The sequence below is a fragment of the Squalius cephalus genome (assembly GCF_949319135.1).
Source record: "Squalius cephalus genome assembly, chromosome: 22".
NCBI lineage: Eukaryota > Metazoa > Chordata > Actinopteri > Cypriniformes > Leuciscidae > Squalius > Squalius cephalus.
Window position 1 is genome coordinate 3488157 of NC_137143.1, and position 144179 is coordinate 3632335.

Here is a 144179-nt window from a genome sequence, read left to right on the forward strand (position 1 = left end):
ACATTAAATATTCTAGACTCATTATTCTGTGCTATATTCTGTAATTGAAGGCAGCGCATGTGATGTATGAAATGAAACAAAGATTCCATTTGGAACCCATTATTTAAATGAAGGTGAAAATCGTGGCATAGATCACATACATCATGCTGGTTCCCTCGCCTGTTGCTAGGAGACCATTGTGCACCATCAGCATTCCATGTGCAAAGACACGTGCAGTGCTCAGGATATTATATATATGCGCATGTATACAAAACACTCAGGTTTGCAAAAATTGAAATGTAATTTTTTAATATCACATAATCTTGCCATCTCTATAGTAAAAGATAAACATAATACATTTACGAAATATACATTTAGATGCACGTGAAACAAATGAATTGAGTTTGTGTAGAAATGCTAATGTCCACTTTGCTGATAACTCATCTTCGCCAATACAAAAGACACTTCCAGAAAATTCTGAACTGCAAAGGGTAGAAAATAAACCATATCCATGCAGAGCTGTTGAAAATGACATTGGCTTAACAGTTTAAATACAAGATGAGATGAGCAGTCCTTTCTTCATGACACAACCTGGTATTATCATGATATTTCCACACGTGAATTCATACTACAGTCTTATACAGTTATGAGAAACTATCATACATTTCAATTATAATACATGTTTTTTACACTCAATGTTTTGACTGTAAACAATATTTATAAAGGTCCACAAAGAGATATAAGAATGTGTTAGAGGAAATTATTGAATTATGAGCTAGCATCTGAAAGGTTGTACAATGTGTTGAACAATATGATAATGAATGCATAGCATCTGGAGTGAGAAGAATATTTATAATGTCCCAAAACTTCAAACTGACACCGATCTTTCAATGCGAGGTTACTTTTCTGGTTATAAAACCATCCATCCCCTCATAATCTCGTCAAATGTCCGTTGTTGGAAGAAAAATCTATTCCCTCTTCTTTGAAAACTCTCCCGAAAAGTCCAAATGTCCAGCATCTGCTCCATTCTTACGTTGCATTGGAAAAGTCTGACGTGGTGAAGCGAGTCTGTGTAAGTGCGAGTCAGATGTTCATCCTGAATTATGCATGGCTTGTTTGTACAGAAGAGCACCCTGAGTCTGTGTTTTAGGTCTGGCATGCGTCTCAGGGGTCGATGTGGAAGGCGAGGAGTTTCTCGGAGTGCTGGTTGTTGAGTGTCCTGAGGTCTGGCAGACGCAGCAGGAGTTTGGGGAAGAGTGCGCTGTCTTCCGGCCTCCTGCGAGTGATGAGAGCTCGGAGAGCGCCGATCAAATCCTCCTGGAGCTGCTCGACGGCTCCCACGTCTGATATCCCTGAGCGATCTGACACACAGGGAAATAATCATGAGTACCTGCAATACTGGCTCATGATGTAGACATTACTACTCTCTTCCAAACTCTAGTGAAATGCCTTGCTGTCCTTCTAAGACCCGGTTCAAACAGAACGCCGTTTCGCTGTTTAAGACCCAAAAAAAGTGCACGGTCTAGAGACGCGTTTTTTAAAAGTTGCACTTCTTTTAACCTGAGCGCCACGTTTTTAGAACGGCGTGTCACGTGTGAGATGCAAATGCAGCGGTTAAAGCCGTCCGTCTAGCGCGTTTACTTTGAGAAACAATGCAAAAGTAGAGCAGTGAAATGGAAAAATGCGTTGTGTGTGAAGTGATAGTTGACGGATTTAAAACACTCACAAATAGAGCTGTCAATTGAAATGCATACTAGTCTAAGCACAAAAATGGGTGCAATAATTAGTGTGCTAATAGAACTGTTTTCTATGAAAGTTTGTTTCCGCCACAGAATTTAAAAAAAAAGTATTAGATAATTGCGTCTTTTTAATCTCACAATACTGACATTTTCTCTCGCCATTCCAAGATTATAACCCACAATTCAAACTTTTTTTCAAACAAAAAAAAGGTTGCAATTAAAAAAAAAAAATTCATGATGGAAACAAGCTTCTATAATTTTTTTTTCATAATATGTTTATCAAAATAGAATGTTTTTGCATTTTCTTTGACTACAGCCACCATTTTGGATTTTAGTATCGCAGAGGACACATGCAATGCTGATTTGGAATGAACAAATTGTTCAGAACAGCCATGTGAAAAGCACATCTGTGATGCCTAAAAATGTTGCCTAGCTGGACATCTCCCTATTCCTGACGCACTTGAAACATTGCTTGCGTGTGATAATTATTAGGAATCCAAGGTACCTGCAGAAACCAGCACCACAGCCATGAAGAGACCCATCTCATCGGCCTCCAGACCCATGTTCCCCAGCTTCTCACTGAACTCAAACATGGCGTCCAGAAGATTGCCCATGCCAAGCACTCGCAGCGATGCCAACGGGTAGGTCTGACCATTTAGGAATGTTACAGTCCGTTCCTTGGCGTCAAACAGCGAGCAGAACCTCACCATTAGAACCTGCAATGAAAACAATGATGTTAAATAAACATTGGGTCGTGTAAAGTGCACCACAATAACTCTCAGAGACTTTATTCATCGACATATAAGTACTGGATGCATTTCGCTTTCAGACCTTAGTTATTGAGTGTTGAAACAAATCTGTAAAGATATTAGTCTAGAGTCTTTCACATAGTCTGTAAATAGTTGTCCGTAACACCATGTGATTGAAACTGCTAGGGATGATCGAATTGTTCAGTTGAGTCAAATCTTTTCAATTAACCAATTGAGCCAGTTCACAAAATCAATCTGAACCGAATCAATCCTTGGGTCGTGATCTTGAGTCAACAATATTTTGGTGCTAAATAACTGAGCTAAATCACAGCTGCAAGAACTGAACTAAGACTCTTAGTTCCCCCTCAATAATAAAACAGTTATATACTAATAAACATCAATATGTTTCTACATAGAAAAAGGCAAAGACAGTGTGATTGGAACTGATCTGGGGACAGAAGCTGGCGATTCTCACCTGAAAGGTCCCTGCCTTCAGCAGCATGACCTGATCATGTTGACTCAGTGCCTGAAACCCGGGAATGCTCTTGGCAAACTCAACCACTTCTTTAACAGCTGGAGTGAAGCACTGGGAGAAACTCTCCCAGACCTGTTGACTGGAGTGACTGGCTGGGGACACGGGACATGCATTGAGAGGACATGCCTGGAGAAATACAGAAAGAAGACTAAATTAATCTCATGAATTCAAAAAAAAAAAAAAAAAAAGTTTTGCGATGTGCAACAAATCATACGCCCTCATAAAAACCTACCAGAACTTTAGCGCCAGGACTCAGTCTCCAAGGACAAGACGTCTGAGTGGAATAACTGTTGTGCTTCGATGGATAGCTTTGAGAAGGTGTGGTTCCCTGACTGGGACTTGAGGATTGTGGGAAGTTATAGTGACTGTTGTCTATGACCTGGATTGTTGGTTTGTTGTCGTGGCTGGCGAACGGGCATCTGGATTGGGAGAGGCAGTTTGTTGTGGAATGTACTGGATGTTCCTGCGGTGAGACGCTTGGCTGAGGATGAGACTGGCTGTAACCGGACTCTTGCATTGGATTATGACGGAAGGAAGGACTGTTGTTATTGTCATCGTCAATCTTCACCAACACCTTCTCCCCGTTCACAAAGATGTTTCGGTAAGCTTGCGAGATCGCACCGATGGCCTCTTCTGATTGGCCGTCTCCAGGGCTGGTGGGGGTCTCGGTCGGTGAAGAACAGTTGATGTCCATGGACGCCGATTCATTAAGGCTGTTCATGTAACTCTGCATTTCGTCCAGTAGACGTTGTTTCTCACGCTTCGGAATGCGTCCAAATCGCACAGCTAGGAGAAACAGGGGATTAAATGTCACTAGGTATAATCCAATCATACAATGCAAAGGTGTCACAGAATTTACAACCGTGAATAATGCAGTGAGGTCAAGAGGCTGTGCTGTATTGTGAATATAGTCACGGCTAAAGGGGATTATTAGGTCGAACATGCACTGGAATAGCTTTATTGGTTTATCCTTATTTTACTGACAAATCAGCATTCAGGATCCATTTTATAAAAGACATGAAACAAGATTACATCACAGTGACCACTAATCGTTCATATCACATTATAACTGGTCTACAAAGCTTCGTTCTGTTCTAGTTCTCCCTCCTCTTTCTCATCTGATCTCTCCCTACTCCACCTCGCAGCTATTCATAGATCCTTCAGCTGTATAATACACCTCCCCATCCTTCTGTTCATCTCTCTCTCTCTCTCTCTCTGTGTGTGTCTCTCTCCCATTGGGAAGTGGGTTAGTGAGTCACCCGAAGCAGAGGTGATGTCGGTGAGGGAATGAGTGATGGAGTGATTGACAGCAGGTGAAATGATACAGTCATGAGGTCAAGGGTTAGCAGGTGACAGGTGAAAAGGGCAGAGAGAAGAAGGCGTTAGAATAGTTAAGTGGTGCAACGTTGTAGGGCAGAGGAACATGATATGGTGATGAACTAGACTGATAAGGAGCACCAAGTGTTGAGCAATGTGAAGTGCCTTCAGCAAGCAAGGTTCGGTTGAAACTGCTAACACAAGCACTAATGCACAACCAGATCTTTAGGCCTGTAATATAACAAGGCTTTGTGTGTCTCGGGGTGTCATATAGCACCCTCACGTGAAGGCGATGACCAGCGTTAAAGGAGAAGTCAAGGTTTCCGGTGACAAGCTCAGTGACATTATAAATGGAGGAAGATATACCATCTACTGTAAAGCAAGCGACATATAGTATTAGCTACGTTTTTTTGGATTACAATACCCTGAAAAGTTAAATCCATAAAGGTTCTTTATACATTCATAAACTTGAATGGAAATCTTGCGCAATTACAGCGCGAGTTGCAACAAGGGAGGAAAACAAGGTCAAGTACGTCATGTGACGTTGAAATATGATGGTGCATGCGGTATCACTTTACTTTCCCGCTTTTTAGGTCACCTAAATATGTACACTAGCCCCAGAAAATATGATTTATTATCAGCCCAGTTTACAAAGCTCCCCAGAGACAGCAGTGTCCTGTATGGGCAAAGTGTGCTAGAGGACAAATCGAAAAGATATTTTAGTGTATTTATGCATTACATCCAACTGAAATAAATGTTCTTAGCTTCTGGGTTACATCGACAAAGCACTTTATTAAATCCCAGCGAGCGTTTAGATCTTAATTAATCCTGCAATACAGCAAACGAAGACCTGGAAACACATTAAACTGCAGTGCACTAGGAGCTCGGTGTCCCCAATTCCCCAAATTAACCTGATTTGCAGCAGATTTTACAGTGAGCGATGACTTGTGGGATTTCAGCGTGCCCGCACTAATAAATCAGCGGTGAAAGGAAACTGTCAGCCATAGGTGCAAACATTACAGAACAGATGGTGGATGCTGGGTTGAGGAAATAAAAAAGGAGAATCGAAAGAATGTTTTAAATGCGCTGGAAAGGTGTGATGACATTAGCGAAATTTTGGAGCAAAAAGGGCAATTGTCCATTGTCAATAGCAGTGATGCATGAAACACCACTCACCCAGAGGTCACTTTCAAACCAAGCAGCTTTTTTTTTGGTCAACGCATCACATTTGCGTAACAAATTTGAACCTACATGGGGAAATTTTTTGCCCTTACTCGAAACTCGCAGATTCTACTTGCAACCACTGGATTATGAATGTGATACTTAGAATTGCTATGCAGTTGCCAATGGACAAACTGCTAGTGTGTTGCGTGTGGTTGTTAGGTGGGTTAATACTGGACTAAGACCCTCTATATTCTCTATTCTCTATATACTCTATATATATAATATATATTGCTTAGAAAAGTGCAATTACTAGAGTCTACTGGGGGGTTGCTAGGTGGGGGTTTACTCAACCAACAGCATTCTTAACACTGTTTGGTAATACTGATGTTTCCCTCAGCAAACACTTTAAATAATACAGTCATACCAAGAATAATAATGTTTATTATTAATAACTGTATGTTTTAAGCTCTTACCATCTCTGGACATGCCGACAGAGAGGCACTTCTTAAAGCGACAGTGCTGGCAGCGATTGCGATTCATCCTCATGATCAGACAGTTTTCATTCTTCACACACATCTTATAATTGATGTTCTGCTGGATACTGCGGCGGAAGAAACCCTGAGGATAACATAAAATCAGATTGAATGCGTGTGTGAGTAAAGCAGTAGGGGTGGTGATGGCGCAGTGGATAAGACACATGCCTTTGGTGTGAGAGACCCGGGTTCTAATCCACTGTGAGACACCAATGTGTCCCTGAGCAAGACACTTAACCCCTAGTTGCTCCAGAGGCGTGCGACCTCTGACATGCATAGCAATTGTAAGTCGCTTTGGATAAAAGCGTCAGCTAAATGAATAAATGTAAATGTAAATGTAAAGCAAGCAACAGGCACATGAACTGACTAGTGACTTCTGCTCAGTTTAGAGTCCAACACTAAGCACATCAGTTATGCATTTTGAGAGTATTTTCAGAGTGAGAAGTGTGCATTTGCGTGTCCTTACCTTGCATCCTTCACATGCATGGACACCATAGTGAAATCCTGACGCTATATCCCCACATACTTTGCAGAGCAACACCATACCTCCGGTTTCTATAACACAAATTTGAAATGAGTTAGCAGTGGTCAGTGTCACAGAATTTGAGACAAAATGATCAAAAATGACTCCACTAATACTCACTAGTAAAGGTACCCGTGAATCCAATGGGTCGCCTGCCAACCATTGGGTGAGAGTAGGAGTTTTGCCCTGATGACGTTACGGTTGGTGTAACGGTGTTGACAGACGAAACACTGCTTACTTCTGGAAATTGGAAAACCAGTTTGTTGCCCCTTGCAGAATTGCCACTGGTTCCAGCTGAGTATTTTTTAGGGGCTCCAAGATCAGTGAAGGAGACCTCCTCGGGGGATGAGGGTTGGGAGGATGGAGACTGGGTCTGGTACCCACTGGATGGGCTCCCTGGACTGGGGCTGGCACTTCCGGTTGAGCCTGCATAGTGAATCACTCCTTCACCTGCGTGTGTGTGAAGGAGAAGAGAGAAAGAGAGGGGAAAAAAAGAATATTTCATGAGGATAAGTTTAGTATAAACATCTAGTTCAGTCATGAAACTCTAGACGGAGCAGATCCTTAATGCAATATACTAGCCATCACATTGTTCACTACATGGCTCTTCAAGCTGATTGGTCTCTGGTACATCAGCAGCCAATGAGCTCGCATGCTCAACATTTAAATAGTCTGGTGTAGTGTTTGCTGTAAAGCGGTCCTTCAGCCCTCCACCTTCCCCAGCTCCACCTGCCTAGATCTGCTACGGGTAATTTCATGTGTGGTATATCATGGCTACATGCTCACAGCAGTGTTTGTGAATGTATTTACAGTAGCAATTCTCCGTACTTGCTCTACAGCAGCACCAATAACAGTCTGCCAAGACCATATACATTAACACTGTCATATCCATTAACATACCAAACTATCCTGAGTCTTGCCATGATATAAATATCTAAATGAACAGAATGGGAAGGCTTTCATTTTTAGCTTACATATCCACTGCACTCTACACAGTTTATTAAATGTGACTAATTTTATATTCACTTCAGTTTTACACATTTTGCATGTTTAAATCCATTCTGCAGGATTCAGCAAATCTGTCATTTAGCTGAGGCTTTTATGCAAATCTTAAACAAAGATAAGCGTGCAACTTCTTAGTTATCAGCCACATTGTTACTCTCTGAAGCACTTAAATGTCAGCAATGAACTGAATGGTATTGTAATCTGATTGGGTGTGGTCTATTCAGAAATGTGTGTATTTATTTTTTATTTTTTTGTCCAGAACAGTAGAATGTTCAAAAAGCTGTCAAGCCACTGACTTCAATATAAAATGTCTCACATGTTTGAACCCTTCACTACTTTCAATCTGGCTAGCTCATCCATCATCATGAATCACATGTTTCAAACCGCGCCAGGAGAGGGCTCAAACATGTGAGTAGTGTGCCAGACTGCCAGGATGAGCCAGACTGACTCACGTGTATAAGTGTAATGCTGGGGAATCGGATTTATTTCAGAGAGTCGGTTCCCTTCAGTGATTCGATCCGTTCGTTTCTCCACAGTTTTCCAAGAATTGCATGCCGGTTTTCACGAGGTCAGTGTTGGTTAAATTAAAACACCTGTTTGTTAATATGACTGCGTTTTACATTTTTTTTTTTTTTTTCTCAAGTGGAATTTGCATCTTCCAGTTTAATGTTGCCAAGTGTTTTCCTCAAGCGTGCTTTTCTTGCGTGTTGTCTCCATCGATGCAAAGTTCTCTCTACTAACCTTCCCGAGTCTGTTAAACCGAATCATTCAAAAGAACCGACTCAAAAGAACAATTTGTTTGTGAATCATAAACTCGAAGAACTCTCACACCCCCGCCTCACGCGCTGCGCGCTCCAGAGCTGCCAGCCACCTGACCGTCGACTCACATGCACTCCTGACACAGTGAACGCCCCGAAAATACAAGCCTCTTTTCCGCAGTCCCGTGTCTAAAACAGCCGCAGTACGAGAGAGAGAGAAACACACACACACTGCCAGCCTGCTGCTCACGTTTGAAGAGGGCTTAAAAACAGTAACCAGGGCCAGGTTTATACGCCCGTGTTTGTAATACTTGAGTCACCGGAAACTGGAGTGCATGCATGAACGTGCACGGTCACGTTTGCTCGACATACGAGCTTGTTTTTGTTTTTTTTTAAACGCAACTCATTTCACCTCTGCTAGCTCACTTGTTTATGATGTGCATGGATGAAATATAGATATTAGACTACATTAACTGCTCTTCCCAATTTCATTTCATCCTAGTTAAACATTGTTTTCCACGACCATAGTGACATTATGTATGACACATAATTTCCCCAAACGCAAACACGTTTCCTGTGTATTGTATCTCACATGCACAAGGGTGAATGAGAATAAGAGGAAGAATGAAGAAATGAATGGGTTATTGAGTTTGTGAAACCTGCTGTTCAGGAAATCAAACATCCCTCTTGATGACATTCTGAATGCTGACAGGAGTGCTGTGTTTGTTTAATAAGGTAGATTTTAGGCTATGTTTAATCACTTATTGACTTTAATATTTCAAAAACATTAGTAGGCTATACATGTACACTTAATATTATACTACAATATTATAGTATTGTATAGTAGACTACACTGTAAAAAAAAGAAAAAAGAAAAGCTGCCTTGGATGTTTGTCATTTCAACTTAAATTACATTAAACTGCTGTATTGCATACCTTATTGAAATGTACTATAATAACTACTGACATTTTGTATCACCTGGAGTGTGATACTATCAAATAAAAGAATCCTATGCTTCCCCTAGGATTATCTGAGTGTGTTTCTTATGCATATATATTCTTCATGTTAATGTTTCTAAAGGCAGTGTTGAATGATTAACAGATAAACGCTAAAGGACTGAACTATATTTTAAACCAGCCGCATGATCATTAAGTAAATGGCAGGTGAGTTCTGCGTTGAGACTCTCAGTTGTGAGGCTTTGAAGGTTTGTTCAGAGAGCTGGATGCCCTCAGACATGCGCTGCCTGCTGCTGAAAACTAGGTCAATATTACTGTATCTTTTAGGAGAAAACACATATGTGCAGCTCAACCTATGTAAATGAAGACTCAGTGTGCTACAAATGAATCATTCGCTTTGTAATATATTTTATTCTTGACATAAGGAACACTGCTGGATGTTGTTTGAGCTTTCTGTTCTTACGTGACGAGTCAATCTCTTAGTGTGTGTCTAGGCCTGAAATGCACCAAGCATCTTCTGTCACATAAGGCTGTGCTTGTTATAAGCCCGTGTGTGTTGTCTAATAGAGATCACGCAGGCAGAGGAGAAAGAACTGAGCTGAAAGCTGTGCCTGTTTGACTTTGACCCAGTGACCAGCCTCCCTCCCTTCAGAGACCGGATGAGATCGGCTGCCGGAACAAAAACACAGGCAAGGAGGGGGTGTGTGTGTGTGTGTGTGTGTGTGCACGCGCGTGTGTGCCTGGGAAATCAAATCACGCGTGGCACGTGGAGTTCCGAGTTGATCCTCGTGACAGTGAAAGTGAAAGTCTGTCTGATGACAAGCAAAACGTGCAGCTGGCAAACAGAGCGCTTTCAAAGAAATCACAGGCACCCGAATCAGAAAATAACACACTGGATATGACATTGACAATATGTGTTTATGTGTCAATTATAAAGGTTATTTCTAACCAATCTGAAAGTAGCACACTGATAATTGTAGTCTGTATTAATAACAATAATAATATGTACAATAAATGTACATATCTGTGTATTATCATATACATGTCTGTTTTAAAGTTCCCATGTATCATTGCTGCCAAAAAACGGCATCACAATCACACTGGGATACATTCGTTCTGACGGTAACACTTCACAATAAGGTTAATATTATTAAGTATAATATATTATTAAGTAGTATATATTATTATTAGTTAACATTAGTTAATATATTAATAACATGAACTAACAATGAGTAATACTTGTGTTACTATATTAGTTAATCTTTGTTAATGTTAATTAATAAAAATAATAAAAATACAGCTGTTCATTGTTTGTTCACAGTACATTAACTAATGTTAACAAATACAACCTTTGATTTGAATAATGCATTGAAAATAATATTAACTAAGATTAATAAATTCTGCAGAAGTATTGTTCATTCTTAGTTCATGTTAACTAATGAACCTTACTGTAAAGTGTAACCGTTCTGACTTAATAATTATCTAAGATTTCTTTATTATGACTCTTTAATAAATGACTTCAGATTAGCCATCTAAAAACATCATTGGCTTATAAGAAAGGTCATGTGATGCCAGTAAACAAAACTCTGGTTTATTGCCTTCTGTCCAGTGTTAACTGTCAGGTTTTCCTCAGATGATGTTCCTGTGCAGTTGTTGACATGCACATCACGTGTTCGAGTGAATGTAAAGGAGGAGCGCTTATAGATAATGGCCAGTCACTGGCGCACGAGCGTGACTCGGTTAATGAATATAATCACACGTGTGAACACGTTCCCTGATCGAGAGGGAAACACCTTGACAGTAGATAACCCAGTTTACGATTTCACCCACCTCTCTACTGGAGATCACGCTACACGTAAACAAAACGCTACAGAGTCGCGGCAGATAGCTTTGAAGTTTTACGATTGTAACTTTGTCATAACAACAAGTCGTTGGTTGCTGAGGTCATGCTGAAAAACAACTCACGACTGATTTATGAGGATGATTTGTCATGATGTACACAGTCTGTTGAAAGAGCGCGCGAGGAGTTGCACGTGAGTTTGTTTACGCGCCACGCGAGACCGGAAACATTTGTCAAAACATCGGTATCCGTAACACAGGCAACGCGATACAGTACAACATGTATTTCACATCAAAAATGCAGCGTGCAGATGCAAAAAGTGTAAAGTGAAAAACATGTCAAACAATTAGGCAACAGTCCTTCCTTGGCGATATCAAACGCGAGCGTGTATTAATTGTATCTTGCAGTGCACTAAAATACCTAATGTCTCTATTTTACAAAGTTCAACAAGATGTTATATCAACATTGGCTGAGATAAAACAGTGCATACAACTCTAATCGGGTGATTAAAAGATGTCTACATTAATGTAGAACAATCTAGAATAGTTATAGCCAATACATCGCTTTAACTCACCTGGACTGCCGTCCATAGTGTCTGTTCCTGATGTTGATGAAGGAAAAGCGGGATCTATTATAATATTCAGCGTGTTTCAAATTCCGTCCACACAGGTGAGAAGACAACTTCAAGAAGTATTTTAAGGAAAAGTCTCGAAAAAGAAGAAGTTGATTCTCAAAAGTCAGATGTCCTTCAGGTTAGCAGGGCAATGTGCCGTCCTCAGTGTTAGAGAGCTGAAACACTGTGTACATTACTGTAAGAACAGGCAGAGCTAGTGACCTGGCATCAAGGCAGAGATGTGCAACTAGTTTGAGACGAGCACAAGCATCACACCAAACACGTTTTCAGGTGCTTTAGAAATGTGACTGAGCTAGCTTCCCCCCACTAGTTTGCCCCCTCCTTTCTGTGCCCTTTAAATTGTTTGTGGTATTGTGTGCCAAGGACTGTGAGTCCGTTTCACACGCCCTCTGTCCTTCCCTGTAGTAGCTGCTGTTCTCTCTCTCTCTCTCTCTCTCTCTCTCTCTCTCTCTCTCTCTCTCTCTCTCTCTCTCTCTCTCTCTCTCTCTCTCTCTCTCTCTCTCTCTCTCTGTTGTATATGACTGACTGAATGCGCGTGCACTCGGTTGACATTGGAATGCCTCATGCGCGCGCTGCATGTGAGCGCTGTCCTACTGACACAGATTTTATGCTAATGTTCGGAGAGGAGGAGGAGAGGCGTGGGGAAGCACATGCAGAAGAGGAGGAGCGCACCGTGACTGCTGTTTGTTCCCCGCTCACAGCTTTATATTGCTCGAGTTCCTCCTCTCCACACACGCTCTGCTGATAGGCTTCGAGCCATCGAGGGTTTGCCCGAATGAACATCGCATCAAACCGCCTGAACTCAGCTCGGAAAGGCATCATGTGGGTCTCACGTTTTTAGCCTGCATCACGCACTGGCTTGGATGTAGGTCATGTGCCTAAATTAGCTATACACATAATTTGGTGAAATGATGTTTGGAGAACTCTAACTAAACATTGATCGGGGTATTAATACTGATACGAAAAGCATGCCTATATAACACTGTTACTGAAGATATAGGGTACACGTCAAAAAAAATGAAGGTAAGTTTTTTTTTTTTTTAAAGAAATGTATTCTTATTATTCAGAATGAATGCGTTAAATTGACCAAAAGTGACAGTGAAGGCGTTTATACTTATTATACCTCCTGAGACCCCGAAAAAACGTTTTTTTGAATCTAGTATTTTTCATGTCATTACATTGAGAGCATAAGAATCAAATGGAAAATAAAATATATTTTATTTTTGAAAAATATATTTTATTCATATGCTATGTCCATTTAGTGGACACCAGGACTTATTATTTAAAAAATAAAAATACATGAAATTACATGTTTAGGCAAAAACAATGGGATTTTTTTTCATTCACCAATACATTTTTAACCAAAATCTGTATAAAGATGATTCCCAGCTATGTTATGAAAATATATAATACTTATTTGCAGCTGTATCATACAAATAAATAGTTAAAAAATCATATATTGTGATTTCAGGATTTTTTTTTTTTAGATTATGTCTCTCACAGTGGACATGCACCTACGATGACAATTTCAGACCCCTCCATGATTTCCAAGTGGGAGAACTTGCAAAATAGCAGGGTGTTCAAATACTTATTTTCCTCACTGTACGTCATGTGATCCCATGAACATTCCCAAAACAATATTTCATAGTTTTGATGAGCAAGAGACTTCTTTCAGAAACATTTAGCATCTTACTGATCCCAAACCTTTGAACAGTGTTGTACAAGTTTAACATGTGGCGTTAACCGTATCATACACCCTAATGTTCAGCCTTGCATAAGCATTTTCCATATTACACTGCTTCCTAGAATATATGGCCATGTTTTCTTTGTGTTATTTTGATAAAAACATGAGGTCACAGAATGTTACTTGATACGAGTTAGTGTAGGTCACATCAAAAACTGCTCTCTTTTATAATATTATTTATAAGCCACTTTATACAGCCATCTAGTGGTTACACCATGGCATTTACATACGTTTCTCTCTCTTTTTTTTTACTCCCACCAGATGGCACTAATTTACCTTTAAAAATTGGATTGAAATGCATTGTCTCTGTTCTAATATGGAATATTGCTTTAATTGAAAAATAATGTAAAAATATATTAGAATTGTTTTTTGTTATTTTCAATGGGGAAAAATAGCTCATAAAAACGGTGTAAATATTGCATAGTGTCATAAAATTCAAAATAATAATAATAAAAATATTATTTAACAAAAATATATTACATTGGTTTTCCTGAAGAAAAAAAAAAAGAGTTACATTTCAAGGCTTGGGTCACTTTTGACCTGGAAAGAGACGAAGAGAGCCAGAGGGTTCACGTCAACAGGAGCCGAATGATCTCAGCAAGTGCCCAATGAACTCTTTCTGGTTTATAGATGTTTATATTTTCCAGGCCTCACTATTGTTGTACATCTCATGACTAAAATCATGTGTGATTTATGATGGTCATTCACTAAAGAAGAGGTGTGCACACAAACACAGCAGATTGTGTTTACTGAGTCATGTTACATTTATTCATATCAGGGCTTAAAGGGATAGTCATTTACTCACCCTCATGTTGTTCCAAACCTGTAGTTTCTGTCTTAGTCTGAAAACAAAAGAAGATATTTTGAAGTATGTTGGTAGCCAGACAGTTGATGGACTCCATTCAGATGGAAAATACTATATATATATATATATATATATATATATATATATATATATATATATATATACTATAACTGTAACTGTTTGGTTACCGACGTTCTTCAAAATATCTTCAGCCAAAGAAAGAAATGACAGAATTTGAATTAGTATTCTCAAAGCTTATTTATTTTATTTATAAAATAGGCAAGGATTAATAAATACTGTAAAAAAATGTATGTATCGTTGTTAGTCAATGTTTTTATTAACAGACGTTAACTAATGAGACCTTATTGTTACCATTTGTCATATGAATCACCAACAGACTTGCATATGAGACAGTGATTCATATGTTTATGTATTCTTAAAGTAATTTCAAATATATAATTATAATTAAAACTATTATAAGTAAAACTAACAAAAATATTACAATATAATTATAGACCACAAGAATCAAAATGTAATCTGATAATGATGATGGTTGGGGAGAATTATCATAATAGCCACATTTAGCTTAATCTGCTTTTTGTCCTTAATCTGACAACTGTTATTTCTCAATGTTCTTTGAATGTAATGTCGTAATATCATGGTCTTCTTTCTGTTTCTCATCTACTCATTTTAAATGTATATTCTTTGGCTGTTTTGCACTGGCATTTCAATAATAAAACTGAATTTAAAAAAGGTTTTTACTCTGTTATATAAATACAGTCATTATTGAGGATTTAGAGATGTATGTATTCAGTAAATAGTTATTTTAATTTGACTTTTTTTTTATTATGTCTTTGCAAAGAACTTGCAGTTGTGCTCAAATGAACCCCAAGATGGCGCTCTTACATCAATAAAAGATAGAATTGCCTCTATTTCAATTAATGAGTTGGAATTTTAATTGAAATGCCTGACAGGAATTTGAATTAGATTGACAGAATTAGTTTTTTTTTTTTTAATAATTTATTTTTATTTTTAAAATATAGGCTAATGAAACATAATTTAAATTAAGTTATTGCCAAGCCAATATTTAAAGTTTGTCTTGACAATCTTTCCTTAAAAACATTTCTTGCGGTTAAATATATATAGCCTATATATAGAATAGCAGAATAGCAGAGTATAGAGTATATATATATATATATATATATATATATATATATATATATATATATATATATATATATATATATATATATATATATATAGAATAGCATTGACTGTATCTACAAATATATTCAGTTGAAGAGAGAATGTCTTTTAAATAGCCTACCACCTTAATTTGACATGAATTGAGGTGACATATTTTGTTTGTCACCTCAATTCATGTGGTATTTAAAAGACATTCTCTCTTCAACTGAATATATTTGTAGATACAGTCAATAACATTGGAATCCTAAAAATATATTTGTAATTTCTCATCTAAAGCATTATCAGAGATTTTTATTAAACACCGATCAACCCATTTTAATGAGCATTCTGTGTATTGCTAATATAATACTGTGATATAACAATTATAATCTTGCATAGAATCTGTTTCTACGCTTCCTCGATCCTCCTGAAATGAGGCATTTACCTGAAGTAACTCTGGAATACAGAAGCAGGTCAGCTTCATTGTCAGTTTCTATGGTTACTATAGTAACCTGATTTTTGGAACCTTAAACTGAGGTTAACACTTTGCAAAATATCCTTTCACTGCTCTAGGGATGAAAAGATGAGTAAGTAAAGCGGTGTTTAAAACTGCCTCCTTACCCTGACTCACAATGGTATGTAAGCTAATAATAATGATTATGATTTTGAGCTGTCGGGTCGGATCACGCGGGAAATGTCAGAATTCTCTGCGAGTAACTTGCAGTTCTACACCTAAACCGCTAGAGGGAAGAATCTTCCGTCCTTCATCGTCTACAGTTAAACTGCTTTCTGGATCACCCCTATTCACTTTAAGATAATTCTTTTTGGATAATGATGCTAGCAGGGGCGTAGTTTGTGGGGGGGTTGGGGGGGAGATAACCCCCCCAATATTTAAATCTATGCATTACAACCCCCCCAATATTTATACCATGATCACATGAAAAATATGCAGACCCAAATTTCAACCCCCCCAATGTTCAAACCAAATCTACACCCTTGGATGCTAGTGATGTGCAGTGTGCAACAAAAATGTAAATACATGCGTTACAATATGTCTGCATGTGTTGAGGTGAAACTGTATACAGAAAGGAAGAGAGAATTAAACAAAGAGGGATCCAGAGAAGAAAAAGGGTTTTTGTCAGGACATGTTGTGATGGGCATGTTGGTAATTACAGAGTGAGCCTGGTGTTTGGAAACTCAGCATACAGCTCTGCCAACACACACTTGCAAAATACCTTGAGCCTGGAGCGTTCAACGCCCTAATTCATCCCGACACTCTTATAAACACAAGCATATGTGCATTCACACACACACATGAAATCAGCATGATTGGCAAATCACGTTTAGTCAATGTATATGCAAGCACACTACAGGCTTGAACTGCCTGAATGTTGATGAATACATTCCAAAAAAAAAAAAAAAAAAGCTTGTATGCAATGAAAGGAAATATTATATTTTTAAAAGTGTGCATGTAATACATCTGCTTTTATTTTATTTTTATGTTTTGATCCGGAAACATCATAAACAAAAGACTGGAGTCTGTGGTTACAGTCAGACTGTTGCTCTGGTGTATGACGGCTCACAGTTCCCCTACTTGCCTTCAGTAGCATCTGTGAACTGAGAGCTTTATCTATGGAATGCCCACGATCCTCAGGCTAGACATGATCGGCAAATTCATTTAAAGTTCTGTCATGAAACTCCAGATGGCGCAGGCTGATAGGTCCTCAACTCAATCTGCTTGCAATCACATCATTCTCCATAAGGCACAGCTGATTGGTTCCTGGTGTATCAGAAGCCAATGAGCTCGCTGCTCAACCCTCAGATACTGGTCAGCAGTTTACAGTGTGCTTTCAGAAACCCTCCATCTTCCCCAGCTCCACCTGTATAGATCTGCTACGGGTAATTAGTGTACTCTATATACAGCATCAGCATGTCTTACTTGCTCACAGCAGTGTGTCGTGTGTGTATTAGCTGTAGCAAATCCCGTTCCTGCTCTGCAGCAACAATAGGTGGTTTGCAGTCACGTGATTGTGATGACGCGCGAAATTCAGATGGAGGGCAGGAAGTGAAGAGCGGAATGGACGAGATGGAGGAAAGTCCGAACGTACTACTTTAGACGCTATTACAAGAGAAAGATATAACAAAAAATTGAAACATATGTTGGACGTGATCCTTACGTTATGAAGAGGAGCGATTTTTCAACTGAATTGAAAGATTTGCCTGTAACATTACGTTTGTCTTCAGTTACAGGGGTAACTTACAAACTCAAAGAAAAGAAGAAACAATTACTTTGACTTTACAAAGTTCGGAAACGTTACGGTACGTTACACAAACATAGCCCCATAAGTTGTATTAACTCACCTTTGACGAAGTGAATACTCATAGGCGTCGATTTCGGTGGGGACGCGTACCCACCAGATTTCGTCACGAGTCATTTTGTACCCACCACTTTTAACTTAACGTCCATAATAATTGGACTTTGGGTTAGATTTTTTTTTTTTACAGTTTTCAGTGGTTATGAGGAGAAATTTGGTGATCGTTGTTTATGTAGGCTACATTAAACCATAAAGCTTTTTCAGGACTTATATATAAAGCCCATGAGAACAGTGGGGAGTCAACCCACAGCCGCTCCGCTGCCCTGCTGAAAATGTGAAGCAGAAACGCTTAATGTCAGATAACGTCCATAATAATTTGACTTTTGGTTCGATTTATGAGGAGCAATGTGAGAGAGAAATTTGGTAATCATTGTAACATTAAACCACGTCATGTCATATTGTCAACATGGTAGCCTACTTATGAAGCAGAATAGTGGGTAATATGTCTAATGCTTTTTGAAAACTTAAGGCTTTCTTCTTCATAAAACGAGTCAGACATCAGCTCATTTTTGTATACATTTTTATTTACATTAGTAAGCTACAGGACATGGTCTTTCAAAACATGACCTGCGCGAAAGAGAGAGAGAGAAAAAAAAAGCGTCATTGTACCCAGCACATTTCAAACCAAACATGTGAATACTGCACACACGGGCATTTTCCGATTCGGCTCCTCCCGACCGCAGACTTAGGTTTGCAAGCCGTTTTTTCCGGCGTTTTTCGGTCAATTTCTTGCATTTTCCCCCCTTATGAACAACAACTTTTGGTACACGATAAAAACTCCTCGTGGTTTCTCGGTTTGATCGATTTGAGCAACCATAAACGACGCAAAACATAGGCATTTTGAGTTTGTTATAGTGCTTCCTAAATGTAGCACATTACTTCCTGCCCTCCATCTGCATACATCCATGGCAACACAGTGACGTGACGTCATATGCAAACAAGCTATAACATCAGCAGCAGCGAAGCAGATCTAAGACCAAATATATCAACATTGTCATATCCATTACCATGCCAAACACTGCAAGAGCTGTCATGACAGAACTGCCTTAGTGACTAAATTTATTTATTTATTTTGGTGCAGATATTCAGAATGTGGAGATCATTTTAATCAAGAGATTTTCAAGGCTCAAAAAGGATCAAGTGACAGCAAAATTATGCTGAATTTATTTACCACGATTGCTTCAGAGATTGAATATTTCTGAACTTTATTTCGTTATTGGGATGGATCTGAATAAAACAGTTTCATTTAGGAGAAATGTAACATTATTTCACAATATGACCCTACTGTATTTTGGATGGTTTCCTGACCACCTGACCTCGTCTTGGAAATACATGTTTCACTGTAGCTCTGCAGAAGTCATCATCACAAACATGTTCATTTGTAAGCGCTTTGATGTAAACATATGCCAGAAACAGAATATTTACAAAGCAGGTATGAACAAAACACTTTTAAGCACAGAACACATAGACTCAGTTTTCTTCTTAATCTCTATATAATTCTAATGATCCTTTAAATTGTTTTATTGTTGATCAATAAAAACAACAATAATAAAAAAACACCAGTATATGTAAAATAAATGAGTTTCTGATCAGAAGGCCTGAGGCAGTGGTTAATGGACTAATGGATTAGAGGACAGAGTCTCTCTAGTGGTGATTTTAAACTCATGCTCCTGGCAGAAACTGCAGAAATTGTACAATTGTTTCCATATGTGCATCAAACTGCTTTTCCATTATTCAAACTCCTCCTTCTCCTTTTTTGTTCTCTTTATCTTTCTCTCCCTCTCTCTCTTTTCTAATAATTTCGAGTTTTTAAAACTTTTATGATGTCTGTCTTAATCAGAACAACCTGGCACATTTTGGCATGGCTGCAAACCTATGGAAATTCAAACGTTGTGAGAGAGACAGAGAAAGAGAAAAAGTCAAAGTTACAGAGAGAAAGAGAGAGAGAGAGAGAGAGAGAGAGGGAGAGAGAGAAATGAGAGAAAAAAGAGCAGAGTAAAAACAGAAAGATTGTGGTAACCATCTTTCCCTTTCAGTCAGTCACTACGAGTTACGTCAGTGACTGACGAAATGGGGATTTCGCTCAGAAGCCTATCACCTTCGAGTTCTACAAAACGAGCTAATGGCAAAACAATTTGCATAGTGCAACTCCGCCTCACCTTGTGGGTATAAAAGGAGCTGCGCGTGCAATCTCGCATTATGTTTCTGCTTCGGAGCCGAGTGTTACTTCACTTCTCTCCACTGCAAAGATGTCTACGAGTTCGAGTTCGAGTACAACTGTGTCCCCAGAGCGCCTCCACCTGGCGCGGCGACCCATAGCACCCCTCCAAGGCCTGTAGGTTTTCGTCCACTCTTGTGGCCAAAGCCTATAGAGCTGCGGGGCAGGCTGCCTCCTCTTTGCATGCTATGGCCATCCTGCAAGTATATCAGGCACGTGTGCTCAGAGACATGCACGAGGGCAGGGCTCATCCAGGGCTCATGCAAGAGCTGCGTACCGCCACCGACCTCGCTCTATGGGCGACGAAGGTGACGGCACGCTCCCTGGGTCAGGTGATGTCCACTTGTGTGGTCCAGGAAAGGCAACTTTGGCTCAACCTGGCAGATATGCGGGAGGCTGAGCGAACACGTTTCCTCAACTCCCCTATCTCTCAGGCTGGGCTCTTTGGTGGTGCGGTTGAGGACTTTGAGGGCCCCAGCCCGCGTCTGCCCTGTGAAAGCGGCACTTCTGATGCGGGCAGCTCAGAGATAGGCTGCAGTTGTTTCCAGGAGATGGTTGCAGGGCCACTCCTTCTTTTGTTCTCCTTCCCCAGCCGCTGGCCTCACGGTCGGCGGCACCCTAAAACTCTTATTACTCTTATTATCTCTGAGCAATGACCCGCCTCGCCACTCTCGTTCCCCTCTGTCACCACATCCCTGTCAGAGGAGGTTGCCGCGGAACAGTCGTCCTTCCCTGGCCTCCTCTGTCAGGGCACAGAACATGACCGCGCCCCCACTTCGGGAAGCTCCGCCTCCCACGTCTGGGCCAGTCAGTCCGCTATGCTGCCCCATCGTGGGTACGCCTGTAGTTCACGTGACCCCACTGGTTCAGTTTTTGGAGCCTGGCTAGAGCTTCCCAATCTGTCCCGTTTGGCTTGAGAGAACTATCAGGCTGGTTATGCGATTCAGTTCCTACAGTCTCCTCCCCGCTTTCGGGGAGTCCGCTATACCTTGGTGGGTGGCAATGCCCCTGACATGTGTGTGGAGGTCGCCGTCCTACTGGCGAGGATCTCTTTTCTCGGTACGGAAATTGACTCGGTTACCATGTACGCGCAGCTTACGAGTGAGCATGCGCAGTCACTGCTGAGTCAATTTGAGGGCAAGAGTTGCGGTCCCACTGAAATTATTTCAGAGGTTCCTGGGGCATATGGCATCCGCAGTGGCAGTCACGCCACTCGGACTGCTTCACATGAGACCGCTTCAGCACTGGCTTTGCGATCGAGTCCCGAGATGGGCATGGCAACAGGGCACGCTCCGGGTACCAGTCACTCGGGCTTGCCATCAAACCTTCACCCTGTGGTCGAACCTCTCCTTTCTACGGGCCGGAGTGCCTTTAGAATGACTGTCCAGGCATGTTGTTGTATCAACAGATGCCTCAGCCATGGGTTGGGGTTCCATGTGCAATAGACATACTTCCGCGGGCTCCTGAACAGGACCCCAGCACCTTTGGCATGTAAATTGCCTCGAGTTGCTGGCAGTAAGCTTAGCTCTGCACCGTTTTCGGACTGACGAGCTCTCACGACAATGCTCATGTCCCGGGGAATGGAGACTCCATCCCCAGACAATTCAGGTGATTTGGGAACAGTTCGGTGACGCACAGGTAGATCTGTTTGCCTCCCCAGACACTTCTCATTGCAGCTGGTTTTACTCCTTGACCGAGGGGACCCTCTGCACGGACGCACTAGCGCACAGCTGGCCGTGGGGCCTCTGCAAATATGCGTTTCCCCCAGTGAGCCTTCTCGCACAAATCTTGTGCAAGATCATGGAAAACGAGGAGCAGGTCCTTTTGATTGCACCTCATTGGCCCAGCCGGACTTGGTTCTCTGAACTGGTGCTCCTCGCTGTGCGATCTCTGTACACCACGACCTTGTGGATTCAAAAACGGTAGGACAGCATAACCTGGTCGTCAGGTTCTTTAGAGGGGCGGGGAGGTTAAATCCTCCTTGCCCCGTACTCATGCCCTCTTGGGACCTCGCAGTGGTACTATCTGCGCTGCAGAGAGCTCCCTTCGATCCATTGCAATCAGTCGAGCTTAAATACCTTTCTATGAAGGTGGCGCTCCTGGAGATTCTACAATCTCCGAGTGGAGCCAGTGTCCTCCTGTGTACTCGCTTCCAGTAACTAAGACCTGCGCGGTGTCATCGCTTGCTTCGCCATTCCACTCCATGGACTGGATACGTGCGTTATTTACTCATGTGAGCTCTCTGTGAAGCCCTGGGCTCCTCCAGCACTGTTATGTCGACACCTGAGTGCATGCCTGCGGCAGCCCTCGTGTCAGGCTAGGTGCCTCCATGTGCATGATTCCCCCGTTTGGCAACCCCCACACGTGTATTTCCACGGTAAGTCTCTTGAGCATGTGTCTTTCCCTTGGCAAGTCCACCTTTCCACCCCTGGGGTTGAAACTTCCACCCTGCGGGCTGGATACCTCAGTGTTTTCAGTGTATTCTGTAAGACCTCCCTATGGGCAGGCATTGTGTTGCATATTTCCATGGGGATATGCGTCCCAGTGTACCTTGGGATTCCTGCATTAAGCCGAGTCCTTCATCAGTGCTAGTCTGACGACAGGGAGCTCAGACTTGCGGAGGGCACTGGAAGACAGATGCTGTGGTGTGATTAAATAGGGACCCCCATTTCGTCAGTCACTAACATAACTCGTAGCGACTGACTGAAAGGGAACGTCTCGGTTACGTCTGTATCTCTCGTTCCCTGAAGGAGGGAACGGAGACATTACGTCCACCTGCCACAACCGCTGTACCGTTGGAACAGCCGGGCTTTCAGCCTCAGTTCCTCAGCAGGTAACATAATGCGAGAGTTGCGCTATGCAAATTCCGCAGACCTATGTCATTGTTTTGCCATTGGCTCATTTTGTAGAACTCAAAGGTGATAGGCTTCTAAGCGAAACCCCCATTTCGTCGGTCACTGACATAACGTCTCCGTTCCTTCCTTCAGGGAACAAGGGATACATACGTAACCGAGACGTTCTCTCGACTGTGAGGCGACTCAAGCAAAAATAGATGTTCCATTACAGATGGAGGAGTGGAAAGTAGTGGAGGCTTAGGTGAGGGAAAATGGCAAGAAAGAAGAAGAAAAAGAATGACTGCAAAGCAGACGTGAATCTGACAGTAATGGTAGTTGACAGACGTGAGTTCATGGCAGGTTCGTGATGACATCACTGGCTAAATTGAGAAAGTTTTTTGTCTCACCAAACACATGTAGATGTACATGTAATACCCATGCTGAACTGTAAACTAGGGTGAATTCAGGGTGATTGGGAAACTTTTTGCCACTGAGGTGACTTGGAAAAAATGTCCCTATCAACCTGAATTCACCCCTTCTTTTTGTAAGAAAATGTGAGTGGTGTTTGCCCACATAAAAACTCAACCATATGATGCCACGCTGTTGCCAGAGTGTATTTGTGGTTACTTGAACAGAGTGATTTATTTGAATGTTGCTAGAGTGTTGCCAGGTGGCTCTCTGCTCAAAAGACTAGCTTAGACCAGCATACATTTCCAGTCTAGTTTCTAATCTAGCTGGTGGATGCTGGTTTCCAGCAAAAAATAAAACTGATGGTCAACCATCATGGTATTTCTGGTGAAGCTGGTTGAGGTATTTCAGGCTCAGCAGAAACCCGGACAGGACATTAATATCCAGAACACATCAGATGTGGGTGATGACCAGCGTTTTTCAATGGATTTGCAAATCAAAAGAGCTCTCTCAAAATATTCTGGACCCTTTGGATCTCTTTCAGTGCATATTATGGAATTCTTTCACTCATCCACCAGGAGAAAACCACCTCTAATGTTGCAAAATTTTATCAAAGTGAGAACTTTGTCTGTGTACATGAGGGATAAACCTTAATTTTACACTTATTATAGGGTAACAATACACAAAAATGATGGTTTGCTAAATACTTTGGTTTTGAAGTAATGTTTGGTATGTTTTCTGTATGCAAGGGGGGGGGGGGGGGGGGACAAAACATACAGTTAACTTTCTATACAGCTGCAACACACTCTTCGTACTGCATGTTTTTTTAACACTTTTTGTAATACTGGTTGAAATCCTCTTCATATCCTGAGAGCAATCAATAATAGAAGTGGTCTAAAAAAAAAAAAAAAATACATATCTCTCAGGACCAAAAAATGTTAGTCCAATCATTGCATTCGGTCCGATACGATGTCCTACCCACCTAGGTGGTACAAGTAAGAGTTCTGTAAGTTGTTTACGCTCATTATTATTGTGTGCTTTGAGAATTGAGGTAATTTAATGGCATCTTTTGGGACGCTTTGCAGACTCTGCTGTGTGTTCATGTGTTTTGAAGGAGGCGTGGCTTAGGAGTGCTGTGAAGGGAGGGTGGGATTGTGTGCTTTCAAAGCTAACTTACTTTTACTAGAATCTCCAAAATTGCCTACCCTACCTCTAAAGCCCGGGACACACTAAGCCGATGTCAAATTACTAGCGGCGACCAAAGCTGACTGTGTTGTCGCCTCTCATTGGCCAAAAAGCTGCTGATAACTGTCTATATCAGCAGGCATCAATACTCTATTTGTGTCATTCAAGAAGAGAAACCGGAACTAGGACTGCAGATATAAATACAAAACATGACAAAGCAGTGCTTGCTTATCATTTTGAATGTCAATCATGCTGATCCCTTTCTTCATTCCAGTCAGCTCATGTTATTATAAAAATATTTGTGCATTCGAAAGGTCAGGTAAGATGACGAACAGCCTTCTGTCTGTGCCGTCTTGACTTCTTTTCTCGCTTTCATCACTTTCACTTTCATTCTAGAGCACTGACTCGTTCGTGAAGCTGAACAGTCAATCAGAGTTCTCTCTCTCACCGACGGCCCGAAGCTGATTCAACATGCTGAATTGGCCGGAAAAAAACCTGATGGTGTTCGACTAGAGCCAACGGTGCGGTACAGAGCGGCAACCGTCTTTCTCTTGAATCCAACACAGAAGTGACTTAAACTGCAATTCATCGACTGGCCACTAGAGACAGGCTGCAAAAGAGAGTCAATCCCATAGACCCCCATGTTAAAACGCCCAATTTTACAGCAGAAAAAAATGTTTTTACAGGCTGGTGCAAAAAGTGGTTTTGGTCTAAATAACTAATTTAGCCCTTAATGACTACTGTGATGGGGGTGAATTTAAATTATATTAAGTCTTAAAGTTCTGCATAATTAGGGGCGTGGCCACTTGGGTGACAGATGGATTGCCACTGATGTCACTACTAGCCGTTTGTCTGCTGTCTGTTAGCGTCACGTCACCTCAGCTAATCCGCCTCGCTGCTTGTTTTCGTTTATCTGGGAGTGACGCGCTGCCAAGATGGCGACCCACTTTGGGCTTCAAAAACACTCTTCAGAAACCTATGGGTGACGTCACGGACACTGGGCCCTATCTTGCACCCAGCGCAATTGACTTTGTACACCGACGCATGTATCATTCCTATTTTGCACCCGACGCACAGCGGACTTTTCCCTCCACAGACGCACGTCGGTAAGTTAGGAAATACACTTGCGCTCCCGGGGGCGGTGCACCGAAAAGAGGAGGCGTGTTCCGGTGCAAACGTTCCCTGGTGCTATTTTGCAGGTTTAGAAAACAATTCCGCCACTGACCAGGAAAAAATAGTTTAAAGTCAGTGGCGCGTTGTGCATGTTATTCATATGCTATTTTAAGGGCGCATTGGCCATAATCAATGTTGCGTGTGCACAATGCGCATACACTTTGATTCTCTCATCTACACAGAAGCAGCAGTTTTCATTTTTGCAAATCATACATTATTACAATATATAGATAGATAGATAGATAGATAGATAGACAATTTATTATAAAAGCATACATTTAGCTTACACATTTACCCAAATTATCATACGCCTGTTTAACCGAAGTTAATTTAGGTGGGTTTCTCCATCCCCAATGTCACTTCTCTCTCTTTTACAGCCGTGACGAGAACGTCGGTCTCCTCGGCTGTGAACCGCTCCTGGCAAATCCGCCGTTATAATAGCAATCCGCCATGGAACAAGCGCGCCTGCTCTTAAAGGGAATGTGAGATGTCGCTCTGATTGGTTTATTTCACGTTACGCCAAACCACACCTATGAATAATGAAGCTACTTCAGACCAACCCATTTTAGATTTGCGTCGGGCGCAAGAGTCATTTATCCCGCCGGTATAATACCAACAGCGCCCAAGACCCGCCCACAAAGTTTCGCGCTTGATACTTGCGTTTCAGATCGTTAAAATAGGGCCCAATATGTCTATATTTTTTTTACAGTCTATGTGTGGAACACACTGGTCACTCAAAAACGGCCCGAAATTCCCTTGGTGCGTCCCGGACTTGCTTGCAGTCAGAATGAGCCTTTATGCAAAATGTAAAATACTCATGTGAATTTCTAACATTTACAGATAAGGAGACAACCGTAAGATGTAGGCTTAAGTTAAGACTACGCTGCATTCGTTCGGCAAACGCGTGCTGAACCAAAAATCAGAAACAGAATGCGTGCACCGCTCACCCCTGCGCTTACATTAGTGTATGGGACTGTGTGTGAGCACATGGCCTTGTGTCAACATGCATGCATGAAGTAATTAACGTTTTGTGTGTGTTTCCATGGCACTGGAAATGTATAAATGACTTCACATTTGGGCGTCTGCACAATGAATGTGCTCTTTCATTGGTTAGGATGTGAGCTTAACTTTATAACCCAAAACTGAAAACTCTCTCTCTCCATTTCTATCTCATTTTCTCCTCTTGTTCTTGCCAGGTCCATTTAAACGCAGCACAGTGTGCTCTTTGTGTGTTTGCCCCGACTGTGCTTTTGGACTTTTGAGTACGACACACGTTTATATTCTGCTTAAAGTCTTTGTCCATGTCTGCTTGTGTATTGTTGTCGGTGTGTTGATGCATATGCCAACAGACAGACAGACAGACAGATAGACAGGCACACACACACACACACACACACACACACACACACACACACACACACACAGAGACATGCACACACAGAACTTCACATGACATCAATCTGTGTGGACTGTGCAGTGATCTCATTACAGACAACTTGCTGTTGATTAAAGCCTACTGTGTCTCTCTCTCACACACACACACACACACACACACACACACACACACACACACACACATACACACACACACACACACACACACACACACACACACACACACACACACACACACTTTTCCTCCTTCAGCCTGAGGCTCACTCCATTCTGCGGTTTCTCCTCCGCTTGCTTCCAAACGGGGCCCCATTTTATGTTCTCTAAAAACTCACTCAACCGTACTTTCTTTTTTAATGTTATTTTCTTTACTTCGTTGCTCTCATGCCCTTATATATTTATTTTACTGATCTGTATAGATCTGATATATATATATATATTCTTTAATTTCATAGTTATGCCGCAAGAAAACTTTTTACTTATGCTGATGTGTCCAGGAAAGCTTCTGTCATGCCCAGTTAATTCACTCTGCAAACTAGCAGGGACTGTATATGCAGAGGTCCAAACGTCTGAGACCGCTTTGAAGAAGAAGAAAAAAAATCTAAACCTAGAAATAAACAGAATAGTTTTGATTTTTAAAGGTAACACAAATACATTTTTTAATGTAAAATAAATAAGAAATATTTATGATTTATTGACACAAGATGGGAGTTTGACATGTCTACTCCTTCTAAAACTAGTATTATGTATGTAGATTTGAAGATCGTATATTGTTCAAATGACAACATGGAACACTTAATTCGACATTCAAGAAATTCATGAAATTGAAAGAAATTCAGTCACAGCATATAAAATATATATGTTCCCTTGTACAGACATTATCTGCATATGTACATTTTAATCTAAAACTATGTAAATTAAAAATTGTTCACTGACACATTATTTGTTTACTGCACATGTACAGTATTTTTATTTTTATTTTTTTTTTATTTTTTTTATTTTTTTCAAGCATACAATGAAAAGTGTACAGTATGTACAACATAAAACAATAATTGAAAAAACACTGATGATCCAACAAATAAAATTCACCGCTGCTTGAAAAGGAGTGGGCTGAAGTTTAACACTTGTTAATTCCCACCCCTCTTTCAAACTCTTAATACATTTTTTTTTTTTTTACAATGGATGGAAATATAATAATATAATAATAATAATATAATATAAGTATAATGGAAACATTTTTAGAAAAATGACAAATAGAAGCACAATCACTAGTAGTTTACTCCACTATATTTTCCTCTTTCATTGGCAAGAAAACCAACCTAAGATCGTACACATTAACGCTCACTGCTCTGTTTCTCTGCACACTTCTTTGACACAACACTAACAGGTCTGACCTCTGACCTCTAATACTGCTGCCTCAACCTTTCAAACACTGAACACACGCATACACAGTTACAAATGATTTCATTTTCATTGGTCACTCACATCTATTTCCTTTGATCTATTACCTTTTGTTCTGCTCTAATCGACCATGTAAGCGATTTGCACATGCAAACCATAGCCACCTTTTTAGATGTTTTAGACTGACAGAATATGCAAAGTTGAGGGAAAAGATCAAACGCTGTTTCTAACATGCAGTCTTCATGACTACTTTTTTATTTTACTCTATTCTTTTATCTCCCTCATTCAAGCAACACACTTTTAGACTTACCAGCAAACTTTTCAGTTTTACATAAAGCTACTGTATCTCTTCATTCTCCCAGGTTTATGTTATTATAATAGGCATGATGTAGTAGGTCATGTCTGAACAGCACAGTGGTCACAGTAGTTCTCAAATCCGAACATTTTGTTTAGCCTTGTTCAGACTAATCAGTCCAAATTCGATTTTTGTGCAATTGGAATCCAAACAAATTTAGCAAGTGGGAACAGCAAAAAATATCACGTGAAATTCAATATTTACAAATCTATTTCAAACTACCTTCATATGTTCAAATCAGATTTCTGGAAGTGTGCTTCAGTCTGACCGCTCTAATCGGATTTTGCTTAGCTTTTCTCAAGCCATGTAAACGTCGGGGTAGAAAACATGCTGAAAGTCATTGCAATTAGAAGGTTGTGTTGTTGTGAAGTGTAGTTCGAGCAGAAAATCACTGCCAGTCGGCTTGGCATACACGTCTCTTTGAATCTTGAGACCAGTGAGATGGTAATAAACCTGCTCATGCCAGCCTACGGTCTGCCAATACAGTGTCATTGCCATAGAAATCATGAAAATGATGAATGAAAAATAGAAAATGAACGACCGCCACGGCACACACAAATCGGACAGAGTGTGGACAGTCAATCATTTAGATCAGATTCTAATCGGATACACAAATATTTGGACTGACAGTGTGAACGTAGCCTATGTCTTTCTGATCTGACACACCTCTAACGAGCTGATGACTGATAACCAATACTAGCAAGTACAACAATATATATATAACATTCTATAGAAAATGTACTGCCTTAAAATGCAATGCTGAAATCAATCATCTAAACAGCCACACAATCTAAAAAGTCTGAAGAGGAAAGAGGAGACAACACCAACTCATGATCAGCCTTACAAGAATCTGAAAGTCATCGGTCTTTGAAACTTCTGTCAAACTGAAAAGGTTCCAGATGCTTAAATAATATAAAAGACTTCATACTTGTGTATCATATGCAAACAAGTAATTGTGTTAGTTAAGAATTAATTTTGGTACTGTAATTGCATGTGTGGGTTATAATTAGGTATGCTTTCAGATTTGAGAACCACTGCCCTAGACAACAATCCATTACTAAGGCTGCTGAATGACAATAACCTTCAACCAAAGTTGCCTTCTGAAGACCAGCAATCCAGAGCTAGTCCTCCAGAGAGCAGAAATCCAGAGCCAGTCCTCCAGAGAGCAGAAATCCAGAGCTAGTCCTCCAAAAGAGCAGAAAATTAAGAGCTAGTCCTCCAGAGAGCAGAAATCCAGAGCTAGTCCTCCAGAGAGCAGAAATCAAGAGCTAGACCTCTAGAGAGCAGAAATCAAGAGCTAGTCCTCTAGAGAGCAGAAATCAAGAGCTAGACCTCCAGAGAGAAGAAATCAAGAGCTAGTCCTCTAGAGAGCAGAAATCAAGAGCTAGTCCTCCAGAGAGCAGAAATCAAGAGCTAGTCCTCCAGAGAGCAGAAATCAAGAGCTAGTCCTCCAGAGAGCAGAAATCAAGATCTAGACCTCCAGAGAGCAGAAATCAAGAGCTAGACCTCCAGAGAGCAGAAATCAAGAGCTAGTCCTCCAGAGAGCAGAAATCAAGATCTAGACCTCCAGAGAGCAGAAATCAAGAGTTAGTCCTCTAGAGAGCAGAAATCAAGAGCTAGACCTCCAGAGAGAAGAAATCAAGAGCTAGTCCTCCAGAGAGCAGAAATCAAGAGCTAGTCCTCCAGAGAGCAGAAATCAAGAGCTAGTCCTCCAGAGAGCAGAAATCCAGAGCTAGTCCTCCAGAGAGCGGAAATCAAGATCTAGTCCTCCAGAGAGCGGAAATCAAGAGCTAGTCCTCCAGAGAGCGGAAATCAAGATCTAGACCTCCAGAGAGCGGAAATCAAGATCTAGTCCTCCAGAGAGCGGAAATCAAGAGCTAGTCCTCCAGAGAGCGGAAATCAAGAGCTAGTCCTCCAGAGAGCGGAAATCAAGAGCTAGTCCCCCAGAGACCGGAAATCAAGAGCTAGGCTAGTCCTCCAGAGAGCAGAAATCAAGAGCTAGTCCTCCAGAAAGCAGAAATCAAGAGCTAGTCCTCCAGAGACCGGAAATCAATTGCTAGTCCTCCAGAGCAGAAATCAAGAGCTAGTCCTCCAGAGAGCAGAAATCAAGAGCTAGTCCTCCAGAGCAGAAATCAAGAGCTAGTCCTCCAGAGAGCAGAAATCAAGAGCTAGTCCTCCAGAGAGCAGAAATCAAGAGCTAGTCCTCCAGAGCAGAAATCAAGAGCTAGTCCTCCAGAGAGCTGAAATCAAGAGCTAGTCCTCCAGAGAGCGGAAATCAAGAGCTAGTCCTCCAGAGAGCAGAAATCAAGAGCTAGTCCTCCAGAGAGCAGAAATCAAGAGCTAGTCCTCCAGAGACCGGAAATCAAGAGCTAGTCCTCCAGAAAAGAAATCAAGAGCTAGTCCCCAAGAGCAGAAATCAAGAGCTAGTCCTCCAGAGAGCGGAAATCAAGAGCTAGTCCTCCAGAGCAGAAATCAAGAGCTAGTCCTCCAGAGAGCAGAAATCAAGAGCTAGTCCTCCAGAGAGCGGAAATCAATTGCTAGTCCCCAAGAGCAGAAATCAAGAGCTAGTCCTCCAGAGAGCAGAAATCAAGAGCTAGTCCTCCAGAGCAGAAATCAAGAGCTAGTCCCCCAGAGCAGAAATCAAGAGCTAGTCCTCCAGAGAGCGGAAATCAAGAGCTAGTCCTCCAGAGAGCTGAAATCAAGAGCTAGTCCTCCAGAGAGCGGAAATCAAGAGCTAGTCCTCCAGAGAGCTGAAATCAAGAGCTAGTCCTCCAGAGAGCAGAAATCAAGAGCTAGTCCTCCAGAGAGCAGAAATCAAGAGCTAGTCCTCCAGAGCAGAAATCAAGAGCTAGTCCTCCAGAAAAGAAATCAAGAGCTAGTCCCCAAGAGCAGAAATCAAGAGCTAGTCCTCCAGAGAGCGGAAATCAAGAGCTAGTCCTCCAGAGCAGAAATCAAGAACTAGTCCTCCAGAGAGCAGAAATCAAGAGCTAGTCCTCCAGAGAGCGGAAATCAATTGCTAGTCCCCAAGAGCAGAAATCAAGAGCTAGTCCTCCAGAGAGCAGAAATCAAGAGCTAGTCCTCCAGAGAGCAGAAATCAAGAGCTAGTCCTCCAGAGAGCGGAAATCAAGAGCTAGTCCTCCAGAGAGCTGAAATCAAGAGCTAGTCCTCCAGAGAGCGGAAATCAAGAGCTAGTCCTCCAGAGAGCTGAAATCAAGAGCTAGTCCTCCAGAGAGCAGAAATCAAGAGCTAGTCCTCCAGAGAGCAGAAATCAAGAGCTAGTCCTCCAGAGCAGAAATCAAGAGCTAGTCCTCCAGAAAAGAAATCAAGAGCTAGTCCCCAAGAGCAGAAATCAAGAGCTAGTCCTCCAGAGCAGAAATCAAGAGCTAGTCCTCCAGAAAAGAAATCAAGAGCTAGTCCCCAAGAGCAGAAATCAAGAGCTAGTCCTCCAGAGAGCGGAAATCAAGAGCTAGTCCTCCAGAGCAGAAATCAAGAACTAGTCCTCCAGAGAGCAGAAATCAAGAGCTAGTCCTCCAGAGAGCGGAAATCAATTGCTAGTCCCCAAGAGCAGAAATCAAGAGCTAGTCCTCCAGAGAGCAGAAATCAAGAGCTAGTCCTCCAGAGCAGAAATCAAGAGCTAGTCCCCCAGAGCAGAAATCAAGAGCTAGTCCTCCAGAGCAGAAATCAAGAGCTAGTCCTCCAGAAAAGAAATCAAGAGCTAGTCCCCAAGAGCAGAAATCAAGAGCTAGTCCTCCAGAGAGCGGAAATCAAGAGCTAGTCCTCCAGAGCAGAAATCAAGAACTAGTCCTCCAGAGAGCAGAAATCAAGAGCTAGTCCTCCAGAGAGCGGAAATCAATTGCTAGTCCCCAAGAGCAGAAATCAAGAGCTAGTCCTCCAGAGAGCAGAAATCAAGAGCTAGTCCTCCAGAGCAGAAATCAAGAGCTAGTCCTCCAGAGCAGAAATCAAGAGCTAGTCCTCCAGAGCAGAAATCAAGAGCTAGACCTCCAGAGCAGAAATCAAGAGCTAGTCCTCCAGAGAGCAGAATTCAAGAGCTAGTCCTCCAGAGCAGAAATCAAGAGCTAGTCCTCCAGAGCAGAAATCAAGAGCTAGTCCTCCAGAGAGCAGAAATCAAGAGAGCAGAATTCAAGAGCTAGTCCTCCAGAGCAGAAATCAAGAGCTAGTCCTCCAGAGAGCAGAAATCAAGAGCTAGTCCTCCAGAGAGCAGAAATCAAGAGAGCAGAATTCAAGAGCTAGTCCTCCAGAGCAGAAATCAAGAGCTAGTCCTCCAGAGAGCAGAAATCAAGAGCTAGTCCTCCAGAGAGCAGAAATCAAGAGAGCAGAAATCAAGAGCTAGTCCTCCAGAGCAGAAATCAAGAGCTAGACCTCCAGAGCAGAAATCAAGAGCTAGTCCTCCAGAGCAGAAATCAAGAGCTAGTCCTCCAGAGCAGAAATCAAGAGCTAGTCCTCCAGAGCAGAAATCAAGAGCTAGTCCTCCAGAGAGCAGAAATCAAGAGCTAGTCCTCCAGAGAGCAGAAATCAAGAGAGCAGAATTCAAGAGCTAGTCCTCCAGAGCAGAAATCAAGAGCTAGTCCTCCAGAGAGCAGAAATCAAGAGCTAGTCCTCCAGAGAGCAGAAATCAAGAGAGCAGAAATCAAGAGCTAGTCCTCCAGAGCAGAAATCAAGAGCTAGACCTCCAGAGCAGAAATCAAGAGCTAGTCCTCCAGAGCAGAAATCAAGAGCTAGTCCTCCAGAGCAGAAATCAAGAGCTAGTCCTCCAGAGAGCAGAAATCAAGAGAGCAGAATTCAAGAGCTAGTCCTCCAGAGCAGAAATCAAGAGCTAGTCCTCCAGAGAGCAGAAATCAAGAGCTAGTCCTCCAGAGAGCTGAAATCAATTGCTAGTCCCCCAGAGCAGAAATCAAGAGCTAGTCCACCAGAAAGCAGAAATCAAGAGCTAGTCCTCCAGAAAGCAGAAATCAAGAGCTAGTCCTCCAGAGCAGAAATCAAGAGCTAGTCCCCCAGAGAGCAGAAATCAAGAGAGCAGAAATCAAGAGCTAGTCCTCCAGAGAGCAGAAATCAAGAGCTAGTCCTCCAGAGAGCAGAAATCAAGAGCTAGTCCTCCAGAGAGCAGAAATCAAGAGCTAGACCTCCAGAGAGCAGAAATCAAGAGCTAGTCCTCCAGAAAGCAGAAATCAAGAGCTAGTCCTCCAGAAAGCAGAAATCAAGAGCTAGTCCTCCAGAAAGCAGAAATCAAGAGCTAGACCTCCAGAGAGCAGAAATCAAGAGCTAGTCCTCCAGAAAGCAGAAATCAAGAGCTAGACCTCCAGAGAGCAGAAATCAAGAGCTAGTCCCCCAGAGAGCGGAAATCAAGAGCTAGTCCTCCAGAGAGCAGAAATCAAGAGCTAGTCCTCCAGAAAGCAGAAATCAAGAGCTAGTCCTCCAAAGAGCAGAAATCAAGAGCTAGTCCTCCAGAAAGCAGAAATCAAGAGCTAGTCCTCCAGAGAGCAGAAATCAAGAGCTAGACCTCCAGAGAGCGGAAATCAAGAGCTAGACCTCCAGAGAGAAGAAATCAAAGGTCAGTCTTCTTAAAAAAAAACACACAAAAAAAAAACCATCTGTGGAGGCAAGTGTTTGTATGAGTGATGATGACATGAAGGTAATATTTATGCGTTTTTGTGTGTGTGATTGCATGTTTATGACCCTTCATTGCTGGTTTAGGACACCCGATTTTTATAAAACATCTGTGAAATGCAACAGCAAGGAATAAAAAAAACGGTTCACAGCAAAATATTTTATTCTCCTTCATGTCATTCCAAAAGCATATGACTTCATGTCATCTGTGGCACACTAAAAATCTGAAGAATTGTTCTGCGGTCTCTTGCATGGTTGTTTGACTTTTTAAGATTCAAAAAGGATGCAGAACTCCATAAAAGTAACATAAAAATTGTCCTTAGGCTACAACTGTGCCATATTACAAGTCCTCTGAAGAAATACAAGCTTTGTGTAAGGAACAGAACAAAACTTAAGTCTGTGAAGGGATCAAATAATTAATTGAAAAGAAATGACTCAAAAGAAGAATTTGTTCATGAATTAGATATAGGAAATTTTGCATCAACTCTGATGAACAAGCTATAGTGGATGTTATGTTGTTCAGTGAATGATTTACATAAGCTATTATGATTCATTTATGCTTGTTATCCCCAGTAACTGTATTCGGATGGAAAAGATCAACACATTTTTTAATTTTTCCTTTTGTGTTCCACAAAGACATCACACATGTTTGGGAAAACATGAAAGAATTTACATTTTGGGTGAACTACACTCTTAAAGATAAAGATTCTTTATTGGCATCGATGCCTAGAACTTTCATTCAACAAAATTAAATGTTTTTTTTTATAGTGAAAAAATGTTCTTTAGATTTTAAAAATGTTCTTCACACTAATAATAAACAACAACAACAACAAAAAAGGGTTTTCGTAAAGGTTCTTTGGTGAACCAAAATTGGTTCTTCTTATGCACTATAACTCGAATAAGTTGGCAAAACTTAAGAAATTTAAAAGTCTTAGTAAGCAGGACTTGCAGATTTTTATTTTGAACTCATACATTTTATTTGCTTAACTTGAAAAATTTTGAGTAAGCTAATTAATGCCTTTAATACGGTGTCCGAGAGAGCTCAACGCGCAGCAACTGAAGAAAACACATGCAAATAGAAAAAAACACATGCAAATCGAAAAAAACACCCGCAAATTAAGAAAACATCTTCAACAGTTTCAGCTTCATCACACACGTGTGCTCCAAATACTCACAACACAACCAAATACAGAAACACACTGCACATAACACAGACCACAACAGAAATGTTTCCAGGGGAACCAAATAAGTGACGAACCCGGCTGGGACGTGCTTATTGCTCGTCAGCATCCCTATGCCCTGCTCCCTTCGAAGGGCAGAGCCCTTGTAGTGGGCACTTTGGAGTGAGCAGGGCACTCGTGTGGCATTATGTATTTTTTTTTTACAAAAAAGCTTTAAAAATATTATATATCTGTGTGTGAGTGTCTCAACTTTAAAACTTTGGACCCTACATTACCTAACATTTCAAATGAAATTTTTCTTTATGAAAATTTAAACATAACATGAAAACATTTGCAGTCTAACTGATGTATCGTTTAATATTTTTCCCTTGTTGTTTTTTTTCTATCTTTTTTATTTATTATTTTATTTTAGTTTTCAGCTCATTGTTCATTGTTCAGATTGAACATATTGTTAATACATTTTGTATATTGTATACAAGTTGTATGTCATAAAAATGTCATCTCTGTATGTTTTGCAACAACATCAAGAAATAAAATAAAATGAAATAAAGTAGACTTTTGAGCTGTAAGCACGTCCCAGCCGGGTTCGTCACTTATTTGGTTCCCCTGGAAACATTTCCATTGTGGTCTGTGTTATTTTGCAGTGTGTTTCTGTGTTTGGTTGTGTTGTGAGTATTTGGAGCACACGTGTTTTGTGAAACTGATGATGATGCTTTCTTAATTTGTGGGTGTTTTTTTATTTGCATGTGTTTTCTTCAGTTGCAGCGCGTTGAGCTCTCTCGGCCACCATACTTTAACTTAAAATTGTCATTTAATCTCAATTTAAATATTTGTATTAGTGAAAACTTGGCTAGCTTTAACTAGTTAATTCAATACATCAGCTGCGGCTCGTTTGTGTGGGCCAAATATTCATCCAAACATAGACCTCTATATATGCTACACTCAATTAATAATAAATTATAAATGTGTTCAGCATTCGGCAACAAATATTTTTCGGATTTTCTAGACTATTTTAATTCGTAAAGTGAGCAGGATATATTTAAATGAAGCGCATTCGACAGGCAATTTACTCTTATAATGGTACTAAGAAGGCAGCCGGTCTCGAAGACCTCCCCAGCTCTACAGCGCCCCCCACATTTCCATTGCAAATCTGTGGTGAAACATGGAACTGCAGGAACCGTAGCGCGCTCTATTTCAGAGCCGTTAGGGCAGATTTCAGGCTGCCCGTCCCGCTTATTTTCACTAAACTAAACCTCGCTCGTCCAAGACGACATCAGTCCGCTTCAGATATGTGTCTTCATCAGGTCAGTAACTAGTTGGCAATGGCATGTCTGTCTGTTCTTCCTATGTGGAGTAGCGTAAAAAAATTTATGAAAGTAAACCTTGCTCGTGAGAATTGGCTACTAGCCTTTATATACAGTAGTTCTGTTGTGTTTATTTTATATTTGTTCTGAGGATAGACATTTGTTTTCCTCACTGGATTTCTACACAACTTGCAATATTCTAAAACAACATTAGGACGCAATAAAAATAGCTACTACATGAAAGCAATTCTGGACTGCATTCAATGCGTTTGTCTGTCAATCATCATTAGAGCGCCACCCTCAGGCTGAATAACAATTCTGAATTCTGAATTCTGCCAAAAGTGTGTCTAATGTGTTCAGCGATTAGATATGAAGCTTACAAAATGTTTATTATAAACTGGCGCTAAGACTCAGAATCTGCGTTACCTAAATTTACGACAGGAGCTGCTATTGCAATGAATGCTACCATGCTAATTAGTAACACAATGCTTTGATAGCATTCGCATAGCATAGCATATCACTTTCTGAATGAGTACAGCTATTTAAAACACTTAACATCTGTTCTCAAACTAAGCTCACGTTCCTCTCGTCATGGTAATTGTTTGGAAATAGAAATCCCAGGCCAGTTGCAGTTAAATTTAAGTTTATCTAAATTAAAAGAAAGAAGTTCATAAAACTCAAACAATGATACAATTCTGATTACTTAAAATGTGTCAGTTTATTGAACTCAAAAGAAAAATACATTTCTAAATACTCCAAAAGTTGTTAATTGGCTCTACTCTAACCAATTCATTATTTTGAGTGTTAGGGTTTACAGTGTGGCATCACTGTGAAAAAAACATTGTTGGAACCTTTAGTTTTAAGAGTGTGATTCTTTAAGTGGAAATAATGATTTTTTTAAGGATATAGAAAAGCTGTCTAGTTGTGAACCTGCAATGTATAAAAAAGAAAAATATGATCTAAAGGAGGACAATAGGCTTAAGAGACCATGATGGCATGAGAGTCGACGGGGGGATATAATTAGGGGGAAGAGAAAAGCAGAGCAAGCAGTTTGTCGAGGAAAAGCAGAAGGAGATGGAAGGAAAATGGGATGTAGAAACTGACACCCAGAAGAAAGGGCTGGAGAGAGATGCTATAGGGGGAGACGTATAGACGGATACAGCAGAACCAGTGGAGGGGGGGGGGGGGGGGGGGGGGGGGCAGAGAGAGGGAAACTTAAGCTTTCTGGCCATGATTTTCCATCCCTAAAGGCATTCTGTGGTTTCTAAAAAAAGCCCTGTATATTTGAAGTATCGCGTCACGTGACCAGAGCTGTATTTATGAATCAAAGAGTATCGTGATGTTCTGAGGGAAAGACAGAGAGCGAGAGAAAAATAGAGACGGATACCGTACGCAAGACAACAACTGTTGTAAAGAAGACATGCATGGCAGAGAAAGTTTGATTGAAAGAGGGAGGGCAAGAATGCCAGAGAGCGAATGAGGAGGTAGAGTGAGTGAGTGAGAGGGGGGAGCGAAAGAGAAAAGGCAGAAAGCAACAGGCTCCTTTATTCACACAGAGAGACACATCTGACTTACACAAGTCAACTGAGCCGCTCTCGTTCGCTCAGTTCAACCCTTCACTCCAGACCTCCGTCAGGATCACCAGATCAGGTAAGCCTGATCTCCACAGCACTTCAACACAACACACCACAGTAAAACAAGTCTTAGAAGAGTTTTCTTTCGATTCCCAGCGTTTCCCCCCAGCGTACAGCTCATAAAAGCGAAAGAGACGGTGAATGAGAAAGACATGTTAGAGCAGGAATAAATGTGTGCAATTCCTGCTTACAGTTTGAGTGTGATAGTTTTGGCGAGTTTGAACTTAAGACAAGATTAGAGGTATTGGAAGACACAGCAAAAAAATGTCCTTTTCAATGACCGGTTTCATGAGTTTGCCTTTGGTTGTGAGTCTGTAATTTTTTGTCACTCAACTGGATGACAGAAACGGCTTCAACCTGATGCTAGGAAATGACAGACTACTGAAGTTCTCAGAATTTCACCAGTACACTAAACATGTTGCTAAAAGGGGTTCTCTGCCTTAAAGCATTTCAATTGAATGCAACAATTCAGGCGATCTGATGAAGGTATTATTTTAGGACAGGAATATCACGAAGAGGGTTGTGTTTTTTTATGCCACAGAGATTAACTCTTGTGTTTGAGGTGACTTGTTCACATGGAGTATCACTGAAGATCTGGTCAGAAAAGAAATCTGAAGACATGAAGATTTGTTATGAAACGATTGTGTTGGTATATCCTTATCAAAGCAAGCTCTGTTTCTCTTTTAATTTTGTCAAATGGTTGTTTAACCTTTACACACACTTACTATATCCACACAACAATAGGCTTCTGATGAACGCTGTGTTTCGATTTGACTGTAATGACGCAATATTCCTAATCATAGTCTCACATGCACAGACAGATTCGTGTGGGATTCTTCTGGGTGGCTGTTATAATTTAATATATGTATATATATATTTCTTTGCTTGATAGCCTTTTAAACAAGCCAATCAGAGTGATAACGGTTGTTATTTTTTGATAAATAGATGCACTGATATCACAGATGGGACCTTGTCAATAACGTTGTTGAAGGTTACGTAAACACCTTAAACTGGTAATTATCCAAATGCAATGGAAATATTAAAATCATCTGTTTTGAATATCGTAAGTGATAAAATGTTTGTGTTGGGATTGCTGTAGCTTCCTTACTGGAAATATGTCATGTGTTTGTACAGGGAGGTCAGGAAAGAGCTACTCTATAGCCGTTCATTCAGATGGAAAGATCAGAATTGAGATCGCTTTTAAATTTCAGTTTTGTCCTAGACAACAAAGAGATAAACGGAGGCCAAAGGAAATTTTGCTCCTGTGTGTCAGATGTTTTTAACAAATGTAATTTTGAAAAGAGACTTACAAAATGGCTCAAACTGTTCTCAGATTTGCCAAAATAACTCAAATTCTTCCAAGACCAATTTTTTTAACTCTGCTATTCACATACACAGCTAACGGGAGCGTTCTAAAGTTGAACAAACATTCTTCTAGCAACAAAACATTTGTTCAAAGTTCTGGTCTTTAGTAATAATTTAGCACGTACATCGTTCATGGAACGTTTTTACCTGAAACGCTCAGATGTTTGTCTAACGTTTTTTAAATGATACTACTTGTTTCAGAACATCCAGAGAACATTTAAAAGGAACAATCCCATTAATGTTTGTGCAAAATGCTAAAATGGAATGGATTTTTATTTATTTATTTTTATTATTTTTTCTTTTTTGAACATTCAGAGAACATTCAGAAATAATGTTTATAGAAATAACTTAATGGGAACGTTCTCAGAACATATTTTTGTTAGCAGGGTGCTCTCTCTTACTGTATAATACAATAATACATAATGATTCATAATTGCAATCTCCAGTAAGTCTCCCAAGTTTTCACATCTGAGCAGTGAAATCTTCCCCTAGGCTCTTGAAAATGAGGATGGCAATTATCCAATGGCAGTCAGGTTTTGCAGCCTCATTGGAGGTCCCACTTTTTATTCTTTAGTTCTTTAGAAAATCATCCATGTACTAGTGCTCTAAAGTTCCCAGAAAAAAACACTAATCTGAAGAAAAGGTGCTTTTAGGATACATTTTATTTTTAAGAGTGCGGACTAAGCAATGTCTTATCATGTACCAGCCACATATTTAATGATCTCCAAAAGCATGAAGTAGGTCTTCGTTCTTGTCACGGCCTGCTGCGATGTGCGCTGCTGTAACTTCTGGGTTTCATGGGTTTTTGTCAGCATTTATTTGGCTAACACACACTTTCAGAAGTTGTGCAGGGACTCTCCAGAAATGTATATATTTAGACCTGCCTAAAACCAACTTTTACTTAACAAAACTTTGGTCACCACAGTTGTATTTACATACATATAAAATCAGGTATGTGCATTCCTTGTGTTGCTGTGGTTTATATGCACACTGAAAAGATCCAAGTAAAATAGTGGAATATATCATCAAGAATTTACCATACTGTCCACAAAATGCCATAGTTACAAAAAAAAACGGTATTAACCACCAGTAGTTTACATGTACATTATGGTCAATTAGACAATTCATCCAGGCTTACACGCGTCATTACGACTACATTTTCTAAACAATATTATTTGACGATGTGATTTACATTAAAAGTCACGCCCTGAAACCTGAGACATGTTCATAAATAAACCCCATCAGTAATGCATCATGTTCGACAGTCCGCTGTAAGTGATAAACACACCTAGCTTGTAAACTGAACATTTCTTTTAAATTGTGTTTGTGAGGAACAATAACTAGCGCATAAGTGTGTGTGTGTTTCATAGATCATCTGTCAATCTGTCGGCGCAATGTCTTGAGCTCTGCTCGTCTCACCTGTCAGGCTGGCGTTGTTGGTCTAGCCTAGTTTTCTTAAACACATTGCAGTGTTTGTGTGTGATTGACAGAGAGAAAGAGAGAGAGAGAGAGAGAGAGAAAGCACTGTATTTAAATACTTTAACTGCACCTCCCTCAGTTTCTCATTGTTCTCAGCTTTTTGTGAATGATAGTTCCTTCAGGCAGAGAACGCTGTCTGTCTCTCGACTTCTCACTGTCTCTGCTTCTCCATCAACATATACTGTGAACACACATATAATTACCCTAACCTTACCATAAGCTCAAACCTAACCCAACACTCTTACAAATAAAGCTTCTTAATTGGCATTTATGCTTCCATGAAGAACCTTTAACATGCATGGAAACTTTTCAATGCACAAAAGTTTCTTAACAATGGAAAAGAGTTCTTCAGATTATTAAAATGTTCTTCACACTGAGAAATAAATACAAACTGTTCTCTGGAAGGTTCTTTGGGGAATAAAACAAAAGGTACTTTTATGGCATCATTTTGAAAACCCCCCCTTTTAAGAGTGTAGCCGAAGAAGAAAGCATTTCATCTTTTTAGAATAATAAATGAAAGTAAATTATGAAGATTTTTGTCTAACTTCTGGAGCCATTTTTCCCCACACAGCACATGATGTACATGTAGCACCTGATATAGGAAACTGAGCAGGTAATACAATAGTGAAGCTCACTGCAGCTGGCATAATTCATGGAGAGGACATTCATAATTCATGCAGAAGTTGTGTAGAAGTGTTCTCCATATGCGCTGGCAGGCTGTACGGGCCGGTGTTAATATGTTACGGCTGCCGCATCCGCATTGCATTTGGATTGATTATTTGTGAGAAAGATGGTGAGAAATAGAGAAAAGGAAACATACAACAGTTGGTGGAGATGCCAGAAAGAACAAAGAAAGTGACTCGAACCATTCGGAATTTTAAAAACTGTTTACATCCGGCTTATTAGAGAAATATGTTGGGTTAAGACATAACAGATGACATACTTATGAGTTAAAAACTGTCCAGACATTCTTGTTTATTATAAGCAGAATTAAGTATTTCTATAAAAATATGTATTGTATGGGTTATATTAGTGCTGTCAAATCGATTAATCGCGATTAATCACATATAAGAAAAGTTTGTAAGTATATAATATGTGTATGTATGTATGTATATATATATAAATGTGTGTATACTGTATGTGTGTGTACTGTATATGTATATATACAAACTTTTAGATGTGATAAATCACGATTAATCGATTTGACAGCACTAGTTTATATGACATATTTATAAGTTACAATTTTAACATACATTTAATGATTATTAAAAACTATTCTCATGAGTGAAAATCTGAGCAGTTCTGTTTTGTTTTTCTATAAAGAAGTTAAACCTTTTTAAGAAAAGAGCATGCGTTTAATACGTCTAACTCAAACACAATCCACACAGTAGTAAACAAAGATGTAATTTAGCCAACTATGTGTTGAGTGTGTGTGAGTACCTGGCCACAATCTCAATTAGACGTGACCTCTGACCCACACTCGTTGCCTCAGGCACTAAAAGGTGACTACAGCCGTGACCTTTCCACTTCTTGGGTCAACCAACAGAATCTGCTCAATATAACGGCACCATTGTCTGGTTCATATTCAAAGCAGTTGTCATCTGTGTCAGCACTTATATAATACCAACAATTTAACTCTTTATAAATGCAAATAGATCATTCAAAGCCCTGGTTTTGGAATTAAGCCTCTAGAAAATTCTGATCTAAAGTGAGAAATTTGATTTGAATAGAAAATAGTCTAAGAACATGAAAACGTTGTTTTTTTTATGTTCTCCCACCATTCAAAATTGCCATTGCAAATGTATTATATAGGAAACATCCCATTTTATTATTCATCAAATGTTATGGGATTGTTACTTTTGAATGTTGTCTGAAAGTTCCGAAACAAGTCGTAACATTTAAAAACTGTTAGACTAACATTCAACTAAAACATTTAAGAAAAAAGTCCCATGAATGATGTATGAATACCATGTTTTTAGAACATTATTAAAGACCAGATAATTCTATTAGTTCTATTAATGTTACTGTAAAAACTTTGAGAGAACGTTAGCTAAAGTTCGGCGAACGTTCCCTGTTGGCTGGGCAGTCGATGCTGCAGTGTCAGACATACTTTTTATGTAAGAACTCAAATGCAGATGTGAAGTAAGTACTAGGGATGCACCGATATGAAAATCTTGGCCGATACCGATAACCGATAATTTGTTATATTTGAAAGCCGATAACTGATATATTGGCCTATAAATCCAAATTTTTATATAATTTTTGAGAGTCTGATTTCAAAAACAAGTCTCACCATTAAAATCGCTGTACCAAGCACACAATTATAATATTCTCATTATGACAGACTTGTTTGTGCATGTTGCATTTTACTGTATTTTCCTTTTTTAAAGTGATTCCAATCATATTTCAAGCAATTCAAAACCATCACGGCAAACAGCTCGCATCTGAAGTGTCTCAGCTGAAGGAAATAATCCATTATTTATCGGCTTTAATATATCAGCCAGATTTTCTTATTGGGCCGATAACGATAACATTAAAAATGAACATATGTCGGCTGATACCGATATGGTGGCCGATATATCGTGCATCCAAGTACTCAAAGGGGACAATATAGTTATTTACAAATGACTGTGTTATTAAATAGCTAACTATATTAACATGTTGATGGCTTAAAAAGAGATACTTTGATGATTGTTTAAGCTTTTTGAAAATACAATGAAAGTAAATGGGGTCCAAAACAGCCCCATTCATTTAGAACTCTATGACTTGAAATTGAATTGAAAAGAATGTGGGTGAAAAATAGTAAATGATGACAGAATTTTTTGCTCAGAATTTTTGGGTGAACTATGTTGTGGTTTACCCTGTTCGCTGTTCCAGGACATATAATTAGAGCTCTGTACTAGTGTCTACTAACTGTATACAATATTGAGGCCATTAAGAATATTTACGCATATTCTGACCACTTTTTTACAACGCAGCCAATGACATAATGACGTTCATAAATTTAAGTTATTGTGCACCAACAGTGACCAAACGCATAAAAATATTTTAGAGGGAGGAAAGTCTTGTGCTCCAATTTATTAGAGGATGGAAATTTAAGCCATTACCTGCATCTGTACGTTTCTGCTTTAAGTTTGAAGAGGCGAGTGTAAAATTTAAAGCCTCAAAGAGTACACATGCTGTGAATAGAGTATAAAAACATTCATGAGCCGGCTCACACCTGCATGCACTGGCATTTAAAAATTCCGCTTTTATGAAATATGTGACTCAGAGTCTCAGTTTTGACACATGCACGCTTGTGTACAATAATGGCCATCTGTATTTGGTGAGCCCATGTGAAAATCCCTGTCTTGCATATGTGTGTTAATATGTCTGTGTTTTAATGCACCACATCCTTTGGTTTGAAGTTCACAACCTCCCTCAAGGCACCTTGATTTATGGCTCATATTTCAGCAACGTAATTATTCCCTCTTAGTCCATGTTTTTCCAGACATGTTTTGCCTTAGTGGCTGTTCATGGTTTCTTTGGGGAACTGCAGGGCTCTGGTTGAGGTGCCAAACTCCATTCATTAGCACACATCAAAGACACGCCGTCTCCAACCTGGAGCAATGTCAGCGTGTGTCACACATGGCCATGACCAGCTGAGGTGGACCTTTGTAAAACCCACGTTCGAAGTGACATAAAGACCTTGTTTAATGTGAACGAATCATTTCATTTTGAAGTGTTGTACCCAAGAAGCACTGCTCAAATCCAAAGAGAGCAGTTCATAAATATAGTAAATTTTTTCATGTGTTCATTTACTGAGAAGTTTGCTTTGATGAATTCTCACATTCTGTGCCAGGGTATTACATACAGTGTGTTATAATGTAATATTCCACAGAAGTTCAAATTAACACATGCAGTTTATGTGTCTAAGGCAATTGCGTATTTTGTTGGCAAGTAAAGCTAATAAAATGTTATCCTAACTCTTTTATTATGCACTAGACGTGGCTGGCCGAATCCAAAATGCCATTTTTTTTTTACAGCTAATTGGATGTTCCTACACAAAGTCATAAATTAAGGTGATTCTATGAGGACTTCAGAGCAATTAACAGTCTGTAAAATTGGCTATGTGTTGTGTGGCTTTTGGTTTGCATTTACAGAGTGCATCACTGTTTAAAAAAAAACATTTAAACCTCATTCGGCTCAAGAAATTGTTTAGTAGACCTTGGCGTGTGTAATTTCTGTGCCTCTATAGCATCACAAAATGCAAAAATAATTACTTTCACACAAGTTTTTCCAGCACTGCCAATTGAATGTCTTCAATTGGTCGGACAAACAGAATCTCCTACCTACAATTCACGCCATGAGCCAGTTTTGCTGTATTGGGCTGTATGCTCAAAAAACAGACCAATTTTGATATAACTGTAATATCTTTACAGTTTTTTTAAGATGGCACCCTACAAATGCACCCATGCGTTCATATTTACATTAGGCTGTTGATCAAAGAAAATTTGTTAACTACCAGACACTTATTTTCAGCAGATATTTTTATATTACATTTGTTGTATAAAAATCATTATATAAAAATGTTACCAAACAGTTTGGTATATTCACAAAATTATGTTTCATGGGGTGTGATACTTTATACTTTGAATCCAAAGCACAATTCAGATTTTAGGTAAGGAGGGATTATCTATTTAGACACGCACACACACACACACTTACAATTGGTCATTGAGCAAACACTTTTATCCAAAGTGGTTTACAGATGCAATTCTCATGCCAACAATATTTGCTTTTTCTAATATTTTTTGCAATATCCAAGTTTCAGGAATAGTAGTACACAAGGTAGAAAGAAGAGTAGTAATTGTCTTGTTTATTTTAGCTTATTATTTGGTTTTTGATGAGGAGAGGTGGACTCATGCCACCTGCCCATGTTGGCATCTACCTGTTTTGGCGAAATTCTATCATAGTGATATTAAAGGGATGGTTCGGAGTAAAATCCCTTTAATTTGTACCCCAAAAATAGTAAAAATGTATTTGAAATGGATTCTACCAATGCTGCTAACAACCTTGAATTCGCACCACTGTTGCGCCGTTATACGGAAAATGACAGACTTTCAGTAACAGTTTTGTCAGAAGGAGGTCTCAATGATTCATGTTTCAGTCAGTGTACCTGCGGTCTCTAGTAGGTCTTGATGCTTGGCTGTGTTGTTCATCTGTGTAACGTGGGTGATCATGTGAGCTTCAGTGTCTGCACTCCCATTGGTAGTTCATGTATTGAGTTGAATGAAATTAACTTTGTGATATTGCCGACTGTCTCAGCTCCTCATGTTGCTATGTCAAACTCTCATTGGACATGAATGACTTTGTGTTTCTGCAAACTGCTGTCGATGTGAATGCCATAGTGACCCTTGCGTTTCATATAAAGAGGGGAACAGGTTGATGAGATGATACATTTGGTAACAGTAACAGTACACCCTTCAAAATAAAGGTTCTATAAGGGGATTTTCACAGTGATGCAACTGAAGAACTATTCTGGAACCTTTCAGTGAACAGATCGTAAAATATGGAAGTAAAATAATGGCAAATGTCTCTGAAACAAAAAAGCCTGTTGAATTGCACTACTTTTGCATAAAACCATGCTTGCATTTTAATGCATTGTATTTTTAGGGCTTGCATTTTTATGGGCTGAAATTCAGCATGGTTGAATATTTAAGCTGTGAATATTTCAATTCAAAACATTTCAAACACACTTTCATTATTAAAAATTCAATAATCCATATTCACCTTTCATATTTCACATTCAAATTCAGATTCATATTCAAACTAGACAACGATATACTTAAAACGGAGAAGTTTTTCCTTTGAGTTTTCCACGAACAGACGACACCATTATCAAAACGTTCCCCATTCACACGGATCCGCATAAACGACCAAAATCGCTATATTCTGCTGCCAGGCCATTAGATGGCGATGAAACACTATAGAATAAACACGTACTGCGCATATGCATGACGTCATAGTCTCCAGAAATTCGCGTTTCCCTTTCGAGAGCGGTCACTTCGTATTGCGTAGCTAATACACAGTGGGGAAACTCCTTTCCTCGAGAAAAATTTAAGCAGCTGTACGCCGAGCACAGCAGAGCGTCTAGCTCGCCCATTGGCTGTGCTGCAGCAACTGCACACACTATGGCGAAGCGCCTCTGACGCGCGAACCAATCAGGCGACTGCACGCCCTATATTTCACCATGATATCAGATTTGATCTCCTTCAGCGACACTTCACGTCTCTGTCTCCTCTGAAGCCTTCACCATGGAAACAAGCAGTCTTTGGCACCCTCACCCCGACTTGTGGGCCCTCCATGTGTGGGCCCTCAATGGGTATCCGGGGACCTCCCTGAGAAGGTCTTGAATACTATCACTGAGGCTAGAGTTCCGTCTATTAGACGCCTCTATGCCCTAAAGTGGTCAGTGTTCACCGGCTGGTGCACAGCTAGGGACTTCGAACCACAGTCATGCGAAGTATCAGTGGTACTCTCCTTCCTACAAGAGCTGTTGGATGCGGGTCACTCCCCATCCACGCTCAAAGTGTACATGGCAGCCATAGCAGCCTATCATGCTCCTGTAGCTGGCCAATCACTGGGGAGAAATGACCTCGTCGTTCCTTTTCTCAAAGGAGCCAGGAGGATGAAACCCCCCAGGCCCACTTCTATACCGGCTTGGGGCCTCTCCACGGTCCTTGGGGCCCTGAAGTGTCCCCCGTTTGAGCCACTGTTGCCGGCTGATCTTGAGCCACTTTCACTGAAAACTACTCTCCTACTGGCTCTGGCATCAGTTAAGCGAGTGGGAGATCTGCAGGCGCTCTCCATGAGCCCTTCCTGCTTGGAGTTTGGGGTTGATGACTCCAGAGTCACACTCAAGCCAAGGCATGGAGATGTACCTAAAGTGCTCTCAACTCCGTTCAGAGCAAAGGTTATTACATTATCAGCTCTTCCACCCTCGGAGAACGATGGGGAGGCTAATCAGCTCTAGATATTTACCTGTAGCGTTCTGGACCATTTAGGCAGTCAGAGCAGCTCTTTGTTTGCTTCGGTGGCCGCACCAAAGGGTCTCTGGTCACAAAGCAGAGACTATCTAGATCAGGGGTGTCAAACTCAGTTCCTGGAGGGCCACAGCCCTGCAGAGTTTAGCTTCAACCCTAATTAAACACACCTGATCAGGTAATCAAGTCCTTCAGGCTTATTTGAAAACTGCAGGTGTGTGTGTGTTGAAGCAGGGTTGGAACAAAACTGTGTAGGGCTGTGGCCCTCCAGGAACTGAGTTTGCCACCTGTGATCTAGATGGATAGTGGACGCCATCTCTCTAGCATACGCCTCGGTGGGTCAGGTTTGACCCCATAGGCGCTAGAGCCCACTCTACAAGAGGCATGGCCTCTTCGTGGGCCTGGTCTACTGGTGTACCAATTCAAGACATATGTGCGGCGGCCGGCTGGTCCTCGCCGTCCACATTTGTGAGATTTTATAACATGGAGGTTCCTTGTCTGCAGGCTCGAGTCTGATAATTAGACCCGACGGTGTCCGGTATTATCAGTCTAACATATTACTGTCCATAAGCACAATTGTCCTGGGACTCATGTTATAGAGCTAGCCTGGTTCAGGTGCTCCAGCCCCCTTATTCATGAAACCCAACTCAGGTCCGGTTACTGTCACTTATGTTGGGGTTTTTATTATGGCTTGTTTCTGTGAGCTTCGGGGTGCTTCCCTAGGCTCCAGTGTATTCAGCCAGTTGCTAATAGTGTGGTGTGTTACATTGCGTCCCCACTGCGTATTAGCTACGCAATACGAAGTGACCATTCTCGAAAGGGAACGTACTCGGTTACTAACGTAACCTCGGTTCCCTGAGAGTAGGGAACGAGTATTGCGTAGCCTGCCGCACTATTGCAATCTGTCAAGAGTTTGTCGTTTCAGTCGATTTAAACCTGATATCATGGCGAAATATGGGCTTTTTATAGTCATAAGCCCCGCCCATTCTGGCAGGCTCTGACGTGCTCTGGCGCGCAGTCGCCTGATTGGTTTGCGCGTCAGAGGCACTTCGCCATAGGGTGTGCAGTTGCTGCAGCACAGCCAATGGGCGAGCTAGACGCTCTGCTGTGCTCGCTGTGCAGCTGCATTGCGTTTTAAATATAGGCTTCAATATTTCTCGAGGAAAGGAGTTTCCCCACTGCGTATTAGATATGCAATACCCATTCCCTACTCTCAGGGAACCGAGGTTACATTAGTAACCGAGTACGTTTTGTTGTTTACACGGAGACCGTTGTCAAAAACTTGCACTTTTTCAAAAGTTTGCGGTTTCAGGCACCCAAAATGCTGTTGTTGTGTAAATGAACGGCCAAAACGCATGAAAAGTTTTACGTTTTTAGTTGAAAACGGTGTTGTGTTAACAGCCCCTTAATCTAGATCACACAACTTTATGGTGCTGCAAAGGACATTTGAAGTACCGTTATTTTTTTAAAACCAAGGCAGATTTTCCTAACATAAATAAGTAAGTAGCATTAATTGATGAATTGCAGGAAATGTTTTCAGTTTTGTCCTTTAGAATAGATCATGGATCGATCCATGTGTTACCCACGCAAGATAAATATTTCCATCATATTACCTCTGTTGACGCTGGTAAACCACGAGACCAGGCGCTCGTCCATGAAGGCACATTGAGACAGGACACACACAGGCTCTTCTGTTGACAGTGTAAAGGTGTGCACCCTACCGAGGGCCACAGGAGACACAGACCCACAGTCCATCTGGAGGCTTAGATGAAAAGAACACAGAAACTAGAAGCTGAGCATAATAGACCTTAATAGCTAATAAGTGTAGCCTATGTGTGTGGAAAATGTCTTAACCAGCATTTTTTTTTTAAAGTTGCCAGCCACCGCCAGCATTTGGGATTATTTTCACAAGAATTTCATGACCCCCAGGATATTTTGTTGTATGAATATCTGAGCAATATATCAAAAGAAAGAACAGAGCCTCCAGTTTTAAACAAAAAACTTGCTTTATTCTAACTTCATGCATTCTTTTTTATATAAACTGCCTAATTGATTTTATGTATCTTATGCCTAATTTTATGTATGTCTATTTATGCAACTGCCTACTTGAATGTGGGCCTACTCGATTTGAGCAAAAAGCAGTGAAAAACGTGTTTTTGGCAAAGACTATTGGTGCGTCGCAATTCGTATACTATCTGTCCTAAATAGTATTCGAAAATAGAATTAGCACATCCCAAATCTTAGTGTGTTCGAAATGAGTGTTTCAAAGATACCCGGATGGTCTACTATTTCCGAAAAATCTTCGGTCAGAATCCAAAGTGCAGATCGATGCGCACTCTAACGGCTAATATTGCCCACAAACCATCGCGCGTTGGACGAGGATTTGGTTAGAACTACAAACACGAGTGAAAAGTGTTAAAAAACTACAGACATGGAGGTCCGGCAGTTATGTAGAGAGGTTTAGATAAAGGGGTTTGAGTGATTAATTATCAGTATCTAACCTGACGAAAATATATTTATTCAATGTTGTCTACATTATATTGCTTCTGCAGCAGCATTGTGAACTTTTGTAAAGATACGTTTAGCCACTTTTTAAATGCATCATTATATTCAAATTGCAAACACATGAGGAGTCTCCTCATGAAAGACCCACGACTGGCAGATAAACGTGCAACTACATTTCTCTCCGAAATGGTAGGAAATGAAATTAGATTGAATGGAGGATTTTAACTGTGACAAGATGATTGACAGGGCAGTTTACAGTGACAGGATGCACGCGACAGATCCGTCCCTTAAGATGACGGAGTAGTATGTCCCAAAGCTTGCCTACTCTTTTGCTACACACTCAAATATGTACTTTTTCATCTCAAAAAGAGTACATACTTTTAGGGCGTAGTATAAGTAGGCGAACTGGGATGCAGCCTATGTGCAGTTCAGATTCAGAACGATGAAGTAGATCGAGTCCTTTAACACTCCTGTAGCTTGTCCTGGGTCGACATTTCATTTATTAGGCAGTTTTTGATTTATATGCTGTTTAATGCTGATGATTGTGTTATTTTACATATCAATCTGCTTACAAATGCTATTTCTTGTTTCTGCTTCTTCTTCGCCTGTGTTTTGATATTTCCGTCAATCGTTGTTTCATAAATTATGGAAATTTCCATTGATGGCGGGGAAAGAGTTAATAAAGGGGCTAAAAATATTTTGTAAAAAATATATATCCAGTCATGAAACTGTAGATTGCACAGACTGACAGGTCTTACACGTAATCACATCATTAGCGCATGGCACACGCTGATTGGCCTCTGCTGATCCTGCAGCCAATATGATTGCTTGCTCAACATTTAAAGCAGCACTCAGTAGCTTCGGGATTTCTTCGCTGTATTCTCGCTTTTTGCTCGCAGGTTTCTCTCTAGAGCTCCCCCCACAGCTTCGGAATAGATATTTGACAACACTGTTGTAAAAACTCGTTGGTGATTCTCAGACACCAGAGGCTATAGATCAACGACATCAAAGCAGATGGGACATTCTTTAAAACGTCTTCTTCATTCGGGTTCGGACAGCGTGAGGGAGCGCAATAATGACAGCATTTTAGCAGATTTCTTTTGGCCGTAAAGCAATTGTTTACATCGCGAGACCTGATATCACGCGAGACTTCCTGACGCGGCAGCCGGCGGCCCGCCGGCTCAAAGTTGCAAGTGCGTATTTTCCGCTCACGGGCACCAGGGGGGTGCGAAACGACCACCATTCAACCCGAAATAAGTAATATAACCATTCCAATGACTCCGAAGCTGTTCAGTTAAGGTAAAAAAAGTTACTTAGTTCACCTTTAAAGAGTCTGTATAATTCTTTGCTGTAAGCTAGTCCTGTTATGCGCCATCAGAGTTAATCTGAACCCCTCCACCTCCCCCAGCTCCACCTGCCTAGACCTGCTATGGTTTTTATGTATGTATATTTATGCAGCCGCAGCGTAGCAAATCTACTCCACCAACACCATATACATGAACATTGGCATATTCAATAACATGCTAAAACTATTCAGAGAGTTGTCATGATTGAAATGGGTTTAGGATTGGCTACTGTTATGATATAACAATACAATTATATACATTTACATTAATTCATTTTGCAGACACTTTTATCCAAAGCGACTTACAAATGAGTAATACACCAAGCAGTCATTTTATGATTATTGTTGTCAGCAGGATGCAGAAGTGAGCTTTCAGAGTTTTCAGCTGTTTTGTCAGGTATTCGGCTGTCCGGATAGGGTTAGGATTAACAAAAGTCTTTCCGTAATATAAAAACAAACATGTGTATACATACAATTGCATAATAGATTAAATAATGTCTTGTTAAAAAATGCTACCCAGGTTTTTATAAGGGTTAGTTTTAGAGGTTGTGTTTGGCTACGGTATAACAGATGTGATGTATGGTAGTCTGTGTGTAAATACTGGGTTCATTCTGCTGACGAGTCATTAACCCGTATAGGCAGTTCTCCTGCATTGCTGCTCATTATTTTAACATTTTACTGCTGGAAATGAAACCTTTGCATTTTATATGCTGCAGAGGCTCATTCACCACACACACACACACACACACACACACACACACACACACACACACACACACACACACACACACACACACTCTCTCTCTCTCTCTCTCTCTCTCTCTCACACACACTCACACGCGCACGTACACACACTCACACACACTATGCCCAATGTGTATCTAATTAATGAGCAAGTACTGCACAAGAGAGGAATGTTTCATTCCTGCCTTTGCTTTTTCCACTTTTGTTTACTCTTTCATTCTCATTTTCATCACTTTTTTGTCCTTAATTGTGAATTTGTTTGATTTTATAGTTTTCCACACAATGCTCTCCCCCCAACTTCTTTCTTTCTTTCTTTCTTTCTTTCTTTCTTTCTTTCTTTCTTTCTTTCTTTCTTTCTTTCTTTCTTTCTTTCTTTCTTTCTTTCTTTCTTTCTTTCTTTCTTTCTTTCTTTCTCCAACCTTGAATTTTTTTCACTCTTTTTGAAAACACATCCTCATTGTTTTCTTTCTTTCGTCCACTTCTGTTTTTTTTAATGATTGTTCTTCTCATGGCTTTGTTGAAAACATCTTGAAGACTGTCATCTCGAATGAGATGAAGAAACCGCTGAAGACGAAAACATGTCAAACGGGGATTTTCAGAGGACGGCGAGTCAAACAGGGAGCGATAGGGGAAGATTTAAGGAATTCAGTTTGGGGGAATTTGTGCCTTTAATAGATAATAAACAGGTCGTATATGCCACTCAGTAGAGCACATGAGACGGTGAGGTGTATTTCTCTCTCTCTCTCTCTCTCTGTGTGTGTGTGTGTGTGTGTGTGATCAGAGCAGGACTGAAACATGGCCATTCTGCTCAGGCCTCACATGTGGAACAGTTTACTGAAGCTCTGCTCCAAAATGAACAGAAAGCAACAGACGGCAATTAAAAGAGAGGCAGACACAAAGAGAGGGAGAAAGACTGAGAGAGAACAGTCGACTCACAAGTAGATTGAACTTGTGTCTTAGTTTAAATCGAAAAATGCTACCAGGTAATGTACCTTTAAAGTAAAAACAATATGGAAACTCCAAACTGAAAGCATTGTATGCAAAACAGCCGACTGTAAACGTGATTCTTTAAACATGCAATGCATTACAGTCATGTATGTGGGTTTATGAACATTTGTGTTTGTAATCTGTATGAGGATATGGAAAGTCAGCTTGCCATTTATGGTTTGTTCTCTGTAAGTTTCCATCAGTGGTGATGGAGGCAGAAGGAGGGGTTTGTGCCCTCCACCCTGGGCATGTGGCAGTCGAACAGAGGCAGCTTTATTGAGCTGTGTCTCTGATTTAAATCATATGGCATCGCCTGGAATCACTTCATGGCTTGGAGGCCGTTCAGATGAATGCCCCAACAAGAGACTCGCTCTGTTTCTCCCCCTCATTTCATCTGTTTGTTGGCTTTCGATTTCTTTCACAGTGTTTCTCACTAAAACCAAATGGCGTCATGTCTGTTTGATTATGCTGTTTCGTCTTTATATCTCTTCAAGGTCAAATTTCTCATCTGTTAAAATCAGTCGTTCAAAATCCAAAGCAATACTTACTTTTATAATGGATGGATGCACTTTTTTGGGCTTCAAAAATCTCAGGTACCATTCACTCCCATGATAAAGCTTGGAAGAGCTAGGATATTAGTTAATGTAACTCTGATTATCTTTTGCTCAAAGAAGAAAGTAATTTACACCTAGGATGGCTTGAGGGAGTAATTAATGGGATAATTTTCATTTTTGGGTGAACTAACCCTTCAAGTAATAAAACTCAGTGGTTTCTTTCCCTTATTAAAAGCATATTAATTTATGTCATGTGTCAGAAGTGATCTGTCGTAACTGGTTTAGGAGCTTCAAATGAGCCATGCACTGCGTCTGAAATCGCATACAATAATACTTCATTAGGTTTGAAACTTACTTTAGGAGCATTTTAAAAAGTATGTATTAAGTATAAATGTGTGCAGAATGACATCCCGACGTACTACATTCACCATGTTGTCACTGTCATGTGACTCAGGGCCGGACTGGGACACAATTTCAGGCCGGGAAATCCTACACCTATCCAGGCCATCCTATGCACCCAAATAAATTTTAGAAACATGGACAACCCTATTTTTTCCTAAATTGCATTTATTGGTCTAAATCCTTAGGTTGGGGCCGTGTAAAATAATTAAAGGCTTTCTCTTGAACGGTATCCTCACTTCCCTTTTCCTTCTCTTCATTTTCTCTAATATCTCTCTGTCTCTCCCTTCCACCAGTATCATCAGCCTCATACACTAAGTAAAGTGGAGGACTGTTATATATGTATGTATGTAAAGTGTGCGTATTTTTCTTGTACCTGTCACTTCTTCACCTGTCACTTGTTCTGGCCTCATGATACAAACAGAACTGTCTCCACCTTGGTGTAAAACAACCACCTTATTGTAATTTGTTTGCCCAGAATCTACATTTATTTTAGTAAAAAATCAAAGTATTATATTTATGACAAAATGTTGTTGTTTTTATCTTAAAATTTCTTAAATATCCAACATTTAGCAACACTATATTTCATACAATATGTTTCATACAAAAAGTTTTAAACCTCACAAATGGGCAGACATAATTTTCTAAATTGTCTAATAAAATGTTATTGCATTATTTTTTGTTGATGTGTGCACTATCACTCCTATCACTCCTGTCTCCCTGCTCCCAGTACCATATAAATGTTAATATTTGTCTGCTAAATTACTAATGTAACTTTACACTAAATAATATTAATCTCCTTTAGCATACAGTATTTTGAGTGACGATAGTAATAGGGGCGCTATTACATTTGCTAGCATTTCAATACTAAGAATACTAAGTTAACGAAGAAAAAAGTACAGTATTTACAGATGAAACTGACCTGCACTTGAAGCCTTGAACAGGTCATTCATTTTGCAACATTTTGATGCTTGCTCGGGTGCTTTCTTTTTCGTTGTCCTTTCCCTCTCTGCTCCACTTGGCTGTTTTCTCTCCATCACCGGGTGATGCTCGCATTTTCTGTTTAATCGTTTAGCTGAGGCTTACAGTCGAATCGTAGCCTTGCCAGTCAAGACTAACAGATTCATGATTTTATTTTATAATAATAATTTTATTGAATGACAAATTCGAAAAGGATCACTGGTAAATGTAGTAGTCAAATTAGTCGCCAGGCCACCGGGAATTCTCCCGGTGCTCCCGATGGCCAGTCCGGGCCTGATATGACTTACTGTGTCAGTTGCGTCGTGTCACTGTCATTCATAAATCCTCTCCTGTGGCCTCATGGGATAGTAAAGTGTCCATCAGTTGCACACTTCAGAATCTCAGCAGAACTTGTGTCATTTAATTTAATTTCTCTACTCTTTTATCATCTAAATGACCATTTTTTTAAAATAAAAAGTCTTTGATCAGGCAGTCGGATTTTTTTTCTTTTTCTTTTCTTATCCAGATCAAATCCATTTCGTTGTTTACAGTTTAAACAGCATAAAACCACATGAAATATGGCTTTTAAAAACCCCACTCCAAACCACATTCATATGTGGTCTGAAATCAGATTGCAATTTCAGATTCTTGGAAAAAAAAAATGTTTTCTTCTTCCGCCATTCAGTTCGCAACATCCTGCACAATGCGCAGTAAAGAGTGAGCAAAAAATGTGTGAGTTTAGGAACAGTTGTAGATGGCATATTTTATGGCCAAATTTCTATTTTTCCAGAAAACAGGCATTTTGAACTCTGCACCGCCATCCACAAACCACTGTCGGATATAGACAGTTCAGAATCTGCATTATTCTGCTTTATATGTCAATAATGTCCAGTATTGTATAAGTCTTATGTTTGACGTTTGACCCTCAGGAATTTTATGAGGAGGCATTTGTGCTGAACTGTTGTAAATAGTGCATAGTGGTCAATTTACTAGATCATGCTGACAAAAAAATATGTGAACTGAAATGGGTCAGAGGTAATTAACAATGTGTTAAACTATATTTTCCCCCTTGTGTTTTTTTTCCAGGCACCTGTTGGATTGTACATCAATTTTGGATCACTTGCTGAGCTCATCTTCCCTCAAACCAGTGCTACGCAAACCAACAAAAGTGTATAATGGATTTACGGTTAGCGCATAGAGTTTAGTAAAATAATTCCTTTAATAAAAAGTGCCTGAGTGAAGAAGTGAGATAGTGGTAAGAGACAGATAATTCACCATCTCAACGATAGCACCATCTTTGGACGCTGGAGGAGCGCCATCATCAAAATGGCAACCAATAGGGAGAGGCCTGTGAGTCACATGACAGGGTTCTACCCCTTTGCCTTCAGCTCAATGCGAAACCACTCCCCTTTTGATCTCCTGGCCAATGGCAGCCTCTTTGGACGATTTGGGGCGGACCTTCCCAAAGAGATGGCAGCTCTGTGTAAGTAGCTTTCAGAATAACCCCATCTTATGAATAACTACACACACTGAAACTAATAGCTTGTGTCTGCAGTAGCACAGAAAATCTATTTCTTCTTTTCCTATGTTGCTGATATTGTTTTCATATGTCTTCAGTGTCACATGATCCTTCAGAAATCATTCTAATATTCTGATTTGCTGCTTAAAATCAATACATTTTCACTGTTGACAACCATTTTTGCTGCTTAACATTTTGAAAACTGAATTCTTTGATGAAAATATTGTTCAAAAGAATATAATTTTTTTAAATAGAAATATTTTCTAACAGTATAAATGTCTTTTTTTAGGGTTAGGTATTAGTTATATAAAATCATTAATTTCTTTAGTTTTTTAATTGAACTTTTTGATGGTAGTCTATCACAGTTTCTACAAAAATATTAAGCAGTAAAAACTATATATATTATATAATTATAATAAATAAATCTTGAGCAGCAAATCCTCATATTAGAATGATTTCTGAAGGATCATGTGACACTGAAGACTGGAGTAATGATGCTGAAAATGTTATAATATATTCACATAGAAAACTGTTATTTTAATATTTAAAAAAGTATTTTTTTTAAAAAGTATTCATATTTAATATTTTTATATTTAATATTTAATGTAATAGTATTTCAGAGTGTTGCTGTTTTTACTATATTTTTTATTAAATAAATGCAGCCTTGGTGAGCAGAAGAGACTTTTTTCAAAAACATAAAAAAAATCTTAATCATTCCAAACTTTTGACTTATATAAATATGGTTTTGGTATAAGGAACAGTACAATATATGAGGCTAATATATAAAATTCTTCCAGTAAAGTGTGATTTGAATTTGTGCAGTTTGCTTGTGTGATTCAGGGTTTGTTCTTGATGTTGGTCGTGTTCAGACACGCACATCTGCTGAATCAAGCAGACCACATGTCAGTCACCACCTCCTGGAATAATCCAGCTGAAACACACACACACACACACACACACACACACACACACACACACACACACACACACACGCACACACACACATGCACATGTGCACACACACACACACGCACGGACACACACACACACGCACACACACACACACACACACACACACACACAAACACAGGCAAATTCAAATCCTTTGAATAAACAAAAAATGTCAATTTACAGCCAGGAAAGAGTGAAAGGGCATAAACCACTAAACATAGACCTGAACAAAGATTACATTTTAATGAAAATAACACAATAAAAACACACAGGAAGTAGCGGATGTTTGACGTATCATACATGAAATACTGCTTTTGTTTTCATGATGAGAGACAAACGTATTAAAAGTAAAGTAGTTGCATCAACAGTTCTGTAAGTACCGCATGTGATTATCTCATTATGTGGTGCCTTCATACACACACGTCCATTAATATGAGATAACATCTACTCATCCCTCAATCTATCCTTTCTTCTTTCAGGGTGGGAACAGACAGAGAGACAGATGGGCTAGGCGGGCGGGACAGGCTGTTTCTTTTGCATTACACTCAACAGAGTGTTTTAAAGCCTTCACCATCTTAAAAATAAGGCCAGAAGCTCATGAAAGTGTGCAATGCAGATATGAATAATGATCCAACCCACTTTCTACCAATCTAGCACTTTTAACACTGTACTCAAGAGTTAGATTAAAATGTATAGGCCACTAAACTGTGTGTTTATATCTGAATAACAACACGTTCACTCTAACTGACTTTCTCAACGTTTTTTTCAATCTGTTGCTGTATTATGACAGTAGTTGTGACAAAAAAAGTAAACTAACCATAGAAAAGGACAGTTTATGTTAATGCATGCTATAGTGCCCCTTGTGGCAGCACTGAAACTGCATCTATCGCATAATGCAATAATGCAAAAACGTCTCGGTTACTAATGTAACCCTCGTTCCCTTAAGGAGGGAACGGGAGACGTAACGTCAACGTGACGACATAATTGGGATCACTTCAGGGAGCCCTATCATCTTCGAGTGTCTACAGAACGAGCCAATGACTGTTGGCATGCGGAAATCGCATCACGCACCCCACCCCGCAGTGCGGGTATAAACAGGAAGCGGGCACACGCACAAATCATTTTTCGCTGAGGAGCCGAGATAGTGATGGCCGTACAGCGATGGTCAGCAACGGTGGCGACGGGACGTTACGTCTCCCGTTCCCTCCTTCAGGGAACGAGGGTTACATAAGTAACCGAGATGTTCCCTTTCAGTCGCTCACGTTCGACGTAGCGTCGACGTGGCGACGTAATTGGGATCCCATGGAAACCGCCACGGTTGGTGCCACATCCAGCGCCCTACGCAAGACTCTCAGTCTGGGACTGAAGACTGGCTGGGGCTGAAGACCTGCGTAGAGGGAGTTTGAACTGCTGTTCCGTTATAACCCACACAGTAAAACTCTTGGATAACACTGGGAAAGCGTGCCTTTCCAAGGGAGAGGTATGCTGCGGAGCCACATCCTGCCACAAGGAGAGGACACATATAGTCCACAGGATGTGGCCGGTAGGGGCAGTGCAACATATGGAATGTCACTGGGGTGGCTCCAGCCTGAGAAGGGGGAGGCAACACCAGACAGTGACGGCAGAGCGGACTTTGCCAAGGGAAAGTCACGGGCTCACCGCAGGGAGCTAATCGTTGAAGAATACGCATATGGGATCGCCGCAGGGATCACCACATATGGAACCCAGCCTAGCACAAGTTACACAAGCATACGAGCACTAGGCCTGGCATTCCGCAATGTCCGACTGCCAAAGGGGGTGCGGAGGAACTCTACAGGGTTTACCTGAGTGGGGAACTCGACTGGGGGCAAAAAGCGCATGTATCCGTTCCAGTGGAAGGGAGTGGCATAGCAAGCCAACACTAGAGAGGGAACTTCGGTGTTACCGGCTGGTTGAAGCGAGCACACAGGAAGAAACCGGCTCAACACCTAGGCTATAAAACCTTGTGAACGTGTTAGGTGTCGCCCAGCCCGCAGCTCTACAGATGTCTGTCAGCGAGGTGCCGTGTGCCAGCGCCCAGGAAGAAGCAACACTAGTGGAGTGGGCTTTCAACCCGAGCGGACAGGGCACACCTTGGGCTTCGTAAGCCAAGGCGATGGCATCCACTAACCAGTGGGCCATCCTCTGCTTGGAGACAGCCTTTCCCTTCTGCTAGCCTCTATAACGGACGAAGAGCTGATCTGAGGTCCTGAGACTTTGCGTTCTGTCCACGTACAGACGCAGAGCGCGAACGGGACAGAGAAAAGCCAGGGCTGGGTCTGCCTTCTCCGAAGGCAGCGCTTGCAGGTTCACTAACCGGTCCCGGAAGGGAGTGGTAGGAACCTTGGGAACGTGTCCGGACCATGATCTCAGGATCACATGAGAGTTAGCCAGGCCGAAGTCTAGGCACGATTCGTCGACCGAAAATGCATGCAGGTCCCCTACCCTCTTGATAGCAGGATTACTGTTTTACAGGACAGAATTTTTAACTCTGCTGACTGCAAAGGCTCAAAGGGTGGTCTCTGAAGTGCCGAAAGGACTAGAGACAAATCCCAAGAGGGTTTAGAGAGTGGGCGAGGTGGATTTAGTCTCCAACCTGATGATCATGTCGTGCTTTTCCAGTGACTTACCTTCAACTGCATTGTGATGTGCGGCAATAGCGGCAACATAAGACTTTGTACTGATATGCCCGTCCCTCGAACGCAAAACGATGAAATGGTCTGTGTCGAGGGAGAATCGAGACATGAAAGTACGCGTCCTTCAGGTCGATCGCTGCAAACCAATCTTGGGTACGGATGCACTTGAAAATGCATTTCTGCATAAGCATCTTGAACGGCAGCCTGTGAAGGGACTGGTTCAGGACACGCAGGTCCAAGATTGGCCATAACCCACCACCTTTCTTGGGTACAATGATGTACGGGCTGTAGAAGCCGGTCTTCATATCGGCTGGAGGGACCGGCTCGATCGCGTCCTTCGGAAGCGACAGAAGCAGCCTGTCCACAGGCTTTGTAAGCCTTCGCCGTGAGACCGGATGAAAACCTACAGGCCTTGGACGGGAGGCGTGGATTCCCCCGCCAGGAGGAAGCATACCCCAGACGTAAGCATACCCCCAGATAAGCAGATCTGCATACCCCTTGGCTGCTTCGCCGTCGAGGGTGGTGAGGAGGGAGGAGCCAGCAGGCCGCAGCCTGGCACTATACGGTGCAGACCACGACCTGGTGAGCTCCTTGTGCACTTCCGAGAAGAAAGGCACCGGGGCGGCGCGCTGAGAACCAGCACGGGCCGCCCCGAGAAACCAAACATCCAGCCGAGAAGGTTCGGGACGTGTTGGAGGGTTCCACTCGGCGGCCCAGGAAAGCATAGCTGCCCACTCTGGATCGGACTCGGGCAGCGCTACACTTCCCGAAGGAGGTAACGCAGCCGAATCTTCATCTCCAGAGGAGCGAAGCTCCCCCTCTGATGCTGCTATCGACATCTGGTTGTCAGGAGGAGCCCCAAAAGACACGGCTGGTCGTTCAAGAGAAGGACCAGCAGGTTCTTTTGGAAGCTCCAGTGGCGGCCACGTTTGTGAGGCGTGAGGGGCCCACAGAGATTGTCTCGGTGGGGAAGCCCTCACGGTTATCCTCAGATCACCCTGGCTAAGCGCCGAAGTAGGCCTATTCGGGGCAGAATAGACGCTAGATCGGGGCATAGGCGAGGGGACTGCACCTCCCTTGAATTAAGCGAGTCTCGATCTTAACGCGGTCATAGTCATATTTCCGCATTGGGAACATGAACTATTCACAAAAGCTGCCTCAGCATACTGAATGCCCAAACATGTGAGGCAACTATTGTGGCCGTCTGCTGGCACCAGGGAACGACCGCACCCAGAAAAACACAAGCGAAATGACATCCTGAAAAAGACGCAGGGTTCGCTTGTGTTGCTCTTTTGTAAAGAAAAAGAAAGAAAAGAAGAAATATACTCTTTCCGCTACTCTCACAGTGCTGAGGCACCCAGGGAATGGCCGCAGTGTACAGCAGTGCTGTAAACACTATCAGGGAAACGCCCACCGATACCGACACAGAAATAAGCTTGCTGTGAAAACAGCAGTTGTGTGAGCTTAAGCTTGCGGCCACTCGCTGATCGCTGAGTCTTGAAGGAGTCTCCAACACAGTAGCAGTCTGTAGATTTCGGAAGACAAACAGAAGCACGGCTCTGAGGTGAAAGACGATATGTGCGTGTGCCCGCTTCCTGTTTATACCCGCGCTGCGTGGCGGGGCGCGTGACGCGATTCACGCACGCCAACGGTCATTGGCTCATTCTGTAGACACTCAAAGATGATAGGGCTCCCTGAAGTGATCCCAATTACGTTGTTATGTCAAACGTGAGCGACTGAAAGGGAATCCAAGTTTCCTAGCTAAAAGCTTTCATGTATTTGAGTAGCATGTTCCAGGCCTTAAGGTTGTTCAGTGGGTCTTTGCAGCATCTTCATTCATGACACTGGAAATTAAGTGCAATGTGGGGAACATTATACCATTTTTTCATATTTATCATATAGAAAATTTGCATAGTGAATGGTAGCCTATAAATATTAGAAAATATTACGAGTAATATAAAATAAACAACCTTCTAACTAAAGAGCTTTGTAAATGTGATTAGGATGTAAGTACAGTTTTATCTTATTGAATACATGCAGTTGATGGTGGATTCTCTGATGTTTTAAGGCCAGAGGTTTGGTATCTCAAATGTTTGCTGTTATTTCTATGATTTTGGCATTTACTCACCCTCAATTTGTTTCAAACCTGTATGAATTTCTTTCTTCTGTTGAACAAAAAAAGAAGATATTTTGAAGAATATGGGTAAACAAAAAGTTGATGGACCACATTGACTTTCATAGTATGGAAATAAAATAAAAAATACTATGGAAGTCAATGGGGTCCATCAGCTGTATGGTTACCGACATTCTTCAAAATATCTTCTTTTGTGTTCAGCAGAAAATAGAAATTCATAGAGGTTTGGAACAACTTGAGTAAATGATGACAGAATTTCATTTTTTGGGTGAACTATCCCTTTAAGGACACCTTAAATAATCAACTCTCCCTCTTCCAGCTCATGACATCAGCGCTGAAACATTATTCAGCCTCAGTACTGACAGCAACTCTATTAACTGTACATAAAAGACCACTTTACTTTTTTATTAGCTTCAGATTTAACGTCCTGAAATGTTGGACGAATACGGAGTAAAATCCAGTAGAGTTTGTACACTTTTAGTCTGCACCTAAAACCTGTGAGTTCTGTACAGCTACAATTTAAAATTTGACATTCACAACACGTAGAAGAGAAACACTGACATTGCAAAGTAGGGAGAAATTTGAGACATCAATATATCAGTTCTTAAACTGTTCTTGTGAAATATAGAATATAAAAAATATGTAAATGTGACAAAGTCCTCCTGTAGTCGATAATTTTCTCCCTTAAAACTCATCTTTGATCACCAAAATGACATATTTAAAAGTTTTTTTCCTTGAAAGAAATTCTTCATGCCTTAAAATAGCTTGAATGTAACTCGACACCCTTGCCTCATTTAGTATGCGCGGTTCTATGAATATGCAAATGAGCCCCGCCTCCACTCACTCACTCAGCTCAGAGATCCACTGGTTGACGATCACACGTTGATCTGATTGGTTACAAGGTAGTTTGTGACGTCAGAAACACCAGCGATTTCAAAGCGTGTTTTTGAGACTGTCTTTGGTTCACTGCAGTTTTAAGGAGAAAATACTCAGCAATGGTGCCGATGAATTTACACATGGTTTGTCTTAAAGCATATTAAAAACACCACATAGACATATAAACAACATTAAAAGCTGCATTTTCACCACAGTGGGACTTTAATATTTAAAATATTGCATTTGCACCAAGGCAAAATATATCATTTGAAATATAACATTTTCAAAAATATGACTTTGGGCCCTATTTTAACGATCTGAAAAGCAAGTATCAAGCGTGAAACGCAAGTAACTTTGTGGGCGGATCTCGGCGCTGTTGCTATTATACCGGCGGGATAAATGACTCTTGCGCCCGACGCAAATCTAAAATGGGTTGGTCTGAATTAGCTTCATTATTCATAGGTGTGGTTTGGGCGTAACATGAAATAAACCAATCAGAGCGTCATCTCACATTCCCTTTAAGAGCAGGCGCGCTTGTTCCATGGCGGATTGCTATTATAACGGCAGATTTGCCAGACGCACTCCAGGAGCGGTTCACAGCCGAGAAGACCGACGTTCTCGTCAGGGCCGTAAAAGACAGAGAAGTGACATTGGGGATGGAGAAACCCACCCAAATTAGCTTCGGTTAAACAGGCGTATAATAATTTGGGTAAATATGTAAGCTAGATTTATGCCTATTTTTTCACATCTTCATGGACACAACAATGATTTCCCTTGTGTGTTAATATTTTTCCTTGTAATAATGTATGGTTTTCTAAAAATGAGAACTGCTGCGTCTGTGTAGATGAGAGAAGCAAAGTGTATGCGCGTTGTGCACACGCTACATTGATTATGGCCAAGCATGCGCCCTTAAAATAGCATATGAATAACATGCGCAACTGACTTTAGACGAGGTTTCTCCTGGTCAGTGGTGGAATTGTTTTCTGAAACTGCAAAATAGCACCAGGGAACGTTTGCGCCGGAACACGCCTCCTCTTTTCGCTGAACTGCCCCCGGGAGTGCAAGTTCATTCCCTAATTTACCGACGTGCGTCTGTGGAGGGAAAAGAGATTTGAAAGTGGCACCTCTTCTAAGCTCCGCCCCCTCCTGTCAGTGCTCCGTCCAAAGCTACGCCCCCCCACAAACATGAACGCGCATCCACATTTGGAGTCAGCTGCAGGTCACAGGAAAGCCGAGTACTTCAGCACATTATCACAATTATAATGCAGAAACACTTGCGACTATGGCTGTGCAATATGTTCAAAATGTCATGTCCTAAAAGTCAGCTAAGCAGTATGTACCTACGACCTGTAACGCAACTGGCTTATGAGAAGAAGCTACAGAGAAGCTAATGTTAGCATTGGGCTAATACAAGCTGCAACAGTAACTACGTTGCCTAACGTAACATATATCATGGAAATAACAAATCCCCCCGAAGCAAAACAAATAATTACCTGTCCAGCAGAAAGACCGCAACCTCGGCATCGCTTTTTAGGCCCTTCAGCTTCCTTAGTTGTCTCCACCGTTCAAATGCTGAACCAATGTTGACCCGAGTTTGTCCTCTGGCTTTATCAAGTGCCAGTTTCGTTGCAGCCTTTTCTGCCTCAGACTTTCTTTTTTTAGCCTTTTTGTCAGGGCGAGTAGTTACAAGCAAAGCTGGTATTGATAGTTTTGGCTGCATTTTATCTGCCATTGTGCCGCAAACTCCTGCTTACTCGGTGTAGTGAGCTAAATGTTTCCGGAAACGGTGACATGTGATTAGTGGACGCAGGGCTGTGCACGCAGTGGTGCTCGGGCACGAGACATGAAGGCATCTGATTGGTTCTTTACATTCGCACCGAATGGCAGTGATTGGTCAGAGTTTTTACTGTCCTGCAGCTGCTACAGAGGTCAGATTTTTTTCATTCCTTTTTCTGAACACATAATGTATTGACTACTATCAGAATGGAAGGACCATTTCACCCAGTATAAAAAAAAATGTTTCTGAACAGGATTACCTACCCTAGCTTTAAGAATACCAGAAGGAAAGCACAATATGGTGGAATAAGTCCCACCTTCTAAATAAAACAGCTAATCGCTGATTGGTAAAGTCATTCATTTATGATATGCGCTCTTATGCCTGCACATAACCTGGTCTAGACTGAAAAATAAGCTATTAAGCTATTATTTTAACGTCATTTGAGCATATGAAACAACATTTAGACAGTTCATGTCAGATTTTGTTGCTGATTTAAAATATGTTATTTAATTGTGATTTCGACAAGCAGTTTTTGAAATTTCAGGATTCCCCCATTCAAATAGATGGGATTTGGACTTGGATGCTCGAGGCGTTGCAAATATGGCTGCCGAGTGAACAGACTTTCCTTGAACGGCACTTTGATAATAAAAAAAGGACAAATATGGTATATTAGTTTAATGACATAATTATCTGTGATTATGAAGGGTTTTTCTCTCTCATTAACAAATATTATTGAATGCATTGGGAAATATGGAATACTTTTCAGTCACTGAGGAATGTAATCTCACATTCTCGCACAAACAGTAGTGCACAAAATGGATTACATCTATTGTATTGCACACACGCACACACACACTCTTATCTGCACATGAGTTTGGGAATCTCGTGGAGCTTCTGGTTTCATAAATGCAGAATGTGTGATGAAAAAAGAGGTAGCATTTGAAACAAATGTCAAATTCTTCTAGTTTTAAGAGCGAGGCAGAGGATGGCCAACGCTGAGGTTATGAAGGACTGAGGCTGGGAAAGCACAAACTACACATTGTGCCTCGCTATTTATTTATATAGAATTGGAGTGGAATTTCTGGGGTTTGGCCCAATTCTTTAAACCGCCAGTGGTGTGTGTGTGTGTGTGTGTGTGTGTGAGAGAGAGAGAGAGAGAGAGAGAGAGAGAGACAAATTGGAAGTAGTGATTGAGTGTTTGCATGATGGAGGATTCTAGTAAACTCATTTGAGTAAAATTAACATTGCCAAGTTATACAGGATTATCTTCTTAATTTGTTCAACTTTAAAGAAAGAAAGGCACATCGACAGACAGAGGAGTGTGTGGTGATAGAGATCAGCCGGCTTGTGCACATGCTGCAGGGAAACTGTCCCATCACAAGTTAGCTGGCATGACTTACTGGCATTAAAACAGGAGCGAGTCGAGCGCTTTTATGCCGGTAGCGTTTGTCGAGCTGTGCATGAATCTTTCTGCTTGTCCAGTTACAGGCATAGTTCACCTAAAAAGGAACATTTCAACATCGTTTAAAAATATAACTATGCTAACTGTTTATAACTATGTAATAATAATTAAATGAATCACTTGATACAATGCACTTATTGTGTAGTTGTGTTTTTACCATAGTCTGTAAAAAAATATGGACATAGTGTCAGTAACGTCACCCGTAGGTCGCCATCTTGGCAGCGCGTTACTCCCGGATAAACGAAAATGGGCAGCGAGGCGGATTAGCTGAGGTGACGTGACGCTAGCAGACAAACGGCTAGTAGTGAATTGAGCGGCAATCCATCTGTCACTCAAGTGGCCATGCCCTTAATTATGCAGAACTTTAAGACTTAATATAATTTAAATGGATGAGGTCACCCCCTCGCAGTTGTCATGAATGGCAAAATTAGCAATATAGACCAAAACCACTTTTTGCACCAGGCTGTAAATATATTTTTTTGGGCATTTTAACATGGGGGTCTATGGGATTGACTCTTTTGCAGCCTGTCTCTAGTGGCCAGTCGATGAATTGCAGTTTAAGTCACTTCCTTGTTGGATTCGAGAGAGAGACAGGAAGGTTGCCGCTTGGTTTTAACATTGAACTTTTAAAAAAAACACGTGCATGTAATTACATCTGTAAATAATGTCTGTAATTACATCTATAATTACCGTTGACCCTTAACCAACCCTTAACCCTACCAATACCACCAAACCTGTCCTAACCTTACCCATATCCACATCAGTAGCAGCACAAGTGCTCTGCAATACATCAACACAATAAGTGTATTGTGCGTAACAATTATTGTTACTTTTTATGTAGGTGCATGGTAGTGAAAGATACTTAATATAAAGTGGGACCAAATTAGGTGTAGAAACAATTTCCACTCAGAAATTGTTAGTAAATTTACTTACTCCAGTAAATTGTTTTATTTACGACTTTGAAAATATTTTTTTACAGTGTAAGGGCCGGATTTACTAACAGCTTGCGTCTGTGCAAACCCTCTTTCGCCGTTTAAAACTACTGTCGGGATTTACTGAAGACACGCAGTGAAAAATTAGCACTGAAAAGGCTTGGACAGTTATTTTTGCGGCTTATGCATTTGTAGGAGTTTCCCTTTCAGGTGCAAAATTTATTGGAAGAGAGTACTTAAATGAATCATGCAAGGTGATTTACTAAGGTTTGTGTCAATTTACTGGTGTTTGCCAAAAAAAAAAAGCATCTCTTAACCCATGTTGCGCCTGTTAGTAGATCCCCCGCACATGATTATCAGAGGACTACGCTAATCTGCGCTTGGTAGATTGTGTTTATCTTTATGGAAATTATTCTGCTGCATCTGTGTTCTTTCATTCGTCAGTAGATCCCATTGGCCCTTTTTTGGAAAGGTTTAGTAAACCATACCCATATTCAACTTCTACATAGCCGACTTCTCCTTTGAATGAACTTTTGCAGATTTATTAGCAATGGAAATGTAGTTAATTGCACATTTGCAAATGTTTGTATGTGTACATAAGTGCCCTGTAATGCAGAGAAGACTGTTTTCCCCCTTGAGGGTCAGATTACAATTCATGACCGGCACACAACACACACACACACACACACACACACACACACTACAGACCCCCAAGGAACCACACATTCCAATACAAGCAAATCCAGCACACATGCAGTCAGAAATCCAAACCCAAACGCTGCGTAGCTCCAGCCACAAATGATGAGGTCCAGGTTTATGTTCCTCGCTGGAAGAAGAGCGAGTCGTTTGAACAGAGCAGGGTTTGTTCGGTCTGTCTGGGCATCCCATGACGCTAGTGCTCGGCAGTAAAAAAACATAAGTTTGATTCTGCAAGATCCTGCAGATGAGCCACTGACGCCAATGGACAAAGACAGAGACAATATACAAAAAATAAAAAGATAGAAAGGGAGCAGAGGCACAGATGGAGAGGAATGATTGGCAGATCGATGAAAAGCAGGAAGGCCTGAGAAAGAGACAGAGAGAAAGAGACAGAATGGGGCACCTTTTCCTGTCTGCATTCCCCTTTCCTTTCTGCAGTCCTCAAGCCTTGGCCCGCGTGTGTGTGTGTGTGTGTGTGTGTGTGTGTGTGTGTGTGTGTGTGTGTGTGTGTGTGTGTGTGTGTGTGTGTGTGTGTGTGTGTGTGTGTGTGTGTGTGTTGAAGGGGGTGTAATTGCCTCAAGGTGTGGAGAGAACAGAACTGGCTGAGACTGTGCAGTGCTGCTCCCTGCTGTGTGTCACTGAGGAGTGTGTGTGTGTGTATGTGTGTGTGTGAGTGTGTGTGTGTGAGAGAGAGAGAGAGAGAGAACAAGAGAATGAGAAAAGCAAGAGAAGGAGGGGGACGTGTTGAAAGACAGGTGAAAATGTTGAGGCAGAGAGAGCAAAGGTATGGGGTGAAATAGGGGGTAACGTATGTGCGGATTAACAGATGTCTACAGAATGGGAAGGCAGGAGAAAGAAAAGCATGGGTGTTTTTGTTCCATTTTAGTGAAAATGCATTTAAAAAAAAATTTTTTTGGTACAAAAATGACAGGAAAAGCACATGTCCTATATTGTGTACATTGTAGATTGGCTGAAAGGTTTTTTTTTGTTGTTGTTGTCTCTGCATTGCCAAATGTATGTTAGACGTCTATAGACTATATAAACATGAACAGATATTGACAAAACAAGAATGTGGAAAAAAGAAAAAAAGTTTTGAACGTTACATTTTTCTGCAATGTAGTGTTTCGATATATATATATAAAAAATTGTAATTCTCTTAGGTAGAACATAGTGTATTTATGCTGCATTTCCCAAATATAAAATAACTCTAGTTAGTTACCTAAGAGACACTTTTTTTATTCATTAATTATATGTTAAGATGAACTAACAATAATAAAAAAAAAATACCTGTGAAACTACAGCGAAGAGTAACCCTGCAAAAAACTCCACAAACACATTCTCTTACATGTAAAAGTCATGAATAAAACAATTAATATAAAAAGAGGATTTAATGGTGACATTTTTTCAATGGTCCATTCTACTAACTATAAGTAACTTTGCAACTACATGTCAACTGTCTGTTTAATATCTGATAATACTTTTATTTTGATGATCCCAACACACATTCTACTGATTATAAGTAACTTTGCAACTACATGTCAACTTATTCTGACCCAAACCCTAACCTAAAAGTCTACTAATACTCTAATGAGAGTGAGGGGCCGTTTACACAACATCGTTTTCAACTATAAACTGAAAACCTTTTATGCATTTCATTTATGCCGTTCATTTACACGACAATTGCATTTTGGGAGCTTGAGAATGCAAACTTTTGAAAACGAGTTTCAAGTGCACGTTTTTGAAAACCATACCATTATCGCCTCCATGTAAACTATGTATATGCAAATTTGTAAAAACGGCAACATCATGCCACATGTGTGTCTATAGTCATGTACGAGTACTTGACAACCACAACAACAAGTGTTTATTAACACTTTCACAACATGAACACACTTTTCACAACATGCTTTCACCATCTTGATTGTTTGTATTCACCACTCTGTAGAAGAATGTTTCTGTACAAATTGACATTGCTGATTTCTGGCCTGGCATGCATAATACAGCGTTTTTAGTCGTTTTCGGGATTCCGTCTCAACGGGGATTTTTTTTTTGTCTTTTCAAAATGCAAAGAAAAAACTTTTCTGTTTTTAGTACATTGTTGTCATGTAAATGTACCCTTAGTTGACATGCATGTGTAAAGTTAGTAGAATGCCTAAATTGGACTATAGAAATAAAGGGTAACCAATTGGGTATTAGGAAAATTAGGGGAATAAACAAGTGGCACAATAAAAAAAAAACAGACAAAGGGCCCTTTTTTAAGAATCTAAGCGCATGGTCTAAAGCACACGGCGTAAGAGCACTTAGTGCGAGTTCGAATCCACTTTTGCTGGTCAAAAAAAAAATGGTCGCAAAATGGGTTACAAATGGTCAGCGCTCCCGGCGCATGGTCTAAAAGGGTTGTCCATATTCTCTTAATGAGTAATGGGAGTGTTTGGGCGTAACGTGCGTTAAACCAATCAGAGTCTCTTCTCCCATTCCCTTTAAAAGCCAGTTGTGCTCGCACCATGGCAGATTCGCTATTTACATGACGGAATTTGCAAGCAGAAAAACTGAATGCTTCTCTAACGTGGAAACGGATCTGCTCGTGCGCAAGGTTAAAGCGGTGTGTGTGTGTGTGTGTGTGTGTGTGTGTGTGTGTGTGTGTGTGTGTGTGTGTGTGTGTGTGTGTGTGTGTGTGTGAGAGAGGTTAAAGCGCAAGCAGAACATCTACGGGACAAGCCGGATTCCACCATGGGCCCTATCTTGGACCCAGCGCAATTGACTTTGTACACCGACGCATGTATCATTCCTATTTTGCACCCGCGCACAGCGGACTTTTCCCTCCACAGACGCACATCGGTAAATTAGGAAATGAACTTGCGCTCCAGGGGGCGGTTCAGCGAAAAGAGGAGGCGTGTTCCGGCGCAAACATTCCCTGGTGCTATTTTGCAGGTTTAGAAAACAATTCGAAAAACCTCGTCTAAAGTCAGTGGCGCGTTGCGCATGTTATTCAAATGCTATTTTAAGGGCGCATGTTTGGCCATAGTGTAGCATGTGCACAATGCGCATACACTTTGATTCTCTCATCTACACAGAAGCAGCAGTTTTCATTTTTGCAAATCATAGGCTACATTATTACAAGGAAAAATATTAACACATGAGGGAAATCATTGTTGTGTCCATGAAGATGTGAAAAAATAGGCATAAATCTAGCTTACACATTTACCCAAATTATTATACGCCTGTTTAAGCTAAGCTAATTTGGGTGTGTTTCTCCATCCCCAATGTCACTTCTCTGTGTTTTACGGCCCTGACGAGAACGTCGGTCTCCTCGGCTGTGAACCGCTCCTGGCGCTCCTGGCAAATCCGCCGTTATAATAGCAATCCGCCATGGAACAAGCGCGCCTGCTCTTAAAGGGAATGTGAGATGACGCTCTGATTGGTTTATTACATGTTACGCCCAAACCACACCTATGAATAATGAAGCTACTTCAGACCAACACATTTTAGATTTGCGTCGAGAGATCTGCCCACAAAGTTACTTGCGTTTCGCGTTTGATACTTGCGTTTCAGGTCGTTAAAATAGGGCCCCATATCTTTATGTACACAATAATAATCTTTTGCATTGTAATCCTCTTATTTTTAATATTTGGCATATTTGTGTGCTGCTGTGTGTCCCTGTGTGTGTAATAAGCAGAGTGTGTGTGTAATAAGTAGAGTGTGTGTGTAAGTGTGTGTGTAATAAGCAGAATGTGTGTGTAATAAGCAGAGTGTACGCGTGTTGTGGACCCGCCTATAGGCGCACATTACTAATGCACTAAATAACAAAAAAAATATTGCGCCATTGACTTTAGACCAGGTTTCAGTTGGTCAATGGCTCAGTCTATTTCTGTTCCTCAAAATAGCAACATATCAATAATGCGCCTGAACACACTCCTTTTCACACCAGTAGCCCATGGGCACACAAATAGGCGCAAATGCGTTTGCTATTTAAACAACGTGGCGCAGGACGTGAAAATGAAAACTGCATCGGGCTGAAACTAGCAAAACTCACTTTTGTCACGCCTGGCACTGCATTGCACCGGATGTATGATAGGGCCCAAAGAGTTGAGTGAGGCAGGCATAGAGAACCAGGCGCCAGAGAGAGTGAGTGAACGAGAGAGAGAGAGAGAAAGAGAGGGAGGGAGGGCAGAAGTTTTGGGGGAATGTTAGCACCCCACTGGGGATGGCTTTAAGAGTTCAGTCCTCGTGAATGAGGGGAGGAAAAGGGAAAAGCAAGGAAGGTGGATCATATAGGCTGTGGGTTTGTGTGAATTTCATGCCACTCTTCTCCTCTCACACTCCTCTGGAGGAAATGTGATTATAATGAGACTCATGAGTCAGCGATTACATTTGATTCAAAGTGCTATTCTGCAGAAATGCAACAAACAGGGGAAATCGCTTATTTTAAAAGACTAACAATTAGTCTTAATATAAATAGATTACATGTTGTTTTACTTAGGAAAATGACAAGCTGTAATGTCTGGACAAAACAACACAAAAACATCTCTGTCATCATTAACTCACAGTTTCCTCTGTAAATATGTGAAATGTTTTTTCATCCTTTAGCACTGCTTTCTAAATAATGCACAACACTATGAAAAACATGTCAAAGTAAGAACATTTGATGCAGACTTTGGCTGGGTCAAGTCAAGTTTAGAAGAATAAAGAAATGCAATACAGAGTCAACAGGGACAGTTGACGTCGATTTCGGCATATTTCAGTAGCGACGGATTGGAAGAGTTACCGCAGATCTGGACAGCATTAAGTTGTGGTGCACTTGATGAAATGAGAGAAAAATAAAGATGATGTAGTAAACCCGTGGAGTAGAGGTGAGGTGAGGTGAGGGTTTGGGGCGATGATGATGATGATGAAAACATCACTGAAAGACAGGCTTGAAGAGCTTTTGACTGGCTATGAGTCTCTTTAATGTGGCGAAAGTCTTCAAATAGTCACACTGTACATCCATAACCCTTCACAGTCAAACCAAAACACATTTCTTCTCTGTAGAACTGGATGGATACTTTCAGTTAATCTATGGCCTTTTATTGATGCACTTTTATTGAGAAAGGACAGGAAGTGAACAGTAGAAGAGGGAGGAATGCGATCTGAAATACTGCAGATGGAAATATTCCTCATGTTAATGCTTTTTTTTAGCTATATGAATATTTTAATTGTTATAGATGACTGTTAAGCAAAAGGCTATCACAGCACATCATGTAATGTAACATCTTTTATCTATGTATTGTATTTATGCCTATATTGAGACCCATTATTAATAAAATCATTGTGTTTATTTGTTTAGAGATCAAATTTTTTAATTGGAAAAAAAACAACTACAATATAAGATTAGGATAACATTAAGACATATTATTAATTTCTGTTCATTTTCCTTGAGTTAAAATCATTTAAAATCATTGGCCCAAAAGTCCAAGACCACTAGTGAAAATGCTTTTTGTGTTTTCTTAGTTAAATACAAATTGTTTCATTACAAATTATATTATTAGAATATACTGTACTTGAGTGAACAATCTGAGTGAAAAGTTGAACTGAATTAACATGAATTTCAGCAGTATGTCACACATATACTAACATATAAATGCAAGAGAATCTTAAATGTTTTTTCTTCGTTTTGTGTCTTTTGTTTAAAATGTTCTGTATATATGATTTTTGAACTTTTTGGATAAAAGTCAGAATTGAAGAAGTGGCTCCTTGTATCAATATTACAGTAATTCAAAGTTGTTTATCGATTTCCGTAAGATTAAAAAAACCATACAACTTTAATATTTTGAAAAAAAAAATAATTCAAAACTTTCATAAAAGTTTTTTTTGACAAACTTAAAAATTAGGGTTAGATTTCATTTAAAGTCCTCCTGTAGCCAATAAGTTTATCCCTTAAAACTCATCTTTGATCACCAAAATGACATATTTAAAAGTTTTTTTCCTAGAAAGAAATTCTTCATGCCTTAAAATAGCTTGAATGTAACTCGTCACCCTTGCCTCATTTAGTATGCGCGGTTCTATGAATATGCAAATGAGCCCCACGTCCACTCACTCACTCAGCTCAGAGATCCACTGGTTGACGATCACACGTTGATCTGATTGGTTACAAGGTAGTTTGTGACGTCAGAAACACCAGCGATTTCAAAGCGTGTTTTTGAGACTGTCTTTGGTTCACTGCAGTTTTAAGGAGGAAATACTCCTTAAAAAAAGACACCAAAAGCAATGGTGTCAACTTATGAATTTACACATGGTTTGTCTTAAAGCATATTAAAAACACCACATAGACATATAAACAACATTAAAAGCTTGATTTACACCACAGGGGGACTTTAACTTATTGTATTCTAATTAGAATCACATTCCTGCATGTCAACTCGTATTCAGGAAGTGTAATTTAAAAGGCATTCTTCAATTCAGTTGCACAGCCCTGTGAGTATCAACACTTTCGCATGAACGAGTGCGTCTAGAGAAAAAGAAGGCGATATATTTCAAAGGAACAGTGCAAGAAGATTGATAGATAGAGGGAGTGAGAGGAGGTCATGTTGTTTGTTTTCATTTGCAAAGGTATAAAATATGATGCAGGCTGACAGATTGCTCTAGCAGAAAATGGAAGGGAAAGTTTTCGTCTTTCAGCCAACCACAAAAGCACCCGCCTCCCTCCCTCTTTCCCTCCCTCCTTCACTCCCTCGCTCCCTCGCTCTGTCATTCCTCTCCCTCTCCCTCGTTGTGGGCTGAGCTAAAGCCGAGGCGAGTGAAGGTTGTGGAGACTCAGTATGTTAGCTGACACTCAAGAGTCCTGACAGTTTGATAAAGCTCATGAACTCAGACAGCAGAGAGGTGATGATCACTGTAGACCAGCGCTGGAGCCGTTTGACTCGACGGAGGGAACAGAACACAACAGTTCCAGTTACTGAGAGAAAACCAGTCGGCTAGAGTGACAGCTACACCTGAAACAGAAGTCTCAAGTCCTTGAGACTTTCTATTGTGATTGATAGCTTTGGCAGCCGTGTCAGACTGCCTGGAGGACTGTGTTTGAGTGGGTCATCGTCTGCTGGATCTGCAGCTCACCGACAGCTTGAGACTCAGCGTTTGAGTTGGTGTTGAAGACTGGACGTGATGTTTGACTGTGTGGAGGCTCTCGGGGTCGGGGCCAGACCCCTGTTCGACATGAGCGCTCAGAGTTCATGCATGCTCAGGAAAGCCAGCTCCTTCTTCCCTGCACTCGAGTCCTTCTCATGGAGCAACACCACGAGCCTGCAGTGTAAGTGTGAGGAGTCTCTACTCTCTCCAGCTGCACGTGTTCATATCTCTATGTCCTCTCCAGCATGTGCATTAGTTATTCTCGGAGTCTGAGTGAGTGTGGTGTGTGTGCTCAGCATCTTGTCATGCACTAACTGGCTTAAATGGTACTTTTGTTAACTTTCTAAAGGCCAGACCTTTTGCCTAGTCGTCAGAACAAATTTACTGATGATGATGATAAAATGTTGATCCTTTTGCATAATATTAATATTTCTGAATACTGTCATTGTGATAGATGCTTAGTAATTAGTGATGATAATGACAACAATTATAAACAGTGATTGTCCTGCAACAGTGACGTTATTAATATTCGTTGCGATGTCTGCAAATTGTAGTTTCATGCTCATATTTGGTTGAAACAGTCAAAAATTAACATATAAAGGCAGGCCCAGGACTTTTAAACGCAGTATAACCTTTAATTGTACGCAGAAAACGGTGGTAAAACTATGACACGTAAAATATGATATCATTATCCTTATTATTATAGAAATTATGTATTTATGGTAATAAAATAAAATATATACAAATATGAATAATGCACACACTCTAGTTTTAAATAATGCACGGAAATAATGTACATTGTAATGTATTGTATCTTTTTCATAAATAATTGCAAGTAAAAGTATATTTGCAGTTTCTTGTTACATCTGAAATTTGTTTGTCGTATTTTAGTGCATTATACTTTCTAAAGGTGTAATGGAGAATCAGTAAGTATTATAATGTATTATAACAGTGGTTACAATTATTCATGGTATCATGCATTGCCTTAAAAGGTGCATTACAAAGTATAATTAATTCATTAAAACACTTTTATAATGCATTATATATATATATATACAGGCTTCAAGTCAAGTAATCTCTCTTGTGTGTGTGTGTGTGTGTGTGTGTGTTCAGAGTCTCTCAGCATCATTTTGACTTTAATGGATGTCTTTAATTATTTAATTATGAATACAATGAACTCAATTAAAGGATTAGGGAGCCCGATGGGACAGAAACCAGGAGAGAATGGGAGGATTAAGGGTTTTTCTGCTTAACATTTGCCTCTCTATGATCACAGGAAAATCCTTTGGCAAGTTCATTCAATATGGAAATGCTCCATATTTATAAGGTTATTTAAATGCCACGTAATGAGATCCAAGTTATTTAGTTGAAAGTAAATAGCTGAACTGAAATATGACAGTGAGTAAGAGTTGTGATTATCTGAGTGCACCTACATGAAAAATATGCAGTGTCCTTCATGTTGTCTCCATCTTTGTCCAATCATTTGGAATTCATTACATATTTCAATGAAGAAATAACTCATTGACTTTTGCAATGTCTGTCATCATGTTTAAAGCACACTCAGGGAACTAGAAAGAAAAATACAGAAACAAGAGTCGTATTTGTATGAATCACAGCCCATGTGTCTGCGCCTGTGTCTTATTGTATGTGCGCGTGAGTGGATTTCACACGGTCCTGCTGGAATTTGCCTCTATGCCGTAATGCCATTTTATAGCCAGACTGACGGCTTGAAAGAACATCGCACCCCACAACAAGGCCCATCTCACAATGAACCGTTTACAATAGTCTGAAGGGTCTTCTCACCCTCAGAGGAGCAACAGCTGAGTCCTACCTCTCCATCTAAACTTGAACTTGTTCGCTTTGCTAGTGCATTAACCTTAGTAGCGATGCACAATATATCGGCCACCATATCGGCATCTGCCGATATATGTTCATTTTTAATGTTATCGTTATCAGCCCAATAAGAAATTCTGGCCGATATATTAAAGCCGATATAAATAATGGATAATTTCCTTCATCTGAGACACTTCAGATGCTAGCTGTTTGCCGTGATGGTTTTGAATTGCTTGAAATATGATTGGAATCACTTCAAAAAAGGAAAATACAGTCAAATGCAACATTCACAGCACAAGTCTGTCATATCGGCTACATACAATTAGAATGAGAACATTATAATTGTGTGCTTGGGACATGGCTTTTAATGGTGAGACTTGTTTTTGTAATCAGGCTCTCAAATATTATATAAAAATTCGACCAATCGACCAATATATCGGTTATCGGCTTTCAAATATAACAAATTATCGGTTATCGGTATCGGCCAAAATATTCATATCGGTGCATCTCTAACACTTAAGATCTGTTGTTGTAGAAAGGTTGTTAATAACTCTTAGTTCTCGTCTGCATGCTTCAGTTGATACATTAGATGCAAGTTTAGTTTCCTCTTTTGACTGTTGGTTATGGCTCGATGTTTTGTAGACCTTCACATCAGCAAACCCTTCAAGACCAAGCTGTGTTACTAAATGCAAAGTGATTTACTTCAACAAAGTATGGTTTGCTAACACTGCAGAACTAACATGGATGCATGGAGATTCTTCATCATACTCTTTGAGCACAGTTCAGTATCTTTTTGTGATGTTTTGTCAGGCTGAAGTTCATGTCTGAAGGTCAGGTCTTGTCTGGATAGAATGATTCTCTGGTCGATGTTGGGTTCTGGTCAGTGACCAGTTGTCTTAGTCTTTCGGTTGTGTGGGGTGTAATAAATGTGAAGGTGGCTGGGGAGGGGCTGGCCAAATGTTGGTTCAGCTTCATCCTGAAAAGGCAAAATAAAAAGGGTCAGTTTATGAGGTACTATAAAGAAGAAAGCTTTGTATGCATGCAGTTGAATGAAAGGGGCAATCCAAGTTTAACAACTTGCTTCTAAGAAAGACAGCTCCTGTTTTACCAGTCTGCCTTCATCCCATCAGGACATGTGTTGGTCCATGTGTGCAGGAGATGCTGGTTAAGCTTTGAGCAAAGCTGTTCTTCAGTGTTTCATAAACTGATACTTTTAAATGAGAAACTGAAACCGTGGTTTACATTCTCTGATATAGTCAATCCTTATTCGATCAGCACATTTTGTCAAAGAGACCAAAATTGCATGTCTGACTTTACTAGGCTACATATATAACCTAGTTTTAGGATGCTAATTTAGAACAAAATGTCTTTTAATGCTACAATGTCTGTTTTCACCTTTTTCTTTCGGGGTCATTGCATTTCAAGTGCTCCAAAAATGGTAAAGTTATTTGCTTGGGCATTTTTAAATTAGGCCAAATTAAATAAAATTTAAGGATTACCTTTTATGTTTTTTCATATGTTTATGTTTCAATATTTTTAAATTTTCGTTTTAATTTTAATCCTGAGCTACGATATTGAGGTTTCTGTAAATATCTGTATAGCCCAAAGTTTGTTGTGTGCCATCACACAAAGATGGCCGCTGTGGTTAAACCAAGCAAAGTACAAATAAGAAAAATGGTGTTACAAATAGGCTACCTTAAGATGATCACTAAAAAAAATAAACTTTAGACCACTTGAGATGGATTGTCAACCAAACAATGAAGTCCATAGAAAAGAGATCTGCATATGCAAATGTCTCACAAAAAATGCTTTTATTTAATAATAGCCACAGAGAGATAAATTAAGATGTTTCGATCATCTTCAGTCAGGACTTACCACTAAATCACTCAAACATGTCGACATATTTATCAATAATGATCAGTGATGGCTTCATATATGGGTTAAATAATAGATTTAAATATGTGTGTGCCAGATTAGGTCTGACAGACCACTTTATTTATTTATTTATTTATTTATTTATTTATTTATTTATATATATATATTTATTTATATATATTCTCATTTGTAAAAAATGTTTTCATAAATTTTAACTTAAGTTATTAAGTATACTTAACATGGTTGTACATGTCATTTAAACTTACATTATATTAAGCTGATCGTTTAATCTTGTATAACTTATAAAAAGTTGAAATTGCTTAAATTATTTTAAGTTATATTAATGTAAAAACACAAGTTGCCATGACGTACTGATCATATATTTTTATCGCAGTAGCTACAATACACTAAAAATATCCCCTAATTCAACTTAAAAAAAATGGCTGTACAAGTCATTTCAGCTCATTTAAAAATATTGCCTATAATTAAATATTGTATAACAACAACAAAAAAAAGGTTAAATTATTTTGATGAGTTAAAGTAATAGAAAAACATTTGTTGTCATGACTTATTGATCCAGCAGTATTGGTGCTCGGTGTGGTCATATGCCGACAGCAGAACGGGTCGTGTGCATTAGAGCATGTTTAGTGTGTAGTTTCACACAGGTGCTGGTTTGACTCGAGCACAGCTTGTTACAGGATTAAATGAGCTTTTAGTCTCTCCAAACACTGTGGCCTTTGTTATGTGTATCTCCTGCGAATGTGAAAACAAGAATCGGCTCAGTCCACAGGCATGAGCATTATGTGTTCTGAAATATTTAAGGGTGTTATTTTCAAAATGGTGACATGCCAGGGCAGGGAAAAGCCTGTGTGTGTGTGTGTGTGTGTGTGTGTGTGTGTGTGTGTGTGTGTGTGTGTGTGTGTGTGTGTGTGTGTGTGTGTGTGTGTGTGTGTGTGTGTGTGTGTGTGTGTGTGTGTGTGTGTGTGTTTGTGTGTGTGTGTGTGTGTGTGTGTGTGTGTTCACTGGGAAAATGCAAAGACATGCAAATAATAATGCTGGGAGAGACTCCAACACCCCGAGACCCTACAGAGGACAAGCGCTATAGATAACCCTGAGCTCAACCCTACCCCTAAAACAATCTTATGCCAGGTTTTATTACAAAAGGACACACACACACACACACAGAGAGAGTGATTATGAGTAATAATAAATTAATGACAGTATTAATATTTCAAACATGCATGAAAGTAATTTGCTGAGGCATTAAGTGCTATGCAGTAGTCATTTACATTTTGTAAAGTGTCTTGCAGTAGTCTTGCAAAGAGATCTGCAAGTAATACGGAAAAATTATGTTTATTACTATTAACACAATAGTGATGTAAATGAATGTGACAGCCATTTAGTTAATTGCAATTACAAAAAAGAGAATAACTTGATTGCTGCTGCATTTCGCAGAGTATGTTTGTTAAACTAATACGCTGTTGCACTTTTATAACTATTACAGTCCTGAAAATATTTTAGACCTAATAACAATTTGTTATTTAAGGATTAGAAAATCAAATGAGGTTTTAATGCCTCAATCCCATATCTAATGTTCAGAAGCGTCCAAGCGTTAGGTTTGGAAGCAAACCTGAATTGACCCAACCTGTTAAATTTCTCAGCAACGCTTCAAGTCGAATGTTGGTGAGATGTTATAAAATCTAACAACATGCAGAAAGCCTGTAAAATCCACTGTGTCAGCATTTGACTAAAAAAAGAGTCAGAACAAATACTGTTGTCTTACCAATGTATTATTTTTCTTGGTAAAAAAAGAGAGAAAAGAAGTACTGTTTAATGTTTGCTGTATTCAAATACATCCACACAACTGATCCTACAACTGAGTTTTCTTCTTCATTCCTTTATAAAATCAGTTCACTTCAAATCTGTTTATGCACTATTTGCTTTCGCTTCATATTGGAATTCAGAACATCAAGAGTTTCATGAACGCCTTTTGTAGTTTTTAGTGACTCAATCATGCAGTTCAATCCATCCACACATACAGTACAACCACGCAGAAGAAATGAAAGAGCCATTCATCTCTGCCCTCAGTCTGCAAACCATTATGTGTGTGTTTGGATCCAAAATATGCATGACAAATGTATGAGCGATTTTGCATTTTGCTTTAAAAACAACATCCTTTTTCTGTGCCAGTGCATTCATTATGACATGAGGAGCACTTTATTTAATTATATACATAAGAGATGAAAAGATGTACTGAGAAATAAAGTACAAAGAAAAGATGATAAATTCAAGACTTAGTGAAGTTCATCAGGAACATAAAACACAAGTGATGCACGCTAGATTTATTCTGTTCATCACCCGCTGGAAAAACTAGACCATTTATACTTGTATGTAATGTGTACACATACATATTTGTATGTTTGGATAGACACTGAAGCAACCTTTGTACAAATATACAAATATAGTGTATGTAGCCATATATGAATCTATTTCTAATTCATTAAATAATAATAAAACATCAGAAACGTAATAGTCTTGAGCAGATGTTGCATTACGTGATGCTTCTATTTGCTTCTTTCTAATTATGTCAGAACCAGTTTACTCCTGGTATAATGATGATTGATCAGAAGTAGACGAGGGAGACAAATTCCTGTTTACACCTGGTGTTTTATTTCGTCTCTTTGTCCACTTTCAGCCACTTCTGAAAAGAAGTTCAACAAAGTTTAAATCCCGTCTGGCTAGCACGCTTCCCATAATGTTCACATATTCAGTCAATAGGCGGAGAGAAGACAGTCTTTTTCTGCTGTTCGAACACATTTGACTACATGAGCCTCTACAATATGAAAGTAATCTGGTCGAATGCGTTTTCGACTACCTCTGGAAGTGGTTGAAAGTGAACAAGCTCAAAATGTTTTAGACCCCGTTTACACCTGCATTTAGTGTCGTCCACTTGTGATCCGATCGACCAAAATGCATCTTAAATGGGCCCTATTATGCTCCTTTTCACAAGATGTAAAATAAGTTGTCCCCAGAGTGTGTATGTGAAGTTTCAGCTCAAAATACCCCACAGATATTTTTTTATAGCATGTTAAAATTGTCTCTTTTTCAGGGTGAGCAAAAACGTTCTGTTTTTGTGTGTGTCCCTTTAAATGCAAATGAGCTGCTGCTCCCGGCACAGAGAGACAGAGGCCACAGAGCCTCAAGAGCTTGTGTGTGTGTGTGTGTGTGTGTGTGTGTGTGTGTGTGTGTGTGTGTGTGTGTGTGTGTGTGTGTGTGTGTGTGTGTGTCAAAATGTTTAGCCTTTTATGTTCAAACCGGAGTCGGAGTATAATGGAGAGACTCAAGAAGAAGTGACAACATGTAGAAGCAACAGGACATTTCTGAATGGTTAGTTGATGAATTTATTTAGCTTATGTGTAGTTATCTTCTAGTCATTGATTAGCATATTCTGTCATTATAATCTATAAATCGAGTTCCGGGGGGCGGGGTTTATGTAAATTTTAGGGTTTGTGATGTCACTAACCCTGAAGAAGCTCATTGTAGTCCTTACCAGCCGTTTGTTGTAGTCCTTAAAAAGCGATTTCTGTAAAAGAAAATATCTCCCTTTGCTTTGAACTTTGAGCGTTGTAACTTTGCAGATGTAGTTTATGCTCAAACAGCAGCATTACACACTAACTAAAGTTAGAAAAGTTCAGTCATAATCAACCACCCCTTTAATAGCAGGTGTAAACAGGAGCTCACAGAGACAGTATCGCCTGATAGTGTTGCTGAGTTTGCTGAAAGACATGGATATTATCAGTGTTTCCATGCAATCCGAGCCAACAGAGAGAACTTGGATTGTCATGCTGAAGCCCTCGACTCCTTTACTGATAAAACCTGCATCACCTTTCATTGAGTTTGTTGTCTAAACAGTGCAGACACACAGTAATCTGCAGAAATGTGGACTGAGACCACTTACAATACAATCATAACAAATAAATCATTTTCTTTGTGTGTAATTCAGTGCTTTAAAGCGCCCCTATTATGCATTTTCGAAAATTCCCTTTCATGGAGTGTGTAATAGAGCTGTTTGTGAATGTAAAAGATCTGCAAACTTTCACAGATCTAAGTGCAGATAAATTGGGTTTTTGTCTCCTGAAAGAAAGAAGTGATTCTGAACTGAAACGAGTCGTCAGTAACTCCAGTCTCACTTCCTGCTGAATCTGCGTAGGTTTGTAACAGATTTGCATAATGCCAGTCTATGTTCTTCATTGGCTGCCGTGAACAACGTCTACTTTGACCCTCAAACACTGTAGTTTATCTGAGACTGGAAGAGTTTGGTTCGTGTTGTTCATGTGGAGAAGACGCTGTTTTCTGCTGACAGAGCAAATCCACTTTGATGAGATTGATACGGTAAAACCCACGCCATCGTTACTGTTCGTATCACTGAGGATCAAGAGCTGAGGAAGATCCGGAGCTGAAATTCAGATATGATAATGAGCGTTTGGTTTCTGACACGGTCGACCAATCACAACAGACTGGGCCATCTGACCAATCAGAGCAGAGCAGCTCTCAGAGAGGCGGGGTTTAGAGAGACTGATTCCTTGATCGAACCGTTTCAGACACTGAGAATAGAGCTGATGCTGCAGTGGAGATTATGAGGAAATAAAAGTGTTTTTTGAGCTTGGATGCATGTAAACCTGTTGTAGGAGACGCCAAAAAAAATTTAAAATAGCATAATAGGGGCATTTCAATGGAAGTCTATAAAATTAATTCCAGTTCAAAAATCAATGGCAAGTCATTTTTTTCAGTACATTTTTAGTTTGTTCTGAAATCTGATTATGCTGTCAAGTGCCAATTCAGACAATAAAAAACATTTTATTTAACTGTTTCTTCTGAAAACTCCACCTGCTTTACTTCAAAATCGACCGTAGACTACTTCATGTATTCTCCACGAGTCATGTCAAATATAACAAAGAGAGAAAATGGAATGGGAACAGAATAGCATTCCTTCTTTCTTCCCCTTTACGTCTGTCAGTCATTCCTCTGGTGGCGCCAGGTTTCCACTCCTCCAGCACAAAAGAGGCTGATGTTTTCAGAACCGCTCTGTGTCACTCGAGCATTGCTGCCATATAAACACATAAAGCCAATTCAGACCAAGTTACTACATAAACACAGTGATCAGGTTGCGTTCTCACCCACTCACTCGCCCATCACCCCGACCTTGTGTTTCACAGAACATTATGTGCAAGAACTACGTCTATCAGCATTCCAGAGACCTAGAAGTCTTGCATGACAGAACCACACAAAATCCAAAGAAAAAACTAAACACAACAACACACAGTATCAGTACTTGATCCTATTACCTACTGCATAATGCACAATAATATACACACGCATCAGACGGATGTCTTTTCCAGCTTCATGAGTATTGCTTTTTTAAGATGGTGTGTCAAGCTAAAATTAGTTAAACTTTTAAAACCGTGTCTTGTGACCCTGCGTTCTGTTCCATTGCGTCTGTTTGTGAACACAAGAATGGCCTGTGTGAACACACACTTGTATTGTAAGAAAATATGTTCTTCAAGTTACACAATAGACTATTATACTTAATAATAAGTCAATAAGCAGGTCAAATCTCAAGGTCTTAGATCATGTCTAATTTGAACAACTAATGTTTAGTGTTTTTTGTCTGTTTGTGTTTTGCTCACTGGAATTCTCAGTGTTTCAGCAAATACATTTTGTGCCTTATTTATGAAACGAGAACAGAATGAAATGTGTATGACATTTGTAAAAGTTCGGGATTTTGAATGACGTCTCAACAAGGCTGCGTTTATTTGAGCATACATACAGTAAAAACTAATATTTTGAAATATTATTACTAATTAAAATAACTGTTTTCTATGTGTATTTGTTGTAAAATGTAATTTATTCCTGTGATTTTTCAGCATCATTACTCCAGTCTTCAGTGTCACATGATCCTTCAGAAATCATTCTAATATTATGATTTGCTGCTCAAGAAAAATGTATGATTATTATTAATGTTGAAAACAGCTGTGCTGCTTCATATTTCCGTGGAAACCATGATGCGCTTTTTCAGGATTCTCTGATGAATTATTTTTTTTAAATGTAAGTATATATTCATTAATGTATGCATCTGTTTAATAGTTCTATGAACAATTTACACAGAAATGTGCTTTTGTTTCATGAATTCGGTCCATTGAATGCATTGTTCTTCCTCTCACAGCTTTGTTTTCATTCCAGTCAAATTAAATATGGCGTCTACCCGGAATAAGGTCCATATATTTTGAAGTTCGAATATCTTCTGTTCACAACAAAACTGGGTTGTGACTTTGGAACGTCTCTAGAACAGATTTCCGTGCTGTTTGGAAAGGAAATATCCTTTCATAGTTTGCCAAATGTCAGATCATCAATGTAGCATATTTTATCTCCGAGGTCGCGATTAGATCACTGGCAGTATTTGTGTGACTCTTGGTTCATGTTCATGTCTTGAGAAGCCAAAGCCAAGGTCAAAGTGAAACTCACCCTCTCTCACACATTCTTCATCCGTCTCCCCCAACCCCCTGGTTTTTATGAGATTTCTCATCTATACCTTCTCTCATTTTGCTCTTGTTAAACGGTGCCCGTGGAGGGACAGAGGGAGGAGAAGAACCAGAGAATGAGAGGCACATTTGGGGGATTCACTCCATTCAGTAGGAGGAATGGCCAATAAAACCTGCCCCGTTTTAGCTGTTTTTCTCTCATTTTTTACAAGTGGAGAGTGAGGGACAGCTGGTGCTGGTGTGAATGGCTGGCCAAGGTGACTCTGCCAATAAAGAGCCGGTCAGGCAAGCCTCGGGCTTCGGTCAGACCACAGACGGGCTTTACGGGGGATCTCGAGACTGGACCTCTAGTAAAAAGCCAGTCATCCAGGCCTGAGGAATTTAGGGTCCAGGAAACAAGAGCGTGAGGGGGGAAAGGGTGTCTAGAGGTGAAAGTTGAGCCGAGTGACAGCGTGGACTTACACAAAATATACAACACTGGATTCACACGGTGGTGTTTAAATTGGGCAAAGCGTGTTATATTATATGTTTGCGCCTGTATGGCTGCTTTCCAGGATGTTTCTGAAACTGACTGGTGCCATTTGGGCGCGTGACAGCGAGTTGAACACATGCTGAGGTGTCAGTCAAAGCATGTTATTCATTCATCCAGGAACACTTTACAAAAGGGTTAACATTAGTGCCACATTAGTTAACATTAACTAGCAATGAACAATAACTCTACAGCATTTCTTTATGCACTGTGAATAACACGAACAAACAATGATCAATTGTATTTTTATTAACTATAACATATTAGGGGTGTAACGGTGCACAGGAGTCACGGTTCGATACGAGTTCGATATAACAGGAAAAGCTATTCATTCATCTGTCGTGTTAGTTCATTTTTCTCATCTCTCTTCTCTTTCAGCACTCAATGTGCTCTCATAATATTTGTCTTTGAGCTCTGACCCCTGGACAGAGGCTTCCTAATGCATTTGACAACTTCATCCTTATTCCCTTACATTCTTGATAAATTAAAGAGGACATATTATTGCCCTTTTTCAAAGTCTTGATGTTGTTTTTGGGCTCTACTAAAACAGGTTCCCTTTCGAGGGAACTCGCCCTGCGTCGAGAATCGAGACATTGGGGAACGCCTTCAGCGTGACGCGTCTGAGGCCTGTATGGAACTAGTCCAATCTCGATTGGTGTTGGGTCATTACGTCGCATGTGACGCTGATGCGGAAGCTATAAAGGGACGCCGGATCACAACAGCGTCAGCTTCTGATTGGTAGAAGCAAGTCGTTCTCAGGAGCGCAGGAAGTGTGGCCGAGGGACGCAGCGTCTCGTTCCCTTCTCAGGGAACGAGGGTTACAGTCGTAACCCGAGATGTTCCCTTTCGAGGGAACTCACGCTGCGTCGGAAATCGCTTGAAAATCGTTTCAAATCGCTTGAATCGCCTAATATTTAACATTGTTGCACATATTCTCTTCCTAGACTTGGGTGTGTTTCCCGAAAGCATCGTTAGCCAACTATGGTCGCAAGTTCCGCTGTTATTATCAGTTCAACAAGTCTGTGTTTCCCGAAACCATATTTCCAACAAACATTTGCAAACAGCATCGCAGAATTGTGTGTTTGGAACGACAGATCTCGACCTGTGGTTAGAAGCAGTTTCTTGTTTGCATGACATATGGACTTACATAGATCATGCTCTTGAGCAAAATATGCAAGCTGACATTCAGTACAATCTATATCTTTTATTTTGAATATAAACACATTTAAATGACATTCTTTAGTTTGTCAAGAGATTTAAAGCACCATTTTTGAAGAGTGCGCATGTGTGAATGTGCTCTACTACGTAAGAACGAGCCTATGTCTGAATATGGAAATAAAGCAAAATAACTGAGAAAAAATGATAATTAGTCCTCAGATGACATGTCTGTAATTTATAGCAAAAGTCTACTCCACCACTTGTGTGACATCATTAACCAGTGTTTGAACAACTAATTTGTGATAATACAGTTTTGGAAAACAGCTAGTTGACTAGTTGGTTTCTTCAACGATGCATCGTACTATGGTAGTTAAGCAGCGAGTTATGTCGTTGTACGGGAAATGCACCCCTGGTTAGTTCCTGTCTCTATGAAGCCCCTCCTTCTGAAAAGCACGCTGTGCTCTGATTGGTCGGCTGGAGCAGTGTGTTGTGATTGGTCAACCACTTAAAGTGTGTTTGGGAAATGTCCCGCCCCTTACCATAACCGCCAGTTTAACACACTACTAACTAACTCAGCCAGGCCCCGCCCCTTTATTCTGCGAATTAATTATTTAAATGAGGAATATTGTGACGTGTTCGTTCCCGGAAGAAACTCAAGACTACAATAGAGGCGTTTCAGGAGTTCAGAAACACTGACTCTGATATAGAGAAGAACTCCTGCTGGAGGGACTTTGTGCTTTGTAACTTAGCAGACCTTTATCATGCTTAAACAGCAACATTACACACTAAAGAAAAGTTGAACTTGTAAAAAAAAAAAAGAAAAAAAAAAAGTTTATAATAGGTCCCTTTAATATTCTTTAAAATGGCAACCCACCTGACGTCAAGTCATTATTTTTGACGATGCACCCAATAATGTTATATAATCAAGAATGCACCATAAACTCACCAATCAAAAATATGTGAAGGTGAAAGTGGCTTTGTTTTTTAAAGAGTAAGTGCATGTTTTGAAGAGTGGGGGAGTGATGTTTGCCAGTTAAAAACCTGCCTGTAGGGCTTGAGGATTTGAAAAACCAATAGAGATTCTTGTCTTAGTAATCATCTCTAAATATCTTGTCCTTTTCTTCCTGATGTCTGCAGCGGTGGAGACTCAGAGCACAAGCTCAGAGGAGATGGTTCCCAGTTCTCCTTCTCCACCTCCTCCTCCTCGCATCTATAAACCCTGCTTTGTGTGCCAGGACAAATCTTCTGGCTATCATTATGGAGTGAGCTCTTGTGAGGGCTGCAAGGTACACACTCTTAGAAGAGACCAGTCTGACTTCTGGCCTTTTAGACAGGCTTCCCATCAGGAGATCATTTTGTGGATTTAGTTTTCATTCGTTTTAATTTTTAATGAAATTTTATGAATTAAACAGCTCGTAAAACCTACTTTATCGCTAGAAAAAAATAAACAACCCATTAAACATGAAAGTATTATGCAATCTTTTAATTTTTTTTCTCATTATATAGAACCTTTTGGCATAAAAGGTTCTTTAATTTTGAGTAAAGAACTCTAGGATTCTATTTAGGATTCTATTTTATAATTATGGTTTGTTTCAAACCTTACATTTTAATGTGAACATTAATCAAAAATGCTGTTTCTTTTCACAAAGACATTCATAAAAAAGTAAAAAGATTATTTATTATAAAGACCATATCATACTTAATCAATATATTTTCTTTAGACAGAAGCCAAAATGTTAATTAATGTAGGTCAATATAATTATTCTTTGGCTTTTTACAACTTAATTTAACCATAAACAAAAGCTAAATTAGCTATATATGAAACTTATGTTAAAACTAACAACATTTTGTCTGTCAAAGTTTAAGTAACTCAGAAAGACATATTAGAATTTTTAATTATGCATCATATTTTCTGTTATGTACCTAAAAAAAAGAATTTCTGTTACCAATGTTCTGCACATCAGCACTCTGGTGTTAAGCTAAAATAGTATTTAAACAAAATGGTTTATTTTGATTTTTCAAACTGAACAAAACAGGTTTAAAAAAACATGACCAATATTATAATGACACATTCACTAATCAAAACGTGAGAATGGTTAATTATGTTGGAATCCCATATTGGCAAAAAGATTTGGGTCAAATACAGCATACCATGAAGACAAATAAGACAGTTCTATTACACTGTGTTTACATTATAACAGCACATGATGCAGAACAGTGGGCAAAGGTCACGGTTTGAGTGCTGCCATCTAGTGTTACTGTCAAGTTGAAGAATGTTGATTTCATTCACACATCTATAGTGCCCTCTGCTGACTTCTCTGTTGAAGTTCATCAAATCTGGCCACTATTAGACAGAGGATTTTGAGTTATTGTCATGACCTCAGCTCCACGTAAATCGTAACGTAAATACTTATATTTCTCTCTCTCTCTCTCTCTCTCTCTCTCTCTCTCTCTCTCTCTCTCTCTCTCTCTCTCTATCTCTCTCTCTCTCTCTCTCTCTCTCTCTCTCTCTCTCTCTCTCTCTCTCTCTCTCTCTCTCTCTCTCTCTCTCTCTCTCTCTCAGGGTTTTTTCCGTCGCAGCATCCAGAAGAACATGGTGTACACCTGCCACAGAGACAAAAACTGCCAGATCAACAAGGTGACGCGTAACCGCTGTCAGTACTGTCGACTGCAGAAGTGCTTCGAGGTCGGCATGTCGAAGGAAGGTAAACCTCAGAGCAGTTTACAGCACTAACTATACACTCCTCAGTTCACAACACTGATGAAGACAGAGCACGGTCAGTTCACAGGTCTATCACTGTATGTCTTGGCATGAAGAACACTGCACTCAACTCCAAGATCAACTCACTGCTGCTTCCAACATGTGTTTTTTTTTATATACAGTATATTAAATTTGTGTTTGAACACTCATATTATTTTTTGTTGTTCTTCTTCTTTTAGCAGTGCGGAATGACAGGAATAAGAAAAAGAAGGACGTAAAAGAGGAGGTGGTTCTTCCAGAGAGCTATGAGCTGAGTGGAGAACTGGAAGAACTGGTTAATAAAGTCAGCAAAGCGCACAGGGAAACCTTCCCTTCGCTCTGTCAGCTGGGAAAATACACGACTGTGAGTCCTGAGTCACTTCATCCTCACACACCTCCTCCTGTCTGGCAGATTAACAAACACTCACACATACACATCCACTGAACCACAGCAAAAATAAAGAGGTTTTTTTATTGAGAGACAGAGACTCCACTTTTTTGTTAACATCAAGATTTTGGTTAACATTTTTATAAATGAATAATGGCTATCTTTGATGGTGTGACTAACCACAATAACTTTTAATCACTCTATTTAATCATCTTTTGCAGTTCAGGTAAATTATGTGTGACAAATGAATTATTAGAAGTTCAGAGAAACATTTTAGTTTCTCACTTAATTATTATGAGGTCATAGATAGACTTAGACAAATATATTTCAATGTCAAATATGTCCCACATACTCACATAACTGTGTGTAATTGTTTATTTAGTGCAACAAAATGAATTCAAATAAAAAGTGGAGTAGAACTATGAAGCGTATACTAGTTCTATTACTACTGTAAAACTAAACAATACACATAATCTCACATTCAAATACAAGTAGAGTATACATACAGAAGTTGTAAGAAGTGAGTTCTTAAGGGAAGTGAGAACTTTTTCTCACATTATATTGACAAACTGTGACAAGATTTAACAAGCATTATGATTCTTACTAAAAGTGCTTTAAACACTGAACATTAAGCATATGCATCCATTTGGAAAAACATAATTATATTTTTGCTAGTAAGAATTGCATTGTGACTAGTTAAAACCAGATACTTAAACCTTAACTGATAACATATAAAACATACATCTGTCTGTCTATCCATCTATCTATATGAAATATGAAACATATGTATATGGTTACCGCTATAAATGTTTCTTGAGTACACTGAGTTACACTCAGTGTCAGATGAAAGTATAAACTCAGCACCAGATGGGTAATAAAACGTTCTCAAATATATCAAATATATCTATATATTTGACTTGCAATTCCTATTACGACTAGACATAATTGCAACTGAACAGGTCTTGAAATACATTATTACTAGATCGAAGTAAAATTAATAAATGAAATAAGAGCCTGGGATTTTCATTAGTTAAAATTGCATTGTAGATTTCCTCCATGTGAATTATTAGTCAGAATTTCATTATAGATATCTGAATTATGAATTATTAATAGTCAAAATTATCAACTGGCTATTCAAAACTGAAATGTGAATAGTAACACTGAATGCATTAAAAATGCCCTGTTCATCTTCTATATATCTCCTATGCATTCACTGCTGCTGTACATCCACACACTCATGTTTTATGAATTATCTGTCAGTGATTTACCAACGATTACTGTTTAAGAGATATTGGTTCAATTGTATGGTAATGCATGGAGGAGTGTGCTCAGTTTTCCTGTTTTACTCTGTTTCAGAACTCCAGTGCGGATCACAGGGTTCAGCTGGATCTTGGACTGTGGGATAAGTTCAGTGAACTCTCCACAAAGTGCATTATAAAGATTGTGGAGTTTGCCAAACGTCTGCCAGGTTTTACTTCACTCACCATTGCAGACCAGATCACCTTACTGAAATCTGCCTGCCTTGATATACTGGTAAATACAACAAAAACTATATTATTAACAACCAACAAAGTTGTCTCATTTTAAAGGTCAATTCGATTTTTTAGGGGCAGTGGAAACAGACTCATTCTTTCACAGTGGAAGTGGATAGAATGCATTATTTTAAAAGTTTTTCGTTTAGATGCAACCCTTTTAATTCAGTGCATATGGTGCAGGATTCTGAAAAAACAATGACACATTTTGCCTCTTCATATATACAGTATGTATTTCCTTATTGCCAACTTCAACTTTATTAGATTGACTTTGTCTTGATGCTTTGTTTCCCGCAGATGTTGCGTATTTGTACTCGCTACACTCCAGAGCAGGACACTATGACCTTCTCGGATGGGCTGACCCTCAACAGAACACAGATGCACAACGCTGGTTTTGGGCCACTCACAGACCTGGTGTTTGCTTTCGCTGGGCAGCTCCTGCCTCTGGAGATGGACGACACTGAGACCGGGCTCCTGAGTGCAATCTGCCTCATCTGTGGAGGTGCTGCAGTCTCGCCTTTAGGAGTCACTTCAGTTCTTCTACTTTATGCATAGAAATTGAATTGCGTCAGGAAACTTTAAATTGGGTTAACAATGCATAATTGTAAAGGTCCTTGCACACTGAGTCCATATGCGTTTTTTCGTATTCGTCGTTCGGTGGCTCTGAATTGTTAAAATACCATACAAAATGCTTACTATGGATGCGAAAAATACAGAAAATCAAACCCGATCCGAATTTTTTTATGACGGATGTAAGTTTTGGAGGCAGTGTGTAAACGTGATTGACATAACGTGAGGTCGAATTTATTTTTTAACGTGCAAAAATTTCGGACACAAATTTCGTGCAAGGACCTTTATAGTGAAAATCTTTTGAGTGAGTGAGTGAGTGAGTGAGTGAGTGAGTGAGTGAGTGAGTGAAAGAGTGAGAGAGTGAGTCAGTGAGTGAGTCAGTGAGTCAGTGAGTGAGTGAAAGAGTGAGAGAGTGAGTGAGTGAGTGAGTGAGTGAGTGAGTGAGTGAGTGAGTGAGTGAGTGTGTGAGTGAGTGAGTGTGTGTGTGTGTGTGTGTGTGTGTGTGTGTGTGTGTGTGTGTGTGTGACTGAGTGTGTGAGTCAGTGAGTGAGTGAGTGCCTGAGTGAATGAGTGAATGAGTGAGTGAGTCAGTGAGTGAGTCAGTGAGTGAGTGAGTGAGTGAGTGAGTGAGTGAGTGAGAGGGTGAGTCAGTGAGTGAGTCAGTGAGTGAGTGAGTGAATGAGTGAGTGAGTCAGTGAGTGAGTGAGTGAGTCAGTGAGTCAGTGAGTGAGTGAGTGAGTGAGTGCTTATTTTATCTCTTGAGTGCTATATTAATTTTATACACCTTCAGTAGTAGCTGCTCCAGTTGCCCTGTTTCTTTTATAAACATTTTGACTCCCTGGTTGGTTTATTCCTTGTGTTGTTGTCAAACTCTGATTGGCATGTCCTGCTCTTCTCTTACTGGTTGAATGAATAGACCGCATGGATCTGGAAGAGCCTCATCGTGTGGATCAGCTACAGGAACCTCTGCTAGAGGCGTTAAAGATTTACGCTCGCCGTCGACGTCCCAACAAACCTCACATGTTCCCACGGATGTTGATGAAGGTCACTGACCTCCGAGGCATCAGCACTAAAGGTTGGCATTGTTCATGTCTGTATGGATTACAATATAGTTTATGTGGTTAACTCAGTGTGATAAAGTCATGAAACTTAAAGGAATAGTTAACCTAAAAATTGTAATTCAACATTTCATTAACCAAACAGTTGATGGACCCCATTGACATCCATAGTATTTTTTTTTCCTACAATGGAAGTCAATGGGGTCCAACAACTGTCAGGTTACCGACATTCTTCAAAATATCATCTTTTGTGTTCAGCAGAAATTCATACAATTTGAAACAACTTGAGGGTGAGTAAATAATAACAGAAGTTTAATTTTTAAGTGAACTATTCCTTTAACATGATGTGATATCTTTAAAGTGTGCTTGACAGCAGCTGCATTTTTTAGAGTTATTAAAGGGTTAGTTCACCCAAAAATGAAAATTCTGTCATGAATTACTCACATATGTCGTTCCAAACCCATAATGCATTCGGTCATCTTCGGAACACAAATGAAGATCTTTTTAATTAAATCTGAGAGCTTTCTGTCCCTTCATTGACAGCTACGCAACTGTTTTCAAGCCCCAGAAAGATAGTAAAGACAAATTGTTTGATACATTCATTTTGTTATTTTTTTGCACAAACAAAACACTTGCTTCACTTTTATAAAATTGAGGTTAAATTACTGGATTCACATGGATTACTTTAATAGTGTCTTTACTACCTTTCTGGGGCTTGAAAGTGGTAGTTGCGTAGCCTGTCAATGGAGGGACAGAAAGCTCTCAGAAGTATAGAAGTTTACCCAACTATGACGACTTCTGCTTCTGAGGATCCTGGAAATGAGAAAAGGGTCGACTAGTCGTACTACCTACCTTCTTGCTGCTGCACAAGCTCATGACAAATAAGTAAAATATGAACCTAAATGAAGAGATTAAAACCTCGAAGCATAAGGTCGATCATGCCTGTGTGTCTCTGTTCAGGAGCGGAGCGAGCCATCACTCTGAAGATGGAGATCCCAGGCCCGATGCCTCCTCTGATCCGAGAGATGCTGGAGAACCCTGAGGCCTTTGAGGAGAAGTCTGACTCTAAAGAGAATGAAGCTGCCGCCCCCCTGCCACCTCCTGCCATCCAGGCCATCAAACGCGAACGGGACGAGGAATCTGCCCTGGAGGACGAAGAAGACGAGGAGGACGAGGTTGTGGAGGAGGGACGGGACAGGGCAGGGGACAGTGAGGATGAGGAATGGGGGATCCTGCAAGTGGACATGAGCGGAGCTAGAAAGAGTGTGTCAGGACGAGCACAGTGACCGCTGGACGACAGTATGTATGCGGGTCTGAGACATACACACAACAGCAGTCAACTTTAGATTTCAGTTGATGCGAACAGATTTCCCATCATTCAGTCAAACAAACAACATCGTTTCCCATAATGACTTTCTATGACACAAATAAGCATGCACAACTTTGCACATCAAGTTTCCCTCAACCATCCAAAAGCAGTAACAAATTACATCATAAAAACTGAGAAAAACATGCCAATGTTACTTTAGACAGTGTTTCTCTAACTGAATAGAGAGAGAAATTAAAATGAGTGCGAAACTAGAGAAAGAAAGGCCATTATGCCATATCTGGATGTTACTTTGTAAATGCATATTTTGTACTACATTTGGAGATGCCAAATATTTGAGAAAGCATCCCAAAGCCTTGTTCTCTATAAGGGAAGCGATTTTCACGACTGTATATGGATGAATAATCAGAGCTGATCAATGAGAAAATAGAAAAAACTACAAACAACCACATGACCAATTCAATGGTCTAAAAAACTTTTTTTTCTAGACATACATTTACTGCATAACTTTGTACTCTTGATGTTGCATTGTCTGAGATATATTACATTTTGTATATGCATACTTTTCAACAACTCTATTCTTCTTTCAGTGTGTTTTTATGTGTTTTTGAGTACTTGCTTTTTACTAAACGCTCCAACAATATCCTACAGCCATACTCTACATCTGAATTTACCATTTATACCAATTTTAGGGTTTGGGGCATTAGAAGATTATAAAATAATTGTTTTTAGGTGGATATTTTGAATTGAAAGTAAAAAATGTTTTGATTTATTACATCACATGATTCATTACATTATTACAAATCAAACTTTTCACTCAGGGCAAATCAAGGACCAAATGTGCTCTACAGTCTCTAGATCAGAGCATGCGTGCACTAGCTATTCACGTACATTTAGATCTTTAGTTATACTGTATCATTACGCAAAAATTACCATTAAAAGCTGAAATGTAACATTTTACTCTGGGATCTAGAAGAGTTACGTGATTAGGTATTAAAAGCAATAAAAGCTACACTGATATGTTGTACAATGTAAGAACTCTATAGTAATGTGTCAAATATGAGCCGAGCACATGTGGCGTGTACAAGCGATGTGCATTTTCAATCCCATAACTGTCAAAAATGTTCCTTTGTAGGTAATGTGGGAAAATGCTAGTTAAGCGAATCTACCCTACACAGATCCAGCAGGGCTTCAAGAAAGTGTTTTGCTCAGTTCTTTAACTCTTTCCCCGACATAGACGGAATTTTCCGTCTTTGCGTGTTTTCACTGTTGTACGTTAAGGGGGCGCTATTACACATCTTCTGAAAGAGTACAGAATCTCCTGATCAAAACACAGGTGAAGAAGAAGCAGAAACAAGTGCTAGCATATGCGTTCATATGCATTATGTAAAATATCGTGATCATCAACATTAAACAGCATATAGCCTAAATCAAAACTAATGAAACCCTAATGAATGAAACGTCGACCCAGGACGAGCAATAGGACTGGAAAGCTTGTTTTTTATTTATTTTTTATTGCTTTTTTATTCAACTTACCCACATTCAAGTATTGATAAAAAAAAGAATGCATGAAGCTAAAATAAAGCTGGTACCTTTTTTTGTTTAAACGCAGAAGGTCTGTTCTTTGTTTCGAAATGTTGCATGTTCAGATATTCATACAACAAAATATTCTGGAAGCCATTAAACTTTAGTGAAAATGATCAAAATGCTGGCGCTGGCTGGCAACTTTAAAAAGAAACGCTGGCAGGGAAAGAGTTAATATCTGTTTGTCAAATTATTATAGAAAAATGAATGAAACAAAACTGGATTTTAGACTACGTCAGTCAGTCGACATCATTATAAAAATATAATCTCTCATAGAATACCCATACCAAAGAATACAATCTAATCTTCTTTTTGTTAAAACTAATAAACAAAAACCAACTATAACATCCTAAAATGTCCTATGGTAAAACCATGGCATTCTTTGAAGTGTGTTGGAGCATCATGCAAACAGACTAATGTAAGACTATGGTAATCATTCAGTATCATGGTATTACTGACTGTATATGGATATTTCAGTCCTAAATATTAATGACAGAATATAGTAAAATAACATTTAAAAATGCGATGAGATGAGACAAAAAACACCAACTACTGTGGTGTCATTTACATAGTAATCCAAGGGTCTTTACAGAATACCATGGTACCATGTCTGAAAAACATGCAACTGTATTTATTTGTTGGTGAGAGAGCTTACAGAGTAGGGTGTTATTGATGATGAATGAGAGAATAGAATAGACAATAACAGAAAAGGCAAACAAAATGAGTTTTTTTCCAGTGTCCTTCTTCATCCTTCCATCCCTGTTGAGGTTTGTGTGCGCCGCTGATGACAACATTATACCTCCGTACATGACAGAACAGTGTTGCCAAAGCAGTCATAAGCTTCTGATCGCTGCGCATTCTGTGAGATATTGGGGATAGAGCCATACGGTTTAATGTGTAAAGATGTGTGCATGTATGCTATTTGCTGAACTTTCTTCTTGTATCTTTCTACCGTTGTGTCACTGCAAACTGTTTCATTTGATGCATCAACAGGACATCTCAGTTTTTATTTTTACAATGTTGTCTTTTAAAATATTTCAAATATAAACACACACATTATAGGCTTTACATGTACTTTTATTTATTACTTATTTATCCTTGTCTTGTTACATTTTTGTTTTATCTGTAATCAGTGATGCATGTTATGAACTGGGGTTTTTTTTTTTTGACCGCTCCCATAATTCCTTGTGTGTCTCTATAGAGTGTGGGAAAGTGTGTACCACCAATGTCATGATCAGCCACTATTCAAATGTGGTTAGACAACAAAAATGAGATCATTTCAACTGACCAAAACGAATGCATGATTACCACATAGTGTGCTGGATAAACCTGCAGTGATCATCGAGTCTAGCAGCTTCATGTAATGCACTGATCCGGATGCGTGACAGGGTAAATATGACCTGCAGCAGTAAACCGTGGTAAACTTTGGCTGAAATGATCTCTTCTAGTGTCTATACTTCCATCTCCACACCAAAACCAAACGTGCAGTTTAAGTTCAGGCATGTACACGTGTCCAAATGTGTTGTAAATACCGAGGGAACACAGCCATATCTCTGAAAATATGATAAAAGTCCCTGGAAATGCATTAACCATTCCGTGTCCGTTTAATTTTGACAAATGTATAAATGTAGCAGTCCATGGCAAAGTGTAATTCAAGAAGGCCGGAGGATATTACTGTTCTTGTGAATTATCAGAGCAAATGTTTTTTTTTTTGTTTTTTTTGTACATTAAACATGAGAAATTGGATTTAACATCTGAGACTTTTGTTCTTTCTTTTATTTTTCTTTCTTAAATAGTGTTTACCTTTTGTGCTTATATTTTGTCATTTATTGCATAGAGTGCAAATTTTTCCTTGATGAAGAATGATTTTTGTGGTGGTTTGGAATATGTGTATATTACATGTTTGTTCGTTTGCATTATTTGTTGCTGAATTTGTAATTTTATTTGTGACTTTGTCTCTCTTTTGGGTTTTGAATCATAGGAAACATGGTGGGTCGTTTAAGGCTTCCAAATGCTAAGGAGAATAAACACGTTTATGTTTTAATGCACATTTGTAATTTTACAAAATGATCTGTTTTTATTTTATTTTGTTATTTGTGCTCTTAATATGGTGTTACAAAAGCAGCCTAGATGGGTTATTTCTTGTAAAAACAATCCCTGTTTCTTAGCAACACTTTTTAAATATAATAGCATTTAACATTTGTTTTTTATTCTCCCCATAACTGTGTGTTTCATTGTTCTTAATATTTCTCTCAGTTATGTGCCTTGCAAAAACGTTTCAATCGTCTTGCACAAATCTCATGGAAACTGTTTCAAGAGTACATCCTTAATACAAAGACACAAGTGGTATTGATGACTGTAAATGATGTCCACATCATGTCTGGACTTCTTCTTTAAATGCATTTTCTGTATGTTTTCCAAATGTTATGATTTTATAAAGAAATTTCTCATCATACTCTGTGTTGTCATGATTTCCTGCTGAACTAAGAGAGGAAAATCTTTACGCTCCCTTATTTAATCTTTACCTTCGCCGTGAGTGTTTCATAGATCCAGATTTTGCTTCAAGATGTCCTCTTCTTATGCTGTGCCATTAAAGACTGATTCCTTTTAACAAATTTACCACACAATCAAAGATACAAAAGAAACCTGTCTGATAACAGGAGCCATCATTCTCATATCAGCTTGGAGAGGTGTTTATTTAAAAAAATAAATATTAGAGAATATTCAAAAAGTGAAAATGATTTGCCAACCAGGTATTTAATAGTGGGCATAACATGTTTAATGGGCAGGGTTAGAATAACTTTAAAGACAGGGACAAGCAGCATCCATTTACAGTATGATTTTAATTAATATAATCATGTACACGAAATATGTTGTTGTTATTGCATACTGTTTTATATATACTACTATACACTGAGGTGCAAATAGTATCTGTCAATATTTCCACTAAGTAGGCCTATATACAACAACTAAAATTCTGCTATTTTTAACTATTTTCTGCCTAATCGAAATTATTCAGATAATATTAAATACTATTAAAATCAATCAATCCAACACACTCCACAAAGGAGAGGTAAAACGTGCTGGACAGAAATTCTGTGGTCTTAATATGTCATGGATAAAGACACTGTTTAGTATTTCACTAAAACAAAGCCATAGAGAAGTGACATGGTGACAGAGACCTATAGTTATAGAGGAACTGCTAGGAATGAACAATTTTAAAACATCAACCGAGTTGCCTCTTAATTTCATGTAGGATTTATCTTATTTGAAATATACTAAATTTGAATAAATGTTTGAATAAAACCTAGCTCTGCAGGTCTCTAAATACAATCACTGCGTTCGAATTCTCATACTGTATTAGGTCACTCTCCCACCGGAACTAGACTCGCGTACGGCTGTTACCAGAAGCCAGTGATCACTGTAAAATCCAACAGTGAATCTTTTTAGTTAACTTAATGTCTTAACTTAATTGTAAAAATCTAGTAATCTGTACTACTATGATTTGTTTACTCAAAAAAAAAAAAAAAACCCAAGTAAAGATTAATTGATTGGTTTGAGTGCGTTTTTTGAGGCGGAAAAGTCTTAATGGACGTTAATTCACTCATTTCCTCCACTTCTGCTGTTATTTTTCTCTGTTGGCATTCACTTCATAAACTGACTTCATAAACTGATGTTGATTTTCCTAAAATGTTTTTAGTCACCATTATGGTGATTAGCGTTCCCTTTGGTTGGACATCTGGAACTTCATTTATACTGTAGTAATTCTCTTCTCATTGATTCAGCGATGCAACAAGAAATCAGTTATTCGGTTTCAAAGGAAGATAATGATTGTATATTATTATATATGTTTTAGTATGAATGATGTATAACATCTGAAACTATATTTCATGTCAAATAATGATCTTTTATAATTTTGCTGCTGTTACGTCCCACATAAGTCTAGGGGTAAAGGGGACGCAACAAAAGTAAAACCAAATTTTAAAGAGCGTTAATCTAAGTCCTGCCACAGCACCACAAGCCACAAGTACCCAGAAAAAGATTTTATTTCACAGCTCGTGGATCAAATACAAAGAAAAACACAAAGGAAGCAATAGTTTCAGGAGAGGATAAGGCCAAAATAATAAACAAAAGACAATATAACTGGAATAATTTACCTCTAACTAGACTAACAAGAAAAGAAAAGAAAAATAACAGAGTTATACCCTAACTCCCTTGCTAGCCCCAAAACAGGAGAAAACATGTTCAAACAAAAGGGCATCCACCTCCCTACAGCTTCCAAATAAAACCAATAAACCCAAAACACAAATAAGCAAACATTAAGGTAGCTGCTAAAGAGGATGTTAATAGTAGCAGCTATTAATCAAGCAACAAACTCAAAAGATAAAGAATATAACCCTCTTTAACTAACATAACAAAAAGTAAGTGTTTGGAAAAATATTACACTGAACCAACAAGAATACTACAATACCAAAATAGAATAATCAGCAGCTCAATAACCACCAATTGTAACTGCAACAACAGGCTGGGCAGGAGAAAGACAACGCTCTGGAGAAACATACTCTTGGGGGAACGTTTTCTCGCCGTCTGGTAGCTGGAGCTCTGCTTTTATGCTGGCTCACTCTTAATTGGTAATCAGTTACAGCTGGGAGCGATCAACTACCTGCCAGGCAGATTGAGTAGAAGGAGCAAAAGAAAAAGAAACAAGACACATTAGAAGTAAATATAAAATCAATAATTACTTCGTCTCTGGACATAACACTGCTAACACTTATTTCCTAAATACCTTGTGAAACTTTTAATTGGGTTTATATAATCCCTCTATATTTGTGACAATCTTGCACTTGATCATACTTGAGTCACACAGACTTCAACATTCAGCATGCAAACACACCAGTGGTAACTGTGGCGAGACGAGAATGTGGCGGCACTCTTTTTCCTTCCCGGGTTTCGACACCAATGTAACACGGTTCGTTGTTATGGGAAGAAGGAGGCGGGAACCGGCGAACATTTAAAGGCTTTAATAATAAAATAAACAAATACAAAATGAAAGTAAAAGACAGCAGTCGTCCGTCACATATAATAAAACATAAAACACAACATTAAAGCTGCAAGCAGCGATGAAAGGGCCCTCGCACCCGTGCCATCAACACTCGGTGGCTTTAGGAAGACAGAGCATGGTTGGGAAATGTACATTTAAGGAGGTATATATAGTAAGAGTATGTCAAAGTCAGTTACAAAATGTTTTGTATAATGGTGATAATAGCATGCTTCATGACTCAGCTAAGTGTTGCTAGCATGTTTAGTCTGTTTCTAGCATGCTTAGTACACAATAATTATGTGGTTAGTACTGCATTACTGTGTTAACCATGTCAGTTTCTGTTGCCAGTAGGTGGCGTTATGACTATAACTGAATATGACCATGGATGTGTGTTCAGGACAGAACTCTTATCAAACGTGTGAAGTTTGGTGCAAATTGGACATTGCCTTCTTGAGTAACAACAAAGTCATGTTTCATTGAATTAGCATTCTTTAGCACTTAGCTAAGTATTGCTAGCATGTTTTAACATGTTTCTAGCATGTATAGAACTCAATGGCATTTTTAACATGTTGCTAGAACGGCATCAAAGTGTTAAACATGTCACTTCCTGTTGCCAGTCGGTGGCGCTATTACTATAACTGAATTTGAGCATAGACATGTGTTCAGGCCATGATTCTTATCAAATGTGTGAAGTTTGGGGCAGATTGGACATTCCATGCCTGAGTTACAGCAAATTCCTATTTAATTGCAGTAATGGCATGCTTTAGCACTTAGCTAAGTGTTTGCTAGCATGTTTCTAGTATGTTGCTAACCTGTTTAGCACTTGCTGGCTCTTTTTTATATGTTATTAGGAGACCACAAGAGTGTTAAACATGTAGATGTGTTCAGGCCATGACTCTTATCAAACGTGTGAAGTTTGGGGCAGATTGGACATTCCATGCCTGTGTTACAGCAAATTCCTATTTAATTGCAGCAATAGCATGCTTTAGCACTTAGCTAAGTGTTTGCTAGCATGTTTTAGCATGTTTCTAGTATGTTGTTAGCATGTTTAGCACTTGCTGTCACTTTTTTTATATGTTTTTATATGTCCACAACAGTGTTTAACATGTCACTTCCTGTTGCCAGCAGGTGGCGCTATGACTGTAACTGAATATGAGCATGGTCATGTGTTTAGGACAGAACGTTTATTAAAAGTGTGAAGTTTGGGGCAGATTGGACATTGCCTTCTTGAGTAACAACAACATCCTGTTTCATTGAATTAACATGCTTTAGCACTTAGCTAAGTATTGCTAGCATGTTTTAACATGTTTCTAGCATGTTTAGAAGTCAATGGCATTTTTAACATGTTGCTAGAATGGCATCAACGTGTTAAACATGACACTTCCTGTTACCAGTAGGTGGCGCTATTACTATAACTGAATATTCTCATGTAGATGTGTTCAGGACAGAACGCTTATCAAAAGTGTGAAGTTTGGGGCAGATTGGACATTCCATGCCTGAGTTACAGCAAATTCCTATTTAATTGCAATAATAGCATGCTTTAGCACTTAGCTAAGAGTTTGCTAGCATGTTTTAGCATGCTTCTAGTATGTTGTTAGCATGTTTAGCACTTGCTGGCACTTTTTTATATGTTATTAGGAGTCCATAACAGTGTTAAACATGTCACTTCCTGTTGCCAGCAGGTGGCGCTATTACTATAACTGAATATTCTCATGTAGATGTGTTCAGGACAGAACGCTTATCAAAAGTGTGAAGTTTGGGGCAGATTGGACATTCCATGCCTGAGTTACAGCAAATTCCTATTTAATTGCAATAATAGCATGCTTTAGCACTTAGCTAAGAGTTTGCTAGCATGTTTTAGCATGCTTCTAGTATGTTGTTAACATGTTTAGCACTTGCTGGCACTTTTTTATATGTTATTAGGAGTCCATAACAGTGTTAAACATGTCACTTCCTGTTGCCAGCAGGTGGCGCTATGACTATAACTGAATATGAGCATGGTCATGTGTTCAGGACAGAACTCTTATCAAAAGTGTGAAGTTTGGGGCAGATTGGACATTCCATGCCTGAGTTACAGCAACTTCCTGTTTCATGGCGAAACATCGAAATTTGTCAGGCCGCCGAGGACCCGCACTTCGACGAAAACTCAAGATCTTCGCAATTTAACGTCGCAAAGGCCTTAAGATTACACTCACCAAATTTGAAGATGATCAGATTAAAACTGTAGGAGGAGTTCGTTAAAGTACGAGGCCTGAAAATGGCAAAAACTGCACAAAAATCTGAGAGAAAGTTCAAAATGGCTGACTTCCTGTTGTGTTTAGGGCTACGCTCCAAGAGACTTTTTTGTAGGTATTAGGTAATTACATGTATGTACCGAATTTCGTGCACGTACGTGGAACGATGCGGGAGGCGCACTCCGTTGAACTTTTATAGGTGGCGCTATCGAGCCATTTTGCCCCGTCCAATTCTGAAACCTATATCAGATGTAAATTTTTGCCAGTTCTGACGTGTGTGCAAAGTTTCGTGAGTTTTCGAGCATGTTTAGGCCCTCAAAAATGCAATTCAATGCGGAGAAGAAGAATAATAATAATAATTAAAGCTGCAAGCAGCGATGAAAGGGCCCTCGCACCCGTGCCATCAACACTCGGTGGCTTTAGGAAGGCAGAGCATGGTTGGGAAATGTACATTTAAGGAGGTATATATAGTAAGAGTATGTCAAAGTCAGTTACAAAATGTTTTGTATAATGGTGATAATAGCATGCTTCATGACTCAGCTAAGTGTTGCTAGCATGTTCAGTCTGTTTCTAGCATGCTTAGTACACAATAATTATGTGGTTAGTACTGCACGGTGTTAACCATGTCAGTTTCTGTTGCCAGTAGGTGGCGTTATGACTATAACTGAATATGAGCATGGATGTGTGTTCAGGACAGAACTCTTATCAAACATGTGAAGTTTGGTGCAAATTGGACATTGCCTTCTTGAGTAACAACAAAGTCATGTTTCATTGAATTAGCATTCTTTAGAACTTAGCTAAGCATTGTTAGCATGTTTTAACATGTTGCTAGAACGGCATCAACGTGTTAAACATGTCACTTCCTGTTGCCAGTTGGTGGCGCTATTACTATAACTGAACATTCTCATGTAGATGTGTTCAGGCCATGACTCTTATCAAAAGTGTGAAATTTGGGGCAGATTGGACATTCCATGCCTGAGTTACAGCAAATTCCTATTTAATTGCAATAATAGCATGCTTTAGCACTTGGCTAAGAGTTTGCTAGCATGTTTTAGCATGTTTCTAGTATGTTGTTAGCATGTTTAACACTTGCTGGCACTTTTTTATATGTTATTAGGAGTCCACAACAGTGTTAAACATGTCACTTCCTGTTGCCAGCAGGTGGCGCTATGACTATAACTGAATATAAGCATGGTCATGTGTTCAGGACAGAACGCTTATCAAAAGTGTGAAGTTTGGGGCAGATTGGACATTCCATGCCTGAGTTACAGCAAATTCATATTTAATTGCAGTAATATCATTCTTTAGCACTTAGCTAAGTGTTTGCTATTATGTTTTAGCATGTCTCTAGTATGTTGGTAGGATGTTTAGCACCTACTGGCATTTTTTTATATGTTATTAGGAGTCAAGAACAGTGTTAAACGTCACTTCCTGTTGCCAGCAGGTGGCGCTATGACTATAACTAAATATGAGCATGGACATGTGTTCAAGAGATAACTCTTATCAAACGTGTGACGTTTGGGGTAGATTGTACATTGCCTTCTTGAGTAACAACAAAGTCCTGTTTCATTGAATTAGCATGCTTTAGCACTTAGCTAAGTATTGCTAGCATGTTTTAATATGTTTCTAGCATGTTTAGAACTCAATGGCATTTTTAACATGTTGCTAGAACGGCATCAACGTGTTAAACATGTCACTTCCTGTTGCCAGTAGGTGGCGCTATTACTATAACTGAATTTGAGCATAGGCATGCGTTCAGGCCATGATTCTTATCAAACATGTGAAGTTTGGGGCAGATTGGACGTTCCATGCCTGAGTTACAGCAAATTCCTATTTAATTGCAGTAATAGCATGCTTTATCACTTAGCTAAGTGTTTGCTAGCATGTTTCTAGTATGTTGCTAACCTGTTTAGCACTTGCTGGCTCTTTTATATATGTTATTAGGAGACCACAACAGTGTTAAACATGTCACTTCCTGTTGACAGCAGGTGGCGCTATTACTATAACTGAATATTCTCATGTAGATGTGTTCAGGCCATGACTCTTATCAAACGTGTGAAGTTTGGGGCAGATTGGACATTCCATGCCTGTGTTACAGCAAATTCCTATTTAATTGCAGCAATAGCATGCTTTAGCACTTAGCTAAGTGTTTGCTAGCATGTTTTAGCATGTTTCTACTATGTTGTTAGCATGTTTAGCACTTGCTGGCACTTTTTTATATGTTTTTATATGTCCACAACAGTGTTTAACATGTCACTTCCTGTTGCCAGCAGGTGGCACTATGACTGTAACTGAATATGAGCATGGTCATGTGTTCAGGACAGAACGTTTATTAAAAGTGTGAAGTTTGGCGCATATTGGACATTGCCTTCTTGCGTAACAACAACATCCTGTTTCATTGAATTAGCATGCTTTACCACTTAGCTAAGTATTGCTAGCATGTTTTAACATTAGCTAGCATGTTTTAACATGTTTCTAGCATGTTTAGACCTCAATGGCATTTTTAACATGTTGCTAGAATGGCATCAACGTGTTAAACATGACACTTCCTGTTGCCAGTAGGTGGCGCTATTACTATAACTGAATATTCTCATGTAGATGTGTTCAGGACAGAACGCTTATCAAAAGTGTGAAGTTTGGGGCAGATTGGACATTCCATGCCTGAGTTACAGCAAATTCCTATTTAATTGCAATAATAGCATGCTTTAGCACTTAGCTAAGAGTTTGCTAGCATGTTTTAGCATGCTTCTAGTATGTTGTTAGCATGTTTAGCACTTGCTGGCACTTTTTTATATGTTATTAGGAGTCCATAACAGTGTTAAACATGTCACTTCCTGTTGCCAGCAGGTGGCGCTATGACTATAACTGAATATGAGCATGGCCATGTGTTCAGGACAGAACTCTTATCAAACGTGTGAAGTTTGGGGCAGATTGGACATTCCATGCCTGAGTTACAGCAACTTCCTGTTTCATGGCGAAACATCGAAATTTGTAAGGCCGCCGAGGACCCGCCCTTCGACGAAAACTCAAGATCTTCGCAATTTAACGTCGCAAAGGCCTTAAGATTACACTCACCAAATTTGAAGATGATCAGATTAAAACTGTAGGAGGAGTTCGTTAAAGTACGAGGCCTGAAAATGGCAAAAACTGCACAAAAATCTGAGAGGAAGTTCAAAATGGCTGACTTCCTGTTGTGTTTAGGGCTATGCTCCAAGAGACTTTTTTGTAGGTATTAGGTCATTACACGTATGTACCGAATTTCGTGCACGTACGTTGAACGTTGCGGGAGGCGCACTCCGTTGAACTTTTATAGGTGGCGCTATCGAGCCATTTTGCCCCGTCCAATTCTGAAACCTATATCAGATGTAAATTTTCGCCAGTTCTGACGCGTGTGCAAAGTTTCGTGAGTTTTCGCGCATGTTTAGGCCCTCAAAAATGCAATTCAATGCGGAGAAGAATAATAATAATAATAATAAACAGAGCAATTCCAAGAGGGTCCTCACACCATCGGTGCTCGGGCCCTAATTAAAGCTGCAAGCAGCGATGAAAAGGGCCCTCGCACCCCTGCCACCGCCACCCGGCACCTTTAGGAAAGGCCTTAAGATTACACTCACCAAATTTGAAGAGGATCAGATCAAAACTGTAGGAGTTTGTTAAAGTACAACATCAGGAAATGGCAAAAACTGCCCAAAATCTGACAGGAAGTTCAAAATAACTGACTTCCTGTTGTGTTTAGGGCTATGCTCCAAGAGACTTTTTTGTAGGTATTGGGTCTTTACATGTGTGTACCAAATTTCATACCTGTACGTGAAACGTCGAGCCGGGGCAAAATGTAGGGGCAATAAGTAAGCCATTTTGCCCCACCCAATTTTTAAAACCACATCACACGTAAATTGTCACCACTTCTGAAGCGTGTGCAAAGTTTCATGATTTTTCGAGCACGTTTTGTATTTGCCACACTTCCTGCTACCAGCAGGTGGTGCTATTGCTATAATCATAATGAGCATTGGCATGTGTTCAGGACAGGACTCTTATCAAACATGTGAAGTTTGTGGCAGATTGAAAATTGTATGCCTGAGTTACTGCAGGCTGTCTGTGGTTGCCTAGCAACATCAGAACTGCAAGCAACATTAATATTGAACTTATCTGATCATGCATATATCACCAAAAGGCCGAAATTGGGTGAACTAGTGCAAAAAATGCCCGTGCAAAATCAGTTTTTGTGTGTGTTTTTAGTAATTGTTGGTTTGGTGTGTGCTCATTGTTACAATTACACAGCAAAAGTTCAGTGACATTTTTATTTGTGCATGGTAAAAAGCACACAGTGAACTCCGAGAAAACGCTATGCTTGAGCAAACAGTTTGTGAATAGGCAACTACAAATGATGCCCGTGAAAGAGACTGTGAACGCATTGAATAGGATATGTTTAGTTGGTGAATAGCATAGGCTACTATTACACAGTAGCGACAACGTTAAGCGCACCAGAATGAAATATAATATTCAGAAGTAAACACTAACAGCATAGCTGACTTACAGATTCAGTTTACATCCACAAATGAATAAGCACCTCGATTCAGGGAGCAGTGCAAAGTGCCCGTGCAAAATCAGTTTTTGTGAGCTGATCGCCGTCAAAAAAGTTCAGGAGATATTTCTTGCGATGGCAATATGATCAAAAATAACTTTATATTGATTCAATGGATTAATAGCATTTAAAAAAAAAAAAAAAAAGTCATGAATTTATTGCATTTTTGGGAAAAAATAATCCGTTTTTATAATAAATCTTAAAAAATTCAAATCCAGATTTTGATTTTCAATGTTGTTATAACCTAAAGATGCTATGTGAAAGTTTGAAACAGAAAATAGTGGTTTTCACACATTTAGTGGTTATCTCACATTCGAGAGATATGCGAATAACACACAGACAGACAGACGGACGTTTCTGTAATTTATAGATAGATGGATTTATCACGTTCGGGAACCAAACTATAATATTCAGAAGTAAACAGTGTAGCTGACTGAGTGTTTATGTCAGAATGTTTATTTTTAAACCACAGCCTTCTTGGGGCTTCTTTGACCGATACAACTCTCTAATGTCAGAATGTTTATTTTTAAACCACAACCTTCTAAAAATGATATATTTAACGATATCTTTTGCATTTCTCATCCAAACAATGTCAAACTTGGCACTGCACTTACTCGTGCCCGTGGCAAGACACCTGTCGAGTTTTAAATCAATCGGACTAACGGTTCGAGAGATATGCGAGGAACAGACACACACACACACAGACAGACAGACAGACAGACGTTCCTGTAATTTATAGATAGATGTTTGTCAGGCCGCCGAGGGCACACCCTTCGACGAAAACTCTAGATCTTCGCAATTTAACGTCACAAAGGCCTTAAGATTACACTCACCAAATTTGAAGAGTATCAGATCAAATCTGTAGGAGGAGTTCGTTAAAGTACAACATCAGGAAATTACGAAAAATGCCCAAAATCCAGGAGGAAGTTCAAAATAGCTCACTTCCTGTTGTGTTTAGGGCTATGCTCCAAGAGACTTTTCTGTAGGTATTGGGTCATTACATGTATGTACCAAATTTCATACCTGTACGTGAAACCAGGAGCCGGGGCAAAATGTGGGGGCAATAATTTACCGAATTTGCCCCCCCCAATTCTGAAAACCATATCACACGTAAATTTTCACCACTTCTGAAGCGTGTGCAAAGTTTCATGAGTTTTCGAGCATGTTTAGGCCCTCTAAAAAGCGATTCACTTTGGAGAAGAAGAATAATAATAAACGGAGCAAAAACAATAGGGTCCTCTCACCATCGGTGCTCGGGCCCTAATTAAAGCTGCAAGCAGCGATGAAAAGGGCCCTCGCACCCCTGCCACCGCCACCCGGCACCTTTAGGAAAGGCCTTAAGATTACACTCACCAAATTTGAAGAGGATCAGATCAAAACTGTAGGAGTTTGTTAAAGTACAACATCAGGAAATGGCAAAAACTGCCCAAAATCTGACAGGAAGTTCAAAATAACTGACTTCCTGTTGTGTTTAGGGCTATGCTCCAAGAGACTTTTTTGTAGGTATTGGGTCTTTACATGTGTGTACCAAATTTCATACCTGTACGTGAAACGTCGAGCCGGGGCAAAATGTAGGGGCAATAAGTAAGCCATTTTGCCCCACCCAATTTTTAAAACCACATCACACGTAAATTGTCACCACTTCTGAAGCGTGTGCAAAGTTTCATGATTTTTCGAGCACGTTTTGTATTTGCCACACTTCCTGCTACCAGCAGGTGGTGCTATTGCTATAATCATAATGAGCATTGGCATGTGTTCAGGACAGGACTCTTATCAAACATGTGAAGTTTGTGGCAGATTGAAAATTGTATGCCTGAGTTACTGCAGGCTGTCTGTGGTTGCCTAGCAACATCAGAACTGCAAGCAACATTAATATTGAACTTATCTGATCATGCATATATCACCAAAAGGCCGAAATTGGGTGAACTAGTGCAAAAAATGCCCGTGCAAAATCAGTTTTTGTGTGTGTTTTTAGTAATTGTTGGTTTGGTGTGTGCTCATTGTTACAATTACACAGCAAAAGTTCAGTGACATTTTTATTTGTGCATGGTAAAAAGCACACAGTGAACTCCGAGAAAACGCTATGCTTGAGCAAACAGTTTGTGAATAGGCAACTACAAATGATGCCCGTGAAAGAGACTGTGAACGCATTGAATAGGATATGTTTAGTTGGTGAATAGCATAGGCTACTATTACACAGTAGCGACAACGTTAAGCGCACCAGAATGAAATATAATATTCAGAAGTAAACACTAACAGCATAGCTGACTTACAGATTCAGTTTACATCCACAAATGAATAAGCACCTCGATTCAGGGAGCAGTGCAAAGTGCCCGTGCAAAATCAGTTTTTGTGAGCTGATCGCCGTCAAAAAAGTTCAGGAGATATTTCTTGCGATGGCAATATGATCAAAAATAACTTTATATTGATTCAATGGATTAATAGCATTTAAAAAAAAAAAAAAAAAGTCATGAATTTATTGCATTTTTGGGAAAAAATAATCCGTTTTTATAATAAATCTTAAAAAATTCAAATCCAGATTTTGATTTTCAATGTTGTTATAACCTAAAGATGCTATGTGAAAGTTTGAAACAGAAAATAGTGGTTTTCACACATTTAGTGGTTATCTCACATTCGAGAGATATGCGAATAACACACAGACAGACAGACGGACGTTTCTGTAATTTATAGATAGATGGATTTATCACGTTCGGGAACCAAACTATAATATTCAGAAGTAAACAGTGTAGCTGACTGAGTGTTTATGTCAGAATGTTTATTTTTAAACCACAGCCTTCTTGGGGCTTCTTTGACCGATACAACTCTCTAATGTCAGAATGTTTATTTTTAAACCACAACCTTCTAAAAATGATATATTTAACGATATCTTTTGCATTTCTCATCCAAACAATGTCAAACTTGGCACTGCACTTACTCGTGCCCGTGGCAAGACACCTGTCGAGTTTGAAATCAATCGGACTAACGGTTCGAGAGATATGCGAGGAACAGACACACACACACACAGACAGACAGACAGACAGACGTTCCTGTAATTTATAGATAGATGTTTGTCAGGCCGCCGAGGGCACACCCTTCGACGAAAACTCTAGATCTTCGCAATTTAACGTCACAAAGGCCTTAAGATTACACTCACCAAATTTGAAGAGTATCAGATCAAATCTGTAGGAGGAGTTCGTTAAAGTACAACATCAGGAAATTACGAAAAATGCCCAAAATCCAGGAGGAAGTTCAAAATAGCTCACTTCCTGTTGTGTTTAGGGCTATGCTCCAAGAGACTTTTCTGTAGGTATTGGGTCATTACATGTATGTACCAAATTTCATACCTGTACGTGAAACCAGGAGCCGGGGCAAAATGTGGGGGCAATAATTTACCGAATTTGCCCCCCCCAATTCTGAAAACCATATCACACGTAAATTTTCACCACTTCTGAAGCGTGTGCAAAGTTTCATGAGTTTTCGAGCATGTTTAGGCCCTCTAAAAAGCGATTCACTTTGGAGAAGAAGAATAATAATAAACGGAGCAAAAACAATAGGGTCCTCTCACCATCGGTGCTCGGGCCCTAATTAAAGCTGCAAGCAGCGATGAAAAGGGCCCTCGCACCCCTGCCACCGCCACCCGGCACCTTTAGGAAAGGCCTTAAGATTACACTCACCAAATTTGAAGAGGATCAGATCAAAACTGTAGGAGTTTGTTAAAGTACAACATCAGGAAATGGCAAAAACTGCCCAAAATCTGACAGGAAGTTCAAAATAACTGACTTCCTGTTGTGTTTAGGGCTATGCTCCAAGAGACTTTTTTGTAGGTATTGGGTCTTTACATGTGTGTACCAAATTTCATACCTGTACGTGAAACGTCGAGCCGGGGCAAAATGTAGGGGCAATAAGTAAGCCATTTTGCCCCACCCAATTTTTAAAACCACATCACACGTAAATTGTCACCACTTCTGAAGCGTGTGCAAAGTTTCATGATTTTTCGAGCACGTTTTGTATTTGCCACACTTCCTGCTACCAGCAGGTGGTGCTATTGCTATAATCATAATGAGCATTGGCATGTGTTCAGGACAGGACTCTTATCAAACATGTGAAGTTTGTGGCAGATTGAAAATTGTATGCCTGAGTTACTGCAGGCTGTCTGTGGTTGCCTAGCAACATCAGAACTGCAAGCAACATTAATATTGAACTTATCTGATCATGCATATATCACCAAAAGGCCGAAATTGGGTGAACTAGTGCAAAAAATGCCCGTGCAAAATCAGTTTTTGTGTGTGTTTTTAGTAATTGTTGGTTTGGTGTGTGCTCATTGTTACAATTACACAGCAAAAGTTCAGTGACATTTTTATTTGTGCATGGTAAAAAGCACACAGTGAACTCCGAGAAAACGCTATGCTTGAGCAAACAGTTTGTGAATAGGCAACTACAAATGATGCCCGTGAAAGAGACTGTGAACGCATTGAATAGGATATGTTTAGTTGGTGAATAGCATAGGCTACTATTACACAGTAGCGACAACGTTAAGCGCACCAGAATGAAATATAATATTCAGAAGTAAACACTAACAGCATAGCTGACTTACAGATTCAGTTTACATCCACAAATGAATAAGCACCTCGATTCAGGGAGCAGTGCAAAGTGCCCGTGCAAAATCAGTTTTTGTGAGCTGATCGCCGTCAAAAAAGTTCAGGAGATATTTCTTGCGATGGCAATATGATCAAAAATAACTTTATATTGATTCAATGGATTAATAGCATTTAAAAAAAAAAAAAAAAAGTCATGAATTTATTGCATTTTTGGGAAAAAATAATCCGTTTTTATAATAAATCTTAAAAAATTCAAATCCAGATTTTGATTTTCAATGTTGTTATAACCTAAAGATGCTATGTGAAAGTTTGAAACAGAAAATAGTGGTTTTCACACATTTAGTGGTTATCTCACATTCGAGAGATATGCGAATAACACACAGACAGACAGACGGACGTTTCTGTAATTTATAGATAGATGGATTTATCACGTTCGGGAACCAAACTATAATATTCAGAAGTAAACAGTGTAGCTGACTGAGTGTTTATGTCAGAATGTTTATTTTTAAACCACAGCCTTCTTGGGGCTTCTTTGACCGATACAACTCTCTAATGTCAGAATGTTTATTTTTAAACCACAACCTTCTAAAAATGATATATTTAACGATATCTTTTGCATTTCTCATCCAAACAATGTCAAACTTGGCACTGCACTTACTCGTGCCCGTGGCAAGACACCTGTCGAGTTTTAAATCAATCGGACTAACGGTTCGAGAGATATGCGAGGAACAGACACACACACACACAGACAGACAGACAGACAGACGTTCCTGTAATTTATAGATAGATGTTTGTCAGGCCGCCGAGGGCACACCCTTCGACGAAAACTCTAGATCTTCGCAATTTAACGTCACAAAGGCCTTAAGATTACACTCACCAAATTTGAAGAGTATCAGATCAAATCTGTAGGAGGAGTTCGTTAAAGTACAACATCAGGAAATTACGAAAAATGCCCAAAATCCAGGAGGAAGTTCAAAATAGCTCACTTCCTGTTGTGTTTAGGGCTATGCTCCAAGAGACTTTTCTGTAGGTATTGGGTCATTACATGTATGTACCAAATTTCATACCTGTACGTGAAACCAGGAGCCGGGGCAAAATGTGGGGGCAATAATTTACCGAATTTGCCCCCCCCAATTCTGAAAACCATATCACACGTAAATTTTCACCACTTCTGAAGCGTGTGCAAAGTTTCATGAGTTTTCGAGCATGTTTAGGCCCTCTAAAAAGCGATTCACTTTGGAGAAGAAGAATAATAATAAACGGAGCAAAAACAATAGGGTCCTCTCACCATCGGTGCTCGGGCCCTAATTAAAGCTGCAAGCAGCGATGAAAAGGGCCCTCGCACCCCTGCCACCGCCACCCGGCACCTTTAGGAAAGGCCTTAAGATTACACTCACCAAATTTGAAGAGGATCAGATCAAAACTGTAGGAGTTTGTTAAAGTACAACATCAGGAAATGGCAAAAACTGCCCAAAATCTGACAGGAAGTTCAAAATAACTGACTTCCTGTTGTGTTTAGGGCTATGCTCCAAGAGACTTTTTTGTAGGTATTGGGTCTTTACATGTGTGTACCAAATTTCATACCTGTACGTGAAACGTCGAGCCGGGGCAAAATGTAGGGGCAATAAGTAAGCCATTTTGCCCCACCCAATTTTTAAAACCACATCACACGTAAATTGTCACCACTTCTGAAGCGTGTGCAAAGTTTCATGATTTTTCGAGCACGTTTTGTATTTGCCACACTTCCTGCTACCAGCAGGTGGTGCTATTGCTATAATCATAATGAGCATTGGCATGTGTTCAGGACAGGACTCTTATCAAACATGTGAAGTTTGTGGCAGATTGAAAATTGTATGCCTGAGTTACTGCAGGCTGTCTGTGGTTGCCTAGCAACATCAGAACTGCAAGCAACATTAATATTGAACTTATCTGATCATGCATATATCACCAAAAGGCCGAAATTGGGTGAACTAGTGCAAAAAATGCCCGTGCAAAATCAGTTTTTGTGTGTGTTTTTAGTAATTGTTGGTTTGGTGTGTGCTCATTGTTACAATTACACAGCAAAAGTTCAGTGACATTTTTATTTGTGCATGGTAAAAAGCACACAGTGAACTCCGAGAAAACGCTATGCTTGAGCAAACAGTTTGTGAATAGGCAACTACAAATGATGCCCGTGAAAGAGACTGTGAACGCATTGAATAGGATATGTTTAGTTGGTGAATAGCATAGGCTACTATTACACAGTAGCGACAACGTTAAGCGCACCAGAATGAAATATAATATTCAGAAGTAAACACTAACAGCATAGCTGACTTACAGATTCAGTTTACATCCACAAATGAATAAGCACCTCGATTCAGGGAGCAGTGCAAAGTGCCCGTGCAAAATCAGTTTTTGTGAGCTGATCGCCGTCAAAAAAGTTCAGGAGATATTTCTTGCGATGGCAATATGATCAAAAATAACTTTATATTGATTCAATGGATTAATAGCATTTAAAAAAAAAAAAAAAAAGTCATGAATTTATTGCATTTTTGGGAAAAAATAATCCGTTTTTATAATAAATCTTAAAAAATTCAAATCCAGATTTTGATTTTCAATGTTGTTATAACCTAAAGATGCTATGTGAAAGTTTGAAACAGAAAATAGTGGTTTTCACACATTTAGTGGTTATCTCACATTCGAGAGATATGCGAATAACACACAGACAGACAGACGGACGTTTCTGTAATTTATAGATAGATGGATTTATCACGTTCGGGAACCAAACTATAATATTCAGAAGTAAACAGTGTAGCTGACTGAGTGTTTATGTCAGAATGTTTATTTTTAAACCACAGCCTTCTTGGGGCTTCTTTGACCGATACAACTCTCTAATGTCAGAATGTTTATTTTTAAACCACAACCTTCTAAAAATGATATATTTAACGATATCTTTTGCATTTCTCATCCAAACAATGTCAAACTTGGCACTGCACTTACTCGTGCCCGTGGCAAGACACCTGTCGAGTTTGAAATCAATCGGACTAACGGTTCGAGAGATATGCGAGGAACAGACACACACACACACAGACAGACAGACAGACAGACGTTCCTGTAATTTATAGATAGATGTTTGTCAGGCCGCCGAGGGCACACCCTTCGACGAAAACTCTAGATCTTCGCAATTTAACGTCACAAAGGCCTTAAGATTACACTCACCAAATTTGAAGAGTATCAGATCAAATCTGTAGGAGGAGTTCGTTAAAGTACAACATCAGGAAATTACGAAAAATGCCCAAAATCCAGGAGGAAGTTCAAAATAGCTCACTTCCTGTTGTGTTTAGGGCTATGCTCCAAGAGACTTTTCTGTAGGTATTGGGTCATTACATGTATGTACCAAATTTCATACCTGTACGTGAAACCAGGAGCCGGGGCAAAATGTGGGGGCAATAATTTACCGAATTTGCCCCCCCCAATTCTGAAAACCATATCACACGTAAATTTTCACCACTTCTGAAGCGTGTGCAAAGTTTCATGAGTTTTCGAGCATGTTTAGGCCCTCTAAAAAGCGATTCACTTTGGAGAAGAAGAATAATAATAAACGGAGCAAAAACAATAGGGTCCTCTCACCATCGGTGCTCGGGCCCTAATTAAAGCTGCAAGCAGCGATGAAAAGGGCCCTCGCACCCCTGCCACCGCCACCCGGCACCTTTAGGAAAGGCCTTAAGATTACACTCACCAAATTTGAAGAGGATCAGATCAAAACTGTAGGAGTTTGTTAAAGTACAACATCAGGAAATGGCAAAAACTGCCCAAAATCTGACAGGAAGTTCAAAATAACTGACTTCCTGTTGTGTTTAGGGCTATGCTCCAAGAGACTTTTTTGTAGGTATTGGGTCTTTACATGTGTGTACCAAATTTCATACCTGTACGTGAAACGTCGAGCCGGGGCAAAATGTAGGGGCAATAAGTAAGCCATTTTGCCCCACCCAATTTTTAAAACCACATCACACGTAAATTGTCACCACTTCTGAAGCGTGTGCAAAGTTTCATGATTTTTCGAGCACGTTTTGTATTTGCCACACTTCCTGCTACCAGCAGGTGGTGCTATTGCTATAATCATAATGAGCATTGGCATGTGTTCAGGACAGGACTCTTATCAAACATGTGAAGTTTGTGGCAGATTGAAAATTGTATGCCTGAGTTACTGCAGGCTGTCTGTGGTTGCCTAGCAACATCAGAACTGCAAGCAACATTAATATTGAACTTATCTGATCATGCATATATCACCAAAAGGCCGAAATTGGGTGAACTAGTGCAAAAAATGCCCGTGCAAAATCAGTTTTTGTGTGTGTTTTTAGTAATTGTTGGTTTGGTGTGTGCTCATTGTTACAATTACACAGCAAAAGTTCAGTGACATTTTTATTTGTGCATGGTAAAAAGCACACAGTGAACTCCGAGAAAACGCTATGCTTGAGCAAACAGTTTGTGAATAGGCAACTACAAATGATGCCCGTGAAAGAGACTGTGAACGCATTGAATAGGATATGTTTAGTTGGTGAATAGCATAGGCTACTATTACACAGTAGCGACAACGTTAAGCGCACCAGAATGAAATATAATATTCAGAAGTAAACACTAACAGCATAGCTGACTTACAGATTCAGTTTACATCCACAAATGAATAAGCACCTCGATTCAGGGAGCAGTGCAAAGTGCCCGTGCAAAATCAGTTTTTGTGAGCTGATCGCCGTCAAAAAAGTTCAGGAGATATTTCTTGCGATGGCAATATGATCAAAAATAACTTTATATTGATTCAATGGATTAATAGCATTTAAAAAAAAAAAAAAAAAGTCATGAATTTATTGCATTTTTGGGAAAAAATAATCCGTTTTTATAATAAATCTTAAAAAATTCAAATCCAGATTTTGATTTTCAATGTTGTTATAACCTAAAGATGCTATGTGAAAGTTTGAAACAGAAAATAGTGGTTTTCACACATTTAGTGGTTATCTCACATTCGAGAGATATGCGAATAACACACAGACAGACAGACGGACGTTTCTGTAATTTATAGATAGATGGATTTATCACGTTCGGGAACCAAACTATAATATTCAGAAGTAAACAGTGTAGCTGACTGAGTGTTTATGTCAGAATGTTTATTTTTAAACCACAGCCTTCTTGGGGCTTCTTTGACCGATACAACTCTCTAATGTCAGAATGTTTATTTTTAAACCACAACCTTCTAAAAATGATATATTTAACGATATCTTTTGCATTTCTCATCCAAACAATGTCAAACTTGGCACTGCACTTACTCGTGCCCGTGGCAAGACACCTGTCGAGTTTGAAATCAATCGGACTAACGGTTCGAGAGATATGCGAGGAACAGACACACACACACACAGACAGACAGACAGACAGACGTTCCTGTAATTTATAGATAGATGTTTGTCAGGCCGCCGAGGGCACACCCTTCGACGAAAACTCTAGATCTTCGCAATTTAACGTCACAAAGGCCTTAAGATTACACTCACCAAATTTGAAGAGTATCAGATCAAATCTGTAGGAGGAGTTTGTTAAAGTACAACATCAGGAAATTACGAAAAATGCCCAAAATCCAGGAGGAAGTTCAAAATAGCTCACTTCCTGTTGTGTTTAGGGCTATGCTCCAAGAGACTTTTCTGTAGGTATTGGGTCATTACATGTATGTACCAAATTTCATACCTGTACGTGAAACCAGGAGCCGGGGCAAAATGTGGGGGCAATAATTTACCGAATTTGCCCCCCCCAATTCTGAAAACCATATCACACGTAAATTTTCACCACTTCTGAAGCGTGTGCAAAGTTTCATGAGTTTTCGAGCATGTTTAGGCCCTCTAAAAAGCGATTCACTTTGGAGAAGAAGAATAATAATAAACGGAGCAAAAACAATAGGGTCCTCTCACCATCGGTGCTCGGGCCCTAATTAAAGCTGCAAGCAGCGATGAAAGGGCCCTCGCACCCGTGCCATCAACACTCGGTGGCTTTAGGAAGGCAGAGCATGGTTGGGAAATGTACATTTAAGGAGGTATATATAGTAAGAGTATGTCAAAGTCAGTTACAAAATGTTTTGTATAATGGTGATAATAGCATGCTTCATGACTCAGCTAAGTGTTGCTAGCATGTTCAGTCTGTTTCTAGCATGCTTAGTACACAATAATTATGTGGTTAGTACTGCATTACTGTGTTAACCATGTCAGTTTCTGTTGCCAGTAGGTGGCGTTATGACTATAACTGAATATGAGCATGGATGTGTGTTCAGGACAGAACTCTTATCAAACATGTGAAGTTTGGTGCAAATTGGACATTGCCTTCTTGAGTAACAACAAAGTCATGTTTCATTGAATTAGCATTCTTTAGAACTTAGCTAAGCATTGTTAGCATGTTTTAACATGTTGCTAGAACGGCATCAACGTGTTAAACATGTCACTTCCTGTTGCCAGTTGGTGGCGCTATTACTATAACTGAACATTCTCATGTAGATGTGTTCAGGCCATGACTCTTATCAAAAGTGTGAAGTTTGGGGCAGATTGGACATTCCATGCCTGAGTTACAGCAAATTCCTATTTAATTGCAATAATAGCATGCTTTAGCACTTGGCTAAGAGTTTGCTAGCATGTTTTAGCATGTTTCTAGTATGTTGTTAGCATGTTTAACACTTGCTGGCACTTTTTTATATGTTATTAGGAGTCCACAACAGTGTTAAACATGTCACTTCCTGTTGCCAGCAGGTGGCGCTATGACTGTAACTGAATATAAGCATGGTCATGTGTTCAGGACAGAACGCTTATCAAAAGTGTGAAGTTTGGGGCAGATTGGACATTCCATGCCTGAGTTACAGCAAATTCATATTTAATTGCAGTAATATCATTCTTTAGCACTTAGCTAAGTGTTTGCTATTATGTTTTAGCATGTCTCTAGTATGTTGGTAGGATGTTTAGCACCTACTGGCATTTTTTTATATGTTATTAGGAGTCAAGAACAGTGTTAAACGTCACTTCCTGTTGCCAGCAGGTGGCGCTATGACTATAACTAAATATGAGCATGGACATGTGTTCAAGAGATAACTCTTATCAAACGTGTGACGTTTGGGGTAGATTGTACATTGCCTTCTTGAGTAACAACAAAGTCCTGTTTCATTGAATTAGCATGCTTTAGCACTTAGCTAAGTATTGCTAGCATGTTTTAATATGTTTCTAGCATGTTTAGAACTCAATGGCATTTTTAACATGTTGCTAGAACGGCATCAACGTGTTAAACATGTCACTTCCTGTTGCCAGTAGGTGGCGCTATTACTATAACTGAATTTGAGCATAGGCATGCGTTCAGGCCATGATTCTTATCAAACATGTGAAGTTTGGGGCAGATTGGACGTTCCATGCCTGAGTTACAGCAAATTCCTATTTAATTGCAGTAATAGCATGCTTTATCACTTAGCTAAGTGTTTGCTAGCATGTTTCTAGTATGTTGCTAACCTGTTTAGCACTTGCTGGCTCTTTTATATATGTTATTAGGAGACCACAACAGTGTTAAACATGTCACTTCCTGTTGACAGCAGGTGGCGCTATTACTATAACTGAATATTCTCATGTAGATGTGTTCAGGCCATGACTCTTATCAAACGTGTGAAGTTTGGGGCAGATTGGACATTCCATGCCTGTGTTACAGCAAATTCCTATTTAATTGCAGCAATAGCATGCTTTAGCACTTAGCTAAGTGTTTGCTAGCATGTTTTAGCATGTTTCTAGTATGTTGTTAGCATGTTTAGCACTTGCTGGCACTTTTTTTATATGTTTTTATATGTCCACAACAGTGTTTAACATGTCACTTCCTGTTGCCAGCAGGTGGCACTATGACTGTAACTGAATATGAGCATGGTCATGTGTTCAGGACAGAACGTTTATTAAAAGTGTGAAGTTTGGCGCATATTGGACATTGCCTTCTTGAGTAACAACAACATCCTGTTTCATTGAATTAGCATGCTTTAGCACTTAGCTAAGTATTGCTAGCATGTTTTAACATGTTTCTAGCATGTTTAGACCTCAATGGCATTTTTAACATGTTGCTAGAATGGCATCAACGTGTTAAACATGACACTTCCTGTTGCCAGTAGGTGGCGCTATTACTATAACTGAATATTATCATGTAGATGTGTTCAGGACAGAACGCTTATCAAAAGTGTGAAGTTTGGGGCAGATTGGACATTCCATGCCTGAGTTACAGCAAATTCCTATTTAATTGCAATAATAGCATGCTTTAGCACTTAGCTAAGAGTTTGCTAGCATGTTTTAGCATGCTTCTAGTATGTTGTTAGCATGTTTCGCACTTGCTGGCACTTTTTTATATGTTATTAGGAGTCCATAACAGTGTTAAACATGTCACTTCCTGTTGCCAGCAGGTGGCGCTATGACTATAACTGAATCTGAGCATGGCCATGTGTTCAGGACAGAACTCTTATCAAACGTGTGAAGTTTGGGGGAGATTGGACATTCCATGCCTGAGTTACAGCAACTTCCTGTTTCATGGCGAAACATCGAAATTTGTAAGGCCGCCGAGGACCCGCCCTTCGACGAAAACTCAAGATCTTCGCAATTTAACGTCGCAAAGGCCTTAAGATTACACTCACCAAATTTGAAGATGATCAGATTAAAACTGTAGGAGGAGTTCGTTAAAGTACGAGGCCTGAAAATGGCAAAAACTGCACAAAAATCTGAGAGGAAGTTCAAAATGGCTGACTTCCTGTTGTGTTTAGGGCTATGCTCCAAGAGACTTTTTTGTAGGTATTAGGTCATTACACGTATGTACCGAATTTCGTGCACGTACGTGGAACGTTGCGGGAGGCGCACTCCGTTGAACTTTTATAGGTGGCGCTATCGAGCCATTTTGCCCCGTCCAATTCTGAAACCTATATCAGATGTAAATTTTCGCCAGTTCTGACGCGTGTGCAAAGTTTCGTGAGTTTTCGCGCATGTTTAGGCCCTCAAAAATGCAATTCAATGCGGAGAAGAATAATAATAATTAAAGCTGCAAGCAGCGATGAAAGGGCCCTCGCACCCGTGCCATCAACACTCGGTGGCTTTAGGAAGGCAGAGCATGGTTGGGAAATGTACATTTAAGGAGGTATATATAGTAAGAGTATGTCAAAGTCAGTTACAAAATGTTTTGTATAATGGTGATAATAGCATGCTTCATGACTCAGCTAAGTGTTGCTAGCATGTTCAGTCTGTTTCTAGCATGCTTAGTACACAATAATTATGTGGTTAGTACTGCATTACTGTGTTAACCATGTCAGTTTCTGTTGCCAGTAGGTGGCGTTATGACTATAACTGAATATGAGCATGGATGTGTGTTCAGGACAGAACTCTTATCAAACATGTGAAGTTTGGTGCAAATTGGACATTGCCTTCTTGAGTAACAACAAAGTCATGTTTCATTGAATTAGCATTCTTTAGAACTTAGCTAAGCATTGTTAGCATGTTTTAACATGTTGCTAGAACGGCATCAACGTGTTAAACATGTCACTTCCTGTTGCCAGTTGGTGGCGCTATTACTATAACTGAACATTCTCATGTAGATGTGTTCAGGCCATGACTCTTATCAAAAGTGTGAAGTTTGGGGCAGATTGGACATTCCATGCCTGAGTTACAGCAAATTCCTATTTAATTGCAATAATAGCATGCTTTAGCACTTGGCTAAGAGTTTGCTAGCATGTTTTAGCATGTTTCTAGTATGTTGTTAGCATGTTTAACACTTGCTGGCACTTTTTTATATGTTATTAGGAGTCCACAACAGTGTTAAACATGTCACTTCCTGTTGCCAGCAGGTGGCGCTATGACTGTAACTGAATATAAGCATGGTCATGTGTTCAGGACAGAACGCTTATCAAAAGTGTGAAGTTTGGGGCAGATTGGACATTCCATGCCTGAGTTACAGCAAATTCATATTTAATTGCAGTAATATCATTCTTTAGCACTTAGCTAAGTGTTTGCTATTATGTTTTAGCATGTCTCTAGTATGTTGGTAGGATGTTTAGCACCTACTGGCATTTTTTTATATGTTATTAGGAGTCAAGAACAGTGTTAAACGTCACTTCCTGTTGCCAGCAGGTGGCGCTATGACTATAACTAAATATGAGCATGGACATGTGTTCAAGAGATAACTCTTATCAAACGTGTGACGTTTGGGGTAGATTGTACATTGCCTTCTTGAGTAACAACAAAGTCCTGTTTCATTGAATTAGCATGCTTTAGCACTTAGCTAAGTATTGCTAGCATGTTTTAATATGTTTCTAGCATGTTTAGAACTCAATGGCATTTTTAACATGTTGCTAGAACGGCATCAACGTGTTAAACATGTCACTTCCTGTTGCCAGTAGGTGGCGCTATTACTATAACTGAATTTGAGCATAGGCATGCGTTCAGGCCATGATTCTTATCAAACATGTGAAGTTTGGGGCAGATTGGACGTTCCATGCCTGAGTTACAGCAAATTCCTATTTAATTGCAGTAATAGCATGCTTTATCACTTAGCTAAGTGTTTGCTAGCATGTTTCTAGTATGTTGCTAACCTGTTTAGCACTTGCTGGCTCTTTTATATATGTTATTAGGAGACCACAACAGTGTTAAACATGTCACTTCCTGTTGACAGCAGGTGGCGCTATTACTATAACTGAATATTCTCATGTAGATGTGTTCAGGCCATGACTCTTATCAAACGTGTGAAGTTTGGGGCAGATTGGACATTCCATGCCTGTGTTACAGCAAATTCCTATTTAATTGCAGCAATAGCATGCTTTAGCACTTAGCTAAGTGTTTGCTAGCATGTTTTAGCATGTTTCTAGTATGTTGTTAGCATGTTTAGCACTTGCTGGCACTTTTTTTATATGTTTTTATATGTCCACAACAGTGTTTAACATGTCACTTCCTGTTGCCAGCAGGTGGCACTATGACTGTAACTGAATATGAGCATGGTCATGTGTTCAGGACAGAACGTTTATTAAAAGTGTGAAGTTTGGCGCATATTGGACATTGCCTTCTTGAGTAACAACAACATCCTGTTTCATTGAATTAGCATGCTTTAGCACTTAGCTAAGTATTGCTAGCATGTTTTAACATGTTTCTAGCATGTTTAGACCTCAATGGCATTTTTAACATGTTGCTAGAATGGCATCAACGTGTTAAACATGACACTTCCTGTTGCCAGTAGGTGGCGCTATTACTATAACTGAATATTATCATGTAGATGTGTTCAGGACAGAACGCTTATCAAAAGTGTGAAGTTTGGGGCAGATTGGACATTCCATGCCTGAGTTACAGCAAATTCCTATTTAATTGCAATAATAGCATGCTTTAGCACTTAGCTAAGAGTTTGCTAGCATGTTTTAGCATGCTTCTAGTATGTTGTTAGCATGTTTCGCACTTGCTGGCACTTTTTTATATGTTATTAGGAGTCCATAACAGTGTTAAACATGTCACTTCCTGTTGCCAGCAGGTGGCGCTATGACTATAACTGAATATGAGCATGGCCATGTGTTCAGGACAGAACTCTTATCAAACGTGTGAAGTTTGGGGGAGATTGGACATTCCATGCCTGAGTTACAGCAACTTCCTGTTTCATGGCGAAACATCGAAATTTGTAAGGCCGCCGAGGACCCGCCCTTCGACGAAAACTCAAGATCTTCGCAATTTAACGTCGCAAAGGCCTTAAGATTACACTCACCAAATTTGAAGATGATCAGATTAAAACTGTAGGAGGAGTTCGTTAAAGTACGAGGCCTGAAAATGGCAAAAACTGCACAAAAATCTGAGAGGAAGTTCAAAATGGCTGACTTCCTGTTGTGTTTAGGGCTATGCTCCAAGAGACTTTTTTGTAGGTATTAGGTCATTACACGTATGTACCGAATTTCGTGCACGTACGTGGAACGTTGCAGGAGGCGCACTCCGTTGAACTTTTATAGGTGGCGCTATCGAGCCATTTTGCCCCGTCCAATTCTGAAACCTATATCAGATGTAAATTTTCGCCAGTTCTGACGCGTGTGCAAAGTTTCGTGAGTTTTCGCGCATGTTTAGGCCCTCAAAAATGCAATTCAATGCGGAGAAGAATAATAATAATAATAATAAACAGAGCAATTCCAAGAGGGTCCTCACACCATCGGTGCTCGGGCCCTAATAATTAAAGCTGCAAGCAGCGATGAAAGGGCCCTCGCACTCGTGCCATCGTCACTCGGTGGCTTTAGGAAGACAGAGCATGGTTGGGCAATGTGCATTTAAGGAGGTATATATAGTAGTTGCTAGCATGGTTAGTATGTTTCTAGCATGCTTAATACACAATAGTTATGTGGTTAGTACTGCATTACTGTGTTAACCATGTCAGTTTCTGTTGACAGTAGGTGGGGCTATGTCTATATCTGAATATCGCTATGTAGATGTGTTCGGTGCAGGACTTTTATCAAACATGTGAAGTTTGGGGCAGATTGGACATTGTATGCTTGAGTTACAACAACTTCCTTTAGCATTTCTAGCATATTTTATGATGTTTCTAGCATATTACATATTAATTTTGGGGTTGATTGGACATTGCATGCCTGAGTTACAGAAAATTCATATTTAATTGCAGTAATATCATGCTTTAACACTTAGCTAAGTATTTGATAGCATGTTTCTAGTATGTTGCTAACATGTTTAGCAGTTAGTGGCACTTTTTTATATGTTATTAAGAGTCCAGAACAGTGTTTAACATGTCACTTCCTGTTGCCAGCAGGTGGCGCTATGACTAACTGAATATGAGCATGGTCATGTGTTCAGGACAGAACGCTTATCAAAAGTGTGAAGTTTGACGTAGATTGGACATTGCCTTCTTGAGTAACAACAACATCATGTTTCATTGAATTAGCATGCTTTAGCACTTAGCTAAGTATTGCTAGCATGTTTTAACATGTTTCTAGCATGTTTAGAAGTCAATGGCATTTTTTAACATGTTGCCAGAACGGCATCAACGTGTTAAACGTGACACTTCCTGTTACCAGTAGGTGGCGCTATTACTATAACTGAATATTCTCATGTAGATGTGTTCAGGCCATGACTCTTATCAAACGTGTGAAGTTTGGGGCAGATTGGACATTCTGTGCCTGTGTTACAGCAAATTCCTATTTAATTGCAGTAATAGCATGCTTTAGCACTTAGCTAATTGTTTGCTAGCATGTTTTAGCATGTTTCTAGTATGTTGTTAGCATGTTTAGCACTTGCTGGCACTTTTTTATATGTTATCAGGAGTCCACAACAGTGTTTAACATGTCACTTCCTGTTGCCAGCAGGTGGCGCTATGACTGTAACTGAATATGAGCATGGTCATGTGTTCAGGACAGAATGCTTATCAAAAGAGTGAAGTTTGGCGCAGATTGGACATTGCCTTCTTGAGTAACATCAATGTCCTGTTTCATTGAATTAGCATGATTTAGCACTTAGCTAAGTATTGCTAGCATGTTTTAACATGTTTCTAGCATTTTTAGAAGTCAATGGCATTTTTAACATGTTGCTAGAACGGCATCAACGTGTTAAACGTGACACTTCCTGTTACCAGTAGGTGGCGCTATTACTATAACTGAATATTCTCATGTAGATGTGTTCAGGCCATGACTCTTATCAAACGTGTGAAGTTTGGGGCAGATTGGACATTCCGTGCCTGTGTTACAGCAAATTCCTATTTAATTGCAGTAATAGCATGCTTTAGCACTTAGCTAATTGTTTGCTAGCATGTTTTAGCATGTTTCTAGTATGTTGTTAGCATGTTTAGCACTTGCTGGGCCTTTTTAAATGTTATCAGGAGTCCACAACAGTGTTTAACATGTCACTTCCTGTTGCCAGCAGGTGGCGCTATGACTGTAACTGAATATGAGCATGTAGATGTGTTCAGGACAGAATGCTTATCAAAAGTGTGAAGTTTGGCGCAGATTGGACATTGCCTTCTTGCGTAACATCAATGTCCTGTTTCATTGAATTAGCATGATTTAGCACTTAGCTAAGTATTGCTAGCATGTTTTAACATGTTTCTAGCATGTTTAGAAGTCAATGGCATTTTTAACATGTTGCTAGAACAGCATCAACGTGTTAAACATGACACTTTCTGTTACCAGTAGGTGGCGCTATTACTATAACTGAATATTCTCATGTAGATGTGTTCAGGCCATGACTCTTATCAAACGTGTGAAGTTTGGGGCAGATTGGACATTCCGTGCCTGAGTTACAGCAAATTCCTATTTAATTGCAGTAATAGCATGCTTTAGCACTTAGCTAATTGTTTGCTAGCATGTTTTAGCATGTTTCTAGTATGTTGTTAGCATGTTTAGCACTTGCTGGCACTTTTTTATATGTTATCAGGAGTTCACAACAGTGTTAAACATGACACTTCCTGTTACCGGTAGGTGGCGCTATGACTGTAACTGAATATGAGTATGGTCATGTGTTCAGGACAGAACGCTTATCAAACGTGTGAAGTTTGGGGCAGACTGGACATTCCGTGCCTGAGTTACAGCAACTTCCTGTTTCATGGCGAAACATCAAAATTTGTCAGGCCGCCGAGGACCCGCCCTTCGACGAAAACTCAAGATCTTCGCAATTTAACGTCGCAAAGGCCTTAAGATTACACTCACCAAATTTGAAGATGATCAGATAAAAACTGTAGAAGGAGTTCGTTAAAGTACGAGGCCTGAAAATGGCAAAAACTGCACAAAAATCTGAGAGGAAGTTGAAAATGGCTGACTTCCTGTTGTGTTTAGGGCTATGCTCCGAGAGACTTTTTTGTAGGTATTAGGTCCGTACATATATGTACCGAATTTCGTACACGTACGTGGAACACAGCGGGAGGCGCACTCCGTTGAACTTTTATAGGTGGCGCTATCGAGCCATTTTGGCCCGCCCAATTCTGAAACCTATATCAGATGTAAATTTTCGCCAGTTCTGACGCGTGTGCAAAGTTTCGTGAGTTTTCGAGCATGTTTAGGCCCTCAAAAATGCGATTAAATTCGGAGAAGAATAATAATAATAATAATAAACAGAGCAATTCCAAGAGGGTCCTCACACCATCGGTGCTCGGGCCCTAATTAAAGCTGCAAGCAGCGATGAAAAGGGCCCTCGCACCCCTGCCACCGCCACCCGGCACCTTTAGGAAAGGCCTTAAGATTACACTCACCAAATTTGAAGAGGATCAGATCAAAACTGTAGGAGTTTGTTAAAGTACAACATCAGGAAATGGCAAAAACTGCCCAAAATCTGACAGGAAGTTCAAAATAACTGACTTCCTGTTGTGTTTAGGGCTATGCTCCAAGAGACTTTTTTGTAGGTATTGGGTCTTTACATGTGTGTACCAAATTTCATACCTGTACGTGAAACGTCGAGCCGGGGCAAAATGTAGGGGCAATAAGTAAGCCATTTTGCCCCACCCAATTTTTAAAACCACATCACACGTAAATTGTCACCACTTCTGAAGCGTGTGCAAAGTTTCATGATTTTTCGAGCACGTTTTGTATTTGCCACACTTCCTGCTACCAGCAGGTGGTGCTATTGCTATAATCATAATGAGCATTGGCATGTGTTCAGGACAGGACTCTTATCAAACATGTGAAGTTTGTGGCAGATTGAAAATTGTATGCCTGAGTTACTGCAGGCTGTCTGTGGTTGCCTAGCAACATCAGAACTGCAAGCAACATTAATATTGAACTTATCTGATCATGCATATATCACCAAAAGGCCGAAATTGGGTGAACTAGTGCAAAAAATGCCCGTGCAAAATCAGTTTTTGTGTGTGTTTTTAGTAATTGTTGGTTTGGTGTGTGCTCATTGTTACAATTACACAGCAAAAGTTCAGTGACATTTTTATTTGTGCATGGTAAAAAGCACACAGTGAACTCCGAGAAAACGCTATGCTTGAGCAAACAGTTTGTGAATAGGCAACTACAAATGATGCCCGTGAAAGAGACTGTGAACGCATTGAATAGGATATGTTTAGTTGGTGAATAGCATAGGCTACTATTACACAGTAGCGACAACGTTAAGCGCACCAGAATGAAATATAATATTCAGAAGTAAACACTAACAGCATAGCTGACTTACAGATTCAGTTTACATCCACAAATGAATAAGCACCTCGATTCAGGGAGCAGTGCAAAGTGCCCGTGCAAAATCAGTTTTTGTGAGCTGATCGCCGTCAAAAAAGTTCAGGAGATATTTCTTGCGATGGCAATATGATCAAAAATAACTTTATATTGATTCAATGGATTAATAGCATTTAAAAAAAAAAAAAAAAAGTCATGAATTTATTGCATTTTTGGGAAAAAATAATCCGTTTTTATAATAAATCTTAAAAAATTCAAATCCAGATTTTGATTTTCAATGTTGTTATAACCTAAAGATGCTATGTGAAAGTTTGAAACAGAAAATAGTGGTTTTCACACATTTAGTGGTTATCTCACATTCGAGAGATATGCGAATAACACACAGACAGACAGACGGACGTTTCTGTAATTTATAGATAGATGGATTTATCACGTTCGGGAACCAAACTATAATATTCAGAAGTAAACAGTGTAGCTGACTGAGTGTTTATGTCAGAATGTTTATTTTTAAACCACAGCCTTCTTGGGGCTTCTTTGACCGATACAACTCTCTAATGTCAGAATGTTTATTTTTAAACCACAACCTTCTAAAAATGATATATTTAACGATATCTTTTGCATTTCTCATCCAAACAATGTCAAACTTGGCACTGCACTTACTCGTGCCCGTGGCAAGACACCTGTCGAGTTTGAAATCAATCGGACTAACGGTTCGAGAGATATGCGAGGAACAGACACACACACACACAGACAGACAGACAGACAGACGTTCCTGTAATTTATAGATAGATGTTTGTCAGGCCGCCGAGGGCACACCCTTCGACGAAAACTCTAGATCTTCGCAATTTAACGTCACAAAGGCCTTAAGATTACACTCACCAAATTTGAAGAGTATCAGATCAAATCTGTAGGAGGAGTTCGTTAAAGTACAACATCAGGAAATTACGAAAAATGCCCAAAATCCAGGAGGAAGTTCAAAATAGCTCACTTCCTGTTGTGTTTAGGGCTATGCTCCAAGAGACTTTTCTGTAGGTATTGGGTCATTACATGTATGTACCAAATTTCATACCTGTACGTGAAACCAGGAGCCGGGGCAAAATGTGGGGGCAATAATTTACCGAATTTGCCCCCCCCAATTCTGAAAACCATATCACACGTAAATTTTCACCACTTCTGAAGCGTGTGCAAAGTTTCATGAGTTTTCGAGCATGTTTAGGCCCTCTAAAAAGCGATTCACTTTGGAGAAGAAGAATAATAATAAACGGAGCAAAAACAATAGGGTCCTCTCACCATCGGTGCTCGGGCCCTAATAATAAACAGAGCAATTCCAAGAGGGTCCTCACACCATCGGTGCTCGGGCCCTAATTAAAGCTGCAAGCAGCGATGAAAGGGCCCTCGCACCCGTGCCATCAACACTCGGTGGCTTTAGGAAGACAGAGCATGGTTGGGAAATGTACATTTAAGGAGGTATATATAGTAAGAGTATGTCAAAGTCAGTTACAAAATGTTTTGTATAATGGTGATAATAGCATGCTTCATGACTCAGCTAAGTGTTGCTAGCATGTTTAGTCTGTTTCTAGCATGCTTAGTACACAATAATTATGTGGTTAGTACTGCATTACTGTGTTAACCATGTCAGTTTCTGTTGCCAGTAGGTGGCGTTATGACTATAACTGAATATGAGCATGGATGTGTGTTCAGGACAGAACTCTTATCAAACTTGTGAAGTTTGGTGCAAATTGGACATTGCCTTCTTGAGTAACAACAAAGTCATGTTTCATTGAATTAGCATTCTTTAGCACTTAGCTAAGCATTACTAGCATGTTTTAATATGTTTCTAGCATGTTTAGAACTCAATGGCATTTTTAACATGTTGCTAGAACGGCATCAACGTGTTAAACATGTCACTTCCTGTTGCCAGTAGGTGGCGCTATTACTATAACTGAACATTCTCATGTAGATGTGTTCAGGCCATGACTCTTATCAAAAGTGTGAAGTTTGGGGCAGATTGGACATTCCATGCCTGAGTTACAGCAAATTCCTATTTAATTGCAATAATAGCATGCTTTAGCACTTAGCTAAGAGTTTGCTAGCATGTTTTAGCATGTTTCTAGTATGTTGTTAGCATGTTTAACACTTGCTGGCACTTTTTTATATGTTATTAGGAGTCCATAACAGTGTTAAACATGTCACTTCCTGTTGCCAGCAGGTGGCGCTATTACTGTAACTGAATATAAGCATGGTCATGTGTTCAGGACAGAACGCTTATCAAAAGTGTGAAGTTTGGGGCAGATTGGACATTCCATGCCTGAGTTACAGCAAATTCATATTTAATTGCAGTAATATCATTCTTTAGCACTTAGCTAAGTGTTTGCTAGTATGTTTTATTATGTCTCTAGTATGTTGGTAGGATGTTTAGCATCTACTGGCATTTTTTTATATGTTATTAGGAGTCAAGAACAGTGTTAAACGTCACTTCCTGTTGCCAGCAGGTGGCGCTATGACTATAACTAAATATGAGCATGGACATGTGTTCAAGAGATAACTCTTATCAAACATGTGAAGTTTGGGGTAGATTGTACATTGCCTTCTTGAGTAACAACAAAGTCCTGTTTCATTGAATTAGCATGCTTTAGCACTTAGCTAAGTATTGCTAGCATGTTTTAATATGTTTCTAGCATGTTTAGAACTCAATGGCATTTTTAACATGTTGCTAGAACGGCATCAACGTGTTAAACATGTCACTTCCTGTTGCCAGTAGGTGGCGCTATTACTATAACTGAATTTGAGCATAGACATGTGTTCAGGCCATGATTCTTATCAAACGTGTGAAGTTTAGGGCAGATTGGACATTCCATGCCTGAGTTACAGCAAATTCCTATTTAATTGCAGTAATAGCATGCTTTAGCACTTAACTAAGTGTTTGCTAGCATGTTTCTAGTATGTTGCTAACCTGTTTAGCACTTGCTGGCTCTTTTTTATATGTTATTAGGAGACCACAACAGTGTTAAACATGTCACTTCCTGTTGACAGCAGGTGGCGCTATTACTATAACTGAATATTCTCATGTAGATGTGTTCAGGCCATGACTCTTATCAAACGTGTGAAATTTGGGGCAGATTGGACATTCCATGCCTGTGTTACAGCAAATTCCTATTTAATTGCAGCATTTGCATGCTTTAGCACTTAGCTAAGTGTTTGCTAGCATGTTTTAGCATGTTTCTAGTATGTTGTTAGCATGTTTAGCACTTGCTGGCACTTTTTTATATGTTTTTATATGTCCACAACAGTGTTTAACATGTCACTTCCTGTTGCCAGCAGGTGGCACTATGACTGTAACTGAATATGAGCATGGTCATGTGTTCAGGATAGAACGTTTATTAAAAGTGTGAAGTTTGGCGCAGATTGGACATTGCCTTCTTGAGTAACAACAACATCCTGTTTCATTGAATTAGCATGCTTTAGCACTTAGCTAAGTATTGCTAGCATGTTTTAACATGTTTCTAGCATGTTTAGAAGTCAATGGCATTTTTAACATGTTGCTAGAATGGCATCAACGTGTTAAACATGACACTTCCTGTTACCAGTAGGTGGCGCTATTACTATAACTGAATATTCTCATGTAGATGTGTTCAGTACAGAACGCTTATCAAAAGTGTGAAGTTTGGGGCAGATTGGACATTCCATGCCTGAGTTACAGCAAATTCCTATTTAATTGCAATAATAGCATGCTTTAGCACTTAGCTAAGAGTTTGCTAGCATGTTTTAGCATGCTTCTAGTATGTTGTTAGCATGTTTAGCACTTGCTGGCACTTTTTTATATGTTATTAGGAGTCCATAACAGTGTTAAACATGTCACTTCCTGTTGCCAGCAGGTGGCGCTATGACTATAACTGAATATGAGCATGGTCATGTGTTCAGGACAGAACTCTTATCAAACGTGTGAAGTTTGGGGCAGATTGGACATTCCATGCCTGAGTTACAACAACTTCCTGTTTCATGGCGAAACATCGAAATTTATCAGGCCGCCGAGGACCCGCCCTTTGACGAAAACTCAAGATCTTCGCAATTTAACGTCGCAAAGGCCTTAAGATTACACTCACCAAATTTGAAGATGATCAGATTAAAACTGTAGGAGGAGTTCGTTAAAGTACGAGGCCTGAAAATGGCAAAAACTGCACAAAAATCTGAGAGGAAGTTCAAAATGGCTGACTTCCTGTTGTGTTTAGGGCTATGCTCCAAGAGACTTTTTTGTAGGTATTAGGTCATTACATGTATGTACCGAATTTCGTGCACGTACGTGGAACGTTGCGGGAGGCGCACTCCGTTGAAATTTTATAGGTGGCGCTATCGAGCCATTTTGCCCCGTCCAATTCTGAAACCTATATCAGATGTAAATTTTCGCCAGTTCTGATGCGTGTGCAAAGTTTTGTGAGTTTTCGAGCATGTTTAGGCCCTCAAAAATGCAATTAAATGCGGAGAAGAATAATAATAATAATTAAAGCTGCAAGCAGCGATGAAAGGGCCCTCGCACCCGTGCCATCAACACTCGGTGGCTTTAGGAAGGCAGAGCATGGTTGGGAAATGTACATTTAAGGAGGTATATATAGTAAGAGTATGTCAAAGTCAGTTACAAAATGTTTTGTATAATGGTGATAATAGCATGCTTCATGACTCAGCTAAGTGTTGCTAGCATGTTCAGTCTGTTTCTAGCATGCTTAGTACACAATAATTATGTGGTTAGTACTGCATTACTGTGTTAACCATGTCAGTTTCTGTTGCCAGTAGGTGGCGTTATGACTATAACTGAATATGAGCATGGATGTGTGTTCAGGACAGAACTCTTATCAAACATGTGAAGTTTGGTGCAAATTGGACATTGCCTTCTTGAGTAACAACAAAGTCATGTTTCATTGAATTAGCATTCTTTAGAACTTAGCTAAGCATTGTTAGCATGTTTTAACATGTTGCTAGAACGGCATCAACGTGTTAAACATGTCACTTCCTGTTGCCAGTTGGTGGCGCTATTACTATAACTGAACATTCTCATGTAGATGTGTTCAGGCCATGACTCTTATCAAAAGTGTGAAGTTTGGGGCAGATTGGACATTCCATGCCTGAGTTACAGCAAATTCCTATTTAATTGCAATAATAGCATGCTTTAGCACTTGGCTAAGAGTTTGCTAGCATGTTTTAGCATGTTTCTAGTATGTTGTTAGCATGTTTAACACTTGCTGGCACTTTTTTATATGTTATTAGGAGTCCACAACAGTGTTAAACATGTCACTTCCTGTTGCCAGCAGGTGGCGCTATGACTGTAACTGAATATAAGCATGGTCATGTGTTCAGGACAGAACGCTTATCAAAAGTGTGAAGTTTGGGGCAGATTGGACATTCCATGCCTGAGTTACAGCAAATTCATATTTAATTGCAGTAATATCATTCTTTAGCACTTAGCTAAGTGTTTGCTATTATGTTTTAGCATGTCTCTAGTATGTTGGTAGGATGTTTAGCACCTACTGGCATTTTTTTATATGTTATTAGGAGTCAAGAACAGTGTTAAACGTCACTTCCTGTTGCCAGCAGGTGGCGCTATGACTATAACTAAATATGAGCATGGACATGTGTTCAAGAGATAACTCTTATCAAACGTGTGACGTTTGGGGTAGATTGTACATTGCCTTCTTGAGTAACAACAAAGTCCTGTTTCATTGAATTAGCATGCTTTAGCACTTAGCTAAGTATTGCTAGCATGTTTTAATATGTTTCTAGCATGTTTAGAACTCAATGGCATTTTTAACATGTTGCTAGAACGGCATCAACGTGTTAAACATGTCACTTCCTGTTGCCAGTAGGTGGCGCTATTACTATAACTGAATTTGAGCATAGGCATGCGTTCAGGCCATGATTCTTATCAAACATGTGAAGTTTGGGGCAGATTGGACGTTCCATGCCTGAGTTACAGCAAATTCCTATTTAATTTCAGTAATAGCATGCTTTAGCACTTAGCTAAGTGTTTGCTAGCATGTTTCTAGTATGTTGCTAACCTGTTTAGCACTTGCTGGCTCTTTTATATATGTTATTAGGAGACCACAACAGTGTTAAACATGTCACTTCCTGTTGACAGCAGGTGGCGCTATTACTATAACTGAATATTCTCATGTAGATGTGTTCAGGCCATGACTCTTATCAAACGTGTGAAGTTTGGGGCAGATTGGACATTCCATGCCTGTGTTACAGCAAATTCCTATTTAATTGCAGCAATAGCATGCTTTAGCACTTAGCTAAGTGTTTGCTAGCATGTTTTAGCATGTTTCTAGTATGTTGTTAGCATGTTTAGCACTTGCTGGCACTTTTTTTATATGTTTTTATATGTCCACAACAGTGTTTAACATGTCACTTCCTGTTGCCAGCAGGTGGCACTATGACTGTAACTGAATATGAGCATGGTCATGTGTTCAGGACAGAACGTTTATTAAAAGTGTGAAGTTTGGCGCATATTGGACATTGCCTTCTTGAGTAACAACAACATCCTGTTTCATTGAATTAGCATGCTTTAGCACTTAGCTAAGTATTGCTAGCATGTTTTAACATGTTTCTAGCATGTTTAGACCTCAATGGCATTTTTAACATGTTGCTAGAATGGCATCAACGTGTTAAACATGACACTTCCTGTTGCCAGTAGGTGGCGCTATTACTATAACTGAATATTATCATGTAGATGTGTTCAGGACAGAACGCTTATCAAAAGTGTGAAGTTTGGGGCAGATTGGACATTCCATGCCTGAGTTACAGCAAATTCCTATTTAATTGCAATAATAGCATGCTTTAGCACTTAGCTAAGAGTTTGCTAGCATGTTTTAGCATGCTTCTAGTATGTTGTTAGCATGTTTCGCACTTGCTGGCACTTTTTTATATGTTATTAGGAGTCCATAACAGTGTTAAACATGTCACTTCCTGTTGCCAGCAGGTGGCGCTATGACTATAACTGAATATGAGCATGGCCATGTGTTCAGGACAGAACTCTTATCAAACGTGTGAAGTTTGGGGGAGATTGGACATTCCATGCCTGAGTTACAGCAACTTCCTGTTTCATGGCGAAACATCGAAATTTGTAAGGCCGCCGAGGACCCGCCCTTCGACGAAAACTCAAGATCTTCGCAATTTAACGTTGCAAAGGCCTTAAGATTACACTCACCAAATTTGAAGATGATCAGATTAAAACTGTAGGAGGAGTTCGTTAAAGTACGAGGCCTGAAAATGGCAAAAACTGCACAAAAATCTGAGAGGAAGTTCAAAATGGCTGACTTCCTGTTGTGTTTAGGGCTATGCTCCAAGAGACTTTTTTGTAGGTATTAGGTCATTACACGTATGTACCGAATTTCGTGCACGTACGTGGAACGTTGCAGGAGGCGCACTCCGTTGAACTTTTATAGGTGGCGCTATCGAGCCATTTTGCCCCGTCCAATTCTGAAACCTATATCAGATGTAAATTTTCGCCAGTTCTGACGCGTGTGCAAAGTTTCGTGAGTTTTCGCGCATGTTTAGGCCCTCAAAAATGCAATTCAATGCGGAGAAGAATAATAATAATAATTAAAGCTGCAAGCAGCGATGAAAGGGCCCTCGCACCCGTGCCATCAACACTCGGTGGCTTTAGGAAGGCAGAGCATGGTTGGGAAATGTACATTTAAGGAGGTATATATAGTAAGAGTATGTCAAAGTCAGTTACAAAATGTTTTGTATAATGGTGATAATAGCATGCTTCATGACTCAGCTAAGTGTTGCTAGCATGTTCAGTCTGTTTCTAGCATGCTTAGTACACAATAATTATGTGGTTAGTACTGCATTACTGTGTTAACCATGTCAGTTTCTGTTGCCAGTAGGTGGCGTTATGACTATAACTGAATATGAGCATGGATGTGTGTTCAGGACAGAACTCTTATCAAACATGTGAAGTTTGGTGCAAATTGGACATTGCCTTCTTGAGTAACAACAAAGTCATGTTTCATTGAATTAGCATTCTTTAGAACTTAGCTAAGCATTGTTAGCATGTTTTAACATGTTGCTAGAACGGCATCAACGTGTTAAACATGTCACTTCCTGTTGCCAGTTGGTGGCGCTATTACTATAACTGAACATTCTCATGTAGATGTGTTCAGGCCATGACTCTTATCAAAAGTGTGAAGTTTGGGGCAGATTGGACATTCCATGCCTGAGTTACAGCAAATTCCTATTTAATTGCAATAATAGCATGCTTTAGCACTTGGCTAAGAGTTTGCTAGCATGTTTTAGCATGTTTCTAGTATGTTGTTAGCATGTTTAACACTTGCTGGCACTTTTTTATATGTTATTAGGAGTCCACAACAGTGTTAAACATGTCACTTCCTGTTGCCAGCAGGTGGCGCTATGACTGTAACTGAATATAAGCATGGTCATGTGTTCAGGACAGAACGCTTATCAAAAGTGTGAAGTTTGGGGCAGATTGGACATTCCATGCCTGAGTTACAGCAAATTCATATTTAATTGCAGTAATATCATTCTTTAGCACTTAGCTAAGTGTTTGCTATTATGTTTTAGCATGTCTCTAGTATGTTGGTAGGATGTTTAGCACCTACTGGCATTTTTTTATATGTTATTAGGAGTCAAGAACAGTGTTAAACGTCACTTCCTGTTGCCAGCAGGTGGCGCTATGACTATAACTAAATATGAGCATGGACATGTGTTCAAGAGATAACTCTTATCAAACGTGTGACGTTTGGGGTAGATTGTACATTGCCTTCTTGAGTAACAACAAAGTCCTGTTTCATTGAATTAGCATGCTTTAGCACTTAGCTAAGTATTGCTAGCATGTTTTAATATGTTTCTAGCATGTTTAGAACTCAATGGCATTTTTAACATGTTGCTAGAACGGCATCAACGTGTTAAACATGTCACTTCCTGTTGCCAGTAGGTGGCGCTATTACTATAACTGAATTTGAGCATAGGCATGCGTTCAGGCCATGATTCTTATCAAACATGTGAAGTTTGGGGCAGATTGGACGTTCCATGCCTGAGTTACAGCAAATTCCTATTTAATTGCAGTAATAGCATGCTTTATCACTTAGCTAAGTGTTTGCTAGCATGTTTCTAGTATGTTGCTAACCTGTTTAGCACTTGCTGGCTCTTTTATATATGTTATTAGGAGACCACAACAGTGTTAAACATGTCACTTCCTGTTGACAGCAGGTGGCGCTATTACTATAACTGAATATTCTCATGTAGATGTGTTCAGGCCATGACTCTTATCAAACGTGTGAAGTTTGGGGCAGATTGGACATTCCATGCCTGTGTTACAGCAAATTCCTATTTAATTGCAGCAATAGCATGCTTTAGCACTTAGCTAAGTGTTTGCTAGCATGTTTTAGCATGTTTCTAGTATGTTGTTAGCATGTTTAGCACTTGCTGGCACTTTTTTTATATGTTTTTATATGTCCACAACAGTGTTTAACATGTCACTTCCTGTTGCCAGCAGGTGGCACTATGACTGTAACTGAATATGAGCATGGTCATGTGTTCAGGACAGAACGTTTATTAAAAGTGTGAAGTTTGGCGCATATTGGACATTGCCTTCTTGAGTAACAACAACATCCTGTTTCATTGAATTAGCATGCTTTAGCACTTAGCTAAGTATTGCTAGCATGTTTTAACATGTTTCTAGCATGTTTAGACCTCAATGGCATTTTTAACATGTTGCTAGAATGGCATCAACGTGTTAAACATGACACTTCCTGTTGCCAGTAGGTGGCGCTATTACTATAACTGAATATTATCATGTAGATGTGTTCAGGACAGAACGCTTATCAAAAGTGTGAAGTTTGGGCAGATTGGACATTCCATGCCTGAGTTACAGCAAATTCCTATTTAATTGCAATAATAGCATGCTTTAGCACTTAGCTAAGAGTTTGCTAGCATGTTTTAGCATGCTTCTAGTATGTTGTTAGCATGTTTCGCACTTGCTGGCACTTTTTTATATGTTATTAGGAGTCCATAACAGTGTTAAACATGTCACTTCCTGTTGCCAGCAGGTGGCGCTATGACTATAACTGAATATGAGCATGGCCATGTGTTCAGGACAGAACTCTTATCAAACGTGTGAAGTTTGGGGGAGATTGGACATTCCATGCCTGAGTTACAGCAACTTCCTGTTTCATGGCGAAACATCGAAATTTGTAAGGCCGCCGAGGACCCGCCCTTCGACGAAAACTCAAGATCTTCGCAATTTAACGTCGCAAAGGCCTTAAGATTACACTCACCAAATTTGAAGATGATCAGATTAAAACTGTAGGAGGAGTTCGTTAAAGTACGAGGCCTGAAAATGGCAAAAACTGCACAAAAATCTGAGAGGAAGTTCAAAATGGCTGACTTCCTGTTGTGTTTAGGGCTATGCTCCAAGAGACTTTTTTGTAGGTATTAGGTCATTACACGTATGTACCGAATTTCGTGCACGTACGTGGAACGTTGCAGGAGGCGCACTCCGTTGAACTTTTATAGGTGGCGCTATCGAGCCATTTTGCCCCGTCCAATTCTGAAACCTATATCAGATGTAAATTTTCGCCAGTTCTGACGCGTGTGCAAAGTTTCGTGAGTTTTCGCGCATGTTTAGGCCCTCAAAAATGCAATTCAATGCGGAGAAGAATAATAATAATAATAATAAACAGAGCAATTCCAAGAGGGTCCTCACACCATCGGTGCTCGGGCCCTAATTAAAGCTGCAAGCAGCGATGAAAAGGGCCCTCGCACCCCTGCCACCGCCACCCGGCACCTTTAGGAAAGGCCTTAAGATTACACTCACCAAATTTGAAGAGGATCAGATCAAAACTGTAGGAGGAGTTTGTTAAAGTACAACATCAGGAAATGGCAAAAACTGCCCAAAATCTGACAGGAAGTTCAAAATAACTGACTTCCTGTTGTGTTTAGGGCTATGCTCCAAGAGACTTTTTTGTAGGTATTGGGTCTTTACATGTGTGTACCAAATTTCATACCTGTACGTGAAACGTCGAGCCGGGGCAAAATGTAGGGGCAATAAGTAAGCCATTTTGCCCCACCCAATTTTTAAAACCACATCACACGTAAATTGTCACCACTTCTGAAGCGTGTGCAAAGTTTCATGATTTTTCGAGCACGTTTTGTATTTGCCACACTTCCTGCTACCAGCAGGTGGTGCTATTGCTATAATCATAATGAGCATTGGCATGTGTTCAGGACAGGAGTCTTATCAAACATGTGAAGTTTGTGGCAGATTGAAAATTGTATGCCTGAGTTACTGCAGGCTGTCTGTGGTTGCCTAGCAACATCAGAACTGCAAGCAACATTAATATTGAACTTATCTGATCATGCATATATCACCAAAAGGCCGAAATTGGGTGAACTAGTGCAAAAAATGCCCGTGCAAAATCAGTTTTTGTGTGTGTTTTCAGTAATTGTTGGTTTGGTGTGTGCTCATTGTTACAATTACACAGCAAAAGTTCAGTGACATTTTTATTTGTGCATGGTAAAAAGCACACAGTGAACTCCGAGAAAACGCTATGCTTGAGCAAACAGTTTGTGAATAGGCAACTACAAATGATGCCCGTGAAAGAGACTGTGAACGCATTGAATAGGATATGTTTAGTTGGTGAATAGCATAGGCTATTATTACACAGTAGCGACAACGTTAAGCGCACCAGAATGAAATATAATATTCAGAAGTAAACACTAACAGCATAGCTGACATACAGATTCAGTTTACATCCACAAATGAATAAGCACCTCGATTCAGGGAGCAGTGCAAAGTGCCCGTGCAAAATCAGTTTTTGTGAGCTGATCGCCGTCAAAAAAGTTCAGGAGATATTTCTTGCGATGGCAATATGATCAAAAATAACTTTATATTGATTCAATGGATTAATAGCATTTTGAAAAAAAAAAAAAAAGTCATGAATTTATTGCATTTTTGGGAAAAAATAATCCGTTTTTATAATAAATCTTAAAAAATTCAAATCCAGATTTTGATTTTCAATGTTGTTATAACCTAAAGATTCTATGTGAAAGTTTGAAACAGAAAATAGTGGTTTTCACACATTTAGTGGTTATCTCACATTCGAGAGATATGCGAATAACACACAGACAGACAGACGGACGTTTCTGTAATTTATAGATAGATGGATTTATCACGTTCGGGAACCAAACTATAATATTCAGAAGTAAACAGTGTAGCTGACTGAGTGTTTATGTCAGAATGTTTATTTTTAAACCACAGCCTTCTTGGGGCTTCTTTGACCGATACAACTCTCTAATGTCAGAATGTTTATTTTTAAACCACAACCTTCTAAAAATGATATATTTAACGATATCTTTTGCATTTCTCATCCAAACAATGTCAAACTTGGCACTGCACTTACTCGTGCCCGTGGCGAGACACCTGTCGAGTTTGAAATCAATCGGACTAACGGTTCGAGAGATATGCGAGGAACAGACACACACACACACAGACAGACAGACAGACAGACGTTCCTGTAATTTATAGATAGATGTTTGTCAGGCCGCCGAGGGCACACCCTTCGACGAAAACTCTAGATCTTCGCAATTTAACGTCACAAAGGCCTTAAGATTACACTCACCAAATTTGAAGAGTATCGGATCAAATCTGTAGGAGGAGTTCGTTAAAGTACAACATCAGGAAATTACGAAAAATGCCCAAAATCCAGGAGGAAGTTCAAAATAGCTCACTTCCTGTTGTGTTTAGGGCTATGCTCCAAGAGACTTTTCTGTAGGTATTGGGTCATTACATGTATGTACCAAATTTCATACCTGTACGTGAAACCAGGAGCCGGGGCAAAATGTGGGGGCAATAATTTACCGAATTTGCCCCCCCCAATTCTGAAAACCATATCACACGTAAATTTTCACCACTTCTGAAGCGTGTGCAAAGTTTCATGAGTTTTCGAGCATGTTTAGGCCCTCTAAAAAGCGATTCACTTTGGAGAAGAAGAATAATAATAAACGGAGCAAAAACAATAGGGTCCTCTCACCATCGGTGCTCGGGCCCTAATTAAAGCTGCAAGCAGCGATGAAAAGGGCCCTCGCACCCCTGCCACCGCCACCCGGCACCTTTAGGAAAGGCCTTAAGATTACACTCACCAAATTTGAAGAGGATCAGATCAAAACTGTAGGAGTTTGTTAAAGTACAACATCAGGAAATGGCAAAAACTGCCCAAAATCTGACAGGAAGTTCAAAATAACTGACTTCCTGTTGTGTTTAGGGCTATGCTCCAAGAGACTTTTTTGTAGGTATTGGGTCTTTACATGTGTGTACCAAATTTCATACCTGTACGTGAAACGTCGAGCCGGGGCAAAATGTAGGGGCAATAAGTAAGCCATTTTGCCCCACCCAATTTTTAAAACCACATCACACGTAAATTGTCACCACTTCTGAAGCGTGTGCAAAGTTTCATGATTTTTCGAGCACGTTTTGTATTTGCCACACTTCCTGCTACCAGCAGGTGGTGCTATTGCTATAATCATAATGAGCATTGGCATGTGTTCAGGACAGGAGTCTTATCAAACATGTGAAGTTTGTGGCAGATTGAAAATTGTATGCCTGAGTTACTGCAGGCTGTCTGTGGTTGCCTAGCAACATCAGAACTGCAAGCAACATTAATATTGAACTTATCTGATCATGCATATATCACCAAAAGGCCGAAATTGGGTGAACTAGTGCAAAAAATGCCCGTGCAAAATCAGTTTTTGTGTGTGTTTTTAGTAATTGTTGGTTTGGTGTGTGCTCATTGTTACAATTACACAGCAAAAGTTCAGTGACATTTTTATTTGTGCATGGTAAAAAGCACACAGTGAACTCCGAGAAAACGCTATGCTTGAGCAAACAGTTTGTGAATAGGCAACTACAAATGATGCCCGTGAAAGAGACTGTGAACGCATTGAATAGGATATGTTTAGTTGGTGAATAGCATAGGCTATTATTACACAGTAGCGACAACGTTAAGCGCACCAGAATGAAATATAATATTCAGAAGTAAACACTAACAGCATAGCTGACATACAGATTCAGTTTACATCCACAAATGAATAAGCACCTCGATTCAGGGAGCAGTGCAAAGTGCCCGTGCAAAATCAGTTTTTGTGAGCTGATCGCCGTCAAAAAAGTTCAGGAGATATTTCTTGCGATGGCAATATGATCAAAAATAACTTTATATTGATTCAATGGATTAATAGCATTTTGAAAAAAAAAAAAAAAGTCATGAATTTATTGCATTTTTGGGAAAAAATAATCCGTTTTTATAATAAATCTTAAAAAATTCAAATCCAGATTTTGATTTTCAATGTTGTTATAACCTAAAGATTCTATGTGAAAGTTTGAAACAGAAAATAGTGGTTTTCACACATTTAGTGGTTATCTCACATTCGA

General features: G+C 39.7%; 3 protein-coding genes across 4 annotated transcripts; 1 reads left to right on the top strand and 2 right to left on the bottom strand.

Annotated features, from left to right (window-relative positions):
• Nucleotides 1-263: 263 nt before the first annotated feature.
• Nucleotides 264-12351, bottom strand: nr1d4b (nuclear receptor subfamily 1, group D, member 4b). Its single transcript, XM_079857196.1, has 8 exons — nt 11673-12351; nt 6660-6989; nt 6483-6571; nt 5957-6101; nt 3235-3788; nt 2943-3128; nt 2224-2434; nt 264-1340 (listed from the first exon to the last, which is right to left on the bottom strand). Exons 1-8 carry the CDS (start codon nt 11686-11688, stop codon nt 1144-1146), a joined length of 1728 nt encoding a protein of 575 aa, XP_079713322.1. The 5' UTR covers nt 11689-12351; the 3' UTR covers nt 264-1143.
• Nucleotides 12352-38408: 26057 nt separating this feature from the next.
• On the top strand, nt 38409-97507 carry rargb (retinoic acid receptor, gamma b). Of its 2 annotated transcripts, XM_079857295.1 has the most exons (9): nt 38409-38567; nt 57001-57397; nt 89091-89239; nt 90517-90658; nt 90894-91057; nt 92438-92614; nt 92911-93115; nt 94100-94258; nt 95202-97507. In XM_079857295.1, the coding sequence occupies exons 2-9, from the start codon at nt 57241-57243 to the stop codon at nt 95525-95527; spliced, it is 1479 nt and encodes a 492-aa protein (XP_079713421.1). In that variant the 5' UTR covers nt 38409-38567; nt 57001-57240; the 3' UTR covers nt 95528-97507. The 2 variants fall into 2 exon arrangements, with proteins under 2 accessions (XP_079713421.1, XP_079713422.1); XM_079857296.1 differs by lacking the exons at nt 38409-38567; nt 57001-57397 and adding an exon at nt 75673-76200.
• Nucleotides 58994-62334, bottom strand: LOC307150288 (uncharacterized protein). Its single transcript, XM_079857303.1, has 2 exons — nt 59612-62334; nt 58994-59305 (listed from the first exon to the last, which is right to left on the bottom strand). The coding sequence occupies exon 1, from the start codon at nt 62091-62093 to the stop codon at nt 61035-61037; it is 1059 nt and encodes a 352-aa protein (XP_079713429.1). The 5' UTR covers nt 62094-62334; the 3' UTR covers nt 58994-59305; nt 59612-61034.
• Nucleotides 97508-144179: the final 46672 nt, after the last annotated feature.

What these genes read in the sequence shown, in the direction of transcription:
- nr1d4b (XM_079857196.1), bottom strand. An exon ending in ATTCACGGGTACCTTTACTA is followed by an intron (nt 6,572 to 6,659) that starts GTGAGTATTAGT and finishes TTTGTGTTATAG; the next exon opens with AAACCGGAGGTATGGTGTTG. An exon ending in TGTCGGCATGTCCAGAGATG is followed by an intron (nt 3,789 to 5,956) that starts GTAAGAGCTTAA and finishes TGTTTCTCCTAG; the next exon opens with CTGTGCGATTTGGACGCATT.
- rargb (XM_079857295.1), top strand. Translation starts at nt 57,241, where the DNA reads ATGGCAACCAATAGGGAGAGGCCTGTGAGTCACATGACAGGGTTCTAC. An exon ending in GGTCGGCATGTCGAAGGAAG is followed by an intron (nt 90,659 to 90,893) that starts GTAAACCTCAGA and finishes TTCTTCTTTTAG; the next exon opens with CAGTGCGGAATGACAGGAAT. An exon ending in CCGAGGCATCAGCACTAAAG is followed by an intron (nt 94,259 to 95,201) that starts GTTGGCATTGTT and finishes GTCTCTGTTCAG; the next exon opens with GAGCGGAGCGAGCCATCACT.
- LOC307150288 (XM_079857303.1), bottom strand. Translation starts at nt 62,093, where the DNA reads ATGCCCCGATCTAGCGTCTATTCTGCCCCGAATAGGCCTACTTCGGCG.